Raw genomic sequence first — 144179 nt, forward strand, 5'->3', positions numbered from 1 at the left:
CCTAGCACACCAGACTATTTTATACTTAAAAGGTAGCATTTTAATTCTGGAAAAACAATTACTCATGCAATAAGTGGCCTGGGTATAGCTAGAGGAAAATGATAGTGGAGCCTTAGGACTGAAGAGTTAATGTAGGGAAACTAAGGTATATCATACCAGAAGAAAATATGTGACTTTTCAAATCTTGAGAAAAGAAAAATAAATTGGGTAAAACTATGAAGGAAGATTGGTAGATAAAACTTTAAAAAAAGTTTAAAAATATGGTTTTAAACACCATAAAGTAAGAAAGCAAGTGACAAACTGGGGAAAATATTTGCAATATATATGATAGGCAAAAATGAAGATTAATAACTGTACAAATAAAAGTTAATATCTCCATTGAAAAATGACCAATGGATATGTACAAGCAATTTACACAAGAAGAAATATAATATGAATCAAAGAAACCCAACCAAAAATGAGATTTTTTTCTTCTTCAATTTGCAAATATTAAAAAGAATTTTTGAGAAGAGCATGGGGAAATGAATTAGTCTGGTGATGGGAGCACAAATTTGTATGACCTTTTTGAAGGAGAAGTTTAGTGATGTGTATGAAAAGCCTTAAGTGTGTATTCTCTTTTACCTAATCGTTCTGCTTTACATATTCTTAGAGGGTCACATAGGCCATCCACGTCATGTGGAAGACGTTTATTCTTTTCAGATGCCCAAAATTTGAACCTCCTTTCTTTATTGTAGTATCGCCCATCAAATGAGTCTTGTAGGGGTATTTGTTGTAGTTGTCTGACTACCTCCTACCTACTTCCCTAGAATGTAAATTCTATAAAGATATAAGTTTTGTTCCCTGTTGTATCCCCAGTATCTAGAATTGGGTAGAGCTTAGAGGAGGTGACCTATAAAAAGAGGCTGAGTGCCGCGTACTCATTTTTCCAGCCTCTTTTGCAGCTAGGTTGTGGGCAAGTGGCTTGGACTTGGTTAGATGAATCTGTGCTAAATTTGGACTCGGAGTAAAGATGTAAAAACAAGGAGCTGCAGAGGATTCTTACCCAGCAATAGAATCTATAGGAAGATCGAGGTCCCTGACATAAAAGGCAGAGCTACAAACCGGCAGCGTGTTCCTCCCCAGTGACAGCAGCGGTTACCTCGCTGGTCCTGTTCTCTGCCATGATTTCAGACCTTGCTCTTCCTCGAGGAGATCAGAGGCTGGTTCTCCAGCTTCCCTTGCCGCTTTTGTGAGTGACTTCGTATTCACTTCTGAAAATTTTATTTTCTTAATTTTAAAATTTGAAACGTATGTACAAAAAGAATAGGTAAAATAAGTATCATTTAAGTTAAACATGTTTAACTTCCAGATTAAGAAATCGACTAGATTTCGTTTTGGTTTCCCAGTGCATATAAAAGTTACATTATACTGTAGTCTCTTAAATGTGCAATGGCATGATGTCTAAAAAATGATGTCTAAAAAATGTACATACCCTAATTTAAAAATACTTTATTGCTAAAAAAGGCTAACCATCATCTGAGCTTTCAGCAGGTCATAATCTTTTTGCTGGTGGAGGGTCAGTTGGTTGGCTCAGTTGGTTAAGCGACTGCCTTCGGCTCAGGTCATGATCCTGGGGTCCCGGGATCGAGTCCCACATCAGGCTCCCTGCTCAGCAGGGAGTCTGCTTCTCCCTCTGACCCTTTTCCCTCTCGTGCTCTCTGTCTCTCATTCTCTCTCTCTCTCAAATAAATAAATAAAATCTTTAAAAAAAAAAAAAAGAAATCGACTAGAACCAGTACCTTAGAAGTTTTCTGTTTGTCTTTCATGGATTAGAATGCTCCTCCCATCCCATAGGCTACCAGTATCTTGATTTCTAGTTAATCACTCTTTTCTTTATAGTTTTGCCACACACGTGTCTATCTCTAAACAGTATATTATTTGGTTTTGGAATCCTAGCATACATTTTCTTTTGTGACTTAGTTCTTTTAGTAAATGTATGTGTTTTAGATTCACACATTGCTTGTATTCGGCTAATGTGCCCTTGCATGGCTGTACCTGTTTTGACTTGATGTCCATTCTGATTAGTCAGTTTCTGTGCTGCCTGGTTATTAAATATTTTGAAAATCACCCCTGGATTCACTCATCTGATGTGTGTCCTGTGTAATATTCTGTTGTGTGAATTTACTGCAATTTATTCCACTATTGTTGAATATTTCTTTTTTTTTTTTGGTATTGTTAAGGAGTGCTACACTGAGCATTCTTATAACATGTCTCCTATTATATGTGCACAAGCATGCGCACTCTCTAGGGCACATACCAACGAATGGACTGCTGGGTCTCTTGGTATCCCACATCTCCAAATTCACTTGGAGATGTCACTGTTCCCAAAATATGTGTATCAGTTTACCCTCCCCTTGGCCTCCTCCTTACTCCACATCCTTGACAGCATTTGGTACCATCTGGCCTGAAATATTTTGCCAGTCCAGTGAGTGTGACATATTTCATTGCGGTTTTGTTTGCTTTTCTATGATTACTAATAAAGTTAAGTGTCTTGTCCTATGAACTATTATAAACTATTTGTATTTCCTCTTCTGTAAAAATGCTGGTTCATATCTTTTGCTCATTTGTCTATTGGGTTATTTGGTTTTTTTTTTCTAACTGATTTATAGGAATTCTTTAAGTATATAGTTGTACAAATTGAATATGTCTTCTCAGTTTGTAGCTTGTCTTTGTGCTTTCTTGATGATTGTCTTTTGTTCAACACAAGTTCATTTTAATGTAACTTCAGTTTTTTCCTTTATTCTTTGTGCTTTGTGCATCTTTAATCTGTCACAATATGAAGATCATAAAATTTTCTATATTCTAAACAATTTTCAATTTTGCTGTCCCTCTTTCAACCTTTTTTAAATCTGAATTTTTTGTTTGCTTAATTGGTTTAAGATAGGGATCCAGTTTCATTACTTTTTCTACATGGATAACCAGTTGTCCTTGTGTCATATATTAAATAGTCCCCCCTTTCCCTGCTAACATGTAAACTCAGTCTATCACACATCAAGTTTTCATGCATGTGTGTTCTCTTTCTAGGTTCTTTATTATGTTCAATTGGTCTCTCTTTTCTTTTGACAGAACCACATTATGTAAATTATAATAGCTTTATTAGAAGTTTAAATGTTAAATTATAAGTTTAGTATATGTGTTGCCGAAGCGAGCACAAATTATAAGTTTAAATACCCATTCTAGCTTGTTTTTCAGGAATATTTTGGTTTTTTAGAGCCTTTTGTGCTTTTGTAATTTTCTTTACTATTTTGTAGTAAAATATGTAAAACTTGTAATTTGCCATTTTAGCCATAGCTTAGTGTACAATTCGGTTGTATTAATTACATTCCACAGTGTTGTACAGTGTTACCACTGTCTAGTTCCAAAACTCTTCATTTCTCCAAACAAACTCTATATCCATTATGCAATAACTCATACTCCTTTCCTCAGTCCCTCGTAACTTCTAATCTTTTTGTCTTTATGAATTTGCCTTTTTCTAGATATTCCAAATAATTGGAATAATACAATATTTATCTTTCTGAGTCTGGTTTATTACCACAATGTTTTCAAGGTTCATCTGTGTTATAGTATATATCAGAACCTCATTCCTTTTTAGGGCTGAATAAGATACATTGTATGTCTATACCGCATTTTGCTTATCCATTCATCTGTTGATGGGATACTTGGGTTGTTGCCATTTTTTGTGTACTGTGAATAATGCTGCTATGAAATTGGCATAGAAATATCTGAGCCCCTATTTTCAATTCTTTTGAGTACCTAGGAGTTGAAAGGCTCGGTCATATAGTTATTCAATATTTAACTCTTAGAGGAACTGTGTAATTGTTTTCACAGTGCTTCCTCATTTGTATAAACTTTAGAGGGAGATTGTCAAAAAAGTACCCTAATGAGATTTTGTTACTGTATGCAATCATTAGATCATATGAGGGTGACAGACATGTTATGAAATTGAGTCTTCTCCAATTATATAGTATATCTCTCCAGGATTTTTTAATTTTTTTTATAAAGCTTTATGGTGTTTTCATAGGGATCTTGTACACCTTCTATTGTATTTCTTTGTATTTTTTATTTCTATTGTTAATTTTTTGGGGGGGTTTTAGTGTTTTATTTTATTTATTTTTTTTATTTTATTTATTTTTAAGTATTTATTTATTTGAGAGAGAGAGAGAATGAGAGAGAGAACACGAGATGGGGGAGGGTCAGAGGGAGAAGCAGACTCCCCACTGAGCAGGGAGCCCGATGTGGGGCTCGATCCTGGGACTCCAGGATCATGACCTGAGCCGAAGGCAGTTGCCCAACCAAATGAGCCACCCAGGCCCCCTTGTTAATTTTTTTTAAACTAAATTTTCTGATTGTTGCTGGTGTTTTGAAATACAGTTGACTTTGAATACTTTTGATTCTGGCAAGCTTTCTTAATTTACATTAATTCTCATAATGCATCTGTTAATTTTCTTTTTATTTTCTATGTAGATAGTCATATAATCTACAAGTGATGACAGTTTTGTTTCTTCCATTCAAATTTTATTCCTTTAATTTTCTTTACATTACTGGTGGACCCAAAGTACAATGTTAAATAGAAGCTGTTTTTTTTCTTGTTTGTAATCTCAGAAGGATAGTTTTCAACTATTAACCATTAAGTTTGATGTTTGTGTTAGTGTTTTGTTTATTTGTTTGTAGGTAACCTTTTTCAAATTGAGGAAGTTTTCTTCCATCTGATTTCTGATGAATGACTTTTGAATTTTGGAGAGTGATTTTTCGCATCATACTGAGATAATCATATTTTTTCTCCTTTAGTCTCTTAACTTACAGTAATTTATAGTAATAGTATTATAATGCTATTATAATGCTATAAATGCTATAAAACTGATACTGCACTTTCTAGATTAAATGTAAGTTAGTATAATTTTTTTTTATACATTACTGGATCCTGTTTGCTAATTATTGAGGGAGGATTTTTACATCTGTTTGTAAGTGGATTAGGTATTGTTCCTTCTTTTATTTTCTGGGATGGTTTTTGTAAGATTGAATTAATTATTCTTTGAATGTTTGGAAGACCTCATCTGTAAAGCCATCTGGTACTTACTTTGTAGAGGAGGTTTTAAATCTCTGATTCAATCTATTTAAGTCTATGGATTGTTCAGATTTTTCATTTTTTTCTTGACTCAAATTTGGTAAGGTTCCCTCACCCTCACCACCAGCTTCAGGAGTCTGTCCATTTCATTTAGGTTTTAAAATTTCTTGGCATAAATCTAAGTTGTTCATAAAACCCTCTGTAGTAGCCATAGCCCTTCTTCCATTCCTAAAATCATTTAATGGCAACTTCCTTTCTTTCCTTTTTTGAATAATTTTGCCAGAGCTTTATCAGCCTTCTGAAACATCAACTTTTGGTTTACTTGATCTTCTCTGTTGTGTTTTTTTTTAATTTCATTAATGTCTGCTTTTTATGTCCTACTTTCTATGGGTTTATTATGTTGTTATTTCTTGAACTTCTGAAGTTGGATGCTTAACTCATTCTTTTTGAGACTTTTAAATTCTTTAAGTGTGTAAGGCTATACATTTTCTTCCGAATACCTTTTAACTGTCTTCCTCATTTTGATAAGCAGTATTTTGCTATTTTACAATCCCAATATTTTATACGTTCCACTATTATTTCTTATTTGACCCATATGTTGTTTGGGAAAATATTTTAAATTTCTATGTTATTTTTATAGTTAGGTGTCTGTTATTAATTTCTAACTTAATTGTGTTATATTCAGAATGTGGTTTATGTCTATCTGTTGCCAATCCTTTGGAATATGTTGAGGCTTGCTTTCAGGACTAGCCTGTAATCAGTTTTCATAAATATACCTTAGTTCTTTTTTTAAAAAAAAGAGTTTATTTATTTAATATTAGAGCACGCGTGCAAGGATGGGGGAAGGGTGGGCAAAGATATGAGACTCCATCCCAGGATCCTGGGATTATGACCTGAGCAGAAGGCAGATGCTTAAGTGACTAAGCCACCCAGGTGCCCCTATACCTTAGTTCTTATAAAGAATATATATTCTAATGATCAGGTGAAGTGTTTTATATATGTCTATTTTATCAATCTTGCTGATTGTGTTGTTCAAATCTCCTATATCCTTTTTGATTATTTTATTTCCTGTTCTATCAATTATTGCAACAGGGATTAAAAACTCCTACTCTGACTGTAGATTTGTTAGTTTCTCCCTGTGGTCTTGTCTGTTTTTACTTTAATGTATTTTAGGCTACCTTTTGATGTGTATATGATTTTAGAATTATTCTACCTGAGTAATTGAATATTTTATTATTTTGTAATGATCCTCTCTATGTGTAGTAATATTGCCTTAAAATCTGTTTTCTCAATACATCTACACCGGTGTTCTTTTGGTTAATATTTGCATGGTATACCTTTTTCTATCTTCTGATGGAAACTCTGTATATATTTTAGATGTGTGTGTTATAACCTGAAAATAGCTGGATCTTGTTTCTGTCTAGTCTGACACTCTGTAGATTTTATCTGAAGAGTTTATTTAGCCTATTTGTACTTAATGTGATTCTGATATACTATTTTCACCAGATGTAGTTTTGTTTTGTTTTGAGAGAGAGAGAGAGGGAGAGCAGGGGTGGGGGGGGCAGAGGGCGAGAGAGAATCTTAAGTAGGCTCCATGCCCAGTGTGGAGCCTGATGTGAGGCTCCATTTTCACCACCCTGAGATACTGACCTGAGCTGAAATCAAGAGTCAGTGGCTTAACTGACTGAGCCATCCAGGCATCCCCAAATCTGTTTTATATTTGCCTCTCTCTGTTTCTCTTCCTCCTGCTTCTTAACTTTCTCATTTCAAGGATTGTTTAAGAAGTTTTCTGTTCTCTTTCCATTTTTTTTGTCTTTGTGTAGAACTTATGATTTATTTCTAACCATGTAGTAGCTACTCTATTTCAACATGGATACTTCACAAAGTTCAAAGTTAATAGTTTTCCTTCTTTCCAGAGAGTTCAAGTACTTTAGAAAGTTTAAAGTCCAGTCACCCCTTTCCCTAGGTAGTCCTATCCTGCTTCCCTCCCCTTAAATTAAGCATCAAAAAAAAAAAAAGTTTGGCCCTTTTTATGTGTTTGAATTTACCCACACATTTACTAATTTCTTGTCATATTGTTTCTTATCACATTTCAGATCTTTGATTGTAGATCATTTTTCTTTTGTCTGAAATAGCACAACTATTACAATTTCTATAAGTGAGGGTTGATGATTGGCCAACTGTCTCAACTTTTGTTTGTCTGAAAAGTTCTTTATTTTACCTTGGTTCTTAAAATATGTATGTATATATATTTTAAGATTTTATTTATTTATTTGACAGAGGTAGAGAGCACAAGCAGGGGGAGCAGCAGAGGGAGAGGGAGAAGCAGACTCTCCGCTGAGCAGGGAGCCCAATACGGGACCCTGGGACCATGACCTGAGCCGATGGCAGATGCTTAACTGACTGAGCCATCCAGGCGCCCCTCAAATATGTATTTTTACTGGGTAATAGAATTATAGGGTGACAGTTTCATTCAACACATTGGCTAGTACTTAGTCTTTATTGTTGCTAATGAGAATTCAGTCATGAGTTGCCATTTGTTCAAAGGTGATTTGATTTTAATCTGGTAGTTTTTAAGAATATATATTTTTCTTTGATGTTCTGTTGTTTTACTGTGATGTGTCGTGGTATGGTTTTCTATTTATTTATGCTTGAAACTTGTTAGGACTTCCTAGATCTCAAGGATTGATGATGTTCAACAGTTTTGCAAAATTCTCACCCTTTGTCTCTTCAAAATATTGCCTCTTCCTCATTCTCTCTATTACATGCTGATGAAATCCTGATTAGACTAAGTTCTTCTCTTTTCCCGTGTCTCTTAACTTCTTTTTTTTATATGTTCCATCTCTCTGGGCCATATTTCCATATAAATCAGTTAACTAATTTTCTTTTTTAGGGTCCTCTTGACAGAACAGTTTTAGTGGAATGATGGGCTCAGAAGCCAGGTTAATCTGGATTGATGAGAAAATGACAGGTGAGGCAGTGGAGACATTGACTCTAGTTAGTGTGGAAGTTTTGTTGTGAAGGGAGCCAAGAAATAGGAGGAGTTAAGGGAGGGTTTGTTTGTTTTAAAGGTGAGTGACATTAAGGCACATTTGGATATCTATAGGAATGATCTATTAGAGAAGGAAAACATGATGTAGAAAGGAGGGGATAATTTAAGAATGAAATTTCTCAGAAAACAAGAAGGAACAAGTCCACATTTTTCAATTCTTTGATTCATTTGTGGTTTTGTACCACTGCATTTAAAGATTAGTGAGATTTTTTTTTTTAAATCAGGCTGAGATGAGTCTCTTGTGAGTTTAACAAGTATTATTCACGTATCCGTTCACTCAATCAATCAACAAACAGTACATTTGCCTTTTTTGTGCGGGTACTGTGCTGGGCTCTGGGAACAGAATTATAACAAGATAAACATGACGCATGTACTCACGAAGCTTATGGGTTGGTGGTAGTGGGTGGATGTGATACAGACAAAGACTTGGGAGGGAAAGTACAGTACAGTAGGAGAGCGTTTAAAAGGGACCTTAAATCCCTTACCCTTTTTCTGGGAGATTAGAGAAGCAACATTTAAACTGATTTCCAAAGAATGAGTAGTTAGCCAGGCAAATTCTGGGAGAGTATGCCAAGAAGAGAGAAGAGCACAGGTAAAGGCCCTGTTGCCAACAAGGAACTGGCAGAAATTTAGGAACTAGAAGAAGACTAGAGCACAGTGAATGAAAGGCAAGATGAGCTTTGGAAGGATAGCAGGTGCTATATAGTACAGAATCATAAGAATTTTAGACTATACTGGGAGCAGTTGGGAAGTATTGAAGGGACTTAAGGAGAAGAGTGACAATCTATTTTCATAATATTTCTCTTATAAAAGTGTGTTCATGAGGCTACTGGAGCCTGATGCCATTAAACCTTAGAATCATACAGATGATTAACATAACATAATAAAATAAAATTTTAAAAAACCTTAGAATCATACAGTTACCACACTCCTTCTTAAAATTATTTGTTTACTTATCCATCTAATATGGCTTCCACAACCAGACATGAGTGGAAGTTTCCTTGGAATTAACAGAATGATTTTCTGCTTTGTGTGTGTGTGTGTGTGTGTGTGTGTGTGAGGGTGTGTGTGTGAGTGTGTCTGTTAGAGAGAGGAAGAGAGAGAGATGGTGGTAGGGGTCAGATACTTGGTATTCAAGATATATTTTTTAAAATTTAACAAACCAATGAGAAAATTAACCAACTCTATTTAACATGTAAATAATGTATGCATCACATAGTCTAAGAAATTCTTAAACTGCTATCTTTTAAAACTAGCTATTTTTTAATTATTTTATAGACTCTAATAAATTATGATGGATTTATGTAAGGATTTGTTTTAATCCCTAAGTTTTTAGGCTTAATATAAATAAGATTGTTTTTCTATTCTTATTTCTCTTTTCATCATAAATGTCAGAATGTACTATTCTGTTTATGTTATCAGCTTCTTTAGAGATTATTCAGATTCTGAGTTGTCATTTTGACTAGCTAAATTTGTCTTGATCCTTAGAGTCTATATTTAAGGAACACCTGACACTATGCCTTGCACATAGTAGGCACTCAAAAAATATGCTCAGTAGATCAAGATATCCGATACAGTGCTCTTAATTTACCTTATAAAAATTTCCTTCCTTTATTCCTTCATTTCACCCAAAACATATTGCCTTTTTTTGATATTCCTTTTCTTCCTGACTTTGTAGTCTTCAGTATTCTGCTCAGAATGTTATTTTGCTATATTCCCTAACTCAGAATCCCTTTTTTAAGGTTTGATTGCCCTGAGTCTTTTTCTTGAGACTCATGTACTTGTTATTTTGTATTCTAAACCTTTCTTGTTTGCCCACTTTCTCTTAGAAGACGTCTTTTTTCCTTTCTTTTTTGATCTATCTTAATTTAAATTGAAAAACCCATCTTGGAGCCTGTTCATGATTTTATATTTTGCAGCATCTTAATCGCAGTTTTTCCCATCCTGAGGAACTATTTAATTGTTACTGTGTAATTGATAAACATAATTTTATGTATTCTGTTTTTAGTCTATTGAAGACAATGAAGTATATTTGCCTAATGATGAAATTTGGACCTATGATATTGATAGTGGGTTGTGGTAAGTAATTTTAAATTGCAAAATGTCCAGTCTTAATATCTGTTTTAAATATTTTCATAGACTACAGGGAATTTAAGACCAAACTTAGAACATACTGTAACATTTATTGTCTCCCTTTCCTTTTCTTTGAATGCTTTATTCTCGCTGGCTGTTTCTTTTCCCTGCTCCCGTCCTCTCTTTGCTCTTTGTCGTTTGCCATTCCTTTCAAGGCTAAGCCTGTCCCAGAAGACTTTGCTTTGTTCTACCAATTAATTCCCAATTCTAGTGCTACGTCAAGATTCTGCAATTTTTTTTCCAATAGGTTGAAAAATCTTTACCATGGATCTTAGAGTTTTTACAGTATTGCCTACCATGGCATTTCAATTGTAATTGTCACTGACAATCTTCACTGAAAGAGTACTCGTGGAGTTCAAAGGGAATTTTAATTTGCCTTTCTGGAAAGTCATGGAATTCCATGTTATTCTTGCTGCAGGACCATGCACCTCATGGAAGGAGAACTCCCTACCTCCATGTCAGGAAGTTGTGGTGCTTGCATTAATGGAAAGCTGTACGTTTTTGGAGGATATGATGACAAAGGATACAGCAATCGAGTAATACTTTCTTTCAATTCAGGAATGCAGCAAAATGTAATATTTATTGTATCACTTAATCTTACAAGTTTACAAATATTTAAAAAAGAAGATAAAAATAGAAAATCTTGAGCTTACAAGTTTTTAAAAATAGATTGAAAATGCAGCCATTGTGTTCTTCTCTTCTTCCACGTCTTTCTGCTTCAGAGTTAGCTCCATGCTTAGTTGGTGTCTATAGGGCAGAGCATGATGGGACAGGATCCATTTCAGGATGTCTCATATGTCATTTTTGCTTCTAAAACACAGTCTCATTTTTATTAACTTTACAATGAAAAATTTTACCTTTTAAAGAGGAAAGAGTAGTATTATTAATTCTTGGATCACATATTCCCTCAGACACAGACTTAAGTTTTAAATGCCCTGTCTGCTAATGGTGTTCTCCTCTTTTAAAAGCTTTATTTTGTTAATTTGCGAACAAGAGATGGAAACTACGTTTGGGAAAAAATCACCAGTTTTGAAGGACAACCACCCACACCACGTGATAAACTCTCTTGCTGGGTATATAAAGACAGGTAATGCAGCGAAATCCTCTCATTAACTACACTTAAGTAAGGGTGATAGCTTGTGGCCAAAATAGAGAAAGCTTGAAAGTCTGGATATTTTTTTCAAGATATAATTACAAACTTGTTTTGACTCTGTGGATAATGACAGTTCTTCATCCTGGATAAGAGCCATGTCATAAAAATAAGTATTGTGGAAGCAACTGTTTGGTTTTTTTTAAATAAACTTACTATTTAATTAAACTTTCTGCATAGTTAACACATTCACATGGTTCAAAAATCAAAACCATATTAAAAAGCTGATGGTGAAATGTCTGGCTCCCACTCCGACCCCCATCCACTCTGTTCCTTCCCACCATGCACAAATAGCTACTCTACTAATATCTTTTGTATTCTTAGAGTAGTGGTTCCCAAACTTGTCTGCCATGGGAATCACCTGGGGATTTTTTAAAAATTCCAAAGCCCAGGTGATACCTTATACCAATTAAATGGTCATCTCTGGGGTTATGATGTTTTGAAACTCCTCAGGTGTGTCCAAGATGCAGACAAATTTGGAAACCACTGCCATCAGTGTTAATTTATGCAAATAGAATCAAATACATAGGAGTGTATGCACATATTCCTTTTTTCTCTCTCTTCCTTACACAAATAGCAGTGTACTCTGTACATTCTTCTGCACCCTGCTGCTTCTGTTAGTTAACGGTATACCATGGAGATCTTTCATCTTTCTGTATCCTGAGTGAGAAAGCTGATTTCCTTCCTTCCTCCCCTTTCTTTTCCTTTCTTTTCTTTTTTTTTTTCTTCCTTTCTTTCTTTTAATAGCTGCATAGTATTCCCCTTTGAGGATATACCATAGTTTATTTAACCTTTCCCCTGTAAATGAAATAATACTTATTTCAATTCCTTTGATATTACAAACTATGCTTTAATATCTGTGTGTGTGTGTGTGTGTGTGTGTGTGTGTGTGTATGATTGCAGATCTATCCATCGGATAAAGTGAGATTGCATTTATAATTTTGACAAATACTTAGTTTGCTAAGGCTATTGTAACAAAGTACCATAAACTAAGCGGCTTAAACAACAAAAATGTGCTTCCTTGTGTTTCTAGAAACTGGAGGTCTGAGATCAAAATGTCAGCATGATTGGCTCCTTCTCTAGGTTTTGAGGAAGAATCTATTCCATGCCTCTCCCCTAACTTCTGCGGATTTGCTGGCAGTCTTTGCTGTTCTTGAGCATGTAGAGACATCACTCTGATCTCCACCTTCATGTTCACATAGCGTTCTCTCTGTGTGTGCGTGGCTGTCTCTGACTTTGTCCCTTATATAAGGACACCAGTCATACTGGATTAGAGCCTCCCCTAAGGACCTCATTTTAAATTGATTGCTTCTGTAAAGAACCTGTCTCCAAATAAGGTCACATTCTGAGATACTGGAGATTAGGACTTCAACATATGAAAGGAGAACACAATTAAACCTATAGCAATAGATTCTGTCAATTTTTCCTCCATAGAAGTGGGGCCATTTTGCATTCCAACAATGGAATGCTTGTTTCTCTATAGTCTTGCCAAGAGTTTGCTGGCAAACTCAGATTGTTTGTTTGTTTGTTTGCTTGCCAGACTGATAAATGAGAAATATCTGTCTTATTTTCATCTTCACTGAAAAAAATTTTTTGTGGGGTGTGAATGTATTTTCATATGTTTAAGGGCAATTTTTCTTTCTTTTTGTCTGTACTGTTTGTTTGTGTCCTTTGCTAATTATTTTCTATTTGAGTTTTGCTTTTGTAAACTTGATTTCTAGGAGTTATTTATATATTAAGGAAATTAGTGTTTGACTATGATACGATATGAAAATATTTTTCCAGTTTGTCACTTGTCTTTTGAGTTTGCTTCGTATGTGTTCTGTGTGTTTTGTGGCTTCCTGATCTTGAATCTTGATTAAAAGGTTATATATTAATTTACCTATATATTTTCCTCTAGTACCTTGTCATTTTATTTTTTACATTTATTTTTTTAATTTGAATTCAATTAACATACAAAATAATATTTGTTTCACGGGTACAGTTCTGTGATTCATCAGTCTTATATGACACTCATTACATTATAGAATGCTCATTACAACACATAAGCTCCTGATGTCGACCATCATCCAGTTAATCCCATCCCTCTACCCCCTCCCCTTATTTTTTACATTTAAATTGTAGATTCATTTGGAACTTATTCTGTGAATGGTTATGAGATATGGATCCAAGTTTATCTTTTTTTGAATGGCTGCCTGTCTGTAACTCAGTTATTTCCTTACCTTTATCATGTATTCACCTAATTTTCATTGGTATTTGGGTCTGAGTTTTCTATCCTATTACACTGATCTGTTAATGAACAAGTACTTCACTAGTATAGATATTGAAGCTTTACAGAACATTCTTATAGGACTACTCTAAATCATTAAGTGTATACCTTAAATAAATAATTATCACAAAATGAACACACGTAACTACCACCCAAGTAAAGAAACAGAACCTCATCAACTCTCTAAAATCCTTCATTATGTTCACTTCATAATCACTGTGCTCAGCCTCCTTGCTAAAGGAAACCATTATGCAGACTTTTAGTATCCTAAATTAGTTATTGTTTTAGTTTTTATACTAGCTATGGCATCCTTATAGAACTTATCCTTTTACTGAAATTACATTTTTGGGAGTCATTCATGATGTGTGTACCTTTGGTTTTATTTCCTTTATATAACTCTATTAAATGAAATACTACAAAATATTTATTCATTCTACTGTTGATAGACATTTGGGGCATTTCCACGTTTTTACTCTTTGGAATAATATAGCTATGAACATTCTTTTATGTACTTTGATACATAAGGGTAAACATTTCGATTGGGTATGTATCTCTTCATTCTCTCAGCAGTGTAATCTGATTTCAATATAGTCTAATTCACCAATCTTTTCCTTATGATTAGTGCTTTTGTGTCCTAGACTTAATTGATCCCAACTCTACAAGGTATTTTTGATCCTTTGAAGTTTTTCTTGTTTGTGTATATAAGAAACAGGAAACAGTGGTTGCCCTAGATAGGGAAATTGAATGATTGAGAGTAGGAGAGAGAATTATTTTTACTACACCTTTTCCTTAAAGTCATGATAAAATACATATAACATAAAATTTGCCATTTTAACCATATATGAATGTCTAATGAAGTGCCATTCATTACATTCACAACTTTGTGCAACCATCACCATTATTTAGTTCCCAAGTTTATCATCACTCCAAACAGAGACTCTATACCCATTAAGCAACACTTCCCCATTCCCCTTTCTCCCCAGCCTCTGGTAACTTCTAATCTACTTTCTATCTCCATGAATTTGCCTATTATAGATATTTATAAAAGTGGAATCATTCAATATTTATTCTTTGGTGTCTGGCTTATTTCACTTAACAAAATATTTTCAGAGTTCACTATGTGTAGTATGTATCAGAACTTCTTTCTTTTTACAGCTGAATAACATTTCATTATATGCATTGTGTGCATTTGTTTATCTGTCATCTGTTGATAAACACTTGCTTTTTTCCACCTTTTGGCTGTGGTGAATAATGCTGCTATGAACATTGGCTTACAAGTATTGTTTGAGTCCTTGTTTCCAGTTCTTTTGGCTATATGCCTAAGAGTAGAATTTCTGGGTCATATGGTAATTCTATGTTTAGTTTTTTGAGGAAACACCAAACTCTTTTCCACAATGACTGTGCCATTTCATATTTCCACTGGCAGTGTACTTGGGTTCTTTTTTTTTTTTAAAGATTTTTTTTAAAGATTTTATTTATTTGACAGAAAGAGAGACAGCGAGAGAGGGAACACAAGCAGGGGGAGTGGGAGAGGGAGAAGCAGGCTTCCTGCTGAGCAGGGAGCCCAATGTGGGGCTCGATCCCAGGACCCTGAGATCATGACCTGAGCCGAAGGCAGACGCTTAACGACTGAGCCACCCAGGCGCCCATATTCCTCCTTCTTCTTCTTGTTCTTCTTCTTCAAAAATAACAGCTACCCTAGTGGGTATGCAGTGGTGTTCATTGTGGTTTTGATTTGTATTTCCCCAGGGACTAGTGATGTTGACCATTTTTTCATATACTTGGCTATTTGTATATCTTCTTTGGAGAACTGTCTATGCAAGTCCTTTGCCCATTTTTAAAAATTGGGTTGTCTTTTTTTGTTGAGTTATAGGAGTTCTTTACTTATTCTGGATATTAATCTCTTATCAGACATATGTAGAGTTTTTTTGTTCTAATGTTTTGGGTTGGCTGGCCTCATAGAATGAGTTAAGAAGTGTTCTTTTCATTTTTGGGGGGGGAAGACTTGAGAAGGTTGGTATTAATATTCTGTAAATGTTTGGTATAATTTGCCATTGAAGCCATCGGTCCTGGGCTTGTCTTTGTTGGGAGGTTTTTTGATTACTGACTCAGTTATATAGGTTTATTCAGTTTTTCTATTTCTTCATAAACCATTTTTGATAGTGTCTTTTCAGAAATTATTCTATTATATCTAACTTACCCAGTCTGTTGTAGTATTCTCTTATAGTCCTTTTAATTTTTGTAATGTTGCTAGTAATGTCCCCTCTGTCATTTCCAGTGTTAGTGCTTGGAGTTTTCTCTTCTTTTTTGCCAACCTAGCCAAAGATTTGTCAATTTCATTGATCTTTTCAAAGAACCAACTTTTGGTATATTGTTTTTCTCTATTTTCCTAATCACTGTTTTGTTTATTTCCCCTTTATTTTTCATTATTTCCTTCCTCCTGTTATCTTTGGGTTTAGTTTGCTCTTCTTTCTAGTTCCTTAACGTGTACAGTTATGTTATTCATTTGAGATGTTTTAAAAAAATATTTAGGCATTTACAGCTATAAAATTCCCCCTGAGCACCACCTTCACTGCATACCATAAGTTTTGTTTTACTGCATTTTCTTTTTTATTTTATTGTATTTTCATTTTTATTCATTTCTAGGTAATTTTTAATTTCCCTTGTGTATTTTTTCTCCACCCATGGGCTGACCGTTGCTTTTTCTTTTCTTTCAGCACTTTAAAGATTTTATTACATTGGTTTTGGCCTCCATTTTTCTGGTGAGAAAGTCACTCTCATTTGTGGTTTTGTTCCCCTGTATATGTCTTTTTTCCTCTGGCTTTTCTTTATTTTTTTTAATTTTTGTTCCTCATTGATTTGATTAAAATGTTCCTATTTGTAGTTTCCTTTGTATTTATCCTGCTTGGAGTGTGCTGAGCTTTTTGGGTTGGTGGGTTTACATCTTTCATCAGTTTTAGGAAGCTCTTAGTAATTATCAGATATTTCTTCTACACGTTTATTTGTCTCTTCTCCTTCTGGGGTACCTGTTATATGACATTAGACCATTTCATATCGCTCCACAGAGCTTGGGCTCCCTGGGTTTCCCCCTCCCCCCAACTCTTTTCTTCTCTTTAGTTTAATTTGGATACTTTTTATTAATCTCTTGACCTGTCTCAAGTTCACTGGTCTTTTCCATTGCTATGTCCAGTCTCCTGTGAAACCTATTTAATCAATTCTTTATTTCTGGCATCTTTTTTTTTTCATTTTTAGCATTTCCATTTAGTAGTTCTTTTCCGTGGTTCTGTATCTCTGCTGAAATTGCTGTTCTTCCTGCATGTTTGTCCATATTTTACAAACTAGGTCTGTTAGCATCTTTATCATAGTTACTGTAGATACCATGTCTGATAATTCCACTGTCTGGGCCACCTTGGTGTCAGCTTATACTGACCCCCTCTTGATCATAGGTCGCTTTTTTTTTTTTTTGCCTTTTCATGTATCTTGTAATTTTTTCACCACATTCCAGATGTTCTGTGTGAAAGAATAGTAAGTATTAGAAAAAAGGATATTTATCTCCAGAAAAGGACATGCCCTTTTCTGTTTTTCTCAGGCTGTTAGAGTGGTAGTTCAGTCAGTCTCATTTGTAGTTGAGTTGTGTTTGGGATTATTGTAACTGTTGCAACTGTTGTACAACTGGCTTCAAATGTTTTGAGGCAAGATCATGACTGTCCTTTGCTAGGACCCCATGTCTGAGCACTGCATGCAGATTATCTAAAGATGTTCAGCTGTACTTCACAGTGTTTTCACCCTCAGAACTGTGGAAGATCTCTCCCTGTTTTATAGCCTCACTGGGAGGTCTTTGGGTCACCAGGGAGTTCTCTTTGCTCTCCAGTGCCACGTTTTGCTTTCTGTACTTTGGGAGATCTTTTTCAGCCTTGTACCTCCTCCCTTGGACTTTTGAGGGCAGCCATCCTGTGTGCTATAATGACTTGATATGCCTCTGAGGTATTTGCTTCAGATCTCCTGTCCTGGTCTCAAAGTTTAGTAGTTTAAAGCTCATATTGCCTCAAAGATGTTTGCTTAGTTCTCTTCTGCTTCCAACCTGTTGATGACTGGTGTGAGCCTTCTGAAGACTATGTGAAGGACTTGTTGAGTGGATTCAAATTCCCACTGTGGCTGATTTTCTTAAGATTCTAATTTGCCATGCCAGTCTATAAGTGGCTGTTAAAATTTTGGGTGATTTCTTTTACAAACCCTCTCTGTCCTGGATTCTTCCTCCTCTTGCTGTCATACCAGGAATGAAAGCAGCCATGCATGGGTCTCTTTCCTCCTATTGAGAGTCCATCACTTTCTGGAATTAGTTCATTTAGATTTCTTTGTTCCCTTCTCTCTTTGATTTTTTTTAAACTATGTTTTTTTAGGTTATTTGGCTAGTTTAGGTTATTAGGATGAGAGAGATGATCTCTTTCAACTTTCATTGAACAGACTGGAAATAGAAATTCTAAAGTGTGTTCTTTTGTATTTGTTTTTCAGATTAATATATTTTGGTGGCTATGGGTGTAGGAGACACAATGAACTCCAAGACTGTTTTGATGTTCATGATGCATCTTGGGTAATCACTGTTTACATTTTCCTCTAATTTAGTATCACTTTAAAGTGTTTAGAAATGATGACTCCTCTAATTTAGTATCACTTTAAAGTCTTGAGAAATGATGACTTCACAATTATATTTGTTGGAGTCAACATGACATTCTTCCCACAACATTTTCTAGGCTTATCTGGAATGCCACAGTCTTTCTCAGTTTAACTTGCCATAATTGACACTATGAAAAAAAAACATGTTTTCTCTTTTTTGGATTCAGATTCAGTTGGAGGAGGTTCTCTCACCTTCTCTCACCTAGTGGTATTAGCCTTCATGGCTACTGGCAGAATAATGTCTTACTTTATTAATCACTTACACCTGTTTCTGTTAGACAAGTAGAGATTTTAGCACAACTTGGAAAAACTCTGTTCATAGACAACCAGAATGGCTGTTGCTGACATACACCTCCTTCTAGGTATGTCTACCAGAACTATTCATAGCTCAGGCTGACCTCTGTATGACAGTGAGTAAGTTGGTCGTGATATTACCTTTCCTACTTATTCTTACTGGTTAGAGAATAAACTAATGAAATAAGACATGACATAAAAATGATACCTTTTAAAAGATAACTTTAAAAACCATTGATCCGAGCACCAAGATACATAGTAGCTCTTCCATTTTACCATTCACAAGCATATATTGTTATTGTATATTGTAATGTACAATATATATGTACATTTCATGTATATCTTTTTGTGTATAGGTATTTAAAAAGATCTCTATGTATTTACATGGTTTTTGAGTTTTTAAAATAAAATAAAATAAAAGTTTTGTTACTTATAGTATTACTGATAATTTTCAGAAATATAAATTCCCATTACTTATATCTACATATTTTTACTCATTTTTTTTCTCTCCTAGTACAGTTAGGCTAAGAATCATGTCCTGATGTTTCTGGTGTACAAGTAGATTTCTTTTCATCTATATTTTAAATTAAGGGAATTGTTTAGTGTGTTTAACTTGTTTGACAAGTTCTGACAAAAATGAATAATGTAGTTCTGGCATAGAACCTAAAATTGACACAGAGGTAAGCTAAAGCAGTAATAGAGGATTTCAACAATCCAGAGATGCTAAATATAGTATAATTGCTAAATGGCTGCCCTGCTGATAATTTTGTCTCTTAGAAGGCAGGTAAGAGAGCAAGCCCAAGTTTGACCTGTAAGAACAAATTGCTTGGTTAAGTAGAAGTGATTGGAGCTTTTTGGAAAAAGGAACCATGGTCCCCTAAGGTTCCTAATTGCAAAGATTAGGAATTCTGAGCATGCACTGTAGGAACACAGATTACAAGATATAAATGTCATTTTGTCCTCTGCAATTTCCAAAGAGACAATTCTTTGAGGGAATTGGAAGATTATCAACAAGTAAATTTATGACTCACTGCAGGTAGTGCTAAGAGAAGACAAGTTGCTACTGGTTTGGAGGCCACACTTTGTGGGCCACTGGCGTGTGCATTAGCTTTATGACTACGGTAACACTTACCTCTGTTTTTATAATGGTGTCTATTATTTCACCAGTAAATATGCAATGACATTTATTACAATAACCTAAAGATTATAAAAGCTTTGAAATATTTTTAAAATTCCTGTTTTAGGAAGAACAGATCTTCTGGGGATGGCATAATGATGTTCATGTATTTGATACAAAGACACAGAATTGGTTTCAACCAGAAATTAAAGTAAGTATTGTAAAAAGTTACCTTTGTATTTATATACTCTTTGATACTTTATTTTTTTTCTAAAGATTTTATTTATTTATTTGACATGGAGAGAGGGATAGTGAGAGAGACAGCACAAGGGGTAGGGGTTAGCGGCAGGCAGGCAGAGGGAGAGGGAGAAGCAGGCTCTCTGCCGAGCAAGGAGCCCGATGCGGGGCTTGATCCCAGGACCCTGGGATCATGACCTGAGCCGAAGGCAGCCGCTTAACCAACTGAGCCACCCAGGCGCTCCTTACTCATTGATACTTTAAAAGAATATTTTTTTGCTAAATTATTTGGATTTTAGCAATTGAGTTTATAATCATATAATCCCTTGAGTACCATCACTAATAATTTTTTTTAATCACCTGTTTTTCTCCAGGCTAGCTAAGTTTTTCTAGAAAAATCTTCTAAAGTGGGTACCATCATCATTCTGTACCCACAAGTGTGATGTCCTGATTTAATGGTGGCACTTTTAAAATGTCCCTTTAGGGCACCTGGGTGGCTCAGTCCATTAAGCATCTGCCTTTGGCTCAGGTCAGGATCTTGGGGTCTTGGGATAGAGTCCCTGCTCAGTGGGGAGTCTGCTTCTCCCTCTGCCCCCCCACCCTGCTCATGCTTGCTCGCTCTTTCTCTCTCTTGCAAAAATAAATAAAATCTTTTTTTTAAATGTCCTTTTATAATCAAGTCCACAATTTTGAAAAGCCCATATTTCATAAACTCTTGAAATCTACATGCAATTAAAGCATGATAAAAATACATTATTATACTCTCTCATGTGCTGGTGAGCAAACCCAAATTCAAATTAGCTTAAGCCATAATGAATTTTTACATAGAGGGAAGTTTTATTTTGGAGTGTCTCACACAGTGGAAGAGCAGCAGGGATTAGGGCCTCAGGAGCTAGAGCAAGTTACTCAACACCATCACAACATTTTACATCGCTTTGTTAGCTTCTCTCTGATTCTCTTTGTCTGCTAGCTTCATTCTGTCTGCTGCAGACCAGCCACCTCACTTAGGAGGGAATATGGTCCTGGCTATCCAAGCAGTCCTTTCCATTGGTGCTGTGTTCTTTCAAGGTCTACAGATTAGTCCTAGAAAAGGACTCTGGCCGTATTTGGGCAGGTTCCCCCTCCTAACATTAGTCCCTGTTGCCAAGGGGGTGATAGGCTAGGCTCACATCTTAGGCCTACCCTAGGAGGCCGGGGGTTGTGGGTGATAGGTCACCAGAACTGTGCAGAATGGAGTGCTAAACAGGCAAAACCAAAACTGTCCACTAGTATGCACAAATGACATACATCCATTTGAATTTTAAGATTTATGTCTTTGTTAATGAAATAAAAGCATTTTATCTCTGTTCAGATAATTTTATGTCAGCCAGCAGGTGCCAAGAAATAGTGTTGAGACTGGATCTATTAAAACTTTCGGGCAGCATCTGTAGCCTCTCCTTCTTTAGAGAAAAAGCAGGCGTCTGCAGATCTCAAAGGCATATTTGTGGCATGTGCTTTGTCGGGGCAGCGGGCTGGCCCGGTCAGTGGAGCATTCGACTCTTGTTCTAAGGGGCTTGAGAACCAAACCCCAAATTGGGGTGGAAAAAAATTTAAAAAAAAAAAAAAAAAAAGGTGGAATGTGATCCTGAGGATAAGGGAGCTGAGGTAACTTATAATTAGTTCTTGGGCTCCTTCTTTCTCTTCTTACCTCAGTCTGTAACCCCCCTCCAACATTCTTATATTACTTTGACCCTATTTTAGTTCATATTTACCAAGATTTTCACTGTAATTTCTCTGATGATTTCTTCAAATAAGTTCTTATATTGTTTATATTTTATCTGAAAGTTCTTCTGACATGGCTGTAGCTGGATGTCTCTTCATTTTTTTAGACACCTTCTTAAAGTACTACATTATTCCCAAATATCAGCACCAAAAGACAAGGCAACATGGTAGAGTGTACCAATTATATTGGTGTCAAAGTTAAAAGAAATTGGATTTGCATTCTAATTCTGTCCTAAAAGAGCTCTGTACTTTAGATAAGCCATTTAGTGTGTCATCTATAAAATGGGAAGGTTGAAAGTGTTTTTCCTACATGGGATTTTTACCCCTTAAGAGCAATATATTAGTAGTAGGGATCTTTGAGTTATTTTCAGTATTTCAAGCAACTTAAGAAGCATTGTACATTATTTAGGCAGTTAGACACACAGATTAATGCAAGTGCCCTTTCTTTGTTTTTGTTTGGAATTACATGAATTCAGTTTATTCAGAAGCTTTAGGTGGCTAATAAATGCATTTGATAGAAGTTTGGTATTTATTTCATAATAAATGTGTATATAGTAGAATAATTTTTCCAAAATTTCAGATCAGGAATGGGGTAATAATAAAGATTTTGTCTTGCTGGAATAGCTGGGAACCACATTTCAAAAGATTCTCTCTCACTTATTTAAGTGTTAAATTGGTAATATCTGAATTATTTCTTACTGTGTTTGCTTCAGGACAGTCATTCAAGTAAGCCTGAAAAGTCTAGAGAGTTATGATATTGGTAGTAGAGCTTAAATGTCCTGTGCCCACATTCAGGAGCCAATGCGCTGAAAATGTTGAAAAAGTTCTTTCCGAACTTGGACTGAAATGCATACACAAAGGCATCCACCATGAACACATGGAAATTATTGCAGAAAATTTTTCTTTCAAATCTCATTCATTCATCTGCCCATTATATTCTCTCTTTTCCCACCAATCCAAAACTTCTCTGGAGAAAAGATCTGCTATATTTATTCAAAGTAAAGTATAGAAAAGTGTTATCAGTTAATGGGAAGAGTTTTAGTAAGCAATAAAGCACTGTTTGGCTTAAGGCAAGAGTGAAGTTCTTATTGTGGAATTTGAGACACCAAGAGTTTGAGGGGGCAGATGTGATTTTTTAGAGTCTCTGAGATCATCACACTGTGTACTGCTCACTCATAATATGAACTCTGTGGGGGAAGGGGGTGGGGAGAGAGAGTGGGAAGGAGGGAGAGAGAGAATCTTTTAAATTTGATTTTTAAATCTTTGTGTTTCAAGCTGAAATTTACATGAAATTTTATTTTGCTAAATAGTGTCAGGCATTTAAGAAAAGCACTTTAAAAAGTAAAGATCAGGGTGAGTAAATTTCATTCTTTTTTTTTTTTAAGATTTATTTATTGAGAGAAAGCGTGCACAGGAGCAGGGGGAGGGACAGAAGGAGGGGGAGATAGATACTCTCAAGCAGCCTCCCAGCTGAGCGCCCATGGAAGGCAGGGCTCCATCTCACAACCCTGAGATCATGACCTGAGCCGAAACCAAGAGTCAGACGCCGACTGACTGGGCCACCTAGGCGCCCCTAAATTTCATTCTTGAAGAGCAGTGTTTGTCTATAATCATTACTGTTTAGAATGAACTTTTGCATTAGATTTTTTTTTAAAGATTTTATTTATTTATTTGACAGATAGAGACACAGCGAGAGCGGGAACACAAGCAGAGGGAGTGGGAGAGGGGGAAGCAGGCTCCCCGCCGAGCAGGGAGCCTGATGCGGGGCTCGATCCTCGATCCCTGGACCCTGGGATCATGACCTGAGCCGAAGGCAGACGCTTAACGACTGAGTCACCCAGGTGCCCCTGCAGTAGGATTTTTATTGAATTACAGGGGTAATGGTGATTTGGTGTCAGGTATTTCTCATACTGAGTGTAGGAGTGGGACACCCTTAGAGATGTTTCAAGGCTTTGCATTGTGTTTTCTCATCTCTGCTTGCAGGATGGAGTTCCTCCACAGCCGCGAGCCGCGCACACATGTGCAGTTCTTGGAAATAAGGGCTATATTTTTGGCGGACGTGTTTTGGTTAGTGTTTTTAATGGAAATGGTATTTTTATGTGTGATTCTTCTTACAAAAAATATTTTCTGATTTTGGGGAACAAATGGCTATTCAAATTGTATAGATACTAAAATGCTGTTCAGTAATAACATTTATTTATTTTCCATCCCCTAAATATACTATACAGAGAAAGAGAATGAGATAGAGCACATGAGAGGGGGGAGGATCAGAGGGAGAAGCAGACTCCCCGCTGAGCAGGGAGCCCGATGCGGGACTCGATCCCGGGACTCCAGGATCATGACCTGAGCCGAAGGCAGTCGCCTAACCAACTGAGCCACCCAGGCGCCCCAGTAATAACATTTATTTATTTTCCATCCCCTAAACAGACTATACATGAGTCATCACAGATGATTTATAAATCATATTTTAATGAGGAGACTCCTTCACTTCAGTGCATAACCAGAAAAGTTTAATTTCTGAACATCTAAATCCTGTTAGTTTAAACCCATTTCTTCCTTTCCCCCTTGACAAATTAATTAGGTAGCTCTATATCAATTTGATTGACACTTAGCATTGTTTCCCAATATATAAACTTCTGATGTTGAGTAAAATGCAGATGGTCTATTTTTAATCTGAAATAACTTTAAAACCAAAATTTTAGCCCATGAAAAATGTAAAACACAGACTAACTTAACACACTTTTATTTTAGCAAACTAGGATGAATGATTTGCACTATCTGAACTTAGATACCTGGACTTGGTCTGGAAGGTAAGTTTGAGACTTAAGTATATTTTAATCAAAAGACGTGTGTGTGTGTGTGTGTGTTTGTGTGTGTGTGTGTCTCTTTGGGACCAAAACCCAAATTTGAGTCTCTAGAAGTGAATTAGTGTCTTTTTCCTTCAGATTATATGTCTAAGCAAAGAATATACAGATTTAAATGCAGAGTTTGTTCTTTAACTAAACTAAATAATACATGAGAATACCAGCAGTTTAAAACTGATTATGTAAAAGTGCTGGTTTTGTACTAAGTATTCTTGAGAACTGGTCAGTAGAAGAAATGAAGGAAGAGTTTATTGGGGTCATCACAAGTAAACAGATAATGAAGTAGGTAAATGTCAGATTTTAATTGTAGTTCAAAATATATATTTAACAATAGAATAAATCTATTTAGCTATCACTTCAGCTGTTCGTGTAATGAGATGGAATCAGAGCTATATATTATTCCAAAATAGAAATGCTATTAAAAATGAAACTGTGAAACTGCCAGAAAAAAAAATTATAGCAGATTGTCTTTAAAATCTTGGCATGGAAAGTTTTTCTAAAGATGGTATAAACCCCAGGGCACCTGGGTGGCTCAGTCGGTTGAGTGTCTGCTTTCTAGTCATGATCTTGGGGTCCTGGTATCAAGCCCGCAGTGGGCTCCCTGCTCAGCAGGGAGCCTGCTTCTCCCTATCTTACTGCTTGTGCTCTCTCTCTCAATAAATAAATAAAATCTTTATTTTGTTTTGTTTTTGAGATTTTATTTACTTGAGGGTGAGAGAGCAAGAGAGAGCACGAACAGTGGAGAGGGAGAGGGAGAAGCAGACTCCCCACTGAGCAGGGAGCCCGACATGGGGCTCAATCCCAGGACCCTGAGATCATGACCTGAGCCAAAGGCAAATGCTTAACTGACTGAGGCACCCCTCAAGTAAATAAATAAATAAATAAAATCTTAAAAAACTATACCAAAGTTAAAAGGCAAATTGGAAAATGCAAACAAAAAATAAATTAGAAGTCATATTTGCAGTATTTTTTTTAAAGATTTTATTTATTTATTTGAGAGAGAGAGAAAGCACCAGTGGGGAGAGGGGCAGAGCGAGAAGGAGAAGCAGGCTCCCCGCTGAGCAGAGAGCCCAATGCATAGCTGGATCCGAGGACCCTGAGATCATGACCCGAGCTGAAGGCAGACACGTAACAGACTGAGCCACCTGGGTGCACTTGCAGTATTTTTTACAGGGCTTAAATCCACAGGAACTTAGAAAATCCGTAAGGAAAAGACAAATAATCCAACAGAAGAGTGGACAAAGAAAGAACATAAATGAGCAACTCAGAGGAGAAATACAAATGGGCAAAAATTATTTTCTTTTTTAAAAGCTTTTATTTATTTGAGAGAGAGACACACACACAGAGAGAAAGAGAGAGAGAGCATGAGTAGGGGGAGGGGCAAAGGGAGATGGAGAAGCAGACTCCCTACTGAGCAGGGAGCCTGACGTTGGACTGGATCCCAGGGCTCTGAGACCATGACCCCAGCTAAACGCAGACACTTAACCAACTGAGCCACCCAGGTGCCCCCCAAAATTATTTTAAAAAGATGTTCAGGGGCGCCTGGGTGGCTCAGTCGTTCAGCGTCTGTCGTGGGCTCAGGTCATGATCCCAGGTTCCTGGGATCCAGCCCCACATCAGGCTCTCTGCTTAGTCGGGAAGCCTGCTTCTCCCTCTCCTACTCCCCCTGCTTGTGTTCCCTCTCTTACTGTGTCTCTCTCTGTCAAATAAATAAAATCTTAAAAAAAAAAGATGTTCAACCTTATAGACAATCAAAGAAATGGAACTAAAAATAATAGTTTTCATTTATCAGATAAAAATAATCACAAATAACCAGTGTGTGCTAGGTTATAACAACACAATTAGCGGGAGTATAAATTGGTACAGTTTTTCTGGAAGGTAGTTTGGCAATATGTTTAAAATGTAAAATGGGGGGGTAATATGTTTAAAATGTAAAATAAAATAAAAGTATGCAAGCCAGAGGCACCTGGTTGGGTAAGCATCTGCCTTTGGCTCAGGTCATGATCCCGGGGTCCTGGGATCGAGCCCTGCAGTGTTGGGCCCGCTGCTCAGCGGGGAGCCTGCTTCTCCCTCTCCCTGCTGCTCCCCCTGCTTGTGTTTGCTCTCTCTCTCTCTTTCTGTGTCAAATAAATAAAATCTTAAAAAAATAAATAAAACGTAAAATGGAATTTCTACTTTGACCCAGAATTTCTCCAAAGACAGTAACTGGACATGTGTGCGCGTGTGCGTTTGTTTTACAACATTATTAGAAAACCAAGAACTGGCAGTCAGTCCTCATGTTCACAAGTGGGGATTGTTTAAATCATGGTACATTTGCCCAGTGGGCTACTATGCTTCCATTACCAAAGGAAGTTATAGAAATATTCTACAACATATTAATTGAATGAAAAAAAGTTGCATCCCATTTATATTTTTTAATAAATATGTTTATATGTACATTAAAACCTAGAAAGGTAGATACCAAATTATTATAATTTCTTATTGCTGGAGGACAGGATTATAAGAGAACTCTCCTTTTTAAAAATACTTTTGTGGAAAAAAATTTTTGTGGTTGTTAAACATTTTGTAATCAATATGATTCTTAGAGTCAGCACAAACCATAAAAATATTTCCATTTTGGAAAAAATAATTATATCTTCTACAAACGGCCCACATTATTCTGGAACATTCCAGAATGCTGGAAAATGGTATCTTCTCACCTCCTAAATTAAACTTTTGTACTTAGGTTTTTATTTTTTTAAGAATAGGACAGTATTTGTTTTGGAATCCTTAGAGGTTTATCCTGGAACTGGAATGGCTTACATACATTTTTTTTTAAGATTTTATTTATTTATTTGAGAGAACGAGCAGTGGGGAGGGACAAAGAGAGAGAGAGAGAGAGGAGCAGACTCCCTGCTAAGCAGGAAACCCAATGCTTCTATTTTTCTGCTTCTATTGATATGATCATGTGATTTTTCTTTAGCTTATTGATATGATGGATTCCATTAGCTGCTTTTTGAATGTTGAACAGACTTGCATACTGGGAATAAGTCTTATTTGGTCATGGTGTATAATTCTTTTAATTTTTTGGATTTGATTTACTAATATTTTGGTGAGGATTTTTGCATCTATGTTCATGAGCAATATTGGCCTGTCGTTTTCTTTTCTTGGGATGTCTTTGTTTTTTTGTTTTGTTTTGTTTTTTAGATTTTATTTATTTGAGAGAGAGAGAGTGAGGAGAGAGGGAGAGCACAGGGCAGGGTTGGTGGGAGCGGCAGAGGGAGAAGCAGGCCTCCCGCTGAGCAGCGAGCCCGATGCGGGACTCCATCCCAGGACCCTGGGATCACGACCTGAGCCGAACGCAGACACTTATCTGACTGTGCCACCCAGGCCTACTTTTATTTTATTTTTATTTTTTTAATTAATTAATTTATTTATTTATTTAAAAGATTTTATTCATTTATTTGAGAGAGAGACAGAGAGACCGGGAGCATGAGAGGGGGGCGGAGCAGAGGGAGGAGAGGCAGACCCCCCATTGAGCAGGGAGCCCGACAGTCAGGGGCTCAATCCCAGGACCCTGGATCATGACCCTAGCTGAAGGCAGCTCCTTACCTGACTTAGCCAACCAGGCGCCCCTGCATACTTTTATTTTGAAGCTAGAGTAGCTAGCATTTTCAGCTAAGGAAGCTTGGGAAGTTGTACAGCAAGTAAACCAAAGTAAAAGCAACAACACCCAAACCCCATAATATCCTTGAAGAAATCAGCTGAAAATATAAAATTAAACATGGGCCAACAATAAAAAGTTACAGACATGAAAATAATTATGTTGAAAAACTGAAGAAGTTATATGGATTAAACAAGAATGATATGAAGTATGTGCTGGAATTAACTGGGAATTGACTTCATAATTTTCAGTCTGTGTTCTGTGACCAGGTGGAATAGAACTAAATGGAAAGATTGTTTATTTATTTTTTAAGATTTTTAATTTACTTATTTGACAGAGAGAGACACAGCGAGAGAGGGAACACAAGCAGGGGGAGTGGGAGAGGGAGAAGCAGGCTTCCCGCTGAGCGGGGAGCCCGATGCGGGGCTTGGTCCCAGGACCCTGGGATCATGACCTGAGCCGAAGGCAGACGCTTAACGACTGAGCCACCCAGGCGCCCCAGAAAGATTGTTTCAATTCATCTAAGCATTTCAGAATGTTTTTAAAATCTTAATCTTAATGCAGGTAGAGATAGTAAAATCAGCTTTTTGTAAAAGTAGTGAAGGCAGGTTTTTTTTTTTGTAAACTTTTTTTTTTTTAAAGATTTTATTTATCTGACAGAGAGAGACACAGTGAGAGGGGGAACACAAGCAGGGGGAGTGGGAGAGGGAGAAGCAGGCTTCCCGTGGAGCAGGGAGCCCGACGGGGGCTCGATCCCAGGACCCTGAGATCATGACCTGAGCTGAAGGCAGATGCTTAACTACTGAGCCACCTAGGTGCCCCATGAAGGCAGTTTTTTACTTTAATCTGAGATGATCGGAAACCTTTTATTTTGACTAACATAGTAACTAGATTTTTATATTTTTTTCCCCTTGCCACAGGATTCCTGTTAATGGAGAAAACCCCAAACATCGGTCATGGCATACTTTAACACCAATAGCTGATGATAAACTTTTTCTATTTGGTGGACTAAGTGCAGACAATATTCCATTAAGTAAGTCAATTAAAGTTTAGCCTACAATTATTCTCTCATTCTTTTTTCTTAATTGTATTTGATATGTAAGGTGTCTTTCTTTCTTTTTTAATTGTCTGGCTTACCTTTATCCCCAGCTGTATGCTTATATAAAGAATTAGAAGACCCCTTTGCTTTAGTACCTTTGGCTCTCCATGTTCTCCTGTTTCCTAGGTATATAGAAAAGAAAGGGTGATGGTTGAACCTAGATGAATTAAAGCCCCTTTCAACTATAATATTCTGTGATTCTGTGCCTTCCTGATTTTTGATCCAGATACTTACACTGTAGGCTGGAATGGGGATTAGAAGAACAGTCTTCCCCAGAAGGCTCTGGAAATATAAGGTGGGAAGGCCAGTTGCTTCTCTTTTTGTTCCAGAACTCTAAAGGAAAGTGCTTAGCCAGAATCTTTAAACTCCTGTTACTGCTGATTCCAATGGCTATGGTTTTGTAATAGGGTTTTTTTTTTCCCCAGCAGTAAAATTGTGGCATCAGGATAGACAAATGACTAAGAGTATCCACTTCTTAGTTTGATAGGTTAGATGTCTTGTGTTTTCTTAACTCAGAAGTTTTCCATGACTAGAGGGGTTTTCATAAGAAACCTCATTTATGCAATTCCATATAGGATCTGGAAACAACTTTTTATTTTCAACAACAATTTATTGAGCATCAATCAGGCAGCAAACAAACTCCAAAAGCTGGTTAGAGAAACAGGAGTTTCTAGTAGGGGATTTTAGTTATTGCAGATGATTATGCTTCTCCAATTTGAAGGTTTTTAATTAAAAGAGATTTGGAGTCTAATAAAAAACTAACATCTATTTGTTTCAGTAGGTGTTGTTTAATATCATGTCTTTTTGAGCTGTAACATTTTGAAATCCTATTTGGTGTTTTTGGTCATTGACATGTGGGGAATTCCATGTCCTAACTCTTAGTTCAGTCAGTGTCCTCCTGGGCTTAACTTCTGGGTATTATATGATACCAAGGATTATTTTGGGGCTCCTGGGTGGCTCAACTGGTTAAGCGTCTGCCTTCGGGCTTGGGTCATGATCCCAGGGGCCTGGAGTCAAGCCCCACACTGAGCTCCCTGCTCAGTGGAGAACCTGCTTCTCTCTCTGCCCCTCACCCCACTCATTCTCTCTCCCAAATAAATAAATAAAATCTTTTAAAAAAAGAATTATTTTAATTTTGTTGACTCTGGTAATGGCATTGTGGCAATGAGATGATGGCACTGTGGTTCTGTAAACATTGTATTTTTTAAAGCAATGTTTACTGAAGTATATGTGGGGAAAATGACAGGAGATCGAGGATTTGCTTCAGAGCAACTGAGCCACAAGAATAACAAAAAAGAGCTAAATGGAGCACCTGTGACAAAATCTTGATAGTTGTTGAATCTGGGGTATGTGAAGGTTCATTGTCATGGTCACTCTACTTTTGTATATCTCTGAAAATTTTTGTGAGAAAATATGCATACACACAAAAGATAGTTGCATAAATGTAGCGGATAAATTTGGGAAAAAATTTAAATTTTATCCCAAAGACCTAATCTTAATTTCTGAACTGTCATAATTACAGGTGATGGTTGGATTTATAATGTCATAACAAATGGTTGGAAACAACTTACACACTTACCTAAAACAAGACCCAGGTAAGTCTTGAAGTTAATGAATAGTAAAATAGTTAAGAATTTCTGGAGTATTAAAATATAGCACTGATTTTGTAGTGTTTGCCATTAAAATTGTAAATCATCAAGAAAGATATCTTTCAAAGAAGCTTGATGTTACCTAAGTAATTTAATTATCATTTTAATTATGTCTGATTGTTAGAAATGGCCTATTCTGTTTTCATCCATATTTGCATATTTGAAAATGTTACTCTTTTAGGTAAACTATAGGTAAATTAGGTAAATGTATAATCTTCCCTGATAATATGAAAAGGCTAAGAAATTGGAAGTATCATATAATGTTAATATTTTTGATAAGTAGACAGGAATGGGGATGGCTTTAGTAGTTACTTGTTTTTGGAAGAGGTTTTTTGCAATTTAGTGAGAAAATTACTTTCATGTTGATCAAATAGATGGCAGATTGTTATTTTAATTAACTGATGTATTCATTAATATGCATTTTTGGAAAAGAAATATGTTAATTATTTGTCATATATTATAGAGTAAAAGTTGTAGAAAAAATACATTATTAGACTACAATTGATCCTTGAACAACACGAGTTTGAATTGCATGGATCCACTTACTACATGGATTTTGTTTTGTTTTTTTAAAGATTGTATTTATTTGACAGAGAGAGACACAGTGAGAGAGGGAACACAAGCAGGGGGAGTGGGAGAGGGAGAAGCCGGCCTCCTGCGGAGCAGGGAGCCCGATGCGGGGCTCGATCCCAGGACCCTGGGACCACAACCCGAGCCGAAGGCAGTCGCCCAACGACTGAGCCACCCAGTCGCCCCTACATGGATTTTTTTTAATAAACACAGTACTGTAAATGTATTTTCCATATGAGTTTCTTAATAACATTTTCTTTTTTAAAATGTGAATGTAGTTGACGCACAGTGTTACATTAGTTTCAGGTGTACAACACGGTGATTTAACAACTCTATACATTAACCTATGCTCGCCATAATCGTAGGCACCATCTGTCACCATATGATGCTACTACAGTGTCATTGACTGTATTCCGTAGGCTGTACCTTTTATTCCCATGACTTACTCATCCATAACTGGAAGCCTGTATCTCCCAGTCCCCTCCCCCTGTTTTGCCCATCCTCCCCACTCCGTTTTCCTCTGTCAATCATCAGTTTATTCTCTGTATTCGTAGGTCTGAGTTTGCTTTTTATTTATTTATTTGTTTTGTTTTGTTTATAATGTTTTCTCTAGCTTACTTTATTGTAAGAATACAGTACCTAATACATATAACATACAAAATATGTATTAATTGACTTTATGCTATTGATAAGGCCTCTGGTCAACAGTAGGCTATTAGTACTTAAGTTTTGAGGAGCCAAAAATTATATGTCGATTTTCGACGCTGGGGGGTATCAGCACCCCAACCCCTGCGTTGTTCAAGGGTCAACTGTACAAACAAAACCACATTAGTATTGTAATTCTTTTTTTTCTAATTTGAGACAGTAGTGTAATAAAAATATATTCATAGGAAATTCAGAGTCAACACATTATAATCATTACAGTTAGTAATAGAGTTTACTCTTTTGCATGCCATGTATTTCAGAATTTTTTTTTGCTATAGATTATGTATACAAGTGTGAAGTCAACTTACTGGTATGCATTTCAGAAGTTTAATTTAAAGTGGCAATTAAGTAACTTACCTGAGAAAAAGGCCTGAAAAAATGTGTATATATTTCAGTGTCTGTAGCTATATTAATATGTATAAAACATTTAGAGTTTATCATAATTACATATGTGATTCTTATAGTTTCATGTGTAAAAATTCATTGGAATGTATTATTTTAGCAATTTGGATCTTTTGAAATGCATTTTTTAATATAAAGAGTTTTATATTAAGATATGGGAGCCCAGCGTTCTAGTCCTTGCTCAGCTACTACTTAGCTTTTTGGCTTTGGGAAAGTCACTTAAAGAAACTGAGCATTAATTTCTTCATCCCATGAAATGAGGGACTTGGATTGGAGAAGCTCTTAGTTCTCTTCCAGTCATTTAATTGTACGAATGCATTAATTTTGGACCAAAATCGTAGTAAGAATATGTTTAATTTTTAAATTGCTCCTATTTTATAATTCAATCCTTAATAAGTAATTAGAGCAACACAACTATTATTAATAATAATATCAGTTAGAACTGAGCTATGTAAAGAGATTTCTTTGAATTCAGCTGATGTGTCATGTAAACAATATGCTTTATTAGAATGTTTAGGTGATAAGTTTAGAGCAGCTGTGAGAGGACATAAATTCTCAGTCTATAGACAAAACATCAGGTTGCAAGCTAGATGTCAACAAAATCAAGGCAGGAAAGGCTTTCCAGTGTTCTTCGATGATGAAGTCCAGGCCAGAGTTTCCCTAAGGCAGATAAGACAGAGGCAGATCTATCTTCAGGTATGAGGTGAGGAGGAGCACAGGTGGGATACAGTTTAGTGTAAGGAGAACATATATGTGTGTGTGTGTGTGTGTGTGTGTACTAATTTTTTATGAGTGAGAATTTAACATCTAAATACATTTTGTGCAAACTGTTTCAAGTTATAATTTGAAATGTAAATGGCCCAATTCTCCTCTTGTAATCCTACAGCAGGGTTTCTTGACCTCAGCACTATTGACATTTTGGACCAAATTATTCTTTGTCATTAGGGGTGTCCTGTGCACTGGAGGATGTTTAGCAGCATCTTTGGCCTTCACCCACTAGAGGCCGGTAGTACTGCCCCTCCCCCACACACACACCTGGAGTTGTGACAATCAAAAATATTTCAGATATTGTCAAACGTCTTTTGGGGGCAAAAATCAGCCCTGGTTGAAAACCACTATTCTGTAGGGTGGTGCTCTCTCTTCCAGGTCTCACCTTAGTTAGAGCAAGGCTTGGTTGAAAGGCCATCTATCTAGCCATATCTAACTGCCTGTACAAGTGGCTGTCAGCAAGGACCCTTTTTTTAACGGGTCTATAAAAGAAGTCCAACAAAGTGTTGACTTACAGAGCCTCAGGTACTTCCTGACAGATCTCATGACTGTTGCCGAGGTTACACATGGCCCTCTCTCCCGGAAATTAAACGTTCCTTGTATTCCATTTCCTTTATCCAGTTCCCCATCCCCAAGCCCACACCATAATCTGGGTGTCGATGAAGACTTATATCAATTTATGTTCTAACATATAAGTTGGAGAATTGGGCAGAGTAGTTCCTAAACAAAATCTCTTATGACTCAGTTCTATCCTGGGTCCCGAGTGCAACTGTCATTGAATGTGTGAGTGATCGTTTGAGGAAAGTACTTGATGTAACCAGTTGTGCATAATCCTACTGTTTGCAGTTGTGGGAGTTAAGTGAAAAGGATAAATGTACTAAAAACAAGTTATGTGGTAATAAAATAATTGATAATGTGTAATTGGGGTATCTATTGCTTCAGCAATTTGGTCTATTAAGGAAGTCATCAAAATTCTCTCAGAGTCAAAGCAATGACTTTGTAAAATTCTTGATTTACCTTCTAAAATTGAGAACTTTACATGTATGTTTTTGTCCTGAGAGTTAGAGCTCCCAGAAATATTGAATTTTACCAAACATAAGATTATGCTTTGTAAGTAAGGTGAAATTGGAGATGACTGTGAGCTATCAGACCATTTCCAAAAGAACATTAGATGCTCTACTCTTATGAAACAATTTATTTAATAATTGAGTAAATTATGGTGGTTTTTTGTATTTGCTTTTGTTAATTAGAGTTTTTGAGCACCCACTGGATGCAGAACACCATATTTAGGCCTTTTTAAGGAGAAGCATAAAATCAGATTTCCCACGTTGCAGTGGTGTGCTGGGAAAGGGTTAACAACTGCTTTCCAGGAAAAACAAAATGAAAAGCCCAAATTTGTAGCATTTGCTGGTTTTCACCATGGCCAATTTCAAGCTCCCTCCATGATGGCACTGAACATGGATTTGGATAGAGACAGGCAGAACTGGTTTCACTGAGCCGGTAAGCCACTTCCAGCACACCACTGGCAAGTTTTATCTAAGGACCTCACGTTTGGACCTTTAGAAGATCCACACAGCAAATAATTAAAGTAGTATATAGAGTAGTTTATCTTCAAATGTAAGTCAGAAGATTATAAAATGAGCACATAAATGTTCAAAAGTGCTAACCAGGGAGGGCAACAGAGCCAGTTTGTTTGGGTATTTGGATACTTCCTGGGGATTTTGAACCTGTCTTTAAAGCCCTGAAAGAATGATTTATCATCTTAAGCATAAGAAACAGGGTGAACAAAAGCCTACAGATAGATTCTCTTAGGGGACACAAATAAATGAACTTGGCCAGAGTAGAGGGTTCATTGCGGGGCGGGGGGGGGGGCAAGAATTAAGAATTATGGGGAAAAAAATAATTGTTGATCGTGCATATAAGCTAAGAAAGATGGCACAGTTGCTTCCTGACCAGGACATATCCATGGTTAAAAACATTTGAAAAATGTTATCAGCTTAAATGTAGTCGAGAGAGACTAGAGACAAAAAAATGAGGAACAAGTCTGATATTCTGTGCCCAGAGTGATAAGTAGTGTGACAGTGTAAATGTGAAGGGATGGCCAAGTTGGGTTTGTCAGATGATGGGAAACAGAGAACAGGAAAGAAAAGTTGAAAATGTTCAAAACAGTAACGTGGCAGATAGTAATAAGAAAATTGGGGAAAAGGTCCAGTTCAGCAATAGGATGATTAGTTCCTTTTTAATTAATTTTATTTCAGTGATAATGTCTATGAGATAAAAAGGCAGAAAAAGGTTGGGGGGGTATAGTAGAAAAGAGTTATTAGGGGTCATCTCCTTCATTGACGTGATTTAATGAGAAGTTAATGTTTTAGTGATTCTAGAGGAATCTTCAAAATCTTTTTTAGGATATGCCAAAGGTTCAAGTTCAATCATGCCCATTTTGAAATAGATTAAATGTGAAGTGTGCAGTTTAAAATTGACTTATATGTCACATACAGTTTCTTTTTTCATAGTATTTTACTCTGCTTATAATTTTCAATTATAGGTTATGGCATACAGCCTGTTTGGGGAAAGAAAATGAAATAATGGTATTTGGTGGGAGCAAAGATGATTTACTTTCCTTGGATACAGTAAGAAAATTTCATATCTAAATATTTCCTCTGAGTAGTTTTATTATTCAAACTAAAATTGTTGATAGTCCCACATTGCAAAATATGGAAGAATATAAAATGTTACTCTGTAGTGTGATTAATCTTCAGAATGAGTGGCTTTTGTGAAGTATTTCAGGGTATTTTGAGTTTACAAATCAAACTAGGTCTATTAACCTCATTAGTCAAATTATTAAGAAAAGCTTTTAAAGGATGACTCTTCCTTTTCTCTTTGAGTCTCACCATAGTATGGGTGTTCATAATTGTATTAAATTAAAATATTAGCAAGTTATAATTGATATTTTATAAGAATATATATAATGCATATGTAAACTACTAAATATAGTAATAAATACTCATGAAATTTGCTACCTCACTTAATAACTAGAACACCAATGCTAGCTTCTCCCATCAAGAGGAAAGTAGCTTGAAATTTTAAAGTGTATTTTCTTTTTACTTTATGTGTCTTTTGCCACTGCTTTACCCATTTTATATTTAAGATTAAAGCATTCCAGTTTTAAAATTTGATAAAACTAAGGTCAAAGAAATAAATGAGTAGCATTTGGAGAGTATTGTTCTTTCACTCCTTGCACCTTGGGAAATTCAGAGCAAGGTGGCCACGCTCCTACTGTGTTGTGATGGGACAGGAGCTCAGGATTGGTTGCTCTGGTTTGTGGAGGACGTTTGGGAACAGCAGAACTCTGAGCTGGCAGGGACAGGAGGCATCAGCCAGAATCCAGCCACATTGGGGCCAGTTCTCTCCCTGACGTCTTTTCAGACATAGTTATCTCCGGAGTTGTGCTTGCCAAGTGGCGAAACCTGAAATGAGCTGGCTTCTCTCCAGGGGATTTGGTTTACTTTATAGTTTGGAAGCCTCCAATTTAAACGTTACGTACATTGAAAGTTTTAGAACTTTCTTTGGCTGACAATTCAGTGCTTCAACAAAAGATGAAAACCATGATTTTGCATTTAATTAAAAAGCAAATTTTGTGGTTTCTCTTCTTTTTCTTGGCGCTAGAAATTGGTAGGATAGAGTTTATCATTAAAATAGGAATCCTGATTAAAATCATGATCATAAGTTATGAAATTTTAAAGACTTATTTGAAAGGATTAGGGACATTTTTCTGCTGATTCTTCCACATTAACTTTTAGATGAGAGAATCATTATTCAAAAAATCTTCTGGATCTGAGATTTCCAAATGAAGAATTCCCAGGGCATCCTGGGACCATTTGGAAAAGAGACAAGATAAGGAGATTCTAAAGTAAGAATCATTTGGAAGAGGAAAGTTCTGCTTAAAAACAAAAAAGCTTGAAAATCACTACTTTTCTGATTTTGAACTCACTGTTCTAAGAGAAAAATATGTATCTGAGTTTTAAATTTGCAATTGTGTAGGTTGTTGTTAGGTAAAAACTTGGTCACTGAGAAATTGTAGCGATGTACCCACAGTTTGTGTGGCTAGCAGGTGTGTGTCTGTATATGTATGGTGTGTGTGTGTTTGTGAATAACTAGAGGGAGAGAGATTTATTTGCTGCTGTACATAACCTCTTTTACATTTACAAAATAAAAATATTAAATTATTAATGCATTTTTATTCTTTTAAACACCTTGATAATTCTTTTTTTATGTTGATTAGGGCCACTGTAATGATTTATTGATCTTTCAAACACAGCCTTATTCACTACTCAGGTAAGTAAATTCATTTTATGTATATATATGTTATATACATATATACATATATACAAAGGAAGATGAAAGAAATTAACATATCTTAATAGCAAATACATATATTGCATATATATACTATTTATTATATATATATAGCTATATACATATATATGCTATTAAGCTATGGTATGTATATGCTATTAAGATATAATTTCTTTCATCTTCCTTTTTGGGAAGTGTGATAATTTTTCAAGGAATTTATGACTTGAATTTAAGAAAATGTTTACATCTTCCTAAAAGTATAATCATATTTGTAATAGTGAACCATACACAAATGTGATTTTTAAAAATTAAAATATACAGTACAATCATATTTTTATTTTGTGCATAAAACTGCATTTAGTTCATATGGGAATATTAAACATACTGTATTTCCTTGATTCTAAGCCTGAAATATTTCATATTTTAACTTTTCTGAAATCAGTGTGTGTCCAATAATAGACACACATATATATGCATTTAATTTAGTAGAATTTCTTTTTTTTTTTTTAACACCAAAGCTGTTATTAAAGTGGTGGCATGCCTTATAGTGTCTTAGCTCATACACTCTTGCTTTAAAAGGAGTATATACAAGGTTTAGTTGGAAGATTGTGGAAAAAAAATCCGTTTCTGCCTGTGAGGGTCAGGAGGAAGGATCTGAGTGAAGTAGAAGTTGCCCAATGACCAAGTGTGTGTTTTTTTTTTAAGATTTTATTTATTAATTTGAGAGAGAGAGTGAGTGAGAGAGAAAGAGAGAGAGAGAGCGCGCACGAGTAGGAGGAGGGAGAGGGAGAAGCAGACTCCCCGCTGAGCAGGGAACCCGGTGCGGGGACTCGATCCCAGGACCCCGAGATCATGACCTGAGCAGAAGGCAGACACTTAACTGAGTCACCCAGGTGCCCCCCAAGTGTGGTTTTTTTTATCCAGGGGAAATAACGGGTGAAGGCATGTGAGAGAGAAGCTGACATGCTAGATGTCAAGGAGTGGTCTGTAACATCCAGACATTCTACAACTTGAACCATTCAAAAACCACTGGACCAGCTCACACTGGACCATCCTAATGTCTTAACTGTGCCTTCTGTTACTACAATGGTTCCTTCTGTTACTTCATGTTAGAATCTCATAGGGAACCTCAAAAAGTATTGATGCCTGCGTTCCACTCCCACATGTTATGATTTAATTGGTCTGGCGTGTGGCCTGAACTTAGGAATTTTTGGAAGACCCCAACATAATTCTAATGTGCAGGCAGAGTTTGGAAATTGCTGATGTCATGATTAAACTGTCTTGTATTGTTACTTAACTTTTGCTGTGAACATAACTCCTTTCCCTAAGTAGATTGCAAGTTCCTTATATGCAGGGATCAAAAAATATAGTATTTGAGTGCCTACCATGAGAAGGCACTATGCTATGAAGTGAAAAGTCATGCTCTTTCCCTTAAATTGCTAGTAATATAGAAGGCAGGCTTTCAACAACTATAAAAGAAAAATAAAATCGCTTTAGGAGAAGCATATACAAAGTTAATGAGACTATTGGCAAAGAAGACCCTCTACCCTTGTGGTTAAGATGGTGAGGGTAGAGGAGTATTTGCAGAAGAAGAAGAATTTGAGACAATTTGCTACGAACAAGCAGTGCATGGGTGTTAGTACAAGATATACAAGTATGGTATGTTTTGGAAACTGAATTCTTGAGTGTTCCTAGACGCAAGCATGAGGTGGGGAGTTGGACAAGAAATCAGAAACCATATATCATCTAGAGCCTTTGTGTTTCATGCAGATGAGTTTACATTATCTTGTGGGAGATCAAGAAGCATTGAAAAATTTGGAGCAGAAGAATGAGATGATCATATTACAAGTTAGAAAGCTCCTTTGAGAACAATGTGGATAAGAGATTGGAGGGATATGTGACTGTGTAAGGAAAGTAATAGAGTAATAGAGTCTTGCAGTGATCAAGCACAAAGTGGGGCTGACCTTGAAAGTGGCCATGGAGCTGGAGAAGGGATGGAGGTAGAATGGGCTTGGTAGGAAAAGAAGAGGGAAGAATTAATAATAGACAGTCCGTGAAGAAGGAAGTGAGTTTGAAGGTGGGATAGCGTAGAAAGATGAATTTGGTTTGGAGCCTTTTGAGCTTGAAGTACTCATGGTATCTTTAATGGAGCTATTTATTAACTAGTTAAATATATGGAGAGGTGTCTGGGCTAGACATAAAGAATCATTGGAGGATAGGGGCTCCTGGGTGGCTCAGTTGATTAAGCATCCAACTCTTGATGTCAGCTCAGGTCTTGATGTCAGGGTCATAGTTCAAGCCCCATGTTGGGGCATGGAGCCTACTTTTAAAAAAAATCATGGGTGCCTGGGTGGCTTGGTCAGTTAAGCGTCTGCCTTCAGCTCAGGTCACAATCCCAGAGTCCTGGGATTGAGTCCCACATCAGGCTCCCTGCTCAGTGGGGAGCCTGCTTCTCCCTCTGCCTGCTGCTCTGCCTACTTGTGCGCGTGCTCTCTCTCTCTCTCTGTCAAATAAGTAAATAAAATCTTTTAAAAAAAAAGAATCATTGGAGTCTAAATGGGCATGTGTTAGCTCTGCCAAGAAGAGTTTTGAGAGTAAGGATGAAGCCAACAACTGAGCACTAAGAACTCATAACATCTGAGGAGTTAGAGGAAAAGCGGCACAGGAGAATGAACAGGGAAGTGAAAGGTGAACCAGGAGGTAATGGGAGTGCGAAATGGAGGGAGGAAAGAACCGAAGACGGAGAGACTACGTATTGTAAAGAGGTCACAGAACATCTGGATTGAAATGTGCCATGGTGTTTGGCAGTAATCACAAGGATCATTTCTGCAAGGCCCACAGGAAGGGTTGAGCAGCACGGGTCTGAACCACACAGGTTCACTTATATACAGGTTTTTTTCCAATAAATCTGCACAGCACTCTAAGTGTATTTTCTCTTCCCTAGGATTTTCTTTCTTTCTTTTAATATTTTATTTATTTATTTGAGAGAGAGAATGAGTGGTGGGAAAGGCCAGAGGGAGACAGGGAGAAGCAGGCTCCCCGCCGGGCAGGGAGCAGATGCGGGACTCCATCCCAGGACCCTGGGATCATGACCTGAGCCGAAGGCAGACGCTTAACCGACTGAGCCACCCAGGCGCCCCTCCCCTAGGATTTTCTTAATAACGTTTCTTTTTTCCAGTTTACTTTATTGTAAGAATACAGTATATAATATATAACATATAAAATGTGTATTAACTGTGTTATCCATAAGATTTCCAGTCAACAGTAGGCTATTAGCGATTAAGTTCGGGGGGAGTCAGAAGTTATGTGTGGATTTTCTACTGCGTGGGGCCTGGGTGCCCCTAACCCTCTCGCTGTTGAAAGGTGACTGTATTTGTTTATATGCTGACAGGCGGACGCAAGATAATGAAGGAAAAATTGTCAGAGCAGGGTCTGGAGAAGGTGGATTTTAGTCAACAGGTAATTGAATTAGTTGTTGAGGAGAAAGAAGAATACTGTAAAATAATGAGGGAAGTAGGCCTATGAAGGCAGAGGACTCTGTTGGCTGGACGGTGGGGGACAGGGCGCTGGCAAGGTTTTCCTTGTGAGTGAGGTCGTCGGGGAAAAGGAGAAGAGGTGAGGATCCGAACTTACGGGTGGGAGGGGGAGACTGGGAACCGCGGCCGCAGCGGCTTCGAGAAGGCCCGGACGGGGGCCCCGGGAACACGGCCGAGCCCTCGGGGGCCCGGCTGAGGCGGAGGTGGGAAGAGAACCGGCAGGGACGGTCCGGCCGCCGAAGCGCGCTCTGCTCCAGCGGCACGAAGCTGCCAGGTGGCCCGCGCTGGACGGACACGGTGCCGAGGGTCTGTGTCCCCCCCCCACCCCCCACCCCGGACTTTAGCCCGGACGGCTCGCCGAGGCACGGCGGGGAAGGGGAGTAAAGTTGCTGGCAAGAGAGTGAAGTGCGGACGGACCGGGCAGGGTAGGAAAGGAAGCTAAGCCGGAGGGACCGTGGTGTGCGGAGAAGCGGGCCGAGCGCGGGGAGCAAGGGAGGGCGCGGATGAACCGCACCCAGGGCTGTGCGGCAGGGGCAGAGCTGGAAGGGGAAGGTTTCCGAGGCGGTCCTGAGTGAGGCTGTAAAGCCTACAACAGGTTTTCCACACGGAGTCGGCAAGGACCGGGGGAGAAGGAGCCGTTAACAGCGGCGACCCCCGAGGCGAAGTGACGCCGCCCGGGGGCCGCGGGAGGAGCGAGAGCCGCGGCGCGGGGTCGGGGCTCGCGGAGACGCGGGCGGGCTGCTGGCCTCTCTAGAAGGCTGCACAGAGCGGCGTGCAAGAGAGCAGTTGGAGCGGGGGCCGGGAGCCCGCGGGGCGGAGTGTTTGCGGACACGACTGGGGTTCCAGAAAGCACGGGGTTTGGATGGGCGCCTGAACAGCGATGGGGAAGATGCCCCAGCAGAGAAATGAGGGAAACCGATAGGACCGAGTGGATGGGCTTGTGTTTGAGGTTGGGACGGAGGCGGGCCCTCCGTCAGGATCCTTGGTGGCACCCTTAGCCCCTAGTACTGTGCTGCCCCGAGTGCCTATACGCCGTTCCCATGCTGAGCCTATTCCGATGCATCGAAACTTGAATATAAAAGGGGCGCCTGGCTGGCTCAGTCGGTGGAGCATGCGACTCCTCAGGTCAGGGTTGTGAGTTTGAGCCCCACCGTGGGTGTAGAGATCACTTTAAAAAAATCTCTTTTTAAAAAAACCTTGGATATAAAACTAAACCTTGAATTTGGCAGGAATTTAGTGGTATTACTGGGTGAGGCATATCGGCCACACCCCGCAGTCCACAGTGTAGCCAGAGCCATCTTTTTATTTTAAATTTTCAGTCAGAAGACATTAGCACTTCCGGTGTTGAGACACTGGGAAAAAACAAAAGATGAATAGGATGTGGGTCCTCATCTCAAAGAACTTACATGGTCTGATGTATTTGTGGGCTTATGCTCGTCATACATTGGGTTGCATACATAGTTTTAAAAAGAAATACCTCAATTATTTATTCTGATAAAAATAAGATGTATTTAACAAGAAAATTCATACAACATGAAAAATATATGGTAAAAAAAATGAGCCGTCATCTATAATGATCATTGTTAAGAGTTTGATGTCTATCCTCCCACACTTTAAAATGAAAAATGTGGTGGATTTAACCATGCCAAGAGGTCATTGGACCCTTAGCGAGAGCAGTAGACATAGAGGTGTGTGTGTGTGTGTGTGTGTGTGTGTGTGTGTGGAAAGGGTCAGATTATGCATCCTGTTTATAATCTGCTTTTGGAACTCATATTGTGGATATATTTCATATAGATATATAATCATTCAGTGACATAGATCTATATTTATGTTTGTAATGACTGTACAGTATTCTATTTCATGGAAGTATAATTTACTTACTAGTCTATTAATATATATTTAGGATATCTACAATTTGGACCATTATAAAAAATTACATGTATAATATTCTTGTATATGCTTTTGGAAAGCTTGCATATCTTCTCAGGAGGAAATTCCTAGAAGGGATGTTGGTGGATCAGGGCATATGCACATTTCATACTGTGATGAGTCAGTGGCTCCCACTGCCCTTGGACAAACTGCCAGAACTATATTTGAACCTCTCAATTGCAGTTTCTGTAATAAATTTTAATTTCTCATTTCTAGGGCTTTGCAGTGGTGGTTCCTCTCTCATAGACTACTTTTATTTAGTTTGTTGAATCCTCAAGGTCTCAGCTCGGACATCCCATCTGGAAGTTTCCCTTGCTGCAGTTGTCTTGGCTCTTCTTCCCTAGAACCCTGTACCTGTCATGGAAATTTTCTGCTTTCTCAGTCACAGCATTATTTATCTTCACTAAATTGTAACCTCCTTGAAAGTTGAAATAGTGGGGGGGGCGCCTGGGTGGCTCAGCTGGTTGAGCGTCTGCCTTCCACTCAGGTCATGATCCCAGGGTCCCGGGATCAAGCCTGCTCCCCCCCAGGGCTCCCTGCTCAGCAGGGAACCTGCTTCTCCCTCCCTCTCTCTCTGCTCTTTGCCCCACCATCCCCCTCATTCTCTCTCTCTCTCAAATCTATTTTTTAAAAGTTGAAATGGGGATTTTCTCAAAATTGGGTTTCCTCCTCCTAAGTAGTGTACGCAAATAAATATTTGTTGAATCAGTGAATGAATAATAATGACGGAGTGCATCTCCTCATCTGACTCATGGCTGCCTTGCCTCATGGACGAGGACTGGGTTCAGGAGCCCTTGTGTTATCAGAGCAGCAGAGTTAAGTTTACCTCAGGCATAAGATTCATGTTGTTTGCTTGTGCTTCTCCTGTATCTGTGTAGAACATTTTCACTCTCCTTACTTAGAGTTTTCACAGAGTAGAGAGAAAAGGCTTCGTGAAAGCATAGAAGGAGATATAAATATCTAGAGTGTAAGTCCTTATAAAGGCTCGTGCCAGCCGAGGTTAACTACAGCAGAATCAAATGAATCTATCTTTAAAACTTTTAAAAAAGATTTACTTACCTTTTTGATTTAAAGTTTATCTGTTGAAATAGATGCTTCCTTGATAGTTCTCAATCAAGTTTCTTTGGTTTTAAAATACAAAAGCCTCTTCAACGTAGCTTCAGATAAGGAGGGAACTATATTTAGACGGACACACTCTCTAGGAGAACCAAAGGGGACAGAGTGAACATGAGGGCCCCGGAAGGGGAAGACCTCAGGTGGTCTCTCGTGGGCTCTTTCTATATTGCTGTTCCACTCATTCGTCTCCCCAGACCTGCTCTCTGGGTTGGTGTAAGTCAGGCGTGCCAGTGCAGGGAGTTACGGCGCCCGCGTGGGGAGGATGGGTCCTGTGGCATAAAAACGGATGTTAGATCCTTCCTCTTGGGGTGATGGAAGAAAAAGATAGTTCTCAGAGAAGATTAAGTGGTTAGTGGACTGGAAGGGTAAACGAAAAACGATCTGCTATAGACTAACCTGCTTTGAAATTAAGTCTGAATCTTTTCTGCTTAAATAACATTATGCGTGGTGCATGGTAAGTTGTGATTGCTGTTTCCATTGGATTTTGGCCAGATATGGCCTCTATGCTATAAAGATATGTAATTACTGTGGTGCCCTGGGAAGGACATATATCCTATCATGTTCCAAACACTACAGAGGAAATACATTATCATGTAAAAATTTTAAAATACTTACATGTATAAATATTTTATAACTTAAGGTTCAAAAACTGATAATTCTGTTATGTTTTATTTACAGGTCATGCCTTGACTGTATTGGCAAAAATGCCATAATTTTAGAAAGTCAGATATCTTTATTACCTCCTAAACTTCTGCAACAAGTACTCAAAAAAATAACATTTTGGACTGCAGCTAATCACCGAGAAGAACAAAGAGCCCAAAAAGAAGAAACAGAAAATAAGTATCAGTGGATCACTAGCAATTAAATTGTTATATACTCTGTATATTTAATATGTGTAAACATTTTAATCAGACTGTGTATTCCCCCTCCCCAAATTGGAGGCTTTATTTAGAAGATAAAATTGGAAACAAAAATGCTATGTTAAAGTGATTGTATGTCATGGAATATATGGGAATAAGATGTTAACAGAAGATTAATTTATATTTGTAAACTAATTTCCTAGTAAGCTGCAGAAAGAAATATACTTTCTGAAAGTAAGTACAATTGTAAGATATTTTTAACTCACTGTACACTCTTTACTGGGAAGTTGATATGAATTTCAGGAGAATGAGAGATTGACCCAAGGACTGTAGAAATCCCCCAACATCATAATAGATAGATAAAAACACTATACATCAACTTTCGGAAAGAATGGATTTTCTCAGGCCACTTTGAAATTATCTACAGCTTCTCATTATATAACCCAGTTATTTAAAAACTTCTCCTTGAATAATTGATCCAGCTGGGCAAAATGATAAAATGGGCAAACACTGGTATGTGTTTAGTACTGGCCTCCTGCCCTTCAGTGCTTACCTAGCAAAGTCTCTCATTAAGCCTCATCATAACTTTCCTCACCTTTATTTGAGTAGCGGAATAAATGTCTTCAATTGTCTTTCCATTACCCCTAAGTTGTTAGTTTGTCCAAATTTATAAAGACCATGTTTTAAAGTGTCTAAAGTGGAGGTTTACCTAACCATACAGACTTTGAAATATTGAGAAGCAGTAGATGTATTAACTTTTCAGACACGTTAAAATATATTTTTGCCTTGGAAGAATGCTCCTAAAGTAGTTTTTGTAAGTAATGAAATGGGATGGTAACCTAGTAATTTACCTGTATAGAAACCCTGTTCTTCGGCCCACACCACTCTACAGAGCTGGTCCTCAAGACCCACGATATTGGAAGTATGTTCTCTTCCCACTGATTGTCAGTATTAACTGCCCTACAGAAACGGCACACTGTATTTATCTTTATATTCCTTAAACTGGTACTTTTGCCATAATTAAAAAATTACTCATATTATCAGTTATACCCTTCCTTTGAATTACTAATAACAATGATTTATTAAAAAGCTCAGTATATGAAATTATTCTCCATAATATCACCATTCAAGCTATCTCTAAAATTTAAAATGTTAGAGAGAATATATTTCTATATTGAAATAGACATGTAATTTATAATAATTATAGTAGCTCATTGAATTTTACAGATATATTTTATATATATACATATACTGTATTTTAGATGTGTAAAGCTTCTATTTATGTATTGAAATACTTTGTGCTTACATTTTATTATACGAACTATATAGATTTACTATTTTCTTAGTTTTGTTAGTGTGAACCAGTCATTAGAGTTGATTGTGCAAACAATATTTCAGTGTAAGTTTTCTTTTCTTTCTTTCTTTCTTTCTTTCTTTTTTTTTTTTTTACTATTTTTAGGCTGAATAACAGATTTAGAAAATGAATCTCACAGGTAATGTACATCGTAGAAGTAATTATTACATGAACTTCTGTTATCAGCATTTTTAAGGGGAAAAATATCAAAACCTTTTGGACAGTGATAGATGACAGTGAATGGAATGAACATCTTTTAAAATGTGGATCCTGTGAATTTAAATTCTAGAGTATGCAGATGCCTTCTGTAGCCTCTTAGAAAAGCACTTCTGGTTTGAAATGGTTTACTTAGAATGTTAAAAGTTGGATTAGCCCCCTCAAAATACATTATCATTTAGGCTTCAACAGAAATCTATTATCTGTGGCACACAAAACTTTTGACTTAATATACTGTGCTGCTTCAAGAACTTGTAGGTCCTGACGTAGGAGCCCCATTGTAGGAGGGGCAGGAAATTCTGATCTTTACCTTCAAGCTCCAAAAGTTGGCTTAAACCAGACTTGGCTTCTCTGCTGGTAGTAGAGATTGTGGGAGCCTGCAAAGTCCGTTTTAGCAGTAATAATTCCTCACTTCTCACCAGCTAGCTGATGGTTTACTATCCACTTTTGTGCTGCTGAGCTCAGCGTGGAGGAGCCCAAGACAGCCACACCTTGTAACTTCTGCTCTGAGCTCCCCTCACAGGCTCCCTGTTTGAAAAACGACTCTACAGGGGTTGATAGTCTTTTTTCCAGATGGTTCACAGAATAGGTTTCCAATCTGGTTCTCAAGGAAGATTTCCGGCCATATATATTATGGATATTCTCAGGATATTCTTCCCATTGTCAGGAAGAATTCTTTTGTGTATTATCATCTTTAGTATGATATACTCAATAACACATACATTTTTTTCCAAATAGTATCTTTGCACACACACCTTTAAAATGATTAGCCTTTGAATAGAAGCGTAAAAGTATTCTTTAGAACTTCGTGCCTTCTGTCTAGGCACAAGGTAATGCTTTATTTATATTGTATGTGTGTGTGAGAGAGAAATAATACAAACCTAAGAAGAGTAATTTTCAGGATAGTATATACTATCTGACAAGTTAAAATTTGTTGACATCAGAGCATTTCAAAAGAAAAGAAGCAATTTTAAAAAACATATAATGCTCCCTGCCCACCTTGTGTGTGTGTGTGTGTGTGTGTGTGTGTGTGTGCGCGCGCGCGCACCCAGATTAATGTGATTATATTGGAATTTCCAGTTTGATGAGGTTATCACACAGTCCAGCACGTGGAACAGCAAGAACATTTTCTATCACCCTGTTACAGACTGAATGTTTGTGTTCCCCCCAAATTCATATATTGAAACTCTGATCCTCAATCAAAGTAGTAGTATTTGGAGGTGGGGTTTTTGGGAGGTGATTAGGTTTGTGAGGTCATGAGGTGATGAGCCCATGATGGGATTATTGTCCTAAGAAGAGGCAGAGACCAGAGCTCACTCGCTGGCTCCTGCCAGGTGAGGATGCAATGGGAAGGCAGCCATCGGAAAGCCAGCCCCCACCCAGAATCAAATCTGCTAGCACCTTGATCTTGGACTTCAGAGTCTCTAGAACTGGGAGAAATAAATGTCTGTTGTTCAAACCATCCAGTCTGTGGTATTTTGTTATAGCAGCCAAGCTAAGACACACCCGAAGTCCAAAGTATACATTAGGGTTCACTCTTGGTGGTATATATTCAATGGGTTTAAACAGATGTGTAACAACATGTATCTACCATAATAGTAGCATATAAAATCATTTCACTTTCCTAAAAGTCCTCTATGCTCTGTTCATTCATTTCTCCCTCCCTACTAACCCCTGGCCGCTACTGATCTTTTTACTCCACAGTTTTGCCTTTTCCATATGTCATATAGTTAGAATCATATAGTATGTAGCCTTTCCAAGTTGGTATATTTCAGTAGCGATAAGCATTTATGTTTGTATGTTTTCAGGGCTTGAAAACAGCACTGAATAATATTCCATTGTTTGTATGTACCAGGATAATTTTTTAGGATTGTGTACATAGATAATTACTAGTGAGGACAATCCAGTATGATGTTGGAAAGTAGTTGTGAGAGAAGACGTCCTTTCCTTGTTCCTGATCTTAGTAGGAACGCTTTGAGTTTCTCACCAAGTGTGATGTGAACTCTAGGTTTTTGTAGATGTTCTTTATCAAGTTGAGGAAGTTCCTCTCTATTCCTAGTTTGCTGAGATTTTTCTTTAAAGATTTTGTTTATTTATTTGAGAGAGAGAGGAGAGCATGAGTGGGGGTGGAGTAGAGGGAGAGGGACAAGCAGACCCCCCCCACAGCACGGAACCTATGACCCACGCGGAAACCGAGAGTCAGACGCCCAACCCACTGAGCCACTCAGCCGCCCCTTGCTAAGAGTTTGTATCCTGAATAGGCGTTAAGTATTTTTTCTGCTTCTATTGATATCATTTGATTTTTCTTTAGCTTATTGAATTTTGCACAGCCTTACATACTGGGGTAAGTCTTACTTGATCATGGTGTATAGTTCTTTTTCAATGTTTTGAATTTGATTTACCAATATTTTGGTGAGGATTTTTGCATCTGTGTTCAATATTGGCCAATATTGGCCTGTCATTTTCTTTTCTTGTGATGTCTTTGTTGTTTTTTTTTGGGGGGGGGAAGCAGTTTTATTGATGACTTTTTTTTTAGTGAATGGTATTGGATGTCTTCCTCCCCCCTCAGTTTTTTGAAATTCCTCCACAAAGTCTCAAGACAATCTTGAGGAGAGAGCAGTTAGTTATTTCTGATCTGTTTCTTTATCCAAATGAGTGCAAAGCCTACACATTGACCGAAGAACACAAAGCAAAACAAAGCCAAAAAAAAAAAGAGAGAAAGGAGGAAAGCAAGCAAGCACAGCACAACAACCCCATGACCGGAGACAGTGTCAGGTAAAAACCATAGAAAAATATGAATTAATTCCATAAGGTTAACCATTAGCATTAGCTACAGTAATACTGTGTACAGCCCCTTAAAATGCCGAATCTCCTCATTACAGAAAGGAGCAAGCCAATCTATGGACAAGTATTGTTACAATACTTGTGCTATAGTTGTCTCCATGGCGCGGTTATGTCGGACAGGATGGATGCTGCTGATGCGGGCGCGCGGCTCGCGAGCGAGGGGGGCCCTTAACGCTACTGCGGGGTAGCTGGGGTACGAGGGCCAGTCTCTTCGCTGCATCCTCTGCTCTGTTCCTTGGGGAGGGGCCGTGGGCTGCACCAGTCACTCTGGGGCCGGGAGGAGGCGAGGCCGCCGCGGCTCCAGGTGCCTGGGAGCCCTGGTGAGCGATGACGCGCCTCGGCCTGGGAAGGAGCGGGTTTCCGAAGCAAAACCGCCTTCGGGACGCAGGACACACATGCTATGGGAAGTCACGCTTCTTACCCCCGCCCCCACCTCTGCGGGGGAGGGAGGCGGGTCCCGGCTGCACACTGTTCTTGGAGGAGTCCCCCATGGCACTCAGGCGGGTAATGCTGGTCTCAGAATGAGTTAGGAATGTATTCTGCTTCTATCTTTTTTTTTTTTTTAAGATTTTATTTATTTATTTGACAGAGAGAGACACAGCGAGAGAGGGAACCCAAGCAGGGGGAGTGGGAGAGGGAGAAGCAGGCTTCCCGCCGAGCAGGGAGCCGGGCAGGGGACTCGATCCCAGGATCCCGGAATCATGACCTGAGCCGAAGGCAGACGCCCAACGACTGAGCCACCCAGGCGCTCCTATTCTGCTTCTATCTTATAAAAGAGATTGTAGAAAAATGATATCTGTCCCTTAAAAGTGTGTTAGAATTTACCAGTGCACCCATGTGGGCCTATTGTTTTCTGTTTTGGTGGGTTAGTATTGATTCAATCTCTTTAATAGACCTAGGCTTATTCAGATTGTCTACTTTTTATGTGAGTTTTGGCAGATTGTGTCTTTCAAGGAATTGGCCCATTTCATCTAGGTTATCAAATATAGGGGCAGAGTTGTTCATAATATCTCTTTATTATCCTTTTAATGTTCATGGGAACTGTAGTGCTGTCCCCTATTTCATATCTGACAGTAATTTGTGCCTTTTCTCTTTTTTCCTTACTTAGCCTGGCTTAGCTGCTTATTGATTTTATTGATCTTTTCAAGGAACCAGCTTTTAGTTTTCTCTGCTTATTTCTTATTTTCAATTTCATTGATACAGCTCTAAATTTTTATTTTCTTCCACTTGGATTTAATTTGCTCTTCTTTGGTTTCCTATGATGGAAACTTAGATGATTGATTTTAGATCTTTCTTTCTAATACATGTAATCACTGCTATAAATTTCCCTCTAAGCACTGCTTTCACCCATCCTACAAATTTTGATAAATTGTAAACATACGGGCAGTGACTAGGAAAGGTAGTTTCAGGCTATGAAAGTTTGAGTCAGGAAAGCCCTTGTTATTGTTCCAAGTATTCCTTCCAAGTAGTGGCCGCAGCGTGAAGATGGGAGAAAAAACGGGATAATAAAACAGACTCCTCTCACCAAACGAATCCAAGAGGCACCATTACACTGGGGATTTAAGATGTATTCTGGTCCAACCCTATTTTACAGGTGAGGAATCAAGCTTAGATTACAGTAATTGTGAATTTTCTTGACCTAACTGAAATGTATCATATAAAATGTAAGACAAAACAGTAACCATGTGTGTCAACAGGATTTGCCATCCTCTCTTCAGGGCTGGGCGGTGATGGTTTCTGATGTACTTTTTGAGTACAATTTTCCAAACTGGGTGAAGGATGCCTCACTAAGATCTCTGCTGAACCAGAAGAGCTCAGCGAACGGAGGTGCCAGGAACCGCTCTGCGGGCATCGGGGTGGCGCGAAGTCGGGAGCCCGCAGCGCACCGGCGCGCGAGCAGGCAGGCCGCCAGCAGGCGGGAGGGCCAGGCGCCACGCCTCGTGGCCACAGGAAAACAGGGCATGGACTCCTCTCTTGGAGAGACTGAGACCAGAAACTTATTGAGCAATGTCACTACCCCTTTTCGGACCGTGAACCCTTTGAGAACATTCCTCAATCGCACGAGGAGAAGTTCTCCGTTTAAAAAAATTTTTTTTTTCTTTTTTGCAAAAATGTGGCTACCATTCTTCGGATCCTTGCAGCGCCCGCGGTGAAAGGAGGCTCGGAGCGTGTTTGGGGCCCGGGCCGCCTGCGGGGCAGCGAGCGGCGGCGGCGGCGGCGGCGGCGGGAGGACCCGGCGCTGGGGGCGCTGAGCGCAGGCCGCGCTTCCGGAGCCCGGCGGGCGGCGTCAGCGGAACGGGCGGTTCCGGCCGCGGCGTAAACAAGGGCCGGCGGCGGCGGGCGGCGAGAGGTGAGCCGGAGGCGGGGCGGGCAGGCTGGAAGCTAGTCCTGGCCCCAAGTGGACCCCCCCCTTCGGCCGTGCTGCCGGCGGGGGCCAGCCGCCGCCGCCCCCAGCCCGCGACCCCGCGGCGCAGCCCAGGCGGCGGAGAGGCTGTCCTCGCTGAGGAGGGCTGGGAGGGCGCGGGCGGCGAGCGGGCGGCCCGCGAGCGGCCTTCACGCCGTCCCCTTCGCCGCCGCCTTCTGCTCGCCTCTCGCCGCCGTGCATTTCTTCCTTTTCCTTTGTCTCTTCCCCCCTGGCGGGTGTGAGGATTGTTGGTGAACAAAAGTGCAGCCTCAAGATGGCTGATGGCAACGAGGATCTGCGGGCGGACGACTTGCCGGGGCCAGCCTACGAGGGCTATGAGTCCATGGAGCTCGCCTGCCCGGCCGAGCGCAGCGGCCACGTAGCGGTGGGCGACGGGCGCCACATGTTCGTCTGGGGCGGCTACAAGGTCAGTGGGCGGCCGGCCGCGGCGGGCGTCGCTCGGCCGGTCCCCGAGTGCGGGTCGGCGGGCAGGCCAGAGCGGCCGCCCAGGGCGCCCCCGCGACGCGACTCTGCCCGTCGGTGCATTTTCTCGCGAGCGGGGGGCTCCTCGCCAGTCCCCCAACCCGCCCCGACGCGCCTGGGTTGTTGTCACGCCAGCCCGCCGCTTGCAAAGCCCGCGCGCCCCCCCGCGTGCGGCGCCCCCGGCGGCCCTGGGCGCTGGTGGAAGTTGGAGCGTTATTCGGGGGAGGGCGCGTTGGGCGGCGCACGACTCCGAGACGTGTTTTATTTTTAAAAAGGTTGGGGGGTGGTGTAAGAGAGGTGACGTGTGATGTCACTCTTAACCGTTTATCGGGCCCGCTGGGGAGCACTTTACCCACCGGAGCCGGGGTCATTTGGCCCACGGATACCGTTGCCCGCTTATGGGGTAACCGAGGTGTAGGAAAACTCCCTGGAATTCCCGAAGGCCGCAGGAATCGCCTTGTTCAATCTTCCCGCCGGTTCAGGAGTCCTAGCTACACCTGTGCAGGTGGCCGTTACCGTGTTGTTTGAACACTGCAGGGCTGATTTCCTTTTGGTTTCAGCTGAGAAAGGGTTGACATTTTTCAGAAGAAACCCCTATTAAGAAAATTAACGGAAAAGGCTCTACCAGTAATGAGAAAAATCAACAGCAACAATTGTAACCACCAAGTCAGCTCTTTAACCCCTAATCATAAGCAATGTGATTCGTTACCAGTTTAGAGTCATTTGCGTTTCTTGCTACCTTTGGCTGGGGAATCCTCCCCAGTCTCCTATTGAAGCCTTGTTCACCAGTTCTCGTGCCCTTTTGCTATTAGAGCTTCCCAGTAACACTCCACGTTCTAGAATTACCTCATTGCATTTGCAGGGGTGGCTCTGATCCATTCCTACCAAAAATACTCTTTTTAGTCTCTAAATTGATGTCCCCACCCCCATTTGCTTGAATCTGGTCCACTACACCCGTGTCTTGGGATGACTTATTTTGACTCTGGTAATAGGTTTTGGCCTCTGGCACAGTTGACTTGATCATAGCTGATGACTGTCCAAAAAGCAGATGGAATAAACTGCTGTGGCTGTCCTGATGAATTCATTTAGTTTAACCACAAGAGCATTTTTTTTTTTTTTTGGTGCCAGTCCTAATTAATCTGCAATGTTTTCCTCAGGGTCCAATGAATAGGTGTTTAGAGGAGGGTACTGGGTAGGAGAAAGGGGCAGGTATGTAGAGACACTTATTAAATGTAAATGATTCCATTGGAGAAGTTAACCTGTTAGTCACACTTTGGTCTAAACTACTAATTCATAATTCTGTTTGTGAAAGTCAGCAGCGTTGAGAGAATGGGACTTTACTCTGGGGAGTGGGGATGGGGGGAGGGTTGTCACGATTTTTGATGGTGAGTTTTTGAGGGCCTGGATGCCTAGGACTTCGGCAGGAGGCAGGCATGATCAGTGAAGTAAGTGGGTGGTTCCAAAACAGGCTGTCCTCAGTATTTTGGCTAGAACCCTGAGAAGCCTTTGGAGATTGTTTTGAAGGCAATAAACCTTAGCTTCCTACACAATAGTCCGTTCTTTTCGGGCGAGGCTGCTCACTCCGGGTCAGCCTGCTGTCTTGTTTCCAGCCTTCTCTTCATAAGTGGTGGAATAGAAAATATTTACATGGCCACCTCCTCTATCTCTGTATAATACTTAATATACAAGCTTATTCGACTCTGACACCCATTCTCCGTGAACTGCTATTGTTCACCGTTTGTTGACATTGTTCAAAAAGTGGCCAGGGGGGTTCAAAGGTTGGGGAGGTTGAGCCTCGATTGCAGTTGCAAATTCCCTTGAATCCTGGTTCCACTGTTACTTGCAAGTAACCTTGGGCAAATAACTTACCTCTCTCAAAAACCTGTTTTCTTGTAATAGCAACTGCTTTTTAGGGTTGTTGGGAGGATTAAATAAAGTAATCCATTGAAAGCGCTCAGCTAGTTCTGGCATATGGTAAGCTCATTCTGTTAAGAATCATTACCTGAAGGGAAATGGAGCAGAACAAGGAACTTAAAATTTTGCATATGGACTTAATTGCACATGCGCAGTTCTGCCCCCGCTACTTCTTGGTAGAGAATGGATGGAGGAAAGGAGACGGCTAGAAAAGGACATGGTGTGTGAGTGGGTCCGGCGCTTACGCACTAGGTCTGTAGTGTGGGAGCCATGGCACAGGTAACCGCTCCCGAAGTCATGCAGCTGAAAGTTGGAGCATGGTCTCTTCAGCATAAAGTGGCCTTGGAGATTCCCTGGAGATCTCTTAACTGCCTGCAGCATTGCAACTGCTGTGTCAAAAGCTTGAATTAAGGGTCGGTTGTCTAATAAGCATTATCTTGAGTATGTGGAACGGGGCAGGTAGGATTGTCCATCTGCTAGAACTGAATTGTAAGACCTCTTTAACTTCTTCATTAATTCTCGTTAGTATCTCAAGGTAGATATGAAAAAATACACAATAGTGCCTCTTTAGAATACCAATTGTTTTTTATATTTGCTATTTTTTTATTCTTAGAGTAATCAAGTCAGAGGATTATATGACTTTTATCTGCCTAGAGAAGAACTGTGGATCTACAACATGGAGACTGGAAGATGGTAACTGTGGATATTATGAAGGAGACTAAAAAGTTCAAATAAGATTGCAAATAAAAAGAAACCCTGGGGGTGTCTGGGTGGCTCAGTCAGTTAAGCGTCCAACTCTTGGTTTCGGCTCAGGTTATGATCTCAGGGTCGTGAGATCAGGCCCTAAGTTGGGCTCCATGTTCAGCAGGGAATCTGCTTGAAGATTCTCTCCCTCTCCCTGCCCCCCCACCCCGCGCTCTCTCTAAAATAAAATAAATCTTAAAAAACCTCTGTAAAGCTCATTCTATTAGAATAAAAATATTTTAAATGAAGATGCAAAGGTATGCTCTAAAGACAATGTTCTGCTAGTTCAGCTTAGATGCTAAGCTTAGATATTTTAGCAACTCTTCAGTAGTTCAGTAATTTGGTACTTTGATGACCTTTGAAGACACTTCTATTCAAGGCTCTATAAAGTATCTTTGTAATATTAAAGAAGTAGAGGCTTCAGATCCTGGAATGGGAATATAGTAAAAGTTCTACATATATTTTTTCAAGATGTTATATCTCGTTATATGGTAAATGAGAAGAGGATTTCTAGATTGTATCTGCTAGAAATAAAGATGGTATTCTGAGCTCTAACATTAAAATTTCAGTGCAGATCCCTTTAAAATAGTGTTAACACCTAAATTTGCCTTCCGTACAACTGGGGATATTCTGAAAAGATCTTTTGCCAGTCTCATAACAGTGGTACTCAAGAGTATGTTCTTGGCAGAATTAATATGGTTCTCAAAATGTTGGGTTAGCCATGTTTGGGGATTTATCAAGTAGTCTCCATGGTTTGCTTTGTAAGAAGTCTGTGCCCTTTACATATTTTGCACATTCTAGATCACAGAACTAGAAGAGTAGTGGTCCCGCCTGATTTAAGGTTTCAATTAAAAAGTCAACATTATTTCTGTACATAGCAAATCAGTGTTGATCTGAGCTGTTTGCTTTTTTCTTTTTTTTAGGGAATTAGAAATTTATAACAGTATTCCTTTAATAGGGGAATTCTACAAATTTTTTAAAACATTCAGCCCCATACAGGATTTGTAAAAATAAGCCTACCAAAACTTAAAGCTTAGCATAAAGTGATAAAGTGAGCAGAAGACCTTAACCTATTAATATTCTGAATCTTGGATTTCTTAGACTTTTTGATTCAGATCAGAATGTTTTAAGGCATGCAAAGCACTCACAGGAGTGCTTGGCCTACAGTAAGTACTAACTGCCTATAATTTTACATGGGGTCTGAATCATCAGATTCATTTGAATGGCTAAAAGGTGACTGAATAAAACACACTTGTTGAATTAATCTGTCAGGAGTGGGATGAAGTTTTCCTCTGGGGTTCCTGGCTCACTTGAAACCAAAAACAAAATAGCCACTGGTTATGTCAATAAAGAGCAGTTTAGTTTGAGCCACACAAAATGGGGTGCTCTTAGGCTTACCCAACACGGAGGCTTCCGAATTCTCACTGCCCATTCGGCAGCAGCTGGTACTGCCTGGAGAGCGGCTGAGGAGGAAAGAACTCCTTCTCTGGATTAGTTTTAGAGCTAGAAGAGACCCCAGGCGTTATCTAGCTGGCCAGCCTATTTTATTTTTTCCCTTTATTATGGGGATAGGAGAAAAGTGAATAACTTTTGCATTTCTTCCCATTTCTGAAACATTTACATTGTTTTTTCTGCCCTCAGGAAAAAAATTAACACGGAAGGAGATGTTCCTCCTTCCATGTCAGGAAGCTGTGCTGTGTGTGTAGACAGGGTGCTCTACTTGTTTGGAGGACACCATTCAAGAGGCAATACAAATAAGGTTAGTGTTTCTCAGGATTATGGTTCAAGGCAATTTTACTCTTTTTCAGACTTCAGATTTCTAAGGTTAGCCCATACTTTTGTCCCAGTTTAAAAAATATGCATACGTGATAATGGTATGAATGTGCATTTTATTTTAGTATTTTTGTCTACCAGTCTACATTTATATAGGCCTTTGGTTGATAACTTATGTGCAGTAATTTCCTAAGTGGTTTTGCTTTGGGCTCTCTGCAGCTGCTTAGTCTCTTAGAACCCTGGGGTGTTAGATAAGTATTAGTAAACCAAATGAAAACAAGATGCAATCATGAGGGGCAGGGTAAAAATTAGCAGACCACCACTCAGCTATAAGGATAAATTAATACTGACAACGTTTTATATACTAACATTCCTATAATATGGCACTATAAGATACTGTTGTTTAGACTTTGTCGGTTTTTTTCCAAATAGGAAAAAGAGAACAGTTGTTGTCTCAAGCCAGTAAGACACAAATGTCAGAAAGGTGCGTATGATTTAGGGAGACTCATACATTTATTTAGCAACTTAGCACCTTGTGAGCACTTGGCTAGACTCCGGAGACACAGAGATGAAAGAGACAGTCCCCACCTCTAGGCACTCACATTCTAAAACAGACACACATAAGAAGTAGATGATTTCGGTAGCATATAAGGAGATACATAGAGCCTGGCTCATAGTATAATAGCTTAGTAAATATTGTTAAATCTGAAAAAGAATCCTTGACATTGTGTTTGGCAGGATGGAGGAACAGAATAAGGAAAGTCTTCACCCAAGAGGGTTGAATTGAATCATAATTGGAAGGGGTAGCCAAGATACAAATATCAAGAAGCAGAGGTATAAACAAATATGTCTCATTTATGGAAACGCCAAGTGGTTCGGTGTGGATGGAGCATATGGATGACAGAGTTTCAAACTGTACTCTTAGGCGCTCTAGGGATTTCTTTCACAGGCCTTGGGACACCTGGGGGATGAGCATACTGGTTTTGGTTAGGCTCCAGACCACCCCTCCCGACTCCCGTCTTAACAAGCGTAGCTCCTCTTAAGTTAGGCTTTGCTGAAGATTTTGTTTGAAGAAAGTGTTCTGTGCCTAGAAGATTTTGCAAGGCACTGCTGTGGGCTGTAGTGGAGCCATGTGTTTTTCGGGGCCAAGGCGGAGAAAGAGAACTTGGACATAACATGAAGCAGCTTGGGAAAGAAGCTGTGGCTTTAGGGCTGGACAGAAAAATGGGAGTAGTTAGTGTATCAAAGGGCTGGGGGTTGAGTATTTTAAGTTTGATCAGAAGGAAGCTTAGGAGTCTTGAGAAGAAGAGGTATATCTATATATATATGGTCAGATTCATTCAAGTACCTGGATGGAAACCCTTTGAAAGAAAGACCAATACTTAACTGTAGCGGCTAAGGATAAATCTTAAACGACTAAGTAGGCCTGCAGACGTGTTTGTTAAATTCAATTTGAAGGTGAAATTGCTGAGTTGAATTTTTTTGGTAATACCATCTTCCTACCCATCAATTGGGTTAGTAGGATCTAAGTGCCTATGTAATAAGGCACAGAATAAAAATCCACACACTTCTATTCCTTCATCAAAAAAATGAGGCAATTGGGGAAAAAATGAGCTGAACAGGGTGCCTAGTGACTTAGGCAGTTTACATTCTGGGGTAAGTTCCTTATGTAGATTCAGACCAGTAACAGTCTGTAATCACACTTTTAGGAGAACTGAATTAAAGGACATTCCTATTGTTAAGTCACAATAAAATTAAATGCCAAGGTGGAATTTCTTGCACATAACCAAATCTAATTGAAATCATTGCTTCTGACAGTTCTACATGCTGGATTCAAGGTCTACTGACAGAGTATTACAGTGGGAAAGGATTGATTGCCAAGGAATTCCTCCATCATCAAAGGACAAACTTGGTGTCTGGGTATATAAAAACAAGTGAGTTAGCAGCCCCGTAGGTTTGAGTTTTTATGTGCAAAGTGGTTTGCCATTGAAGTATCTTTAGACAATAACCATTCTAACCTTAGAACGTACCTTCTAGGGCCCACATGAGGGTTAAGTGAATCCATACATTAAAGTGCTTAACATAGCACCGAAGGCATAATTAGCCATAGTAGCCATTATTATGTGAATAAGTATTTTATATATTTAAGTGTGCCTTCTCAATTCATAGCATGACAAAAGAAAAACTTCTAGTATCTTCCTAACCTGTGGATGTTTAAATTTTTAGTGTTTTGGTTTTTTATCAAACAGGTTGATATTTTTTGGAGGTTATGGATATTTACCTGAAGATAAAGTATTGGGAACTTTTGAATTTGATGAAACATCTTTTTGGGTAAGTTAGGTTTTCATATTTGTATGTGGCCTTCTTGGTATATTGAAATAGTACATATTTGCTAGTCATATTATTTGGCCTTATTCATAAACCAGACAAAGCTATATAATTTTACAAACATTTGTAAAATAACTCAGATTCTTATTCATTTTCTGTAGAATTCAAGCCACCCAAGAGGATGGAATGATCATGTACATATTTTAGACACTGAAACATTTATCTGGAGTCAGCCTATCACTACTGTGAGTTACTGAAGAATAATGAATTATTAAAGCAAGGCTCCTTGGAGGAGAAAGGGAGTTGGGAGGTCATAAAAATGGACAGTTCATTCCTCTTTTTCTGGAGAGAGAAGTTCCATTGCTTTCATTATTCTCTAAGGAGTCTATACCTCAGAATAGTTTAGTGAATACATAGACTAACCCAGCATCCATTACTAATAGAGGTTAAGTGGTATTGTCTAACTAAATGACCTAGCACTAGACTGTAGTTTAAGTTACTCAAATACTAGATTTTTTCCTCTGACACAGGTGTCATAAAATGTGCTACCTTTTATTTTGCAAAAGATAAAAATAAGACAAGTGCGTTCGGTAACACATCTCAAATATAAAATTACAGTTCGCAGTTTTAGTGTTGCTGTTGAATAGACATCTGCACATTTGCTTAAAAGCTCAGGTGTCTTGCACATCCTCATCACATATCTGGAGAAGACTCTGGTATTTATTTTTAAAAATTGCTTTTATGACTTTTATAGGGTAAAGCACCTTCACCTCGTGCTGCCCACGCCTGTGCAACTGTTGGAAACAAAGGCTTTGTGTTTGGAGGCAGATATCGAGTAAGTGTAGGAAGAGTTTCAATGACTTGCTTTTGAGTCATTCAAAATGGTAATTACTTAATTGTCCTTTTTCAGGATGCTAGAATGAATGATCTTCACTATCTTAATCTGGACACATGGGAGTGGAATGAATTGTATGTATCACTTTAGATAATTATTTTTAAAACATTTTATTTTTTTATTGTTATCAGTATATAATGTACTTGCTTCAGTTTTCTATAACTGAGTATTTAAATAAACATGACTAGATCCTTAAAGGATTTTTTTTTAATTTCCTGTTCCTGTAACTGTACCTGGCACAGCAGTGTATGCTCAGTGTTTGCTGAAAAGCAAAGGCCTGAAGTTGGCTCTACCTTCTAAGAACATGGTTAAATTCTAAAGCATGTAGCTATTAATACCAAGAAGTTTTTTAAATTTAAAGTCTCTTTTTTTCATAATTCTATATAAACTTTAAAACTTCTTCAGTATTTCTGTGTATTAAATAGTAGCTGCTTTTCAACACAGATATTGTAACTTAGCTGCTGTTTTCAGAATTCCACAAGGCATATGCCCAGTTGGCCGATCTTGGCACTCACTAACACCAGTTTCTTCAGACCATCTCTTTCTCTTCGGAGGATTTACCACTGATAAACAGCCGCTAAGTAAGTCTTTTAAAAATATAAGAAATCATATCATTGATATGTGATCTATAAATAGCTGGAAAAAAAATCAGTCTATTTTAGATATATCAGAGGGCTCTAGGGTTGGTTGGAAGATATGCTATTAATTTTGATTCCATAACAAACCTGTAATTGTTTTTATACTAGGACTTCCATCGATTCTGTCTAGTGAAACACTTGAAAGCCCCACTGAAGGGTTGTAACAGACGAAGGGCTAAAAAAAGGATATATACTTCCTGTTTGTACTCACAATCTGATTTATTATCTTTCTTGTTAAAGCTCTGCCCTTTATCAGTGTCCTATTGACAAAATAATATACTTCATGGCTGTTTTTTCTTTGCTTCAACCAGGTGATGCCTGGACTTACTGCATCAGTAAAAATGAATGGATACAGTTTAATCATCCCTATACTGAAAAACCAAGGTATTTAGTTAATAGTATACTATTTAAAAAATAATTCTTGTACTGAATAATTGAGGTCCATAAAGATGTACAAGATTGTTAATGAGAGAGGAAATTGTGGCTGCATTAAATCCCTTTCTTACTATAAAAACCCTAGCACTCAATAAGGTTTCACATTGTACCTCCTGAAAGAAAACCAATGTTATCCTAGTATCGAATGCTTTCTTTTCTGTCACTGTGGCATAAAAAAACAGCTGGACTTTGAATTTCAAAACCTAGAAGAATGTATATAGGGAAAACAATCAAGAACTTTCTATCAGATTTGCAGTAGCCCTATAGAACAAATGCTAAATCAAATCCCCCAAAAAGAACTGTCATGATATAGTCACAACTGGTATTCAATCACATTTAAGTAGGTCAGCCTGCATTTTTCCCCGAAGCCTCTAACTTAAGTACACTTATGCACAAAGGCTTCATTTGGCACAAATATTCTTTCCATAGAATTACCAGGCCTGATACTCTGCGTATCTCAGGCAGATCCAACATCCAGGTCGACTGGCCCTGCCATGAAAAGAAGAAGATCAAGAGGGCATATACCACATCTCCCATAAGGTTTTTATTGCTAACAAAGACCTAGAGAACAGATCATTCAGTTCAAACCCTTCATTGCATAAATTAGGACTGGACCAGAGAGAGAAATGATAACCAGATAAAACAGACACTGATTTTTTTCTAGTGTTTGCTACTTAAGATAATTCCTTCTCAACATGTTTCTGGTCTGTACTAAAGATCTCTAGTCTTTATTTCATCATTCTGTTCTGTAGTATAAATTGTCACTTTGGTGTTTGGGTAGCTTCAAACTCAGGCTTTTGTCTTAAATATAGATTATGGCATACAGCTTGTGCCAGTGACGAAGGAGAAGTAATTGTGTTTGGTGGGTGCGCCAATAACCTCCTTGTCCATCACAGAGCTGTAAGTATACTACCCTAGTTAAAGGACACTTCATAATATTTCTGAAACTTACTTGTGGAATACTTACTTTTGAATGTGTTTTTGTTTCTATTTTTCAGGCACACAGTAATGAAATACTTATATTTTCAGTTCAACCAAAATCTCTTGTAAGGTAACTTTTTACTAAGTACTTCATTTTAAATTAATGCTCTTGAAAAACCAGGTTTATAGATAACTTAAGGGCAATAACAAGCCTTCAATGATAGAACTAACCAGTTCGTATGAAAATCTTTAAAGTCTTTTCTTGCGGGGGGGGGTTATAAGTCTTCAAATTAATGTACTTCCAAATAGTAAAGCAAAACTATTTTTCTCTTATCCATTTTCAGGCTAAGCTTAGAAGCAGTCATTTGCTTTAAAGAAATGTTAGCCAACTCGTGGAACTGCCTTCCAAAACACTTACTTCACAGTGTTAATCAGAGGTTTGGTAGTAACAACACTTCTGGATCTTAAGGCTTCATAGATAATGCCTCTGATCACCTTGCATGGACAGCAATTCTGTAAACATCAGAGAGTGGCGTCGTTTGTACAATTATATGCATTGTTGTAGTTTGCAGCTTTTTGGTTTTAATGTGCATGTGAATGGCCTAGAGAACCTATTTTTGTGTCTAAAGTTTACAATAAATGTATTTAACACCAGTAACTGTCTTCATTAATACTTGGGCTTTTTACCCCAAGGAATGGTTATTACATTTCCTTTTTATTAACTTTAGGATATATAGCTGTAGAAACATTATGCTAATTATTATCACTATCAAAATGGTGATGTTATTTTTTTAAATTAATATTTTAGGGTTTTTTTTTAATGGCAAGAGTAGTGTTTTATTTACAACACTAGGCCATATAATTACAAAAGTTTTTTTTTTTACATTAATTTCACATGGAAAAATATTCTCAATAGGACTAAGCTGGTTAAACAAATTTTGGAAGGACCAACAGCTATTCAGTACTTTGACCTTATTAATGCTCTGGTATGGGGCGGGGCAAGTGATCTCATTGACTGTAGGTAGCTATCGTCTAATCATTTAATAAGTAACAGTGTTTTAGCTCATAAAAAAATTCCTCGTTCTGTTAGGAGATAGAAGAGGATGAACTGGGTCAGGAGTCTTTAGTGATAAGCCTAAAAGTGCACTTATGATATCAGAGGTTAAGATACTCTGTAACATGCTGATGATAATTACTAGAGGTAGAAAATAAAATGGTAGAAACAAGAAATCAGGAAGAAAAGTGAAGTTGTGTAAATGCATGGAAATGATCAATACCAATTTTTTCTAGGTGTTATTTCTTAGGCTGAATGATGTGTATTTTAAATCTGGTCTAATAGATTTTTTGACAAGTAAAGGCAGAAGGTTTTCAAGACTTAATCCTAAATGTTGAACACCCCCGACCCCCACCATGCCACCAGAAAAAAACAAAAAAAAAACCCCTTGTGATTGACCTGTAATAGATATATTAGATGTTATATACAGTAGACTACCAAGTCAATAGTCTAAGCAACTGAGCCACTTCACTGTTCAACTTCTTTACAACATGAAATGAAAACTTAGTATTAACCTCCCAAATTTCAAGAAAACATAGAATAACTACAGATGTATACAATTATTAGCATTTAACTGTCCACAAATATTTTAGGAAGTCCTATCATAGTGTTTCCTCTCTAAAAAACTGGAAAAAAAAACAAGTCCTTTTGGCGAATATAGCAAGGCAATGTTCAGTTCATTTTTAAATGCGGAAGTCTGGTTACATGGTGTTTTCATCTATGAACTTCCAAAAGGCTATAAAATTGGCTCTTCTCAAATATTTTAGGATTTCATTTCAGCTATTTCCTTTTTACATTCAGAAGATTGGGTGCAGACACTTTGACTTTGCCAGGAATGTTTCTTGATAAATCCGTGTCCTAAAAAAAGAGAATTGCTGAATATCTTCACATTCTATATGGTGGTCATGTTTCTTTTATGACAATTATGTGTCCTCTGCTGTCAAAGGCATTTCCAAAATTTTCAACTGGAATGATTTTACTTATTTTACACTGCTTCTAGTAAGACATTTTCTACCAAAACAATAGCTGCAGCTTGCATCTACTGAATAAAGAACTGAAAGTAAAAAATTGTAACTGCTAACATTTTTAACTACACCACTATCTCCAGACTTCAGGAGGAATACTTTACCTTTACACTGCGAAACAAGTCTTTTTCTCTTGCTGTTGCTTCTTTGGAATGCATGAAACTATTCAAGGCTGTTTTTGCCGCTGTAAATAGAAAATAGAAGAATCTACTTCTGTTCAATGAAGAAATGTTCAAAATCATAATTCAAGAAAATTTTTTAAATACCTTTTCCCTTTTTCTGAACTCCAGGAGTAAGTTTCACTTTGTATCTTTAAAAAGGAATTGCGTGTGTTACTGAACAGAGATTACAAAACCATTCATAAGTCACTATTGTGTCAGCCGTTTTAACTATAGATGACTTACTTATAGTTTGTCATGGTGGTGTAAGGGGCACATATTGGAATGGCAAACAGTAATACATCTTCAGGATGTGGCTGCCCAGTCAAAGAGTCAAAGAGATTTTCCTAAAAAGGGAAAACAAAAACAATTATAAAATTCTTACCAGTCCTAAAAAAAGTCTAATATCTCAATATATTTTTATTTTTTTCCGACAGACCTATAGTCCTAAGCTCTGCTTTCTATTTCTAGTTCCAAAGAGTTTAAGACCAATGGTGTTTATATTCTTTACTACTAAAATTTTTGTATAGCATAATGAGAAATGAGAACAATGATTTTCAAAAATAATACTTGTAAATACATTTAAGGGAGAAAAAACTTGTTGGATGTTATTGGCAGAAAACTACTATGGATTAAAATGATGCATAATAATGACCACAGATTTAAATCCATTGCCTGGAAACAGGACTGATACTTTGGCTGGACCAGCAGTTTTTGACTAGGGGGTTTTCTAGTGGCCCCACCGTGGCCCACCCCAGACATTTTGCCTGTTCTTAAGGAAAATCTGACGGGCTTCTCAGAGTTGCCCTTTGGTGGGCTGCCTACAATATAAGCCATATATTTATTTAGCAACATGAATAAAACTTGGACAAGATGCTTGGTGCTGAAGTGTTTATTTACTATGTGCCATCGGACTTTTCTAAAATGCTTTATGTATATTCTCCAAACAACACTCTCCTGGTAGGGACCAATCATCCCCACTCTCCAGATGAGGAAACAGAAGCACAAAAGATAATGCTTCGAAGTTGCAGTTACACGTAGCAAAGTTGGGATTCAAACCAGAATGTTGGACTCTAGAGCCTATAATCTTGTCTTAGCCTTAGGAAGTTTTAATTATTAGAAACTGTATATCAAATATTCTGGGAACCAGACTGTAGTCAGAGTGTTACACTAGGGACCCCAACACAAAATCATACCTCATTACCCTGTTGTTGATCCAGATCTTGCTCTTCCTGCTCCAAACAAAATTTTAAAAGTCAGCTATAACTTAAATTGAAATTTCCCATGATTAAAAACTATGAGGAGAAAAAAAACAATAATATAACAAGATTGTCACATCTAAACAACAGATTATGGACCCCAAGACTGTGTTCTTCAGTGTCCCAAAACTCAATTAATTTTGCATCTCCCATTTTAGAGAGCAATGCCATTGAAAGAGAAAAAGCACTGTTTTCCAAAGTTAAAAAAAAAAAACTCACATGGAGTGCATGCTAAAACAGTGAAATTAAATGTAAAATGACAATCTTCAATGTAAAATGGTAATTTAAAATGACAACTAAATTTGGTATGTTTGCCAAAGGAAAATGGAGAATCCTGGTGAACAGAACTTTTATTATTTAGTCTCCGTTCAATAGTTCTAGGATAAATTTTTCACATATTAAGGTAAACTTACTTTTGTTTGCTCTTCTTAGATTATTTCCAAATAGATTTTTTATGTATAATTCATAACACCTCAATATTTATGAGTCTCTGGTTTATAGAATTACAGATATGAGAACAGTATAAAAATTTGAGGATCAAAATGGGTTGTCATATTATAAAACAGTAACAATGTTCAGGGAAAGAAGAAAACAGTAACACATTGAGAATCCCTGTAAGCATTACCTACACTGAACAGAGCTCACGATTCTAACCAAAGCTTTAACAGCTATAAATACAAATACCAGTGAAGCCAAATTTTTTCCAGTTTTATAAAGTAATAAATTCTTTGCTCAGGATTTCAAGAAGATATACTTAAAGCTGGGCTTGTATTCAGCTGATAGAATAATTAGGCAACCGTCTTAACTGGATAAATGTTCACTTCTTGCTGGTTTTTCAACCAGGGCACTTGGCACTTGAGCTGCACAGGCACTGTAAACATGTAAGATAATACAGCATATATTCCTATAGAAAATTCTAGAGAAGTGCAAATTTACTTTCTACTCATCTTCAAGACAATCCGAATTATTTGTCTTATTGTAACTAAGTTCCCACATTAGAATCAGATAAAGCCTCTCCATAAAATTATTTTCTAAAGGCTTGTAAAAAAACTTTTTATCACGGACACGACCATTTTTACACTTATATCCTGGAAATTTAGTCTTTTAGGTTGTATTTCTAAGATGACCTTCCATTAAGAATAAGATTACCACTTGTCCTGGTTTTAGCACTTATGTAAGCCTTGGGTCCTGGGAACCCTGAGGAGGTTAGTGACCTTAAATGAAGCGAAAGCCCACATACATATGTGTGGTAGCCCTACCTTGTCATCATGTGGATCATCTACAGCCAAGTCTTGTAACTCATGAGTTACAACCTCAAGGGAGGGAGTTTCTTTCTTTATGCTATCTGAAGCCCTTGGTCCACCTCTAGGTTTCTGGGGCTGTTTCTTCACAGGTTCATCCTTTGTTTTTCCTTTCTTCCCCTTCTTCCCTTTTTCTTCTTTGTTTGAACCTGCAGACTTTAATTCATAGAGGTAAAATAATGTCAGCTCTCTCTGACAAAAAAATCTTAAAAAGGGGCTGCACCTGGGTGGCTCAGTTGGTTAAGCGTTCGGCTCAGGTCATGATCCCAGGGTCCTGGGATAAAGCCCCGCATCGGGCTCCCTACTCAGCGGGAAGCTTGCCTCTCCCTCTGCCTGCCATTCCCCCTGCTTGCATGTGTGCACTAACAAATAAAAAATCTTAAAAAAAAAGTGTCGGTATGTTCAATATTGTCAATATTTTAACAAAATGTATTGAATCCTAGCATAGGATAGGTAGTGGTCTGGATGCCCCTTAAAAAGCAAAAGAAGAGGGCGCCTGGGTGGCTCAGTTGGTTAAGCATCTGCCTTCGGCTCAGGTCATGACCCCAGGGTCCTGGGATCAAGCCCCACATCGGGCTCCCTGCTCAGCGGGAAGTCTGCTTGTGCCTCTCCCTCTCCCTCTGCTTGCCGCTCCCCTGGCTTGCACACACACGCTCACATGCTCTCTCTCTCACTGTCAAATAAATAAAATCTAAAAACAAAAAAAAAGAAAATGGTTTTGGATGTTACTTACCCCCAGCAATTTCATGATGAGTTCACGTTCTTCTTCATCTTGGTCTTTGTACTTTTCCTTCATTTTTTTCATTTTACTCTACAAAATCAAAAGACTTTAGTTGGAAAAATTCAGCAGTTAAAAAATGTCAACAAATGTTTGTAAAGAAAAGGTGCTTTTATTCTGTCAAAAATTCTCAGAAGGTACCATTATAATAAACAATATGGAGGCTAAAATGATGGATAAACCATAGTCTTTAGCCTTAAAGAATTTACCACCTAGTAGGAAAAGAAGACACATGTAAAAGTAAAGAGAAATTAATGCAACATATTCTAAATGCAAACTTTATTTCTAAGGTAATTCAGAGATAGATTTCTTTCAGCTTAAGCAAGAACTGTGGGGAAGAAATAAAGTACAACTTGAAGGTCTTAAAAGAAGGGAATTTTATAGGAAAAGCAGGAGTATAAGAAAAAGACAGGACAGTATAGTATAGTAATAGCAAGTCCTTACATTTGGTTGGAGGCAGGATCTACATATAGAGAAAGAACGGGAAACAAGGCAGCAGAAGCTAAGCTGGATAAAAGCTTTCTTAACACTGAATTTTTTTTTTTTTTTAAGATTTTATTTATTTGGGGGCGCCTGGGTGGCTCAGTTGGTTAAGCGACTGCCTTCAGCTCAGGTCATGATCCTGGAGTCCCGGGATCAAGTCCCGCATCGGGCTCCCTGCTCAGCAAGGGGTCTGCTTCTCCCTCTGACCTTCCTCTCTCTCATGCTCTCTACCATTCTCTCTCTCTCTCTCTCAATAAATAAATAAAATCTTTAAAAAAAAAAAAGATTTTATTTATTTGACAGACACAGTGACAGAGGGAACACAAGCAGGGGGAGTGGGAGACGGAGAAGCAGGCTTCCTGCTGAGCAGGGAGCCCAATGTGGGGCTCGATCGCAGGACCCTGGGATCATGACCTGAGCCGAAGGCAGACGCTTAACGACTGAGCCACCCAGGCGCCCCAAGACTGAATTTTCTTAACTGGTGATTGTTTTATGTGGGCTACATATCCAAATTACCTAGTAATTTTTTAAAACTATAGACCTCTAGGCCTCACCTAGATTTTTGTCCTTATCTTAGCTGGGGCCCAAATAAATTTATAAATTTTTGAAGATTTCTTTAAACGGCACAAAGAACTACCTATAAAAGGTTGATAATTCACACTTCTAAAAGTCTGTACTTCTAATTCCTCTTCTACATAAGATAAGAGCTTCTATCTAGATGATGTTAAAGGGACACAGAACAGTGATCTCTATGTCCCCTAAATCTTATCTCTTTTAACTATTTTCATTAAAAGGAAGTCACATAGGATTATTTTTTTGCCTACATCTTTTGTTTCACTTAAACTTTAAAAAGGTAAGCAGCAGCTCACAACTCCTTTATGGCCCACAGAGGACGCACTCTAGCAGCTCGGCCCGAGGCTGTATTACCTTCTGGCCTCGTTTCATTGGCTGCACGGCCGGGGCACGTTTGCTTGCGTCCGCATGAGTTTCAATGTGTAGAGTATTTTCTTTTTCTTTGTCCTTTACCTCGATCACTTCTAAATCCCCTGAGTCACTTGGAAGCTTTTTCTTCTTCATTTCCCTAAATAGAAATGAAATGGGAACATCTAATTCTTAGTGCCCTAAAATACTACAGGGGACAGGGAACATGTACAATATATAAACGATCAAGGCTCTGCTTAACTTCAAAACCACCAGGCTACAGTATAAAAGCAGCGCCCATCAGCATATAGGAAAAAACTGAAAACTTTTCTCTCATGGATTTATCATTCTTTCTGTCATCCAGGCTTCACATACTGTCACCCTTGACTTAATCCTTACTCAGTAGCCTCAACATCTTGATGGCTAGGCACTGGGATTTGTAGTCTGTGTATCAGCATGGCCTTGGCAGATCCTCAGGTATTCAATAAAATATGGTGATAGGTTAGCTAAATAAATAAATGGATAAAGATATACAGAGAAGGGGAAAGGGGAAATCTTATTACTGTGGTATTTTTGATGTGCAATCTCTTCTATTCCCACTGCAGGTCCTCGTCACTTCCTACCCAGACCTTTCTCCAGCATTTCCCCCATAAACTGTTCTACATGAACTTCTAGATTAATCTTCCTTGTTTACCTATCTCACATTCCCATTTAAAATCTTCCAAAAGTGCTCCTCACATCACTTTCAGGATTAAGTCTGAAAATACTTAGCTTATTATTCTAATCAGTTCTCCACTTTTGATCCAAGTTCACTTTGCCAATCTTACCATCTACCAGTTCACAAATGTGAACTTTTGCCCCTTTCACCTCAGTCTACTTATCATTTCCCCAAAGCACTATGCATATTACTTCCAAATCCCTGCCCTGCTTTGTTCATGCTAATTCTCCTTGGAATCTTTGACCTTCTTATCTTCATTTACCTAGTCCTGATAGATTTTCAAGGTATACTTCTAATGGCATTCTCAACACACCTGGCCTCACAGCAATTTCTTACTCCTGGACTACTATATCCCTCCGTATGGCTCTTTCCTGAATCCAGGACTCAAAAACTCCTTAAAGACACAAACTTTCTTATTTTTTACCTCTTTGTATACTCAGTATCTAGCAAAATGCTGTGTCCTCAGAGAGTATGCTGAAACTGTTTAATGACCATCTTTCTCAAACAAAAGGGTTTGTTATCCATTCCACTCTAGAGTCTCTTCCTGGACTGCTTTACTAGCTTTATAAAGCCTTTTTTTACCCTATAGTGATTAACTCAATTGTCCCTTTCCTTCTGCCTTTCTGTTTGCCTCCTGAGACCTTCTATGTTAAAGAAAAAAATCTTCTCTATTAAATGAAACTTTCCTAATCATTTTCAAGTATTCCTGTTTATTCCTGCCAATATTATCCTAGAACCAGCCTATTTAATGCACAGATTTATGTAACAAAGGTCTGTCTCATGTTACTTGATCTATCTCACTGACTGTGGTGACAGATTAGGGGCCTAAAACAAAAAAAACCTGTATAGAGCTCAATATTAAGAACTAAACAAGGCTTATGCCAAATCTTGTTAATTTTAATAAGGGAGGTCTTTAGAACCTCCAAGTCATCTGTTGTAACTGAATCATCGGTAACCAAAAAAAATTTACATGCTTTCCAGTTAGATAACACAAATATGTTTACCTTCTTTCCTTGGCTGACAAATGTCTCCGGCTCTGTAATTTACTGTCACTCTATTAAAATTAAAACAAAAAAAAAACACAAGCAAATACAAACAATAACATCACTACTATTAATTTTCCAGAAAGTAAAATTAAAAGTAGAAAATGATTCAATGAGAAAGACATGGTGTTCTTCACAAAACTTTGAAAATAGCTTACCATATTAGAAGATTCCTCTTTTGAAGCCAATTTCTGGAGGGACCTATGAAAATAAACAGAAAGAGGCATCCACTAGCCTGTAAGAGGCATTCATTTACAAAGTCCGCAAACATTCCCATATCATAGCCTTAATTACTGGCAATCTACAAATTTTCACGTTGATAAAATTTTTAAAAATCATATTGCTCATCTCACACTTTTAAATATATTCTTAAATAGCAGACATGTATTGAACACTTACTATGTGCCAGGCACTGCCAGATGCTTTACATACATACAATCTTCACCAAAACCCTATGGGGGTTGGTAATACTCCATTTTCACAGAGAAATAAACTGAAGCTCAGACATAGAGTAACTTGCCCAGGGACATACCCTAAGACTCAATTCTGGCTTGACTCCTAAGCTGTTCTTAACTATTCTAGTGATAAAGCTTTTAAAACCATGATATCGTTTACTTGGTGATCTACCGGTAAGGCTTTAAATAAAGATTAAAATGCTTAAATTTTTTTAATGGAATTGCCTCTCTTACATTATTAGCATTTATACTCATACACTTGTTTCTATTCTGACCTACTTTGGCCACTTTTATGTTTACTATATTCTTCTACCCTTGATCCTGGAAATTTCTTTAGAGAAATCTACCCCACCCCCCAAATGGTGAACAGGTAATAAGACTGTAGACAATGGAGGGTAAACATACTACAGTCAACCTTGGTATTATTTTAGAAGGATTAACTCTTCCATCATTGCCAGCTATAAAACAATCGTTTTTAATTACCTCTGGGATTGAAGGTGGGACAAGTCAATGGTAGTATCAGGATAATTTAATGTCTCTTCCCCTTCATCCTTCATTTCACCAACAGGTTCCTGATCTTTTACTACATCTTCAGATTCTCCTTCATCTTCAGAGCTTTCTTCCTGAAGTAGTTCATCAGTTAGCTCATCCCCACCACTCTGAATAGTGACATCCTCTTGGTCAACCTGAGTCATGAGTTCCATTTCCACAGGAGTTTCGTGTGATTCCTCTTTATCTTCTTCACTGCTACTCTCACCTCCATCTGTAGATATCATAAGCTAAGTCAGAGTGATACCACCATAACAAAGCCAGATGATTACCTCGAAAACTTCAAAAAAGCATTCTGTTGATTCCATTTCTCCAAAAGATCACCAAAAAAAAAAAAAAAGCCCGAACATCCCCAAAGGGTACTCAGACAAAAGGATACTCTTGTATCATGAACTGGCTGGAATAAATGCTCTCCAAGATACTATATAAATTTCTTGGAATTGCAACCATTTCTACAATGAAAACTCTAACTTGTCTTGGTTAGCTATTTCCAGAAAGGAGGACAAGAGAAGTAATTCCATAAATTCTGCAGCTGTTATTGTAACTTGCACATGAGAAGTGAAATGAGACAATATAACTGGCACACAGAAGGTATTCACACTTTCTCAAAAGAAACACTGTTTAGTAGTAATAATATTAGTTGCCTCACCTATAATAGGAGATGCCATCACCACCTGACAAAGATGGTTGTGAGAATTCCATTAAAAATAATGTAAATACAGAATTTTGTATAGTATCAGGAACATCGTGAAAATTTAAAAAAATCTTGTAATGCCAACAGTAGTCATAAATGAAACAATGCAGTATTAGTCCTAAAAAGGAATGACCCTAGGAGAATAACTGTAAAAATAATATAGAGGGCATACTTTTAGTTCTTTTAGGTAGGTGGGTAAATTTATTTCAGCAACCACAGTTGCTTTCCACTTGAAGCAAGTGTATTATTAAATCAAGCCAAATTCTCATGTGAGAAATTACACTTGTTATGCACTCATCTTTGTATCACTTCTAATTCTTAAATCCAAAAGTAAATGCTCATTTGTAAATACCTGAGTCTATCTCTGCTAAACACATTTGTGTCTGACCCATTAAATATTAAAGTTTCACTATATATGTTTATATAGTATATTAGTTACAGATCCAATTAAACACTTTATAATTCACTAAAACAAGTATATTTAATACTGCCAAAAACAAAATTCAGTAAAACTGAATAACAAGTGTTTTGAAATTTCAATTATCCTAAAGTAGATATGATCTTCTAAGAATCTAGAAGATAAACTAGACAATAGGGAACACTATAAGCTATTTTATTAAAATCTGTAAACTACCTAGTTGATCCATTTCTTCCGATATGAGTTCACTTGCGCAACTCGCCAGTGTTTCCATGTCTTCATCCTGCACTCTGACTTTTCGTTCACCCCGATGTCTCCAAACACAAGACTCATCTACCTATGGAAACAGTTCTTTTTCACTGACAGAACTTTAGTTAAGATTCATGAAACTCAGAAAAAAAATAACAAAGAAGCTGAAGAATACCTTAAAGAGGAAACTAAACCCCATCATTAGATATGAGGGAGGAAGGAAATTCTTTTTTCCTATAAAAGACAATAAGCATAAATGTTAAAAAAATCCCTTTTTTCCATTTCATGCTTGCAAATTATCTGACACTGGTGGTGACACTTATTTTGTCTTTTTTCTGTCATGAAGGAACATTTCCCATTCACAGCATGTGGCATTATGTATAGGAACAGGAATTAAGAAAGAAAAAATACAAATACTTGCTCTCATCTTTGACTTAGTCAAGCCCTGAATAATCTATTTTTAGAAAAAAGGTCATGCTATACATTCTTACCCTTATAACTTTATGTGAAAGCACATTCTCATCAAGAAAAATACATATGGAGATGACAGGACAAATGCTAAATTTGCCACAGCAGCACAAAATATCCCTTATTTCATAACAGATTTCATACATGAAATCAGAATAGTTTCTGTTCTGAAAATATTATTAACAATGGTCCTCAAACCTATCTCCATAACCTACCGACAAGTCATTACCTCTTATCATGAAGCTTCCTGTTGTCAAATATTCTCCAGTTGGTGCTGTTTTAGACACCTGAGGAGTACAACACCACATTATACTGTTGTCTTAAGAAATACGTTTTTAAAATTTTCACTGAATAAAGTCAAGTCATATTCAAGTAAATAGCACTGTCTCCTAAAAAGTTTATAATTTAGTAAAAATTCTCAACGCCAAAATATCTCTTCAAAGACAGATATACCTTTGGCAGTAAAAAAGAAAAGACTTAAGGATACACTACACCAATAACTTTCAAATGCCATGGATTAGAGCCAGAACTTGTCCACATGTTTCCTCTGGTTTGAGATATAATGAGAAAAATAAGGACAGTTTAATATGCTTGTAGCATAAAGCTATATTTACTAATACTATATTTATTAAATAAAATCCTTTCCTGAAGTACTGTTTTTGGGGTAGTAAAATAACCTTTCATTTTAGGAAAAAGATGATAGATTTTTAAAAATGTATTCTAATTTGGCAAAGTAAGAAGATAATTGCATAATATTTTAAAATTTTATATTATCGGGGCACCTGGATGGATCAGATGGTTAAGCATCTGCCTTCAGCTCAGATCATGATCCCAGGGTCCTGGGATCGAGCCCTGCATCGGACTCCTTGCTCAGTGGGGAGCCGCCTTCTCCCTCTCCCTCTGCCTGCTGCTCCCCCTGCTTGTGCTCTCTCTCTTTCCTTCTGTCAAATAAATAAATAAAATCTTTAAAAATAAATAAAATTTTATATTATCTGTGAAACCCCCAAATCTGAGAGTATCTTTGTCATAGATACTGGAGGGACTAAAGCACACTAATTTCACCCTTAAAAACCAATTCAATAAAAGAATTAAAACTACTTTTATAACAGTACTGAGACAGAAAATATAATCTGAGTGATGTTAATTTCCTGAAAACACAGTATCACAGCACAGCAGAAAATAATGAATATAAATAGATGTAAAAATAAACTAAGGGAGGATAATAGTATTGAATTCTTTTTTTTAAGATTTTATTTATTTATTTGAGAGAGAGAATGAGAGAGAGAATATGAGACGGGGGAGGGTCAGAGGGAGAAGCAGACTCCCTGTTGAGCAGGGAGCCCGATGTGGGACTTGATCCTGGGACTCCAGGATCATGACCTGAGCCGAAGGCAGTCGCTTAACCAACTGAGCCACCCAGGCGCCCCAACAGTACTGAATTCTTTACCTTGCTGCATAGCTTTAGGACCTTGTAAAAGTACATCGTTATCAATTGTAATTACTGAAAATATGAAATAGCAATGGGAAGTCAAATATAGAGTGAAGTAGCATCAAGTAAAATAGCATTTAAGAAGGACAATTACTAAAACCAAGTGAATAAAAAACCACCAGATACAGCTATTTTTCAGGAAGGGCCAAAGAGAGATCAGAAAATTCCAACAAAGATGAAGAGGAGAAAGATTTTTTAGGCCAGTATGCCAGTCATAACTGGAACATCTGTCATCTTGTATAACTGCATGAATCATTTGCTCTCTTCATTTAGGGTATGCTCACATCTTACTTTCCTAGAAAGGCCTTCTCTGACACTTCATTCAAAATGGCAGCCCTTATCACTCTCTACTGCCTACTCCACTTACAAGAAAAATTTTTTACAGCACTTGTTACCAGACGTTATGTATGTATTTTTCTCCACCACCAAAACGTCATCTCAAAGTAGGCACTTTGCCTTGTTCACGTCCATACCCTCAAAATTTGGTACACAATAGCTCTTTTATTTCTTATTTTTTGGGAGCCCAACATGGGGCCTGAACCCATGACCCTGGGATCAAGACCTGAGCTGAGATCAAGAGTCGGACACTTAACCTACTAAGCCACCCAGGTGTCCCGGTACACAATAGCTCTTAATAAATTAAGAAAAAGGACCACAGCCCTTATTACCTGATGATGGTACACCCACCAAGCACTAGTGATAACTCGTGCATCCCAAGCAGCACTGTAGCAAAGTGCCATTGTGCCTGCTTCAGTCAAGGTCCGAGGGGGAATGGGTTCTCCTGTAATAACAACACTGCAATGCTTCAGTACCCAAGTACAGACTTTCTACACAGCAATATAAGAAAATTACATGCAGCATGACAGATCTGATCTCCTTACATCTTAAATAATGATACCACATTTTTCTTTCAATATTACATAAAGTTACTATTTTTTTTATTAACAATGTATTTTACAACATCACTCACCATCAGGGAAATACAAATCAAAACCATAATGAATTATCACCTCACACCTGTCAGAATGGCTAAAATAAAAAACACAAGAAACAACAAGTGCTGGCAAGGATGTGGAGAAAAAGGAACCCTTGTGCATTGTTGGTGGGAAAGCAAACTGGTGCAGCCACTGTGGAAAACAGTATGGAGGTCCCTCAAAAAACTAAAAATAGGACTACCCTATGATCCAGTAATCACACCACTGGGTATTTACCCAAAGGATATGAAAACACTAATTCAGAAGGATACATGCACCCCATGTTTCTTGCAGCATTATTTACAATAGTCAAATTATAGAAGCAGCCCAAGTGTCCATCAATAGATGAATGGATAAAGAAGATGTCATGTATATATACACAACGGAATATTATTCAGCCATAAAAAAGAATGAAATCTTGCCATTTGCAACAACATGGATGGATCTAGAAAGTATAATGCTAAGCAAAATAAACCAGTCAAGAGAAAGACAAATACCATATGATTTCACTCATATGTGGAATTTAAAAAAAAAACAAAGGGGAAAAAAAACCCAGACAAACCAAAAAACAGACTCTTAACTATAGAGAACACACATGATTACCAGAGGGGAGCTGGGTAAGGGGATGGGTGAAACAGGTGAAGAGGATTAAGAATACACTTATCTTGGAGTGGTGGGGGATGGGAGGGATGGGGTGGCTGGGTGATAGACACTGGGGAGGGTATGTGCTATGGTGAGCGCTGTGAATTGTGCAAGACTGTTGAATCACAGATCTGTACCTCTGAAACAAATAATGCAACATATGTTAAAAAAAAAAAGAGTAGGAAGGGCAAAATGAAGGGGGGCGGAAATCGGAGGGGGAGATGAACCATGAGAGACGATGGACTCTGAAAAACAAACTGAGGGTTCTAGAGAGGAGGAGCGTGGGGGGATGGGTTAGCCTGGTGATGGGTATTAAAGAGGGCACCTATTGAATGGAGCACTGGGTGTTATATGCAAACAATGAACCATGGAACACTACATCAAAAACTAATGATGTAATGTATGGTGATTAACATAATAAAATTTAAAAAAAAGAATACACTTATCTTAATGAGCACTGAGTAATACACAGAACTGTTGAATCACTAACTGTACACCTGAAACTTACATAACACTGTATGTTAACTATACTGGCATTAAAATAAGATAAAAAATAAATAATAAAAATATATTTACAAAGCAGGCTTTTAATGGCCTAAGTAAATCAGAGAAGAAATGCCCCGTCACTTATATTAATAACTCTAACTTCATTCCAGATAGAATAATTTAGAAAAGCCTATTCAAAGTCTGAAGACTCCCAGAATTACTACAGATCACCAAAATCATCAAAGCAAAAAGCATATTAGTAATATAACCCTACAGTTAGATTTCAAATATCTTTTAATTGTGATGTAATTTATATACTATAAAATTCACCCTTTTAAAGTACATAATCCAGTGGTTTTTAGTATACTCATAAACCTATTAACCATTACCACTAATTCCAGAACATTTTCATCATCCCCCAAGGAAATCTTATATCCATTAATAGTCATTCTCCACTTTCCCAGCCCATGACAATAACAAATATACTCTGTCTCTATGGATTTGCCTATTTTGGAATTTCATATCAATGGAATCATATGTGTCTGGCTTCTTTCACTTAGCATCACATGTTAAAGGTTCATCCCTGTTAGAGCAATTACCAATACCTCATCTCTTTAAGAATGAATACTATTCCATTATATCAACATACCACATTTTGTTTATTCCTCAACTAATGAACATGTAGGTTGTTTCCATTTCTTGGCTGTTATAAATAATGCTGTTAAGTATATGTGCAAATATATTTAGTGTGGTCATATCTATAGAACTAGGAGTGTTATTGCTAGGTCACATGGTAAATTCTATGTTCAACTTTTTGAGGAACCGCCAAACTCTATTCTATAGCAGCTGAATCATTTTCAATTCCCATCAGCAGCATATAAAGGTTCCAATATCGATATCCCCACCAACACTTGTTTTGTCTATTTTTTAACTATTGTACTGGGTGTGAAGTGGTATCTCCTTGTGGTTATTTGCATTTTCCTAATGATGAATGATGCTGAGGACCTTATGTGCTTGTTAGCCACTCTTAAATCTTTGGAGATATATTTGGACCCTTTGTCATTTTAAAATTGTTTTTGTTTTTTTCCTTTTTATTGTTGAGACTTAAGAGTTCTTTGGATACTGGTTCTTTATTAGATAAATGATTTGCCAATATTTTCTCTCATTCTGTGAGTTGTCTTTTCACTTTTTTGAGAACGTCCTTGAATTAAGGCTTTTAAGTCCAATTTACCTGTTTTTCTTTGTTGCTTATGCTTTTGATGTCTGAGAAATGACTTCCTGATTCATTATGCCTTATTTTCTTCTAACGGTTTTATAGTTTTAGCTTTTAAGTTTAGGTTTGTGATGCACTTAATTTTTATAAATGGTGTGAAGCAGGGGTCTTACTTTTATTCTTCTGTACATGGATATTAGTATTCCAAACACCACTTGTTGACAACATTATTCTATCCCCATTGAATGGCTTTCATATACTTGTTCAAAGTCAATGGACTGGAAATGAGGAATCTCAATTCTCTTCAGTAATCTATTTGTCCATCCTCATACCAACACCTGTCTTTATTACTGTTACTTTGTAGGAGGTTTTGAAATCAGGAAGTGTGAGTCCTCCTATTTTGTCCTTCATTTTTAGAAATGATTTGGCTGACCTAGGTCCTTTGCATTTCTGTGTGAGTTTTAGGATCAACTTACCCATCTCTGCAAAAAAAAAAAAAAGGCAGCTTGAATTCTGAGAGGGATCACATCAATCTATAGAGTTACTGCCATCAGAACAACATCAAGACTTCCAATCCTTACACTACAAGTCTTTCCATTTATTTAAGTCTTCTTTAATTTCTTTCAATGATGTTTTATAGTTTGGGGTGTATGTCTTGCATTTCTTTTTGGTAAATTTATTAAGTATTTTATTCTTTTTAATGCTATTATAAATGAATGTTTTATTGATTTACTTTAGTACTGTTCACTGCGAGTATATAGAAATACAACTGACTTGGGAGAGCCTGTGTGGCTCAGTCAGTTAAACATCTGATTCTTGGTTCCAGCTCTGGTCACGATCTCATAGGTTGTGAGATCAAGACCTGAGTTGGGCTCCATGCTCAGTGGGGAGTTGGCCTGAAGATTTTCTCACGATGTCCCTCCCCCATTCATGTGTGCACACTCTCTCTCAAATAAATAAATTAAAAAAAAAAAAGAACTACAACTGATTTACATATAATGACCTTGTATCCCAAACATTCTAAACATGTTTACTAACTAATAATTTTTGGTGGATTCCTTGAGGTTTTAAATATATAAGATCATGCCATCTGCAAACGGAAATAGCTTTACTTATTCTTTACTAATGTGGGTATTTTTTATTTCTTTTTATTACCTAATGGCCTACTTAGAAGAACCTCCATACAAGGTTGAATAGAAATGACAAGAACAGACATTTTTATCTTGTTCCTGATCTTAAGCAAAGAGTTTTCAGTCTTTCATCATTAAGTCTGATGTTAGCTGTGGGTTTTTCATAAATGTTCTTTACTAAGTTGAGGAAGCTCCCTTCTGTTCTTAGTTTGTTGAGTATTTTTATCATAAATGGGTGTTGGATTACTGCCAAAGGCTTTTTCTGCATCGATTGAGATGATCATGTGGTTTTTGTCCTTTATTAATACACTTTACTATAGTGATTAATTTTCATATATTAAACCAACCTTGCATTCCTGGGAAAAAATCCCACTTTGTCATAGTGTATAATCCTTTTAATATGCTGCTGGATTCGGCTTTCTAATATTTTGTTGAGGGTTTTTGTGTCTATTCATAAGCAATATTGGTCTGTAGTTTTCAATTCTTGTGATGTCTTTGTCTGGTTTTGTTATTAGGGTAATACTGGCCTTACAGAATGAGTGAGGAAGTTTTCCCATATCTTCTATTTTTTGGATGAGTTTGTGAAGGATTTGTGTTCAATTTTCTTTAAAAGTTTGGTAGAATTCACCAGTGAAGCTACCTGGGCCCATAATTTTCTTTGTGAGCATGTTTTTTGTTTTGGGTATTTTTTTTTTTTAAGATTTTATTCATTTATTTGACAGAGCACAAGCAGGCAGAACGGCAGGCAGAGGGAGAGGGAGAAGCAGGCTCCCTGGCTCCCTGCTGAGCGGGGAGCCTAACATGGGGCTTGATCACAGGACTCCAGGATCATGACCTGAGCTCAATGCAGACACTTAACCGGCTGAGCCACCCAGGTGCCCCTAAGTATTTTTTTTTTAATTACTATTTCAATCTCTTTATTTGTTATACGTTTGTTTTGATTTTCTATTCCTCCTTGAGTCAGTTTTGGTAGTCTGTGTCTTTCTAGGAATGAGCCTGTCTCATCTAGGTCATTTAATTTGTTGCTATTCAATTGTATGTAACATGCCTTCACAATCCTTTTTCCCTTCAACAAATGTAGATCCCAAAGGTATTTAATAAATGCTCCAGATATAGACTATAGATCTAATTTTTATCCCGGTGAAAAGTTCCTTCTTCGGTTAAAGAAGCCACTTTGGAGAGAAAACAGAGTTCTGCTGTCTTACTGCACCTTCACCACAAGGAACACCACATGAGTATTTCTTAAAACGGTGTTTTCCAAGAGGAAGCTAGTGAACTTCTAAAAATCCTTTTGATTTCTGTAAAGTTGGTAGTAATGTCCCCCCTTGTGTTCCTAATGTTAGGAATTTGAATATTCTCTTATTTTTTTGGTCAGTCAAGCTAAAGTTTTACTAATTTTGTTGATATTTTTCAAAGAACCAACTTTGGTTTCACTGATTTTCTCTACTGTTCTTCTATTCTGTTTCATTTATTTCCACTCTAAATTTTATTAGTTCCTTTCCTTACTATGGGTTATTTGCTATTCTTCTAGATCTTATGTATACACTTTCATTTTTGAGAGCTTTCCTCCTTTTTAAATTATAAACATTACAGCTATAAACTTCTCACTAAGCACTGCTTTAGTTGCAACTCATATCATTTTGATATATTGTGTTTCATTTCATTCATCTCAAAGTATTTTCTAACACTCCCTGTCATTTTCTCTTTGACACTGGTTACTTATGATTGTGTTGTTTAATTTCCACACATTTGTGAATTTTTTTTTTAAAGATTTTATTTATTTATTAGAGAGAGAGAGAGAATGAGAAGTAGAGAGCAGGAGAGGGAAGAGGGTCAGAGGGAGAAGCAGACTTCCCGCTGAGCAGGGAGCCCGATGTGGGACTCGATCCCGGGACTCCAGGATCATGATCTGAGCCGAAGGCAGTCGCTTAACCGACTGAGCCACCCAGGTGCCCCCATTTGTGAATTTTTGAAATTTTCATCTATTACTGGTTTCTAACTTCACTCCATTATGGTCAGAAAGCTTACTTTGTATGATTTCAGTAGCTTTAAATCTACTAAGACTTGTCTTAGAGACTATTACATGGTCTAGCCTAAAGAATATACCAGACGCACTTGAGTAGTCTATTGTTGTTAGGTGAGAATACCAGAGATGTGTGTTAGGTTGAGTTAACTTACAGAATCTTCTATTCTGTATTCTATATTAACTTATAGAATCTTCTATTTCCTTGTTGATCTTATACCTAGTTATTCTGTCCACGACTGAGAGTAGGTATTAAAGTCTCGAACTATTACTGTTGATCTGCCTATTTCTCCTTTCAATTCTGTCAGATTTTGCTTCATGGCTAATTCTAGGGCTCTGTTGTTGGGTGCATATATGTTTACAATAGTTATATCTTAGTGATGGGAACACCTGAGTGGCTCAGTTGGTTGGGTGTCTGCCTTTGGCTCAGGTAATGACCCCAGGTCCTGGGATCGAGTCCCACATTGGCCTCCTTGCTCAGTGGGGAGCCTGCTTCTCCCTCTGCCTGCCACTCTCCCTGCTTGTGTTCTGTCTCTCTCTCTCTGACAAATAAATAAATTAAAAAAATCTTAAAATACATATATATAAAATAGTTATATCTTATTGATGAATTGACCCTTTTATCATTATAAAGTGTCCTTTATCTCTATTAACTATTTTTGTCTAACAGTTATACTAAAAATACTTTAAAGAAAGGAATTAAAGTTCTGAAAAATAAAGAAAAATATATTACCTGTTGGATTCTTAATTACACAGCTAGTAGCTCCATGAAGATCAGCATGTACATAAATGTCCCCTTAAAAACAGATGAGAAATAATACTTTAAGTCCTGTTTCTTTCTTTTTAAAGAAAAAAACGGGTTTAACGGGTTCAAAATCCAAAGGGTATTAAGAAGGCATATAAGGAAAAGTCCATTTCCCACCCCTGGGGAGGCTCTCACAAGCTTCCTTATAGGAAAGCAATGCTAATATGGTAGATTACAAAAATGGTCAGATCGTCTCTCCCCTGCAATCCACACCTCTTTGCTCAAGAGGTGGAGTCACATCCCTCGTATCTGGGCCTGCCCCATGACCTGCCCTGGCAGAATGTGGCAGCTGTGACCAAGTGCCAATTCTCAGCCTAGACCTTAATAGTCCTTGTGTGCTTCCTCTTTTTCTCTCAAACTTGCTGAGTTACCATGTAAGCCAATCTAGGCTAACCTGCTGGAAAGTGAGAGACACATGGAGCAAATGAGTCATCCTAGCAAATGTAAAGGTCCTGAGGACCATGGATGTTTGACATGTATGAAGAGCAGTCAGAAGGCCAGACTAAGGGAAGAGTGGTAAGAAATGAGGCTGGAGAAGAAGCCAGGAAGCTTGCAAGTCAACAATGAGGGCCTCGATTGTATTCTAAGTATGTGATACCAATGAATAACCAAATGAACAAACAAATGTGGAAGTGAGATCTTTCCTCTTTTTTTTAAGGGAAAAGGGAAGTGCATGGTTCCTAAAAGGTAAACTGAGTAGCCACTGCATGCCATGACAGTTTGTCTGGGATTTGAAACTCAAAGAAGAGAAAAACCCATACTGCTCCAAGAAAGGCTCAGCTCACAATGAACAGAGCTACAGAAGACAAGAGACCAAACCCTGAGCACCATTATAAAAACCTGTTCCCTGTTGCTTTCTTTCCTGTTTTGGGATCTTCAGTGGACAACAGATTAGCTTTAATTATTGATTTCAGATACCCACACTGAAGGTTCAACCACAGTGAGGTGGTGGTTATCAGCAAACAAAAATAAATGAGAAGCCTTACACCACAGGGCTTAAGTCCTGTTCCTAAATGTGAAAAAAAGTCACAACCTTCAGCACTAAATTAAAAATTAAAATTTTGACATACAATGACTTTGGAGGACTGAAAGCTGTTTTGTCAATGTAGCAGAGAATCAAAATTCCAATACTACAGAGTAGCTCAGCACTACTACTTTAGGACTATTCACTTAAAATGAGAATTAAGTGTCAAAGCACATATTCAACAAACCATAAGCCACCAAGATGAAACTCTTCCTACCAACTAAACCTGTCAAGCAAAGGAGTGTAAGATGAAAATCTGTATCTCATACTGAGATAACTGATCCAATTACTTAGGAGAAAATTCTTTAAAATTTTAATCTTACTTACCTGTTGTCAAGTATCTTTTCACAATTATTTCATTCTGTTGCTGATCTCGTCCACCTATAATTAGATAGTTCTCTGAGCTAATGAACCACAGAAATTTCTCAAACCTATCAAATTGAAAGAAAAAAGTTAACATTCTTTTCCTTTATAGTCACCTGAATTCACATCCTTTTCGCAAACAAAAACCAAAAAACCCAATGAAGCTATCCTTCATCAAACTGAATTTTATTGAAATCTTGTAATACAAATTGCCTTAGGATAGTCTTTAGAAGAAAGTAATTAAATTCTATGTTTAAAAAAAGTATGTTCTCTCCTTATCTCACTCTCATACAGAGTCTTCTTAAACTCAAGGTAAACACAACAATGAATTACACAAAGCAAAAGCATAAAATGTCACATAGTCCCTTTGTGGGGCACTGGCTAGGTTTTGGGGCTACTGGTAAGAAAGAAAAGTTTTCCCATTCTGTCTTCAACTGAATGTTTACATATATGATATTCTTTATACTTTTTTTATAGAGCAAAAATTACCTTTAGAAGTATAAAATTATAACTTTTCTCAAGAGGCAAAATAATTTGGGTTTTTATGATTAATACATACCATCATGATAAAAAGTAAAGAGTGTATTTATATGACATTTAGAAATGACACAGAGATGAATAGAAATATTTCCTATATTACACCTGACTACCAAGATGATAATCTTTATGACTTAATCCACAATTTAAAACCTGCTGGTTACAAATGATAGATTAAGCACAGGCATTAAACTAAACTCCTTTATATCTCCCCAAATTATCCCTGTTTTCTAATCTGATTTTTTATTAATACATATACACATTTCAGAAATTTTAAAAACTATACAAAAGTATGGTTGAGAGATCCTGCATCCTCTTTCAGTCCTATTACCACTACCAAACAGGAATCCATTGTTATTAGCTTTCTGTTTCCCTCTCTGGAATTTCTTTATACATACAAAAGCTAGAATAAAATGCCTATTCTAAACCTTTTCTTTTAGACACAATACAAACTATTCTGAAAATGCTTTCTTTTTTCACTTAAAAATGTCTTCTTGGGGCACCTGGCTGGTTGGTGGAGCATGTGACTCTTGATCTTGGCGCTGTGGGTTCGAGTCCCATGGTGGGTATAGAGATTACTTAAAAATACTATCTTTAAAAAAAAAAAAGTCTTCACTGCTGAGTGGATGTACTATACTTATTTAACAACTGCCCTATTGATGGTAAAGAGGTTTCTAAAATGACATAAACCTATAAAGACAGAAAATGGGAAATATAAGGATGTATTCTGTAATTATCTTAGTAAAGGAGCATATAACTAAAAGAAAAAAAATGAAAGGAGGCAGAAAGACAAGAATAAAGAACAAATGGGACAAATAGAAAGCAAACAGTAAAATGGTTAGATTTAAACCCGTATGTATCAGAAATTGCATTAAATGTAAATGTAGTCAATTCTTCACATAAAATGCAGACTGTCAGACTGGAAAATAATATATATATTCCTTTAAAATAAAAGAATATAAAAAGATTGAAAAAACATGATGGAATAAGATATATCATGCAAACACTAACCAAAATAAAGCTAATTTAGTTTTAATATCTCACACAGAAGGGAAAAAGAAGTTACAAGTTAAAAGAACATTTGATTAGAGTTAATAAAAGGCTCAATTCACTGCAAAGATAACAGCTCTATATTTTTATCACCTCATATATATAAAGCAAAAACTAGCAGAAGTAAAAGGAGAAACAAACAAATGCACAATTATGTGATTCTTAACACAACTCTCAGTGACTGAAAAAATCATTAAAAAAAGAATTAGCAAAGATGCCAACGATTTGAACGTAATTAATGGATGCGACCTAATTGATATTTAGAGAAATGCACTCAACAACTATAAAACGCTCATTTCAACTACATATGAAACATCTGTAAATAAAGTGGACCACAAATATGCTGTACCATAAAGCAAGTTTCAGTAACAAATGTCAAAAGGTTGAGATAATTCAGAATACCATCTCTGAACATTATGCAAATTAAGTTAGAAATCAATGGCAAAAAGAGAACTAAAAAAGCTCCACAGGCTGTGAATTGTGTAAGACTGATGAATCAAAGACCTGTACTTCTGAAACAAATAATACATTATATGTTTAAAAAAAAAAAAAAAAAAAAGATAGTAGGAAGGGAAAAATGAAGGGGGGGAAATCGGAGGGGGAGACAAACCATGAGAAACTATGGAATCTGAGAAACAAACTGAGGGTTTTAGAGGGGAGGGGGTGGGGGGATGGGTTAGCCTGATGATGGGTATTAAAGAGGGCATGTACTGAATGGAGCACTGGGTGTTATACGCAAACAATGAATCATGGAACACTACATCAAAAACTAATGATGGAACGTATGGGGACTAACGTAACATAATTTAAAAAAAAAAGCTCCATAGGCTTGGCAATTAATAACATAATTCTAAATAATGCATGGGTGAAGAAATCACAAGAACATATTTTCACATGAAATATCATGAAAATACAATATAACAAAACTTTTTAGATAAAGTTAAAGCCAGGCTTAGAAGGAAATTTACTGCCTGAAATACATGTTACAAAAGAAAAGAGGCTGGGAGGAAAAAAAAAAAAAATCAATGAACTAAGTTTCCATATCAAGAAATCAGAAAGGGAAATGCAAATGAATCTTCAAGAAAAGTCGAAAGAGGAAAATAATAAAACAGACACCACATAGGTAATAGAGGAGATCAACAGTCAAAACTGGTTCCTGAAAGATTAATACAACTGAAAATCCTCTGGTCAGACTAATCAAGAAAAAGAGAAGGCACAATAACAACTATCATAAATAAAAAGGGAAGGATATTAAAGAATATAGGGATGTTAAAAAGTTAAGTGGAATATTATAATTTTATGGCAGTACATTCCAAACTTAGAAATAGACAAAGTCTTAGGAAGATACTACTAACCAGAATTAGACAATCTGAGTAGTACTAAAGAATCTGAATCTATAGTGAAAAAGTTTCCCATAAAGAAAACTTCAAGACTACTCAGCTTCACAGGTGGAATTTTGTCAAACATCCAAGGACAACTGATAAAGGAACGCTTCCCAGGGGCGCCTGGGTGGCTCAGTTAGTTAAGCGTCTGCCTTTGGCTCAGGTCATGATCTCTAGATCCTGGGATGGAGCCCCACATCGGGCTCTCTGCTCAGCAGGAACTCTGCTTCTCTTTCCCTCTCCCTCTGCCACTCCCCCCTGTTCGTTCTCTCCCTCTCTCTCTCTCTCAAATAAATACAATCTTTAAAAAAATAATAAAGGAATACTTCCCAATCTGTTTTATGAGGTAATGTTACCTTGAGACCAATCCTAAGAAGAACATTATGAAGAAATGAAAATTACAGGTCTATCCCACTCATCAACAGAGATGTGAGGAAAAGAAAGAAAGAGAGAAGAAAAATGCAACAGCATTTTGAGAAGTGGAAAAATCAATCAACAAGTGATTGGACTCAAGAAACTGAAATCTAACAGAGCTTCCAGGACTGGCAGAAACTGAAAGAATATGTGACAACTAAGCCGGCCCTGCAACAAATATTAACGGAGGGAGGTTATATAAAAGGAGAAAGACCCCAAGAGTGATACAGAACAGAAATTTACAGAGACAATCTATAGAAACAAGGACTTCACAGGTAACATGATGACAATAAAATCATATCTTTCAATAATCACTCTCAACGTGAATGGCCTAAATGCTCCCATAAAATGGAACAGAGTTGCAGATGGATAAAAAGACAGGACCCATCGATTTGCTGTCTATAAGAGACTCATTTTGAACCTAAAGATGCATCCAGACTGAGCGAAGGGATGGAGAACCATCATTCATGCCAACAGACCTCAAAAGAAAGCTGGGGTAGCAGTTCTCATATCAGACAAATTAGATTTTAAGCTAAAGACTGTAGTTAGAGACACAGAAGGACACTATGTCATTCTTAAAGGGTCTATCCAACAGGAAGATCTAACAATTGTAATATCTATGCCCCCAACATGGGAGCAGCCAACTACATAAGCCAACTGTTAACCAAAATAAAGAGACATATTGATAATAATAAGTTAATTGTAGGAGACCTCAACACTCCACTCTCAGCAATAGACAGATCATCTAAGCAGAAAATCAACAAAGAAACAAGAGCTTTGAATGATACACTGGACCAGATGGACCTCATAGATATATAAAGAACATTCCACCCTAAAACAAGAGAACATTCATTCTTCTTAAATGTACATGGAACTTTCTCCAGAATAGACCACATACTGGGTCACAAATCAGGTCTCAACCAATACCAAAAGACTGAGATTATTCCCTGCATATTTTCAGACCATAATGCTTTAAAACTAGAACTCAATCACAAGAAAACATTTGGCAGAAATTCAAACACCTGGAAGCTAAAGACCACTCTGCTTAAGAATGTTTGGTTCAACCAGGAAATCAAAGAAGAACTTAAACAATTCATGGAAATCAATGAGAATGAAAACACATCAGTCCAAAACCTATGGGATACTGCAAAGGTGGTCCTAAGGGGAAAATACATAGCCATCCAACCCTCACTCAAAAAAACTGAAAAATCCCGAATTCACCAACTAACTGTACACCTTAAAGAACTGGAGAAAAAACAACAAATGATGCCTAAGCCATGCATTAGAAAAGAAATAATTAAGATTAGCACAGAGATCAATGAATTAGAAACCAGAAATACAGTAGAGCAGATCAATGAAACCTGAAACTGGTTCTTTGAAAGAATTAATAAGATCGATAAACCACTGGCCAGACTTATCCAAAAGAAAAGAGAAAGGACCCAAATTAATAAAATTATGAATGAAAACAACTAACACCAAGGAAATAGAAACAATTATTAGAAATTATTATCAACAACTATATGCCAATAAATTAAGCAACCTGGAAGAAATGGATGCCTTCCTGGAATCCTATAAACTACCAAGACAGAAACAGAAACAAGACAACCTGAATAGACCAATAACCAGTAACAAGATTGAAGGAGTGATCAAAAACCTCCCAAAAAACAAGAGTCCAGGGCCTGATGGATTCCCTGGGGAATTCTACCAAACACTCAAAGAAGAAATAATACCTATTCTTCTGAAGCTGTTTCAAAAAATAGAAAAAAAAGGAAAGCTTCCAGACTCATTCTATTAGGCCAGCATTACCTTGATACCCAAACCAGGCAAAGACCCCATCAAAAAGGAGAATTTCAGACTGATATCCCTGATGAATATGGATGCCAAAATTCTCAACAAGATCCTAGCTAATAGAATCCAACAGTACATTAAAAGGATCATCCACCATGACCAAGTGGGACTTATTCCTGGGATGCAAGGGTGGTTCAACATTCACAAATCAATGTGATAGAACACATTAACAAGAGGAGAGAGACGAACCATATGGTCCTCCCAACTGATGCCAAAAAAGCACTTGAAAAATACAGCATCCTTTCCTGATTAAAACTCTCCAGAGTATAGGGATAGAGGGAACATTCCTCAAGTTCATAAAATCCATCTATGAAAAACCCACAGCGAATATGATTCTCAGTGGGGAAAAGCTGAGAGCCTTTCCCTTAAGATCAGGAACATGACAATGATGCCCACTCTCACCACTACTGTTCAAAATATTACTACAAGTCCTAGCAACAGCAATCAGACAACAAAAAGAAATAAAAGGTATTCAAATTGGCAAAGAAGAAGTCAAACTCTCTCTCTTCGCAGATGACATGATACTTTATGTGGAAAACCCAAAAGACTCCACCCCCAAATTACTAGAACTCATATAGCAATTCAGCAATGTGGCAGGATACAAAATCAATGCACAGAAATCAGCTGCTTTCTTATACACTAACAATGTAACTGTAGTAAGAGAAATTAGAGAATCGATTCCATTTACAATAGCACCAAAAACCATAAGATACCTTGGAATAAACCTAACCAAAGAGGTAAAGGATCTATACTCTACGTACTACAGAACATTCATGAAAGAAACTGAAGAAGACACAAAAAAATGGAAAAACATTCCATGCTCATGGATCTGAATAAACATTGTTAAACTGTCTATGCTGCCCAGAGCAATCTATACTTTCAACACCCATCCTGATCAAAATACCAATGGCATTTTTCAAAGTATTGGAACAAACAATCCTAAAATCTGTATGGAGTCGGAAAAGACCCCAAATCACCAAGAAAATGTTGAAAAAGAAAAACAAAGCTGGGGGCATCATGTTGCCTGATTTCAAGCTATATTACAAAGCTGTGATCACCAAGACAGCACGGTACTGGCACAAAAACAGACACATAGACCAATGGAACAGAATAGAGAGCCCAGATATGGACCCTCAACTCTATGGTCAAATAATCTTCAACAAAGTAGGAAAAACTATGCAATGGAAAAAAGACAGTCTCTTCAATAAAGGGTGCTGGGAAAATTGGACAGCTATGTACAGAAGAATGAAACTCGACCATTCTCTAACACCATACACAAAGATAAACTCTAAATGGATGAAAGACCTCAATGTGAGACAGGAATCCATTAAAATTCTAGAGGAGAACAGAGGCAGTAACCTCTTCGACATCAGCCACAGCAAATTCTTTTAAGACACATCTCCGAAGGCAAGGGAAACAAAATCGAAAATGAACTTTTGGGACTTCATCAAGATAAAAAGCTTCTCCACAGGAAAGGAAAGAGTCAACAAAACAAAGAGGCAACCCATGGAATGGGAGAAGATATCTGCAAATGACACTACAAACAAAGGGCTGATATCCAAGATCTATAAAGAATTTCTCAAACTCAACACCATAATCAAGTCAAAAAATGGGCACAGACACTTCTAAAAAGACATACAAATGGCTAACAGACACTTGAAAAAATGTTCATCATCATTAGCCATCAGAGAAATTCAATCAAAACCACACTGAGATACCACCTTACACCAGTTAGAATGGCAAAAATTAACAAGACAGGAAACAACAAGTGTTGGCGAGGATGTGGAGAAAGGGGAACCCTCTTGAACTGTTGGTGGGAAGGCAAGTTGGTACAGCCGCTTTGGAAAACAGTGTGGAGGTGCCTCAAAAAATTAAAAATAGAGCTACCCTATGACCCAGCAATTGCACTACTGGGTATTTACCCCAAAGACACAGGTGTGGTGAAAAGAAGGGCCTTATGTACCCCAATGTTCGTAGCAGCAATGTCCACAATAGCCGAACTGTGGAAAGAACCGAGATGCCCTTAAACAGACAAGTGGATAAAGAAGATGTGGTCCATATATACAATGGAATATTACTCAGCCATCAGAAAGGGTGAACACCGAACATTTGCATCAACATGGATGGGACTGGAGGAGATTATGCTAAGTGAAATAAGTCAACAGAGAAAGTCAATTATCATATGGTTTCACTTATTTGTGGAACATAAGGAACAGCATGGAGGACATTAAGAGAAGGAAGGGAAAAATGAAGGGGGGGAAATCGGAGTGGGAGACGAACCATGAGAGACTATGGACTCCGAGAAACAAACTGAGGGTTTTAGAGGGGAGGGGGATGGGGGGATGGGTTAGCCTGGTGATGGGTATTAAGGAGGGCACCTATTACATGGAGCACTGGATGTTTATGTAAACAATGAATCATGGAACACTATATCAAAAACTAATGATGTAATGTATGGTGACTAACATAAAAAAAAAAGAAGCTGAAATCAAGGCTGACAATGGAAAAAGCCAAGAAACAAATCCATATACTCTGTGTAACCCATAAAAAGCTTAAAATAGCAGTACAAAGTACTGCTAGAAATAGGGTTTAAGATGGGGTTAAAAACGGGAGAACTGGCCAAAAATCTGCTCAAGAAGCAGTTACTTCCCTAGATCTTCTTTCCAGCTCTGAACATGGTAGTAAGCTTCCCCTTCCACATCCTAACAGAAGGCCAGACGTTAATTCTCTAGGAAGTTTACAAAGAGTATCTCTGAATCAGGGGAAAAGTGGCACAGTTCTAACTAGAGGTAACATATGTAAGATAGAGCAATTAAGTAAATGTATGAATTACTGGATACTAAGTCTCCCCAATCTATTCCCACTGGGCTTCCAAAATTATGACAGCCAGGTTTTCACTTTCCAAGCAGGGGGAAACAAATCTTTCCTGAAAAATGAGACCAGCTTAAGAGTCAAAAAGCTAAAGACATTTAGAGTTCCACACAACATGGCCCACATACATCATCTCATAAGCCCAACAACCCAGAGAGAACTTCCAATCAGCATTTTAATACTCTACTATAAAGTGTGAACAGACAATAATGTGAACAGACAATTTGGGATTACCAGACATTAATAAGTCTTTAACAAAAGCTGAAGACAAACCCAACAAATAATAAAAAAAAAAAAAACCAAAACCAAAAATCTTAGAGAAGACCTGCAATAAAAGAGTACTTTTAAATAAAATTAATACATCAAAATTATTCTCAGTATAAAGAAAGTGAAGCAGGAAGTTTTTAAAAAGTAACAAAAAGGGCGCCTGGGTGGCTCAGTTGGTTAAGCGACTACCTTCGGCTCAGGTCATGATCCTGGAGTCCCAGGATCGAGTCCCACATCGGGCTCCCTGCTCAGCAGGGAGTCTGCTTCTCCCTCTGACCCTCTTCCCTCTCGTGCTCTCTATCTCTCATTCTCTAATAAATAAAATCTTTAAAAATAAATAAATAAAATAAAATAAAAACAAAAAAATAGATTAAAATAAAAACATGATAGGAAGGAATAAAACATTTAAAAATTCAGGGGGAATTGAAAGATAAAGAAATCTCTCAGAATATAGAACAAAAAGATAGAGTTGAAAAACAGAAAATGCAAGAAAATTGGAGGACCATCCAAGGAGTCCCATATTTAATAAATAAGACTTCCAGAAGGAAAGAAAAAAAAGAAAACAAACCAAAAAACGCAATCCACAGAGTGCTAAGAAATATTTCAAGAAAATTTCTCAGAACTGAAAGTTTCTAAATTAAAATGACTCACAGAGTATCCAGCATAATAGATTAAAACATCTTCACCAACCTACATCATTGTGAAATTTTGGAAAACTGAGAGAAAAAAGATCTACAAGTTTACAGAAAGGCAAAAACAAATTTTCAATAAAATATAACTATCAAAATGACATCAGACTTTTGAAGATCAAATCTGAAAGTTAACACAATGAACAATGACTTTAAAAGTCTGAAGAAAACATTTTCAAACTAGAATCTATAGCCAGTCACACAATTAGGTATAAGGGTAAAAATAATTTTTTAATATTTTGAAGACCTCAAAAACTTTACATCTTATACATCCCTTCTCCTGCAGCCTCTAGGGCACATATTCCATCAACCAAGAAAAAGGAAGTACGAGATCCAGGACCGAGAATCCAACAGAGAGGGGAAAAGAGAATTTTCAGGATAAGAATAAAAGAAGATCTTAAGATGTTAAGAGTAACTGATCTAAAACAAAGTAGGTCAAATCAAAAAGCTCAGGAGAGACTTCTGCAAGATGATACTGATAGAATTCCAATGTGTCTGAACACACTTGAAAGAGGAAGGTGTGAATGAAATGACAATTATTACCTTCAGGGAAGACAAAAAGCTGAGCAGGGAAGAAAAAGAAACGTAATGTTATATGACTCAGCTGTGACTACAATTAAAATATTAATGTAATATTAATGCTGAATATCAACCGTGGCAAATTATGCTATACCTTTACTGGGAGGCTGAGTGTATACGTGTGTAATGGAGCACAGGAGGAAAGAATAAATTCTTCATCTTAGACAGTGGGAAGTCATTAATAGAGTATAAAACAGAAAAATTAAGAAGCAGCAATATAAGGATATTACTAAGAGAAAAAGAGAAAAAGTAATCAGCTAAAAGAGCTAAAAATAGTTTCTATGGAGAGGAGGTAACAGAGTAGGGATAAAATATTCCAGGGGTACTGGTTTTTGCAGTTTTGTAGAACTGCTTGATTTTCTAAACAATGTGCATGTATAATTTTAACAAAAACAAAAAACTATTTTTAAAAGGTAGAACACTTACCAATATACTTTTCTTGCTTTCTGAATAGAGGTAACTGTTTGGACTTCTTTTAAGGTTTGCTTTGTTTTCTTTTCTGCTGATTTAAATGCCTATTTATAAGAAGAGACTTTTTAAATAATTTGTTAAGAACATATTTTAGTAACACCAAGTAAGGGGTGCCTGGGTGGCTCAGCTGGTTAAGCATCCAACTCTTGATTTCAGCTCAGGTCATGTTCTCAAGGTCATGAGATCAAGCCCTGCATTGGGCTCGGTACTGAGCATGGAGCCTGCTTGATTCTCTCACCCTCTCTCTCCGCCCCTCTTCCCCCCATCCCCCACATGCACGGGAGCACACGCGTTTTCTTTCTCTCAAAAAAAAAAAAATAATAAAATATAAAGTAACACTAAGTAAATGATAGGGCAAGAAATTATTTTAAATGTCACAAGATGGCACTATTTACACACACCCCCCATACCCACACGAAAGAAATGAAGAAAAGATTTTTGCCTTGAATATTAAAATGATTTAAGTCAAGGATTTACCGCGTACAAGTATTTGCTTAAGACCCACAAATAACAAAAAGTATCATTTGTTTACCAGATACTGAGTACATACCATATAATAGGTTCTGCACTAGATGCTGAGACACACAAGTGAACAAGACAAAGTTCTCACCTCAACCCCACCAGGGGGTCTAGAAGAAGATACGAATATAAAACACATAATTATTCAAATAAATGTATGTTAAGTGCTTCTAGGGATGCTATGAGAGTATAACAAGGGAACCCAATTTATAACTGCTTATGGTCAAAGAAGGTATTTCTGAGGAAATGGCATTTGGGCTGAAGCCTGAAGGGTTAATAGAGTTATCAAGGCAAAAATACAAAGAAGATCACAGTAAGCAAAAAGAAAAGGCCAGCTTGACCACAAAGCAGTGATCACAAGATAAAATGTCAAGAAATGAGGCTGAAGAGGCAGATAGAGGGCCAAGTCATGAAGGCCACTCATTTAACAGATATTAATGTTACTATGTTCTAGGCAATATTCTAGGGACTGGGACAAAGTAATGAACAAAGATCCTACTTTCATACAATCTACTTTCTAGCGGGAAGACAGATAAACATATGTTGGGAAGGGTGTTTTTTAAGAAAAAAATAAAGCAAAGAGGGAGTGATTGAGGGCAGTACTATTTTTAGTAAGAGTGGTCAAGAAAGGACTCTCTGATAGAGCCTCATTTTAGTAGATATGCCAATGAATGGAGGGATCAAACCATGGAAATTTTGAGGGAAGAACATTCTCATCAGAAAGAGCAGCAAGCACAAATGCCCTGAGAAGGCAGCATCAGTCACTGTTGCGGGAACAGCTAGGATCCCAGTGTAGCTGGAAAGAATGTTAAGAAGAGGAGTGCAGGTGATTAGATGGTAGGGGAGCAATCATGTAGGGCCTTACAGGGCAAGAGAAGGGCTTTGAACTGTCTTGGTTTTGTGTGGTTTTTTTGTTGTTTTTAAAGATTTTATTTATTTATTTGACAGAGAGAGACACAGCGAGAGAGGGAACACAAGCAGGGGGAGTGGGAGAGGAAGAAGCAGGCCTCCTGCCGAGCAGGGAGCCTGATGCAGGACTCGATCCCAGGACCCTGGGATCATGACCTGAGCCGAAGGCAGACGCTTAACGACTGAGCCACCCAGGCGGCCCTTGGTTTTGTTTTAATTTATTTGAGAGAGAAAGAGTGGGCAAGGGGCAGGGGGAGATGCGGTGGGGAGCAGAAGGAGAGGGAGAAAGAAACCCAAGCAGACTCCAGGCTGAGCATGGAGCCCAACAGAGGGTTCGATTTCACGACCCTGAGAGCATGACCTGAACCAAAAACAAGAGTCCAACGTTTAATGGACTGCACCACCCAGGCGCCCCTAAACTGTCTTAAGATGGGAAGCAACTGGATTTTGAACAGAGAGAAATAACTTCATTTTTTGTTTTAAAAGATCACTATGGATGCTACATGAAGAACAGACTGAAGGGGGTAAAGGGTAGAAGAAGACAGACCCAGGAAGAGGCTGTTACAGTCCATGTGAACAGAGATGATGAGGGCCTGGACTAATGAGTAGTGGCCAGATTCTGGTTACACCCTATAGGAAAAGCTACAAGGATATGCTGATGAGAGAATGGATACGGTTTATGAGCAAAGGGTCTAGGATGAGTCCAACGTCTTTAACCTAACTAAAAGGAAAAAAGAAGGCACTATTTACCAAGACAGGGAAGACTGGGAAGGAAGTTCGGGGAAGAAAATAAATACCGGAAATACACACATCTAAAGCAAAATTAAACCTGAAAGATATTTCTGAATTAGAAAACCACATTTAAACAGAAGAAATAATTAAGGCCATTAAGTTAAAGCAGAGAAAAACAATTAATGTTCACTCTAAGAGATATTAAGTACCTTTTCAGCAGCTTCAACAGTCTTTTGTGTTTTCTTAGCAGCATACCTCTTGTGATCATAGTATCTAGAAAAATATATTTCTCTTAATTTTAAGTCAAATCTTTATTCTTCAGCTTTCTATTTGTTTTATCTTAGATTCTCAAATCATACAGAACAAGTTTTGTGCATTATGCAACTTTGTTTTATATGTTTTCTATGAAAACAAAGTTGTAGGGCGTCTGGGTGGCTCAGATGGTTAAGCGTCTGCCTTCGGCTCAGGTCATGATCCCAGAGTCCTGGGATCGAGTCCCACATCGGGCTCCCTGCTCCTTGGGAGCCTGCTTCTCCCTCTGCCTCTTTCTCGCTCTCTCTCTCTCTGTGTCTCTCATGAATAAATAAATAAAATCTTAAAAAAAAAAAAAAAAGAAAACAAAGTTGTATAATGCACAAAATGAGATTTAAAAGTGTTTTCACCCAAAAGCACATACATACATAATATACATATACATATATTATCCTTAATACCCTGATTTATTGCAGATATTTTACCTACAATTCATACTTAAATTTAACACTTACTTTTTGGCATTGGCATATGCTGACAAGCTGAGATCAACATCAACAAGTAATGGCCTATTTTTCTGAGGCTTCTGCAGCTGTTTATTCTTTTGCTTTTTCTTTTTTCCTTTTGGTGGTTCGGTTTCATTTTTTTCAACACTGATGTCACCATCAATATCGTCATCTTCCTCCTCTGATAACAAGTATGGATTTCTATTAAAAATATTCAATAGTATTTCACTAATGTCAATGACATCACTTTTTTTTTTTCAATTTTTTTCCTCAACGACATAGACTGTTTACAATATTTAAATAGCTGCATTTTTGGGGGGCACCTGAGTGGCACAGTTGGTTAAGTGTCTAACTCTTGATTTTGCCTCAGGCGTGATCTCAGGGTCATGAGATTGAGCCCCATGATGGGCTCCCAGCTCAGCGCGGAGGCTGCTTCAGTCTCTCTCCTCCTCCCCTCCACCCCAAGGGCACTCATGCACACGCTTGCACTCTCTCGCTCTCTAAATAAAATCTTTTAAAAAATTAAATAGCTGCGTTATCTTAATGTAAATTGTTTTTTCCTGTATCTTTGAGGATAAATTTCCAAATAAAAGACAAAAAATTTTAAATGAATACAGTGAACAAACAGCAAAATAAAAACAATTATGAACTGCTTAACTAAGAATCAAACTTACCTTAGTAGCATTGTAACATGATTTGTTTGTAGTTTTAATTCTTTAATTGCATTTGCAACAGGGTCTCCTTGAGCTTGGGCTTCTTTCACAATTAACCCGATTTCCGTCCAATCTATCTGGTTGGCTAAAGCACTTCGAACAACCTGAATGGCTCTGTCAACTATTTGTAGGTTCATTTCTATGAGCTCTCCTTTAAGTTTGTCTATTTCCTTAAGAAATAAACAAAAATGTTTACTATAATGCCAGTTAAAGTTACCATTTTTTCAGTTTTTATTTTAATTCCACTTAGTTAACACACAGTGTTACATTTAAAGTTACCATTTTTGAAATCTGAAAAAGCTAAACATAATACCTGAGCCTGTTGAAGAGCTTCTAATCGGTTTTCATGATCCTTTCGGACGTTATCTAATTTTTTCAATGCTTGTTTTTCCTTTTGTAGACAAAACAGATTTTTAAAAACTTAAATTTCTCATGCCTCTTACATCTTTTCTCTCTTACGTCCTGAAACTCACTATCCCACCTCCACTTCAGCCCCCTCAATGTTGTCACCTTGCTAGCTAAGGTTCCCATACTCCACCTCCCAGGTCTATCCTACCCCAAAGTGTTTCATGCTCTCAAACTACCTCTCCCAACTACCTACCTCCCATTCCCTATATAGGAAGGTATTTTGATTATAAGTTATATTGTATGTAATATGTGCCCCTAATGCCCTTGCATTATTCAAGAAGGCATAATTCAAGACATTGTCTTCTTATCACATAAAAGTAATGTTTTGGGGAAATGCATTCTTAACGAACATAAATGACCAAAACAGCTTTTTTTTTTTTTTTTAAAGATTTTATTATTTATTTGGCAGAGAGATACAGAGAGAGAACAAGTAGGCAGAGAGGCAGGCAGAGGGAGAGGGAGAAGCAGGGTCCCCGCCGAGCAGGGAGCCCCATGCAGGGCTCGATACCAGGACCCCGGGATGATGACCTGAGCCAAAGGCAGCCGCTTAACCAACTGAGCCACCCAGGCGCCCCCCAAAACAACTTCTTTTTATTTCATTGCTGCTTTTAATTTTCTCATCATCATTTCTACAAAGTACTCTTTTTTCTAAATTAATGCCACAAAGGCTCATGGTAGTTAATTTACCTTCTATAAAGCATTTTATCATATATCATTTACCTTTCAAGGTTACTGATCTGGAGCAAATTTTCTAACACTAGTAATAGTATCACTAATTAATGAATGTTTGAATGCTGGATGTAATGTTTAAAAAAATGTGAATTTTAAGAATGGTGGCTATAAAGAAATAAAGTCTTAAGAAAAAAAATTTTTAGTAAAAGGGGACACCTGGGTGGCTCAGTTGGTTAAGTATCTGCCTTCAGCTCAGGTCATGATCTCAGGGTCCTGGGATCGAGTTCCACATTGGGCCCCTTCTCAGCAGGGAGTTTGCTTCTCCCTCTCCCTTTGCCCCTCCCCCTGCTTATGCTCTCATGCTCTCTCTCTGATAAATAAAATCTTAAAATTAAAAAAAAAGAACAGTGACTATTAAAAGAACACAGTGATCACTAAAATAATTCATGGATATTCTGATGCTCATAAAAACATGCCATTCAATGAGCCCACGAAATATGTTTACTAGTTCAGGTGCTGCCACCATGTGGCAGTCACACTAATTCATTCAACCCACCTGCTTTGAAATTGTGCTAATTTTTTTTTTTTTTAAGATTTTATTTATTTGACAGAGACACAGTGAGAGAGGGAACACAAGCAGGGGGAGTGGGAAAGGGAGAAGCAGGCTTCCCACTGGAGCAGGGAGCCTGACGTGGGGCTGGATCCAAGGACCCCAGGATCATGACCTGAGCCGAAGGCAGATGCTTAACGACTGAGCCACCCAGGTGCCCCTGTGCTGTTAATTTTTTATAACAGGGGGACGGTACAGGGATTCATATAATTCCAAATTTTTGCACACATATTTCAAGACTTTACTTATCAATATTTTTGAAAAATCAAATCAATTTCAAATCAAGAGCGTGGCTAATTTCTAAAGCTGTTCTGCAGCAATCCTCCAAAAACATGGTCAAATGTGCTGGGGAAACAGAGCATATTAAACTCTCCTGTGGAGTTGGAAAGCCCACTTAGAAAAAAACAGTTTAATGATAAACAAATACGATTATTTGTAGAGAAAGGACATTTCCCTCTCTTTTGGCCTGTTTAAAAATTTCCTCGGAAGAGTATTTCCTTAATAGCAAAGTTTGAGAAGCTTTGGGCTGCTGTAGTAACACAAATTATACTAGGGAATAAATAACAAGCCTCACCTTCCCACTGTATTTTCCGTTTTGGAGAATATCTGACATACTGATGGAACAAATGAGGGAATGCCTTCCAACAATGAGACCTCCCCTGTACCTTTATCAATAAACTAAGGAATCAGGGCATTCCCATACTACTTCTGAAAGGCTGCCCATTCCTATTATGAAAGCATCATCCACACAAAAAACACACTAAGGCTAGCTGGTTTAATATAAATGTTTTCAGCAATACCATACCTGTTGTAAAGCTTTTAAATCTATTTTCTGACCTTCTATCTTGGAAAAAAATTCATCCACAGCCTTAGTAAAAAAAAAAAAAAAAGATAGTAACTAGTTTAAAAAAAAAAACATGGTCTCTACTTCAACTTACAAACAGAATTTTAGAGTCCATTTTGTTTTACAACACTACTCAAAGAACTTGAACAGATTCCTAGTAAATGTATCATATAGCTAAACAGACAGAATCAAATTAAGTTAAAATCTTTGGTCCTTCATCTTGAAATAAAATGGCAACAAAAATTTCCAATAGTTTTTATTTGTGACTGCATTGATCTTTAATGCCCAGATTCAGTGATTGTAAACCAAAAATACTTTCAATTTATCAATCAAAGCAAGTTGGTATTAATTTAATAACTCATATCGTGCTAACTGGTCAAAAAAACAGAATTGGAAAACCCACCTTGTCAAATGATTCAAATTCTATATATGGACATTGTGAATGTTGAGAAAACAAGAAAGGATGAAATTCCTCATACCTGCAAAACATATTTATTATATCATTCAAGAACATTAATAAACATCGAAAGCAAAGTGACTCATGCCTACATGCTTACGTGAATATGTCTTCAGTTGGTTTATCGACTTCCAAACTTGGTTTTATTTCTCTTTTCTGAATGATGTACCCCTACAAAAATCCAGTATTAAAACTCTTTCTCTTCATAGTTAACAAAGATTTACTTTCCATTTCTGATATAAATTTTATTAACTTATAAAATTATTCCAGTTTTAAATAATCTGCATTTGTCTATTGATTGTACCAATTCTCAAATGATGTTTCTAGGCTAAGTATTATTAAATAATACTGTTTTTTTTCATATGGACAAGAAAAAAATAAGGAAGAAAATGAAAACTAGTGAATTAATAAAGTGGTGGGATTATACATGTGCATTATGCTTTTTTCTTTCCATTTTTAGATGTTCTGCAACTTAAAACAACCAAAAGTACTTTACTTCCAGAAGAAAAAAATCTTAGATTCACTTTGTTGGTAGGAAATTTTAATTCATTTAAAAAACTGGGCAGGTATATTTGCACTGAATTTAGGTATAATTACTCAGAACTTTTTCTGAACCTGTTATAAAGTTATACTTCCAATAGGGAAGAAAAAGAAGGTATGAGATAATTCAGAGGATGTTTACCTATTAGAGTGATATAACAGAATGGGTAGAAATCAGAGAGGGAGACAAACTAGGAGAGAAGCTTAACTATGGGAAAGAAACTGAGGGTTGCTGGAGGGAAGGTGGGTGGGGGAATGAGGTAACCAGGTCATGGGCTTTAAGAAAGGCACGTGGTGTGATGAGCACTGGGTGTTATATACAACTGATGAATTACTGAACTCTACATCTGAAACTAATGATGTTCTGTATGTTGGTTAATTGAATTTAAATTTTAAAAAAATTTTTTAATATAAAAAATTGAGTGATGTAAATCACCAATTTTTTAAAAAGTGCTGGTAAATTAAAACATGCTTCTCTATCTAAAAATCAGTGCAAGAGGATATACTTTCAAATCCCTCAACTTTCCTGGTATAACAATAATGACCTCACCTAATACTTTCTATAAAAGAAACAGAAGAAAAATTATAAACCCAACAGCAATTTAAAAAAACAAAAAACCCTAGAATAAGCATATTATAGATGTTGAATTTCCAAATTACAACAAAAACTTAAATGTAGTGATCCTTAATGAACTTTAAATTCTGAAAATCTAAATAAATAAAACCACAACAATATACAGTAAGTATATGTGGTGCTACCTTTCCACTGAAGTTGGATGTTGTTTTCATATAGTCTTCTGCTTGCTGCAGACAAACAAGTACTTTTTCAATATCTAACAGAATAAAAATGGAAAAAATCAAGTGTCAATAACTATTAAACAACCATGTAGAAAACAGAAAAGTGCTGATGCAATAGTAAAAAATGTTCAAGAAAAGTAGATACAGTTATTTCATGTTTGTAATCAGTAGATGTAATTAAGAATATGTTTTGGCCAGTTTGTGATCCCAACAGCTTTTTACTGAATCATTTTTCCCCTCATGATGGTAAAGGAATTTTGTTCACATACTAAATTTCCATATATATTTGGGCCTGTTTCTGAATTCTTTATTTTGTATTTCTTCAAAAACTTCCTGTTAGGTTCTTAATATATCTATGAAAGGGTTATTCTCCATCATTACTATTATTTTCCAGTTTTCCTGAACATTTTCACATGCTTTTACTCCATAAGAGTATCAGATTTGAAACAAAACACTAGAGTTGCAAAAACAATACCACCTGTTGCCATTTTGATCAGGATTGCACTGAATTAGTATTTTAAATACGAAATCATTCATTAAAACATTTAACTTGTATTTTTAAACATAAAAACATTTACAGCATAAAAATTACTATCCCTAAAGCTTAAATTATATATAACCCCAAAATACAAACATGAAGAATGACTTTTTAAAAATTTTACATGAGAATCTGCAGATAAATTTGTCCAAAACCAAGTCTTCCATTTCCCTTATATTTCCTCTAATTTTTATTATCCTAATCTGGCAATTTTAGTTAGGTTCCTTTAAGTAATTACAAAAGCCTAATTCATTTTATAGCTACATTACAGTTCTTACAGAATTAAAATGCACGAATAATGCTATTTCTAAAAGCACTCCAACTTCCTAGTCAGAAGGTGAGTAATTCAACTCCTTCAAGCCTGTAACAGAGACTATCAAGTTTGGTAACCACTTCAAATATTTAGGGAGAGGAAGAGAGAATATTCTAAAGTTGAAAGGTAATAAGGTAGAGACTGAACTGTGAGTTACTAGGGATAAAGTGCCACATTAGAGGGGTGCCTGGGTGGCTCAATTAAGCATCCACCTTCAGCTCAGGTAATGATCCCGGGGTCCTGGGATCAAGCCTCTCGTCAGGCTCCCTGCTCAGCGGGGAGTCTGCTTCTTCCTCTCCCTCTGCAACCCCTGCCTCCAGCTTGTGCTCTCTCTCTCCTTCTGTCCCAAATAAATAAAATCTTTAAAAAGGAGAAAAGCGGGGAGCCTGGGTGGCTCAGTCAGTTAAGCATCTGCCCTAGGCTCAGGTCATGATCCCTGGGATTGAGCCCCGCATTGGGCTCCCTGCTCAGCGGGGAGCCTACTTCTCCCTCTGCTTCTCTTCCTATTCGTGCTTTCTCTCCCTCTCTCTCTCAAATAAATAAATAAAATCTTAAAAAGGAAAAAAAAAAAAGGTAAAAGTGCCACATCAGAGTAGGAAGCCAGGAATACCAAATGGATAGAACATTCAAAGGTTAAATGTTTTTAAGTTTACAGCTACCTCCTCATTTTTATTATTTTCCCAGAATTAATTTTCATAGTTTTTAAAAAAGGAAATGAAAATGGACAAATCTTGTAGCATGCAGGCATACCTTTGCTTTCAAATTTTTCATCCACTTTGACATTTCCAGAGAATCCATTTTCTATAAGACAGTGTTCAATGAGAGCTGGTCCATAGGCTATAAAAGCAGAGGGTATCATTTTTAATATTTTCCCATAAAATTTAACATTCAAAATATAATCCAAAATTTATATCCCAATATAAATATCTAAATAACAGTAGCCAGTGAAAATAACAATTTACTTATTTTGCTTAGATTTTATTATTTTAGTTTACTTATTTTTGAAATGTTATTAGAAATAACAATTCAAGTACTTATAAATATTTGAGACTATAAAACAATTGAAGTCAGTGCATAAGTTATAGAAATTTAATGGAATTGAGCCACATACAAAGGACATAAATCAGGAATGAAAGATTGTTTTAACATCCAAAAACCAGTTAATGCAATACACCATGTTAACAGAGTAAATTTATAAAAAATCCAAACTTAAAAGTTTTATGTGTGCTATACACTTTCCAACTGGAAAGTTGCAGAGATAACTTTTTAATGCCTTCTAATTTCATAAGAGAATCCTGAAAACTACATTTTCTTACAAACATTTCACTGCCCTATTTAGGAGTACTCACGAAGTAATGGGTTAAGAACTCTCTTCAATAATTCACCCTTAGGTGCACTGGCTATTATTTCAGTCAATCTGTGAAAACAAAATTGACACACCTCTTAATATCTTATATTTACAGCAATATTCATATTCACAATACTTTCATACACATCAAATTGCCTGATTTATCATGGTACTCTAAAGTACAAGAGGAATTAGTTCACTTTGTAGGTAAGAAAATGGGTTGTAAAAATAATTTATCCAAGGGTAGTAGGTTCCTGAGCAGCAGACTGGGACCCAAAACCAAATTTCCTAAGAAAAATCAATACTTTCTCAACTAAGTCATATTGCTTATTGTCAATGTGCTCATACATGACAGGAAAGTGATGTTTTTATATAACAGGTAAATGTTTGTAGAACCTGGTGATATATCTTAATACCCGGAATGGCTTTAATAAGAACTCTTAACGATGCTGTGGGCCACTCTGGTCCCCAGATCAGCAGCATCAACATAACCTGAGAACTTGTTAGAAATGTAAATTCCTGGGGCGCCTGGGTGGCTCAGTTAAGCATCTGCCTTCGGCTCAGGTCATGATCTCAGTGTCCTGGGATCGATTAAGGGTCTTGGGATCGAGCCCCGCATCAGGCTCCCTGCTCAGCGGGAAGCCTGCTTCTCCCTCTCCCACTCCCCCTGCTTGTGTTCCTTCTCTCACTGTGTCTCTCTCTCTCAAATAAATAAATAAAATCTTAAAAAAAAAAAAATGTAAATTCCTGGGCCGATCCCAGATCCACTGAATCAGACACTAGAAGCAGGGGCAGCAATCTATGTTTTATTAAGTCCTCCAGGTGAATGTGATGCATGTTACACTTTCAGAACCTCTGCTATAGCTATTAGACAGCAAAACCTTTCAGCCAGAAGAGCACTACATTTTCTTGCAAACATTTCATCATTATAATTTTATAATTACAATCAGCACCTTATCCCACAGTACTCCCTTTTCTTGGCCAAACCATTTCCATTTGCACTCTGCCTAAGATAGACATCTGCCTTCTCACAGAATAGCTAGTAAGTCCCCTCACTTTACCAAGAAATCATAAACATCTAAAGTAACACCAAATTTAGATTAAAAAGACATACATTTGCTACTTGCAAATGAAGCTTAATTGCTTATATGCACATTTATGTAGTTCGAGCAGTCCAAATTTAGTTATTGCATGCAAGTAAACAAAGTATTTTCTTATGTGACAGTTCATTCATATTCTGACCTTTGACCTATTTTACCTCCTAATACATTATGAAATGAGCTTATAAACAAAACATGTTACCTTTCCAAGGTAAGCAAAGGCTCAGCAGCTCTAGCATGATCGACTGGATAGCGTTCACGAACAGCAAATTTAACATCATCTGACTCATCAGTTCGAAATCTCAGGATATTCAAAATTAGGTACTCATAATCTGTAAGAACAATGTTCCCCTGTAATAGAATAAAATATAATTTACTGCTTTTCCCAAATCATTCTTGAAACTTCTTAAAAAGTGAGGAAAAAATTGCAGTCTCTTGAAAACTTAATCAAGCTGCAGAAATGAAGTTACAAACAAAAAACATTTAAATCACATCTAAGCACTACTCTTTGCACTTGGACAGCACAGAATGTGAAATAAGATGAGCAAATAAAGGACCCCAAGTTTGAAACATAATGAAGGAATGTACAGCAACTTTAAACTCATTGTCTGATGGTTCTACAGAAATCACTAATGGAAGCACAATACAGTTATCCCCCAGTTTTCAAAACTGCTTTCTTATAAAAGACCTACATTAGTACCTGTTTTCACTAACTGAAAGAAATCTTCAAAGGATTTTCACTTTTATGAAAAAAAGGCAAAAAACAAAAAAAGCACTCAGTGTGTTTTGCAGTGATCTGTTAGAGTCAGCACATACCTCAAGCAGTGAAAGGTGGCACTGCCAATTCCCTGGAACTACACTCAGCATCTCAGCAGCAAGCCATCATAGCTTTGAACTGTGAAAATCTGTACTTTATCTCTACTTATTTTGTGTGCCCATTAGTAAGATATGACCTAAAGTATCAGAAAAGCCTAAGAGAAGTTATTTTTTGCGTCTGGGAGTGCTCAAAAATTTTTCCATATAAATTGATGGCAACTGCTTCTTTGCTTTACACCATTTCAGCTTATAAAAGGTTTCATAAGAACGGCTCTACTTTTGGATAGCAGGGGAAACCTGTAGTCAATTAACACCCTGATGACCACCAGCTGAACTAACTGCTGCCCTTGCATGAGGCAGGTCTACAAATACTGTGGCTTATTAAGAACAATTCAGAACAGACATTTTAGAGCTAAGTGAAGAGCTATTTGTCTTTTGATAGCAACAGTTATGTGGAAAATGAATAAAGACAGTTATACTCTCTATCCGAGTAATTCCACACTTGTAATATAGCCTACTGTAATAACTCAATAAAACCAAAAGCTACATGCTTAAAGATATTCACTTAAGTTTATTTACAATAGAAAAAAAATGGCAACAACCTAAATGTAAAAATTAGGGAAATTGCTGATTTATGATATATCAACATAAACTATTGAAAAGCTGTTAACTTATTAAGACTATGTCTTGAAAAAGTAGAATGTTGATAATCTTAAGTAAAAAATAGCAAGACAAAAAAATTCTGTATTCTAGGAAGTAGAAAGCAAATATATGGGAAAATGAAAATATTAAAAAGACTTTTAAAAATATTGTTACATAATCTTTTCAATAAAAAAGAGGAGGGAAACTTTTTTTTTTTTAAGACTTTATTTGAGGGAGAGACTGCACGGGAGTGTGAGAGAGAGAGGTAGAGAGAATCTGAAGCAGACTCTGCACTGAGCACAGCTGGACACAGGGCTCAATCCCACAACCTCGAGATCCTGACCTGAGCCAAAACTAAGAGTCGAGCGATTAACTGACTCAGTCACTCAAGCGAAGAAGGGGGAAAATTTAATGAAAATAAAACTGCCTAAAAAATACAGCCTTCCAAATTTATTATAGACAGTGAAGACAGGGGTTGTTACAGAATTAAAATAGATAATCACAAATGCCTTAGCAACTACTTATAAGTTGGTCACAGAAGATTGGAAAAGTAGCCCCAAACTCAGGTTGGGGAAGTGGCTTTAGTAGATGGGGCCACCATTCACCTTGATTAACAAGAAGTTACTAGGTGTTCAAAGAGTAATACCTACTCCTGAAAGTTCTGACTTCAAAGCATTCATGCATTTAACATAAAAGTTAACTGGGGAAGGAAAGCTGGGAGCTTGGAAAAATGTCCATATAGTGTCTGGTTCAGGAATATGTGACTTGAAAAACACCTGGCCATAGAGCCTGGCACACAGAAGTACTTAATAAATGTTTGTTGAATCAAAATGTGCAATTATCGAGAACATCTGGCAGATTCCAGTAAGGCAGTTACTTCCCTGGAAGTGTTTTTTCCTTAAATCAAGGTTTCCCAAACTCTTCCTTAATATGGTCCCCCCTCCATAAAAAAAGAACTCTGTGATCAAGTAAGTTGAAAATTCTAAGTAACAAATCCTTCTCTAGGGGATATACACATCACATTATATGGATAAAATACACAGAGCCTGTCTGTTAAGAAATAAAAAATGCAAGCAAGACAGTAAACATTTACAGGACTGAAACCTAGGAGAAGAAAACTCAGAAAGATAAGTCCCACGCTTGGGGCTAATTTTCCCCTTGGATCATTTGTCTAACAGTTAAGAAGCAGCTGATGACAGGCTGAGAAGCTGAGCATAAATTCTGATAGACTTACAGGACAACTAAGAGGAATAAAACCAGAGTTCAGAGTCCAAGTGAAAGATGAGTTGGGGAGAGAGGGATATCCTGTAAGTCCAGCTCTGAATAGGGGGTCATAAAGGCTGCATCTCAGGGGATGAGATGAATTACAAATATACCAGCTTTTCCAGGCCCAGCTTCTATCAATTCAATCCTTGACTGGAGCGAGGTAATCTGGGATTATCTATGCCTTTAGCCACTTGTCAAAAGCAATTATTTCTCTAGAGGAAGACAACATCATTCCAGATCTCACAATATAACTACTGTTTTTCCTACTCAATGTCGGCCACACAATATAATAACCAGGAATGTGAGGAGACAAGACAATGTAATTAAAGTCAAAAGAAACAACAGACAATAAAAACAGACACTCAAGGGGTGCCTGGATGGCTCAGTCGTTAAGCATCTGCCTTCAGCTCAGGTCATGATCCCAGGGTCCTGGGATCAAGGCCCGAATCAGGCTCCCTGCTCCACAGGAAGCCTAGTTCTCCCTTTCCCACTCCCCCTGCTTGTGTTCCCTCTCTTGCTGTCTCTCTCTCTGTCAAATAAATAAAATCTTAAAAACAAAACAAAACAAAAAAACAGACGCTCAAAGCAATTCCAAATGACTCCAAATGATTCTTGTCTGATAGCAATAAAATTAGTGACCTGGAAGACAGGTCAAAGAAAATATGGCTGAGTTTCCCAAAACTGATGAAAAACATCAACTCAGTTCTAGAAGTGCTATGAACCCCCAAAAGATAATTACAAATAAAAACTCAACTAGGCACACCCCAGCAAAACTGAAAACTGAACACGAAAAAATTTTAAAGCATCCAGATTAGAAGGCCAGATTACCTTCAAAAGAGCCGACACTGATTTCACTAGAAACAATGGTTGACACAAGACAATATACTATTTTGGTAACTGTAAAAAATTTAATTAATAAGAGAACCAACTAGATTGTAAAACTGGTTGTAAGAGAAATGAAATAAGTGAAATATTTAGAGTGACTGAGAGAATGACTATATAAGATTGCCAATTCAAGGCAGTAAGATAAGACCAACCTTTGGGGATATCTTTTCTCTGGACAGATATAATTTGAATCTCTACTAGATGCAATTATTTTCATTGCTATGAGGCAAGAATTATTTGTATTTCTATCAGTTTCCTACAAGTTAAAATCTACCTTTATAGAGTTGTTTAAAAACCTAATCAATAGTAAATAGCAAATCAAAGATATACATCCTTCAAGCAAAATATAATCCCCAGGAGTGCCTGCTAGACAGAACTCAGCAGGATACTAAATGACATTGTGTCCTTTTTGTCTCTTTTCAAATTTTGGATACTTTTTTTCGGTCCCCTCTCATAACATCTAAAATTATTGATGACAAATACACATAAGCTACTCTCACTGCATCTTGGCCTGATTTATTTATATAAGTACAGCAAGAAATGTTAATTAACATATACAATCTCCTTATAGTCAGCAAATCTAGAGCCACAAGGTATGAAGCAATTACTAAAGCCATAATAATTACTGCTGCCTGGAGAATTCATAAGAAATCTGGGATTTTATTTCAAAAAGTTTGTTATCCCAGAGATTTAACAATTAGTATTTGCTTCTAATTCAAAGCTATGAAACCAAACCAAACAAAAAAACCACTACTCATTGTGTCTGTGGTATACCTATAAATGTATGTAAATTCCTCTTTAAAGTTACTCAAACCTACCCTTCCTTACTACCAATAGGCTAAGATCCTACACGCCACAGAATAGGTACAAAACCAGTTTCTCAGGAGGGCTTTGTGGACACTGCTTCTGCATATACAATATAACCTTTGTTCCTTAATGATGAGCTTGTTATCCTACTTAAATGAGACTTATTCTCAACTATGACACCCCAGGTTTGACCTTAGTTGCACAATTTGCCTAATTATATCTTGGTAAAAGGAAGGACAAATTCTTATCAAACCTATGTAAATATACACATTGCCATCAGCAGTAAAAAAAAATGTCCATAAAAGACATTTGTTCCTAAATTCTAAGGGATCAATGAGAGCAAATTACCATTTAAAGAATATATCACTTCAATTTGCAGAAGTATAAACTACTACAGATCAAGAGAAAGGTAAAGGGCTTTATCACACACTACCATAAAACACACATCATAAAAATAATACCAACAATATTCTGAAAAAAATTAACCACAGTTAGATTCTCTCCAGTTTATTTAGTCCTGTCTGATTAATTCTAATCATCCTAGATCACAGGTTGGCACTCTATTTTCATAAAAGCACCTGCTTCTAGATTAAAGGAAGTCTCATAAATTCTAATTTGGTCCCCTGATACATTTTGGCATTTGTCTAAGCAATACTGGCTCAGATGATGTGAGTCTATTATATAAGAGCAGGGGTCAGCAAACTTTTTTACAAAGCTAACTCTGTAAAAGGCAAGACAGTAAACACTTTAGCATTTGTGACCACATATGGTCTCAGTTGCATTTTTTTTTTTTAAGAGCCCTTTTAAAACATAAAAAACATTCTTAAGTTCACAAGCTTTATAACAAGGGGCCACCGGCTGTAGTTTATCTACTCCTGTTTAAGAGTATCTGATACACCCTTTCCAGCAAGGTTCTGAAACTGACTTCTTTATTGAAGACCCAACATAATGACAAAATTATAGAAACAGAATAATTGGTAGTTGTCAGGAGGTTGGGATGGTGGGAGGAAGAGAGGTGGGTGGGTATTACCATAAAGAGGTATCACCAAGAAGATCTCTGTGGTAATGGAAAATTCTGTATCTTGACTGCAGTAGTGGTTATATATCTACAAAGGTGGTAAAATGCACAGAACTAGATGCATACATTGTACCAATATCGATTTCCTGATTCTGATACTGTCCTATATTATGTAAAATGTAACAACTGAGGGACACTGACCTCTCTTATCTTTGCAACTTCCTGTGAATCTATAATCATTTCAAAACAAAAGTTTAAAAAAATTTTTTTAAAGTAGGTATCACGCAAATTTTAACTGACCACTACCTGAGACCACATACAAAAATCAATTTCAGATGGGCTGCAGTGCAGTTGACTGCAGGGGAAGGGGCAGAACGTTCCCTGCCCATGTTTCACAGTACAATAGTATTACACAAATAATTAACAATATAATGATCAATTATCCTTTATCTCATTCCCCAAATTTAACTTACCCTATCATAGAGCTCAATGATTAGGTGATAAGCAGCTTCATCACTTCCAAATTGAAAATCTACAATTCTATCCACACCAAGCTGTTTTGCACTGACCAATCGCCGACTCTTCAAATGTTTTCGGCACTAGTGAAAAACAGAAGAAAATGTCATTTATGTAGAAGTCAATTCCTAATTGTTTGATACTGGTTTGTAAATAAGTTCCCTCTTTTCATTATCATCAAGAATAACATTTAAAAAGTAGTAAACAAAAGCTTGCAGATAACCAAAGGAAAAACACTTCAGATGACTCTCACTGCTAACTCTGAAACAGTATTTTATATTTTTTAAGAAGAAAATGACAGATCTATAGAGAAATTTATTTTGTTGTTTATACCACTGCTAAATCCCTTTTTCTTACCCTGATAACCTCATTCAAAACCATAACCTTTTTTTTAAGCCTCTTTCTAGTCCCATCTTTTAAGTATCCCCAATTTCCTTTGTGTTCAAAATTAATTAGTGGTTTTCACTAATCTTCCACTTCAAATACAAATTCTGAACCATGAGCTTATTGGTATTCTATTGGTATAATCCTCTACATACATCCAATTACCTTCTAATCCCACAAATTTATTAATATAACCCAGAAAGAATTTTTCTGGTACTGTCTCCAAAGGTTTTGATAAACCTAGCTCAAATCCAAATGTATTAACTCTCATTCCTTATCAGATCCCATTCTTCCTATCCCTAAGTCATGATGTTCTTTTCTTATTAGCAATTAAAATTAACATTCTTAAACCCAAATACAAATTACTTTGTAAATACCTATTGCTTTAGATTATATATACCATCCTTTAGTACAGATATTTAAGCATAACACAGATCAGAAACAAGATTAATCTGTAGTGCCTAAAAAATCTTCCAACTGTTTCTAATACTTGAATTTGAATGACCCCTTAGTCAAGACCAGTAAAATAGAATGCTTTCAAGACTTAAATTCAAGATTTTAAAGAGAGATTCAAATTTTACCGAGAAGTTAATATAAAGTCACCTTAAAAAGAGAGAAAGAAATATACAATCATTCCTAGAATGCCAACTCTTTGATAACCAAGACTTCTTCCCCAGACCTGATAGGTTCACATTGACTAAAATTCTTATTTTATGTACTTGTATATTCAGACAGATGTAATAAGACTTTTCAAACTTTTTTTCCCCTCTTATATTCAATAGTGCTGATTTATGAGTGGTCTATGATGATTTTGATTTAAACAGTGACCTACATATAGGGCTATTTTTAAATCCCCAGGGGAAAATCACAATCCTTCCAGAGTCCCCCAGTAGCATTTTTATTCAAGAAAAATAAAGTTAAAATGGAGATAAAAGGCATCCTTGAAGGGAACAGAAATCCACACCGTGGAATGGAGAAAAGGGAAGATTATTTATCATGAGTATAGATGGGCATACGGTACATATGTAGTGCTTATTTTGTTTATTTCCCTATTAGCAGCTTGGTGAAAACAACTGTCAGTGCCACAAAGCATTAACTGGCATTCCCAAATGTGAGAATGAGGAACAATCACTGTGATTTACCACAAACTGAGCATGACTATGACATACAACAGTAGCAGCTCTTTATTTTAAATTATTTATAACGTGCTTAACATTGTCTGCTCCAATGGAGAGTATCTCTCTATACGTTTAGATTAACATGTACACCTAACTCATAAAATTCTCTTTTTAGAGTGTTTGGCTTCCTATTAGTATAGCCTGATTTGGGGATTTTTACACAATCCCAGTATCATATATCTTATCATCTGTTACATCATCTGTAAAACTAAAATAACTGTTCTTCATATCCACTGTTATATTAAACTTAAAATATATATTATTCATTTATTTTGAAAAGTGCTATACAAATACCAAGTGTCACCATTATTAAGGACAATTCCCAAAAGAACCATGTAGGCTTACTATTAAGTATATTAAACTTTTAAGAGTTTGATAATTTTGTGACAGGCCTTGTGATTTGGGAAACACTTACCTAACTTGTAATCCAAAACAGATTCTAAGTTGCTGGGGATAAGATTCTTCTCTGTAAAGCCTCTAATGAAATAACACAATGCCAAAACAAATAAATTTCTGAAGGAAAGTGAGGAGGAGAGGAAGAAGGAAATTAATACATATGGAGCCCTAATATGTGTCAGGCATTGTGTTAGGTGCTTTACATGTTACTTCAATTAATCCTCACCAATAACCCCATGAGGGAGGTATTATCCACATTTTACATTTAAAGAAACTAAGTTTCAAGAGGTTAAGTAACTTTTCTGGGTTATAAAATTATTCAGCGGCAAAATCATTAATTCAAAGTTAGGTATATTTGATTCTAATGTCTTTCCTCTGTACCACATAATCTTTCAGTATATGTTATGTCAACAAATGGATAGGTAACACGTCCACAAATGCAGAATCTCAGCTTTAATAGAAAAAACAAAAGCAAAGAGAGACGTGAAAAGTAAAAAGATATGATTGATAACAAATGTCATTGAGTATTCCAACAAAATACAGATTGGTAGCTCAAAAGTGAACTGCAGAAAACTAGGAAAGGGGGGTAGGGCATATCACAGAAAGCCAAGAATAATAGGATATGGGTTCAGAAATTAGGGAATCATAAAAAGGTGAAAAACTGATGAAAATGAGGCTTTAGAAAAATTAACACTGGTCTAACACAATTTTGATAGCAAGAAGTAGACTGTAATTAAGGGACTTTAAGGAAATGTTATGAAAGTTCAAACTAGAATAGTGACTGTGGGAACAGAAAGATTTGGAGCACAATGGGGTGTGAAGAGTAACAGGGAGAAGTCAATAAACAGCTACTTTATTCATCCCAGTATCTATCAACTACTCTATTTTATCTCTACTTTATTCATAACAGTAAAGGAAAACCAAATGTTTTAAAACTTAAATCGTTAGTGACCAATCTCAGGGCCTTAAAATTTAGCTTCAAGTATAATTTAAAGTTTACCTTCATGGCAAAACTAGATGGCATCATATTCTTAGGCCACTCAAATTCTGTTGTGTGAATTCGTATGCCAGATTCAAGTAAAAGTGTAGCTTTAAAGTCTGGTCTGTAGAAGAAAAAAGTTAAATTTTTCTTTAGGGCACTTGTCAACGCTAACTCAGTAAAACAGACTAAAAGTGCAAGTAAAAAAAATTAATTATCTCATATTTAATTACCAAAGATAAAACAAGCCTGTAAATGTTCTTACTTTTGAAGACGAATAAGATAGGTCTTATTATCCACATCATAAACATTGTTTACTCTCATTCCTGTTAAGCTGCAAAGAGAAAGGAAACATGTAACAACATTTGAAATATAAATCTTCACAAAAATTAAAGCGGCAGGCGGAAGCAGAGCCTTCGAAAGAGGGGATCTCCAACTCTAAGGATATGGAGTCAACCAGGGAGCACAGTCTGAAGGCCACCAGGCATTCAGCCCAAAACGTAATTGTAACTTTTTATGAACAAAAGTGGTAATGCCAGCCCTAAGAAAACCATGCAATGCCCTGCGTCCTTGAAACGACCCAATATTTTTAAGGAAATATAGTACAATCTAATCCACTTTATTACAAAAGGGAAAAAAGATAAACGAAACCCTGGAAAAATGACAAAACTCACACAGCTGAATAGAAACCAGACTAGAATCTGTTACCTGCAGCTAAAACGCCGATATTCCCTCTCAGGAGTAAGGAGGAGTGTCAAAGAAATCAGGCCTCCAGTCTGGAAACCTCTGAGGCAAAAGATACTGGGGCATCCTGGCTTCCACCTGGTGTCTCGTGTTTTACTAAACGCTTGCTGCCAGACCCAGGCAACTCAGGCCAACAAGGCGAGAGCTCGGCGAGGACCCCGCCAAAGCCTGACATAAGACCTGGTGAGTCAGGCAACCCGCGAGAGCAGGGTGTGGGGCACGCGGACGCTGGGGTCCCCCCAGGTGTCCTGAGGGCCACGGGAAAGATGTCACGCGCTCGCCCACCCAGGCCTAGCCAGGTCCGCAGAAGAAAAGCATTGGGGACTAAGGGGAAATATCAGGCTGGTCTTTCTTCCACTTTGGGGCACTGGCCTCTGCCTTCTGCATTCCCCGCACGAGCCTGGTCACCTATCGCTCAGTACCTGGCATTCAGCTCCGCGAGTACCGCGCGGAGATCAATGGTGCTAAAGCGAGTCTTCATGGCGAGGTCTGAGTGTCGCTGCCGCAGTTTCCTCCACTGACTGCCTGACTCAACGCCGCTACTCTTATGCGCAGGCGCACTTGGCTGAAATCTACGGCCGCGCAGAAGACCCAATATTCCTTGAAGCGAAGGTGTTTGCGTCACTTTTCTGAAATTTGGACTATCAAGTCGCCGTCAGCTGGCTTTTCGTATGCCAAAAGAATTCGAAATAAACCCCAATTATTCTCTGAAAGTGCATTTCTTCCTGGAAAGCTGACGGACTAGTCCGGTTACCTTTCCCCCTTGTGTTTCGGGACTCAAGCGAGCGTCCCTAGTGACCCCTGCTGGTGGTAAAAATTTATGAGGCGCGTACTGGGAGGATTTCCCCTAGAAGGGCGGTAGGGCTCGGTATGCCAGAGCAACAACCTCTTTCCATTCGGTTACTTGGACCAGTAGAATTTTGAAATGCAACGAAGCGGAACTGTTTCATTCGCCTTACAATTACCCTCAATGATAAAGATGAAGCAACGTTCAGAAAGGAGTTCCTATTTTGATGGGCCCTGCTCTCAGAAGAATATTTTGAGATGTATTGTGGGATTCTCATTTAACCCATGTCTTGGCATCCCCTTGCCTCAGCGTAGTACCTGGTATACAATAGGAACTCCATAAACGCTAGGCAACCTGAATATTCAGGTGTTTCGCTAGATAATCAAAAGTAAGACAGAATAAGAGAAGATTGCCTCACCATGGGGAAATGCACAGGGTAGTAGGAAAACTGTCGGGCAAGAATGTAAGTAGGCCACTTTTCGTTGTGTTCGATAGATACATTAGAAGAAAGGATACTTTAAGGTGAGAACTCAAAAGAGACGGGGTCTCGCTATGTTGCCCAGGCTGGAGTGCAGTGGCTATTCACAGGCGCGATCCCACTACTGATCAGCACGGGAGTTTTGACCTGCTCCGTTTCCGACCTGGGCCGGTTCACCCCTCCTTAGGCAACCTGGTGGTCCCCCGCTCCCGGGAGGTCACCATATTGATGCCGAACTTAGTGCGGACACCCGATCGGCATAGCGCACTACAGCCCAGAACTCCTGGGCTCAAGCGATCCTCCTGCCTCAGCCTCCCGAGTAGCTGGGACTACAGGCGCGCGCCACCGCGCCCGGCGAGGATCCTGAGCTTGGGAGGATTCTCCAGTCTGCCGGCAGCCAGTCGTCACAATTCCCACCAGCAGAAGGCGACTCTAAGTTGAAAGGATGCGCTTGCCACTTCAGAAGAAAGCGGGAACTGTAGATGCTAAGGAGGACTGCTATAGGACATAGGGCACACAACATTCATTACTGCATCTTAGGACACAGTAAACCATGCAGAATAGCTCAAAATGTAAAATAAACCATTTGGAGAGTCAGGAAAGAGTGGGAGCCAAGTAGTCTGATGGTCCAAACTGCAAAAATGAGAGGTCCCGGGGTACATAAACAATACTAAGGTTACTATGTTCGCTCTGAAGGCATTCCCAAAAGATTGCCTAAATATCTGGCATCAAAGCAGCCGAGTAAAACTCCACATTGAAAGGGACAACACGCAGGTGTTTCTTTAAAAACAAAAACTGAAGTACTCATAACAAAACTCCCACCTTAGGGCACTGGACCAATAAGATAGGAGCAGGAACACTGATTTAAGTTATACAGGGTCCGTCTGCCTATCAACTAACTCATATGTTGCTTCTGCTTTGTCAAAGAAAGTGGGGATCAGAAAGAAAATGAAAGAAAATCCCTAAGGGAAGAGGTAGATCAAGATAAGTGTAAAAATTACCAGAGAACTGCATCATTTACTACAGATTTCTATCATTTCTAGTTTTTGAAGTAATTTCTCTGCTTTGAGAAAATTCTGAGACAGGGTTACTTGAGGACTTGTGGAAAAAATAAGAAGCAACAGGGTGAGCAAATCATCTTCTGATTTTCAAAAAGAAGATAAAAGTGACTATTTGAAACCACAGACAGTTGCTATTAACATGTGGTGCAACGAAAAATTTAGAGAAAATTATTAATGGATGACTTATGGGCATCTAGAATTATGATTCTCAAACTTTAGTGTACATTCAGCAATTACTGCCAACATAATTAAAGCAAATTCCTGGGCACCACACCCAGAGTTATTTGGCTCAACATATCTGGATTTTTAACTACCAAGATGAAAGGGGCTTCTGGCCCATACTTGAAAGTTGACTGATCTCTAGAAGATGAAGTGGTGATCACTAGGAACTAATGTAGTTTCACATAAAATAGGATATAATTAATCTTAGTTTCTACTCAACTCATGGACATATTTTATATACAGTCTTCAAGATTTTTAAAAAATTGAGGTAAATTCACATAACATAAAATTCACCATCTTAACCATTTTAAAATATACACTTCAGTAACTCTTAAAATATTTACAATGTTGTGAAACCATCTCCACTGTCTAGTTCCATAAGATTGGGATGCATTTTTTGACAGAGAGAGACACAGCGAGAGAGGGAACACAAGCAGGGGGAGTGGCAGAGGGAGAAGCAGGCTTCCCGCTGAGTAGGGAGCCTGATGCGGGATCTGATCCCAGGACCCTGGGATCATGGCCTCAGCTGAAGGCAGAGGCTTAACGACTGAGCCACCCAGGTGCTCAGGATGCATTTGTCATTTAAGACCTACTCACCCACCTTGGAAGTTTGCAGTGGACACACCTTTCACTGCAACAGTGAGAAATAAATTTGTGAGGGAAGCCTCAGCATCCTTGAAGTGTTCTACAGTCACATTTCTCTGTAGGCCAGAACTTACAGTCAGAACTGCTGCCACTGAATTGAGAAACCTAAATGCAATGAAAATAATTGGATGGTGAAGTGGCAGGGTCCAAATGGCAGCACTCCATCGCCAAAGGCAAATTGGGTATCATTACCATAGTGGGCAGCAGAGTCAAAACAGCAATCAAATAGTCTGACTCCTGGAGACCTGTGATGTTGGCTTTTGATCATGGTGTTCTTAGAAGAAAAATATATGGGAAGCCTACTAAATTCTCACTTGATCTGTATGAGTAGAAGAGTTCTAGCTCAAGTGAACAAAAAGCAAACTTAAATCATAAAAACAGAGTCATATTCAATCAATTTCCAGATTTGAGCCAGTTTACAGACCCAGAGCCCCTTGAATGAAAGGGAGACCAGGTCCCCCCCTTGAGGAAGAAACCTAGTATACTTCCCAAAATTTATACTGTTCATCTTTCTCTCAGTCTTCCCCATAGGGACTGATGGCCTTTTACCAAGGCAACTGTGCTTTGGGAAAAAAGGAAATGGTCAGTAAATCATAAAATTTTTTATTTTTATTTTTTTTAAAGATTTTATTTATTTATTTGAGAAAGAGAGAATGAGAGACAGAGAGCACGAGAGGGAAGAGGGTCAGAGGGAGAAGCAGACTCCCCGCCAAGCAGAGACCCCAACATGGGACTCGATCCCTGGACTCCAGGATCATGACCTGAGCCACCCAGGTGCCCAATCATAAATTTTTTTTAAAAAAATCCCTTTTGGGGATTGCTGGACACCAACTTCACTGACAGTAATTCTAAGAAACTCAAAATGTCACTTTGGTCCACCATCAAAGTAGGGGCTTGGGAGGTCAGGTGATAAATGAAGTTTTAGCTCAGATCTGCCTCACAGTGTTCCCAGGGGATCTCTAAACCCATCTTTTTACTTTTTCCTTTTTTTAAAAGATTTTATTTATTTATTTTAGAGAGTGAGAGAGAGAGGAGGAGGAGGAGTAGAGGGGGAAGGAGAGGGACAAGCAGACTCTGTGCCGAGTGCGGAGCCCTACGACTGGAGAGACCATGACCCAAGCTGAAACCAAGAGTTGGAAGCTTAACTGACTGAACCACCCAGCCGCCCCTCCAAATGCATCTTGTGGTTATTTCCCCAATACTGGAATGTATGATTGGAATAGACATACTCAGCAGTTTCAGAATCCCCACACAGATTCTCTGGCCTGTGGAGTGAGGCTATCATGGTGGGAAATGTCAAGCCACTAAAACTGTTTCTACCTAAAATGAAACATAATACCACATTTCTGGAAGGGTTGCAAAGATTAGTGTCACCATGGGGCACCTGGGTGGCTCAGTCGGTTGGGCAACCAACTCTTGGTTTCCACTCAGGTCATGGTCTCAGGGGTCGTGAGATCAAGCCCTGCATTGGGTTTTGCACTGAGGGCGGGGCCTGCTTGAACATTCTCTTCCTCTGTCCCTCCATCTGCCCTGCTCTCTCTCTAAAATAAATAAATAAATCTTTAAAAAAATTTAGCGCCACCATCAAGGACTCGAAAGATGCAGTGGTAGTAATTCCCACCATGTTCCATTGAACTTGCCTATTTGGTCTCTGCAGAAGACAGATGGACCTTGGAGAATGACAGTGGATTACTGTAAACTCAACCAAATGGTGACTTCAGTTGGAGCTGCTATACCAGACGTAGGTTTATTGCTTGAACAAATCAACACACCCCCTTGTACCTGATATGCAGCTATTGATCTAGCAATGTCTTTTTCTCCATCTTTGTTAATAAAGAACCCCAGAGCAGTTTGCATTCAGCTGGAAAGTGCAGCAATACACTTTCACTGTCCTATTTCAGGGATATCAACTCTCTAGCCCTGTATCACAATTTAGTTCACAGGGATTTTGATCGCCTTTCCCTTCCACAAGATATCATAGGTTCATTACACTGATGACATTATGCTGACTGAGCCTAGTAAACTAGAAGTAGAAACAACTGTAGATTCATTGGTAAGACATTTGTGTCAGAGAGAGGAAGTAAATCTGACAAAAATTCAGAGACCTACTTCAGTGAAATTTCCAGGGGAACCAGTGATGTGGGATATGCCAGATATCCCTTTTAATGTGAAAGATAAGTTGTTGCATATGTCCCCCTTACAACAAAGAAAAGCCCACAACGCCTAGTGGACTCCTTGTGGATTTTGGAGACAGCATATCCCTCATTTGTGTATGGTACTCAGGTTCATTTACCAAGGGACTCAAAAAGCTGCTAGTTTTGAGATACAATAATGGTTCCATTGAACTGGAAGTTTAGACAGCTGCTGAGTCACTTTGGGTTCGTCGTAGCTCTGAATCAATGGGCCAGAAGGGAGTTATTGTGCTTACAGGGGTGATTGGTCCTGACTACCAAGGAGAAATTTGCTACTCCACAATGGAGGTAAGGAAGAGTATGTCTAGAATATAGTAGATCCCTTAGGGAATCTCTTAGCATTACCATGCTCTGAGATTAAAGTCAATAGAGAACTACAACAACTTGATCCAGACAAGACTACTGATGGCTTAGACCCCTCAGGAAAGAAGGTTTGTGTAACTCCACCAGTTAAAGGACCGTGACCACCAGCTGAGGTGAAGGAAGAGTTATAAATACCAGCTATGACCACATGCCCAGTTACAGAAACAAGAACTGTAATTGTCATGAATTCTTCTTCCGTATTTTGTGTGTGTATTTGTGTGTGTATTTTGATATGTATATATGAAGGAAATATCTTTGTTTTCTTCCCTTTCTTATCCCTTTATCATGTAACATAAGATGTAATGACTTTATATCATAGTATTTGAGTGTTGTTAATTTTACATTATAGTATTCAATTATGTGATATCAAGCAGAAGAACAAACATCACCCAATGACTCAGCATTCTCTTTTAGGGAAAGACTTAGTGCATTTTTGGTTGCACACAGGATAGTTATTGCCTTTATTTAGAAGTTAAGTATAGTTTAAGAATATATATATGAGTATCTAGTTGACCATGGGTGGACTTGTGATGGTTAATTTTATGTGTCAACCTAGCTGGGCCACTGTGCCTAGATATTTGGTCAAACATTTGTATTTTGTAGTCGTTGTTTGTTTGTATAGTGAACTAAACACTCCAGTTTTTTTCTGAACTAATTTTTTTCCACTTTTTGATTGTTGTAAAATATGCTCTATAGAAAGTCTACCATCTTAATTTTTTTTTTAAGATTTTATTTATTTATTTGACACAGAGAGACACAGCAAGAGAGGGAACATAAGCAGGGGGAGTGGGAGAGGGAGAAGCAGGCTTCCCGCTGTGCAGGGAGCCCGACGCGGGGCTTGATCCCAGGACCCTGGGACCATGACCTGAGCCGAAGGCAGACACTTAACTGACTGAGCCATCCAGGCACCCCATCTTGATTATTTTTAAGAGTACTGTTCAGTGGTATTAAAATATATTTTGTATTAAGTACATAATGTTGTAAACCATCACCACCATTCAACGCTATAGCTCTTTTTGTCTTGTAAATCTGAAACTCTATACCCATTAAACAATAACTCACAATTTCCACTGTCCCCAGCCCCTAGAAACCTGCAATCTACCATCTCTTCAATTTTGACTAATTTAAGTACCTTATATAACTGAAATCATACAGTAATTGTCTTTTTTGTGATGGGTTTATTTCACTTAGCATAGTGTTCTCAAGTTTATTCTGTGCTGTAGCATGTTAGAATTTCCTTCCTTTTTAAGGCTGGATAATATTCCTCTGTATATATAGACCACATTTTGCTTATCCATTCATCCATCAATGGACACTTGAGTTGCTACAACATTTTAGCTGCTGTGAATAATATTGCTACAAACATGGGTGTACAAATATCTCTCCAAGACCCAGAAGTAGAGTTGCTGGATCATATGGTAGTTCTATTTTTAATTTTTTGAAGAACCACCATACTGTTTTCAACAATGGTGATACCATCTTACATTCCCACCAACAGTGCACGAGTAGTCCAACTTCTCTACATTCTCACTAAAGCTTCTTATTTCCTGGATTTTTTTCCAATATATATTTGCCCATTCCAATGGGTGTGAAGTGATATCTTATTGTAGTATTAGTTTCCATCTCCCTAATGATCAATGATGTTGAGCAGATTATATGTGCTTAGTGGCCATTCGAATACATTCTTTTTTTTTAAAAGATTTTATTTATTTATTTGAGACAGAGAGAATGAGAGAGAGTGCACATGAGAGGGGGGAGAGTCAGAGGAAGAAGCAGACTCCCTGCTGAGCAGGGAGCCCGATGTGGGACTCGATCCAGGGACTCCAGGATCATGACCTGAGCTGAAGGCAATCGCCCAACCAACTGAGCCACCCAGGCGCCCCAATGCCTTCTTTGGATAAATGTCTATTCAAGTCCTTTGAAGCAGAAACTTCTAATTTTCCCCATATATGCAGTTGCTTTTGAATGTCCTAGTCTTTGATATCTGGCTCCCAAAAGGGGAGAAAGGGAAAAAAAAGAGAGAGAGAGACTGACAGGAAAAAAAGGGTGCTGGCCCTTTTAATCCTCTGGAAGTTAGCAGTGGCCTCCAACAATGATGGGAGGGGCAACAACAATGTTCACCTGCCTCTCTGTCTGCACCTCTATGACCAGAAGCTGCAATCATCAATCAGAGCATAGACGCTCAATATTGGAAAACAGCATCCTTCTGCCTGTCCTGGCTGCCAAAAGCTAGGTACAAGCTGCTCCAGGAGCATGTACACAGCTGTTTGCTGTGGGGTTCGGAGCGGAAATTGATAAAAGCTAACCGTAATTTACCATGCAAGACTTTTTCTGGAAGCTGCAGACATTCAGTAGACTCAGAGTTCCCAAACAGGTACCCCAGACAGGTTCTGCCAGTTGTTGTCTGCAATTCTGCAATTACTGTCCAGGTGGAGAGACAGATTCCTGGTGCTTCCTACTCTACCATCTTTCCAGAATTCTCTTTCTGAACTAATTTTGTAAAGTCTTTATTCTTTGTTTGTGTCCCCTGAAGTCCCTATTCCATTAGAATAATGTGTCATTAATGGGTTGACAGATTTCCTTAAATGCTTGAACCTACCGACCGACCAACCAACCAAACAACCAAACAAAGAATTCTCTCTGATTTTGCAGAGTGTGCTATGTTGGGGCACTTCAACATTTAGCATGGCAGTTTATGACTCTGCCTTAGCCTTCATTTCCTTCTTGTTCTGAGCCTGAAGGTCAAAGAGAGGTGAGAGAGGTCTCTTCTGAGCATGCATTCTTGCTCTAGGCATGTGTGTGACCTTCTAGATTTCCTATAATATACCAGAACTTTCACAGTCTATATTCCTCCAAGTATCTCCTTCCTCAGCTTCTTTCTTCCAAGTCTTTTTAATCTATTTCTTGCCCTATTATCTCTTGCCCCAGCTGCAGGAGCTAATACATTTGCCTTTAAATGCTTTGAACAAATATGGTCCATGAAGGCTTCCCAGCCCTGGAAAAGCCCCTATGTAGTCAAAACAAAGGCAAACTCTTAAACTGATCCCTTAGGGAGCTGCCAGACAGGTCAAAACACACAACTACAATTTTTTGAGAATTATGTCTGTGCTGCTTCTGCTGCTGCCAAGCACCTTGCACCAGGAATGTGAATAACAACAACAACAACAAAGTAGAGTTAAGAATAAAAAAAAACATTGTTTTGGAGGGACAGTGTTATTTTATTTTCATTTTTTTAAAAGATTTTTAAAAACTTATTTATTTGAGAAAGAGAGAGAAAGAGAGCATGAGAAGGAGGGAGGGGCAGAGAGAGGGAGAAGTAGACTCCCCACTGAGCAGTGAGCCAGATGATGTGGGGCTCAAATCCAGGACCCTGGGATCATGACCTGAGCCAAGGCAGACACTTAACTGACTGAGCCACCCAGGAGCCCCAACACTGTCATTTTAAAATCAGTCACATGTGTACATATGACTTTTTTTAATTATAACATTAATATGACTGTGTACATGCTCTTGAGATGGGTGAGACCCTTCAAAGTAAACACTAAAAGCAGAAACCATAAAGGAGGAAGCCTAGGTGGCTCAGTCAGTTGAGTGTCTGTCTTTGGCTCAGGTCAAGATCTTGGGGTCCTGGGATCAGGCCCTGAATTGAGCTCCCTGCTTACCGGGGAGTCTGTTCCTCCCTCCCCCTCTCCCCCTCCCCCGCTTGTGTGTTCTCTTGCGCTCTCTCAAATAAATAAATGAATAAATAAATAATCTTAAAAAAAAAAGAAACCATAAAGGATAAGACTAACAGTTTTGAATACATAAAATTTTAAAGTCATTGTATGTCAAGAATATTACATTCACAAAAAGTCTTTAAAAAAGTATGGTCAAGTTCATGATATACTGAACTTTTTTCATGGATATTGTAGGAAATTGTAAAGTATAACCAAGTATCAGGTGGGTGGTTGAAATAGAAGTTCTCTAATGGTGTTGAGTAAATGCCAAAGTGCATTTGTAACTGAGAACCATGTCTTAACCCAGCAGAGAGTTTTTGGTATTGGAGATTTCAGGCATACAGGCAGGCTAATGAATTGAATATGGTTGGAAGAGCATCATGAGAACAGTAAAACACAACTTACATGGCTCATTTTTAAAAGATGGTTTCTTCCTCACCCTCAACTAGATAAGAAGCTCTACAAAGGCAACAACTAGTCTATATTGTTTCTGCTTATCTACTATATAATTCCTTTCTGACCTCAAGAGCTTTTTTCAGGTACAGACTAACCTTGTTTTCTATTGCTACTGTAACAAAGTACCACAAATTCAGTGGCTTAAGCAATACACATTTATTATCATACAATTCTGAAGGTCAGAAGTCCCACATGGGTCAGCAGGGGCTGCATTCCTTCTGGAGGCTCTAGGGGAGAATTGGTTTCCTTGCTTTTTCCAGCTTCCAGAGGCTGCCCACATTTCTTGCTTGGTGGCTTTGCATGACTCCAATCTCTGCTTTCAGGCTACATATCCTTCCCTGACTCTGACCCTCCTGCCTCCCTCCCTGTTATAGGGATCCTTGTAATTACATTGGAACCACTGGGATATTCTCCCCATCTGAAGATCCTTAATTTACTCATATCTGTAAAATTCCTTTACCATGTAAAGTACAAATCATAGGTTCCACATATTAGGTTGTGCACATCTTTGGGGAGGGGCCATTATTCTGCTTACCCCATCCTAGTTCCAGAAAACTAAGTTCTTCTAGAAGTGATAGAAAAGACTGAAGGGTAAAAGAAATTGTAAAGCCCAAAGCTAGCAGAGGTCGCATCTGAAATGCAGTCCTTATAGTCACAGCTAAGTCATTCTGGGCCAAATTCAGGGGTCCAGGTAGTGGGGGAAAAAAAAAAAAGAGAGAGACATGCCTGAAGTATTTTTCTGTTTTCTGGGAGGAGCGGGGTGAAGTTTAAAAAAGTAAAAAAGCATTTCCGTATATTTCCATTTTGTGGAAATGTATTGATTTGGAGGTGACTTATAAATTCTTGAAATGTTGTCCTGAAGCATTGGAATAGGATTTATTCCATGTAGTTGTAGAGGGCAGACCCAGAGCATCAGAGGAAGATATCCGTTCAATTCAAGGAGGGCCTTTGCTGACAGCTATCTTTCTTCAAACAGAATGAATCACCTCAAAGAAATTGAATACAATTAGCTTTATGAAAAGCTTACTACATTGTCCCCTTTCCTGGCCATTTTACAAGTGGTGAAGTCTGTGTTTAGTGCTTAGAGTCTTGAAATTCCCAATTGATGATCAGATTAATATTAAGATTGATGTGAACATCTGATCAACTTCCGCTGCCCCTAAAATGTCTGAATTTAAAAGGGAATCCTCTAAGATAGTTCTTTCGTAAAGGTGAAATTACGATCACAGACAACCAAGAACTTCTGACAATTTGAAACATTCTATTCTTTCATACTGTGTTCATTTATTTCCTTTTAAAAATTAGATAGGGACACAAGACTTGCTCGGTGCGGCTCGGTGCAGGGCGCTGAGGTTTTGCTCCTTGCAACACTGGTTTCAAGACTCAGCCGCGCACCGGGTGGTCTAAGTTCCCTGCGCTTCATTCCATCCCTGACGTTGGCTGTTGGCAATCCAAGAATCAAGGGGAAGACCGGCTGATGGCATTCTGCCACGCTGGCCCCTCACATATGCTCTCACAAAGGCGTGCGGGCGCCTCTTAAGTTTTGTGTTTTTTTTCCCCCTTCCAAGGAGGGAGTAGCAGGATACCCCGTGGGAAGCTAAGGCCTACCGGTAAACAGGTAGAGTGTAAGGATTCGGGTGAAAAACTGTTGATTTGCCAGATCTTTCGTCTGCAACATTTGAAGGCAAAAACCTTGAGCTAACAGCGGTGAAAGAAAGTAACATTCCGTGGCTGGAGGTGGGGAGGAAAGGTCCGGGGAAACAGTGGTAACAGCAGCGAGCTGCACCGCCGCCGGGCGAACTTGGGCATGCTGGAGCATTTTTCCTGTTCGTGTCCCACGGCCATCTTTTCCAACAGGCGGTGAGTAAACGAGCAGCCCCTGTTGGCTGCGAGGGTGATAACAGCCCTTCGCAGTGAAGTTTTGGCGACGGTCCGGTAGGGGTCAGCGATGAGTCGGCTCCGAAACATCGAATATCCTGTTACCCCATCAGCTTGGACCCTAAAGGAGACGCAAAATAGGAGACAAACGTAAAATAGTGAGGCGAGGGAGCCAGTAATGGAGACCAGTTATATTTCATTTATTTTTAATGTGCATATCAGTAGACTCCCGAATACATAAAAACAGGGGGCCAACTTTTACCGTTTATTTAGGAGACGGGGGATTCTCTTCTAAATCCGCGAGAGGCAAAAGAGACGGGGTCTCGCTATGTTGCCCAGGCTGGAGTGCAGTGGCTATTCACAGGCGCGATCCCACTACTGATCAGCACGGGAGTTTTGACCTGCTCCGTTTCCGACCTGGGCCGGTTCACCCCTCCTTAGGCAACCTGGTGGTCCCCCGCTCCCGGGAGGTCACCATATTGATGCCGAACTTAGTGCGGACACCCGATCGGCATAGCGCACTACAGCCCAGAACTCCTGGGCTCAAGCGATCCTCCTGCCTCAGCCTCCCGAGTAGCTGGGACTACAGGCGCGCGCCACCGCGCCCGGCGTTCAGAACGTCTGCAAAGCAGATACTAGAGGCTGTGGTGTGATGACGTTACCTGGAGGCGGAGCAAAGGCGGGGCTGTGCTTGTCGCGAGAATGGGAACGCCCCGTGGGAGGTGGTCCGGAGGCTGAGACCGTGTGACGTCATCGGGGATGGGTTGCTGTCCTGCTTTACTGGGCTCTGAGCCGGTGAAGTCGCTTTCACTGTTCGGGCCTCGGCTCTGGGTGTTTTGCCCCGAACACTGTGTTCTTGTACTTAAACCAGGCTTTAGTACATACTGCAACTTTTGGGGGAAGTTACTTACGAGGGAACCATCTGTCCCTAAAAGTCTCATTGTCCACAGCAAGCAGGTGCCTTTGCTGTACAGCTGTACGAAGAAGTGTAACTTGTCGTAGCAAGCGGGTTGGGGGTCTGCAAAAATATCTGAGGCCAACTCAGTTTTCACTATTGAAATGAAGGAAGTTTGAGGGAGTGGTCTGCTTTCGTAGCCCCCGCATGTTCTTTAACGGTTATTGTAGGGGGAAAAAAATCTACTATATGGGTAAATGGGCGCAAGGATTAGGATTTGTCAGCCTGGAGTCGTTTTTGGAAGAAGTTTGGGTTAGGAAGGGGTAGGAGGAAGAAGGAAAAAAGGATTTCCGACCATAGTGGATCTGCAACCACCAGACCTTTCATCTGTCCCGTCACAATCTTTCCCATTCCTCTTTTCTCCTAGAAGATAGTCCCAACTTCCCCTCCACCTCCTCTGTTGCATCACAGAACTTCAATACCTCCCTCATAGATAAACCTAGGCCATCAGAAAAACTCTATCAAGTCCTGGTTACTCCCTCCTCTAAATTTGTGTTTACATTTTGAAGAAAGGGCAACTCTGTTGTGGCTTCCTATCTCAAATCCAGTAGGTAAAAATTTCTCAGTCATTTCCATACCCATCCTATCTCTCTCTTTCACTTGTTTAAAGAGATGCTGAGTTTTCTTTAATCTTAAGAATCCTCCTTTGACTTTGCCTCTTTTTCCAAATGAAATGTGTATTGTTTTCATGGCTGCACTTTTTGAAAGCTTGTTCTACGATAACTACATTCAGTTCCTGACATTCTGTCTTCAGCCCACAGCCCACTGACCCACTGAAACTATTCTACTAAGGCTCCCATGCCTATGCTCCTAAATGACAGATCTAGGAACCCTTTAAGACTTATGTGACATAGTTTATCACACACACACCCCCATCTGTATCATTTGTGACCACTACCTCCTCCCTGAAGTTTTCTTTTCCCTGGTTCTTGTTGATAGCCTCTGACAGGTCCTCCCAAGCTTTGCCAGTCTCTCCTCTGCCAACTCTATACACGATGCTGTTCCTTGTAGTTCCCCTCTAAACCTTTATTTTCTTGCCATACTTTTCATGCATGATTGCATCAATTCTCAAGGCTCTCAAATCTATAGCTCCAATCTGATGCTCTTTCCAGAGCTCCAGATCCATATTTTTAGCAACCTATTGGATATCATCCTGAAATCATTCAGAACTTCAAATTCAACTTGTGCAAGCAAACCTAACCATCTGCTGATTCCTACCTCTAAACTTGCCCACCCAATTTCCTATATTCTCACTCTTTACAAATATAATTATTTAATTGGTCATTTGAGAACTCTCTGTCATCCTTGACCACTGCTTCATTCATTTACCACCAGATATTTTTTTCTTGCTTATCCAATGACAGACTCTGTGCTAGATGATAAAAATGTGGTGGCAATGAAAAGAGACATTTGGGGGAGACAAAAACACAGCAGTATATATATGCTCTGTTAAGTGCCATTGCAGGAAACAAAGTGCTGAGAAAAAAACAATGACAGGAATGGGGAAGGGACATACCTAAGAGAAAGTAGTCAGGTAAACCTCCTTGAGAAGGTGTCATTTGAACTGGGGCCTGAAGAATGAGACATTACTTAGGGTACTTCAATTGCCAGCAATAGGGCTATGTGTAACTGAAGTAAAGGAACTCCTCTTAAGCAAGAACTCATTGGAAGGCATTGGGACAAATGTGGCAGAACGGTACTTGTCCCTGTCTGTTCTCACCTTTTCCTACAGTAATAAATTTTTAGTTGGGCAGATGAAGCCCCACTTAGAGACAGATGTGATTTGATGTGGGGTCCAAGAGCAAATGGTAAGAATTTTTGAAACATTTTCGGTGCAAAAATGGTGGTTTTATTAAAGCACGAGGGACAGGACCCATGGGCAGAAAGGGTTGCCCTGGGATTGTAAGGCGTGATTGGTTATATAATTTTAAGTTGAGGGGGTGGGGTAGAGACAAAAGGAAGTTTCCAAAAGGATTTTCATATGTTAAAGAAGACTTACAGGATCCTGGAGGCCTAACTCTTGTCAAGCTAAGGTTGCTTTTTGCCACTAGCAAAGCATTAACATGAAGATGCTTGGGAGTTCCTGGAGGAATGTCATACTCTGCCTGTCTGAAGTATTTGTCAATGGGCTGTAAGTTGTAAGGAAATTTAATTTTATCTACATTTCCTTTTGCCTTGTTCTCCAAGTCAGAGACCACATTTCCCAGTTTCTCTTACAACCGAGTGTGTCCAAGTTCTCACCAACGGAATATGAGTGAAAGTGATAGGTGCAACCTCTGCATCACTTGCTTAAAAATAAATCCTTTGTCCTCTACTTCTGCTCTTTTGCCCTTCCCCAGAGCTAGATGGCGCCAAGGCAAACCCACAGCAGTGCCCCAGCTCTAACTATGCAAATGAAGAAAATATCCTAGGCTATAGCAGAGCATCAAAAGGAAAGAAACCAGAGTCTGTTATTGACTTAATGGAGCTGAGCCACCCTGCCAGCCTGGGCCACTCCTACCTCTGGACTGTTACAAGAGAAATAAGCTTCTATCTCATTTAAATTACTGTACTTGGCTGGAGGGGGGGAGTCTTTTTTTATTGTAGCATACTCAGTACTCTAATCTACACAGGAAAGCTCACAGAGGAAAACCCTGACTAACCAGATCTCAGAAAGGGCAGGAACCAAACGAGCTACAGGCATCACCCCAATTGGATGAATCAGATTCAACCTCCTGTAAGAAGTCTGATTTTCTAGTTTGAGTCCTGTGTCCTCCTTCAATCTCCATATTCATATCCATTTTTATCATAATTATGTTGTAAATAAAACTTTTATGTTCTGTTTTTCTCATTTGTCACTATACTTTTAGTGGTAGTATAAGCCTCTCAATTTGATGCATAACTTAGGATGATTTAAAGTCAACTACTGTCAATTACATTAACCAGCTCTTCATCATTCTACACATTTTACCTGCATTGTCTTATGAATTAGTGATATGCACAATATCCAGGGCTAAGTCAGTTAACAAGCTTGAATCAGTGTTTGCTTTTTTTTTTTTTTTAGGTTCTGTGACTTTTCCTTCCAGCTTTATTGAGGTATAATTTACAAATAAAATTGTAAGCTATTTAAAGTGTACAGCATGGTGATTTGATATACGTATACATTGTAAAAGGATTCCTTCCATTCATCATCTCACATATTTACTTTTTTCCCTCTTCGGTAGGAACACTGAAGTTCTACTCTTTTAGTAAATTTCAATTGTACAATACAGTGTTTATCAACTATAGCCATCATATTATACATTAGATCCTCAGACATTTTTCATCTTATAACTGAAAGTTTGTACCCTTTTACCAACCTCTCCCTATTTCCTCCATGCCCCCAGCCCCTGCCAACCACTTTTCTACTGTTTTTATGAGTTTGACAATTTTTTTAAAAAGATCCAACATATAAGTGATACCATGAAGTATTTTTTTGTCTAGCTTAATTCACTTAGCATATGCCCTCCAGTTTCATCTATGTCACAAAGATTTCCTTCTTTTTAAAGGCTGAATAATATTCCATCATATTCTACCCATCCATCCATATATATTTTTTTTTCTTTATCTATTCAACTGTTGATAGATACTTAGGTTGTTTCCATACCTTCACTATTGCAAATAATGCTGCAATGAACATGGAAGTACAAGTATCTCTTCCAGATAATGGTCTCGTTTCCTTTGGATATACACCCAGAAGTGGGATTGCTGGATCACATGGTAGTTCTATTTTGAATTTCTTGAGCAACCTCCATACTGTTTTCCATAATGGCTGAGCCAGTTTACATTCTCACCAACAGTGCACCCTTTTCTCCACATTATGGGCACCATTAATTATCTAGGTGTTTTTTTTAACCTGAGTGCATTTTTAAAAAAGTTTATTTTTCTTTATTTAAGTAATCCCTAAACCCAAAATGGGGCTCCAGTTCACCACTCTGAGATCCAGTCTATGATTTTCCAACTGAGCCAGTCAGGCTCCCTTAGATTGTTTAGTTTTTAATAGTTCAATAAACTAGGTCACGTCTGGCTACATGAGGTTTTGCTTCTTCAAAACGTAACCTGAATGGCAGTTAATTTTGAGGCGCTCAAACATTAAAATAGATAATGCACTCATCCTAAATGGTTATGTCTCAAATCTGTCTGAAAAAAATCCATTCCATGGAGCTCAAGACCTTTATACATTAGTCCTGGAACGTTAAACGAAGGAGAGCATGGGGTCAGACGAAGAGGCTTTCTGCCCAGGTCGGAGAGAAAAGTCTTTAGGGCAAACTGGGTTCTAGCTTACGTCCTCAGCAGCCATCAGGCAAGAGCACCGGACAAGCCTGAGGCTGACCGGGGCGCAGAGGCCCCAACTGCTAGCCCCAGAGAGAACACCCGAGGAGGAGGCTCTAGTGCCTGCTGGGGACTGCTGCCTGCCAGGACCGCCAGTCCATTCCGCGGCCGGGGAACGGAAGAGGAACCTGGGCGGGGAGAGGCGGGACCTCGGAGAATGAAGGTGGGCCACCAGGGGAGAGAGAGGCGGGGCCACGCCCGGAAAGGCGGGGCCTCCAGTCGGGAGAGAGGGGCTAGACGGGCAGGGGAGGAAAGGTGCGCCTCAGGGCGAGGCACCTGAGGCGAGGCACCTGAGGACGCCGAAGGGCGGAGAAGGAGGCGAGAGGCGGGGTCACTCTCGGAATGACGGGTCACTCAGGGCCTCTAGAAGACCGAGAGGCAGGGCCCGCAAGGGGAAAGGAGGAGGGCCGCTAGGGGGCGAGGCAGACAAAGTACTCACCATGACCTCGGTCCCGGATTTCGCCGTCCAGTACTGGGCTGCATCCTCCCACGAAGGCCCCCCTGTCCCCGCGCTTTGACACACATACAGCCCGTTCGCCGCCGCTCACCGCAGGGGGATCACTTGTTGCTGCCAGCAGGATTTTCATCACGCTACGTTATTTGCATTTCAGAGACATGCCTCCGTGGGCTGACCCTGATTCTATTACATTTGGTAATCGAACAATTCATTAACGAGAATTAGCACACTGACATAGTAAACGTTTACTTCTTGGCCACACTCTACATGGAGGAAGAGCCTTTAATATGGTTAATACACAATATCTCACCCATCCAGAAACTCATTTCTTGTGGCAGGTTTTACAAAAATATCAGAATTACTTACCCAGTGTCACACAGCTGGGCCTATAAATAGAAATTAAATTTGGGGGGCTATTTTCTTTAATTTGAATACGGTTTGACTTTCATCCGACAGTTCTGCGGGAATATTTTTAACGTTTTAAAATTTAGTAGAACTCCAACAGAGCATGGCTATTTATTACCTTGATTCTGATCTGATGTGGAATAAAACACATCCCCAAACCAAAACTTCATACATCAAAATCCTGATATTTAACACTTTATCGCAAATATTGATTCTGTCTCTTTACACCAGTGTGGCAAAAGCTTTTTGCTGTATTTAACTTATTCCTCTTGAAAGTATTATTAGGAATGTTTCACTTTCTTCAGATAATGTTTAGAAGAGTGCTTCCTTTGGGGACCCTGTAGACTTAAGCTAATGTCACCTCAGACCAGAATAGTTTGCAAATTGATTTACTTTTTTGTAACTTTCTATTCTCAAGGCTAATTATTTGCCCAGGTTAATATATTGAAACAGCCTGGCTTTTGGTAGCAAAACAAATACTTTAAATTGCATACAGCTTTCCCTGACTAAGGTGAGAGAGGATCAAGATAACATTCTTTGCTTAAATCACTCTCTTCCAGCAAATAGTTATTGAGCACCTGCTATGTGCTAGGTGTCCTGAAGTGTTAACCATTAGTTAATATTGTGGATAAAGGTTAGTTTTGAGAATAAAAGTGTAAACAGGGAAACAATGAATCTGCTTGACATGAAACAAATAGTCTAATAGATGTGTTTGTGTTTATTCACCTTGGACCCTGAGGAAAGGGCATAATTTCTGAGAGGAAGGACTGGAAAAGTGTCTAATCTCGCATGACTGCTGGCCCCAAGTATGACTAATATAAAAGTTCTATGGTTTTCCTATGTGGAGGTGGTGAGGAGGGTTATATCTTCCCCTAGACCTTCTCCCCTTATCATGAATGGGTGGAAGAACATTGAGGCCTTCTAAGGTTCAAATGGCAAACTACTTTCACTTTTATTTTGGAGGGGGAGATTTTAAGCTTTTCTCTGTGTGGTTTAGACAACTTTTTAATATGACTTACTGAGATTTTATGATGTAATGGTTGAATATATAGCACCAGGCATGTCTGCTAAGGAATACTTAATAAATACATTGTTATCACAATTCACATCACTGATACTTAAAGATATATTGTGTTACACTCTGGTTTCTGTATATGATGATTTACAATCAAAGTGGTTCATGGTTTCCTCTGGGGCTGCTTTTAGGGCTAATGTAGACTGAAAGTAACTCTGTTTTTACAGAGAATACTGAAGGCACAGGCGGCCTGTGCCTGTTCAAATGAACCCTGTCACTGTACAATGACCGAGCTGTAATTCATTTTATGGCATAGGTCATTTCCCAAAAAGGGCCTGGCCTGGCATGTGGCAAGAAATAAAAAAAAGACAAAACTATTACACATTAGTTGCAATATTCTCTTAATGGAAACAATCTATAGTCACCATGATGTATGGATAAACTATATTGCAGATTACTAAAAGGGTATTTTGTATAATCAAGGGAAATACATACAAACACTGAGGTATGATTTATCATTACCAAAACTAATATTAATGCTCCTATGCATTAACATAATCAAATATATACTAGAAGAGTGATTTACCCTCTTATGATAAATTCTATTAAAATAGTAAGTCCCAGGGACCCCCTGGGTGGCTCAGTTGGTTGTGTCTGCCTTCGGCTCAGGTAATGAACCCAGGGTCCTGGGATCGAGGCCTGCATTGAGCTCCCTGCTCAGTGTGGATTCTACTTCTTCCCCCTCCCCCCACTAGTGCTTGCTCCCCCTCTCTCCTCTCTCTCTCTCAAATAAATAAAATGTTTAATAAAAAAATAAAAATAGGGCTCCCTGCTCAGCGGGGAGTCTGCTTCTCCCTCTCCCTCTGCCCCTCCCCCTGCTTGTGCTCTCTCTCTTGTTCTCTCTCTCTCTCTCAGATAAATAAAATCTTTAATATTTAAAAAATAAAATAAAATAGTAAGTCCCTTTGTGCATTCATTCATTCATGAACTCTACCCAATAATTCTACAGCATTAAGGAAATGAAATCAAAACCACAATGAGATACCAGTTCATACCTACTAGGAATTGCTATAAAAAAAACCCAACCAAACAAAAACAGATAATAAGTGTTGGCAAGAATGTGGGGGAAATTGGAACTGTTGTACCTTGGTGGTGGGAATATAAAATGGTCCGGCTGCTGTAAAAAACAGGTTGGCAATTCCTCAAAAAGTTAAACATACAACTACTATATGGTCCAACAATTCCACTCCTAGGCAAATGCACAAAAGAATAAAAAACTGGGACTCTGTTACTTATATACCAATGTTTGTCACAGCATTATTCACAATAGCCACAAGGTGGAAACAACCCAGGTGTCCATCAACATTAGAATGGGTGGAGAAAATACGTTATGGAATATTATTGAGCCATAAAAAGGAATGAACATCTGATACAGGCTACACCACAAATGAGCCTTAAAAACATTATGCTAGGGGCACCTGGGTGGCTCAGTTGGTTAAGCATCTGCCTTTGGTTCAGGTCATGATCTCTGAGTCCTGGGATCAAGCCCCACATCAGGCTCCCTGCTCAGGGGTGAGTCTTCTTCTCCTTTTCCCTCAGCCCCTCCCCCTGCTTGTGTGCGCACACTCTCTCTCTTAAATAAAACAATAAATAAATAAATAAATAAATAAATAAATAAATAAATAAATAAAATCTTTAAAAAGAACAGAAAAACCCATTTTGCTAAGTGAAATGAACCAGACACAAAAGGACAAATATTGTATGACTCCTCCTATATGAAATATCTAGAAAAAGCAAAAACATAGACAGCGACTTGAGGAAGTTGATTCCTGTTTTTTTAGAGCATTAACCATAAATAGGTGCTGAATTTTGTCAACTCCCTTTCTGCTGGCTAATTTTTCAAATATTAAGATGGCCTTGCATCTCTGAAATAAACTCCACCTGGTCATGGTGTGTGGTGCATGATTGGTGAATGATTAAAATATATATATATAGTTGAATTTTATGTACCATTTTTAAAAAATTTTTGCATCTTTATAAATGAGGACTATTAGTCTGCAGCCTTCTTTGTCTCTATTTGTACTGTATTATTTGGTTTTCATATCAGGGTGATTCTACTTTTATGAAATAAATTGGGAAGTGTTCCTTCCTCTTCTATTTACTAAAATTCTTTAAATGTTTGGTAGCATTCTCTAGTGAAATCAATCTGAGCCACTGGATTTCTTTTGTAGTTTCAAAATTACACATTCAATTTCCTTAATAATTATAAGGCTACTAAAATTATCTATTTCATATTGAATGAGTTGAGGTAGTTTGTGTTTTTAAGAATTGGTCTTTCACTTAAGTTGTCAAATGTATATGTGTAAAGTTGTTTGTAGCATCCCATTATTATCATTTTGTTACCTGCAGGGTCTATAGTAATATCTCATGTTTCAAATTTCTGATATTGGTAATTTGTGTCTTCTTTTTTTGTTACTTTTGCTAGAGGTTGTCACTTTTTTTTTTTTAAGCAGGCTCCACTCTGGGCTTGAACTCATGACCCTGAGACCAAAACCTGAGCTGAGATCAAGAGTCAGATACTTAACCAACTGAGCTACCCAGGTGCCCCAAGGTTGTCACTTTAATTGATCTTTCCAATGAACCAGCTTCCTTGTTTCATTGATCTTCTCTGTTGTTTTTCTGTCCTCAGTTTTATTAATTTCTGCTCTTTAAAATTTCCTCCTTTTGTTGCTTTGGATTATTTTGTTCTTTTTTGAGCTTTTTGAGATGGTAACTTGGATTATTGATTTATGACTTTCCCTCTTATTCTAAGGTGTGCTTTTTAGTGTTATAAATTTCCTCAGCATTGTATTAGCTGGTCCCCCAAATTCTGATACATTGCTTTTTCATTTTCATTCATTTCAATGTATTTTTCTTTCCCTTGAGACTTACTCTTTGACCATAGATTACTTGGTAGTGTGTTATTTAGTTTCCAAGCGTGTAGAGATTTTCCTGTTACCTTTTTGTTATAAATTTCCAGTTTGATTCCATTGTAGTTGGAGAACATACTGAGTATGATTTCCTTCTTTAAAAGCTGCTGAGATTTGGGATGCCTGGCTGGCTGAGTTGGAAGAGCATGTGACTCTTGATCTCAGGGCCATGAGTTCGAGTCCCACATGGGGTGTAGAGATTACTAAAATAAATTTAAAAAAAACTTTAAAACTTTTGCTACATTTGTTTCATGGTCCAGGATATGATCTATTTTAGTGTATGCTCCGTGGGGACTTGGTAAGATATGTGTATTCTGTATTGTTAGGTGAAATATTCTATAAATGTTGGTTGATACCACTGTTGAGTTTTTCTATGTTCTTGCTGATTTTCTGTCTAGTTTGTTCTATAAATTGTTAAAACAGAGGTATTGAAATCTCCAACTATAATTGTAGGTTTAGATATTTCCCCTTTCATTTCTATCAGTTTTTGCTTCACATATTTATGTTCCTTGGTTATTCAGTTTATATTATAATTGTCTTTAATACATTCCTTCTATATACATTTAGAACCACATCAGACAGTATTATAAATTTTTGATTCAATCATCAAATGTAATTTAGAAAACTGAAGAAGGAAAATCTATTGCACTTATTTATATTTTTGCTTAACGATGTTCTTTCTTCTCTCCTGATGTTTCAAGATTCCTTTAAAAAAAAATCCTTTCCTTTCTGTTTAGAGACCTTCCAACTTCTGTTGGACATTTTTTAGGCTAGGTCTGAGGTGAGATTCTCTTAGCTTTCCTTCATCTGAGAATGTCTTGATTTCCCAAGGATATTTTACTGGTTATAGGATTCTGGGTTGACAGTTTTTTTCTTTCAGCACTTAAAAAATGTTATTTTCTCTTGGCCTCTTTGTTTTCTGGTAAGAAATCCACTATTTTTTTTTAAAGATTTTATTTATTTATTTATTTGAGAGACAGAGAGTAGAGAGAGAGAGAGAGAGAGCACAAGTAGGGGTGAGGGACAGTAGGAGAGGGAGAAGTAGACTTCCTGCTAAGCAGGGAGCCTGACACAGGGCTTGATCCCAGGACCCTGAGATCATGACCTGAGCTGAAGGCAGACGCTTAACCGACTGAGCCACCCAGGCACCCCAGAAATCCACTATTGTTTAAATTGTTTTTTCCCTTTGTAGGTAAGGTGCTGTTTTTCTCTGGTTGTTTTCAAGATTTTTTTTTTTGTCTTCAGTTTTTAGAAGTTTGACTATAATGTGTTTCGATGTGAGTCTCCTCAGATGAGATTTATCCTATTTGGAAGTTCATTCAGCTTTTTAAATATGGAGGTTTGTGTTTTTTGCCAAATTTGGGAAGTGGTTAGCCATTACATCTTAGGGGACTTTTTCAGCCCTACCCTCTCTCTCTTCTCCTGGGACTCCAATGATATAAACGTTAGAAGTTTTGTTACAGTCCCACAGGTCTCTGAGGCTCTTCTGTTTTTTTATTGTATCTTCTCTCTGTTGTTCAGATTGGGTAATTTCAATTGCTGTATCTTCCAGTTCACTAACTTTTTCCTCCATCCCGGCATTCTGCTGTTGAGCCCAACCCCTAAGCTTTTTATTATATTTTCAGTTCTAGAATTTCCGTTTTGTTTTTCTTTATATCTTCTCTATATTTGCTGAGACTTCCTATTTCTTTGCTGAGACTATTTTCTCAGTTGCTTCAAGTGTGTTCACAGTTGCTCACTGAAGCAATGTTATGATGGCTGCTATAAAATCTTTGCCAGACAATTCTAACATCTTTGTCATAGTGGTGTTAGCATTTATTAATTGTCTTTTCTCATTCGGTCTGAGATCTCGGTATGATGAGTGAATTTTGGTTGAGACCTGAATATTTTGGTCATTATAGGACTCTGGATCTTATTTAGCTTTCTGTGTTAGGTGGTTTCCTCCAATGCCTCTTCAACAGGAAAAGTGGAGCACCATCTAATTACTACCAGGTAGGAGCAGAAGCCCAAGGTTCCTTACTCAGCCTTTGTTGACACCCTAAGGGGAGGCTCCTTGTTACTGCTGGGTGGGGGCGGGAGTACTGGATCCCTACTAGGCCTCCAGTTGGAAAGGGTAGGAATATTTATTACTGCTCCCCACATGGTTTTCACTAACACCACACCACAAGGGGTGAAGATTGTTAGGGATGAGGGAGGTCATGGTGGAAGAAGGGGTGGGCCTCTACTTACAGTGAAAATATTGACTCTCCACTAGGCCTCTTCTGATAATACCCCAGCAGAGAGGGAAAGGGGTACCTCCTGTCAACGGAGCTGAAAGTCTAGGCTCTCCTGTGGTCTCCACTGACACCAAGTGTTTGGGTACGGCTCATTACCACCTGGTAGGGATGAAAGTCCCTATTTCCTACTCCACCTAGTGAGAGAGAACACCATTAAGAGTCCAGTAAGAGTGAAGGAGCACCCAGGTGGCTCAGTCAGTTAAGCAGCTGGCTCTTGATTTCAGCTCAGGTCATGATCTCAGAGTCCTAGGATCAAGCCCTGCATCAGGCTCCACACTCAGCAGGGAGTTTGCTTAAGGATTCTCTCTCTCTCCCTCTCTGTCTGCCTCTCCCCCCACTTGCGCATGCTTTCTCTCTAAAATAAACAAATAAATCTTAAAAAAAAAAGAGTCCCACAAGTGTGGAAATCTAAGCTACCCATTCAGCCTTTGCCACCATAGGTGAATGTGGGGCCACAACTTTTTTTGTTGTTTGGCTGGAGTACAGTGGTTATTTTCTAAAGGTTTTCTGTCTTGCTAGGTTGTCCTTTTCCTAATCCTTTGGGCTAAAGAGAACATTCTTTTGTTAGAGGATTTGTTTGTTTTGTTGTTGTTGTGTGGGTTTTTTTTTTTGTTCTTTGGGGTTTTTTTTTTTGGCATTTCTGACTTCTTAAGCTTCAAGTCTGGGATATATGAGGCAAAAAGAAAACCCAGGGAACTCACTACCATGTCACTCCTTGGTCTCGTGCAGCCAGTCTGCTTTCTTCTCTCCATCTGTTAAAGTTTTCTTATTTTTGTTTAATACGTAACATCCAGGGTTTTTAGTTGCATTTAGAGAGTGGAATTAGAAAAAGCATGTTATCCAACCTTCCCAGAAACAGAAGTGTATTGTGTTAATTTTTATAATTACTTTCTGTTTAGGGCAAATGATGCTAATTAAAAAACTCCTCCAGTGATTCTGTGATGTTTCTTTCTCCTCCCACATTAAGATAACTATTGCTATAATATAAGGGAATGCATTAAATTATTCTAAGAGCTCTATGAAGCAATTCAGGGATAGGTCAGACCTGTATAGAGCTTTTTATATAATGATTTAGATTTCTCAATAACTCAGTCCTTCCCACTCTAATTTTAATGGTGGTTTTATTTTGTAACAGTGATGGAAGTATATAATTATTACGTATTAGGTATTTGTATATCATATGTAATTCTTCATAAAGCACTAAAGTTTGTGACTTTGATACATTTACTTTATTTGACTGTTAAAATTTTGTTTTGCTTGCACACTACTTTACATTGTCGTATTTTGTAAAGGTAGGTAGCACTTTTATTTGTAAGTAACAGCAGCTCATTGGAGATTGATTTAGCAAAAAGAAAGGCAATTTTATTTTTAAGATTTTATTTATTTATTTGAGAGAGAGAGAATGAGAGAGAGCACATGGGAGGGGGAGGGTCAGAGGAAGAAGCAGACTCCCCAGTGAGCAGGGAGCCTGATGTGGGACTCAATCCTGGGACTCCAGGATCATGACCTGAGCCAAAGGCAGTCACTTAACCAACTGAGCCACCCGGGCACCCCAGAAAGGTAATTTTATATAAAGATACACGATGTCTCATGAAACTCAAAGGCTGGTATGCAGACAGACCCCAAGTAGGGCCTGGAACTGTGCAATGGAGCCTAGGAAATAATCTGTTTGTCTCTGCTCCTTTCTGTACATCTGTTTTTTTCCTTTCTCCCTGAAGACTAACTTCTGTCTGCCACCCAGTACTCAAAGCAGAGTACGGCTGTGACATAGTCACTGGTTAGTAGGATATAGATCCACTGGGAAAAGACAGACTAACACAGTCTTCCTTCAGATCTGATTTTAAATTCTCAGGAATGAGAATCTGATTAGCCAATCAGAATAATGAGTGTACCCATGGTCCAATTGGTATGACCAGAGATGTATATATTGAGGAGTCACATGGATACCAGGAATCTACTCCCATATTCCTATGGATGGGGGGTAGCTCTTTCCAAAGACATCCTAAAAGTGTCAAATACATTGGGTGGCTTGTTCTACTGCTAAGAAAAATTTTTTTAAGATTTTATTTATTTGACACAGAGAGAGAGCACAAGCGGGGGAGTGGCAGGCAGAGGGAGAAGCAGGTTCCCTGCTGAGCAGACAGTCCTAGGCAGGACTCCATCCCAGGACCCTGAGATCATGACTTGAGCCAAAGGCAGGCACTCAACTGACTGAGCCACCGAGGTGCCCTAAAATCTTTGATATACTGTTCAGGATGTGTCCATATCAAAATGTTATAAAGTCCCAGGTTAACCTTCTTATATAACCAAGGTTGCTACTGGGTAAGCACATTGAATTCATGAGTTATAATGTCAAAAAGATATAATAAGAAGCAGAAAGATCCATGTTTGCATTTAAAAACGAAGTCCAACGTCAGAAACTACTTTAAAGACTCTAGAACATTCCTTTTCCAGCAATCATAGTTTGGGAAGTCAGCACACAGGTAGCTGACCTTTCTTCCACAGTGAAGAGAGCACAGGAACTGTTGCCCTAGTTCACCAGAGAGAGTCATAGCACCATAGACTCCAGTTTGTGAAATTGTAATATTATCCCTGAAGCCAGATTTTGGCTCAGCAGGTTTATGTTATCTATTACTGTGGACATATAATCTAGGAGGTGTCTTTCTAAGCCAATTGGAACATATATCTTTCTTACTTGAAATGGAAACAAACCCATAAATTTTGCCCAACTAAGCCATTGTTAAGTTGGTTATAGTGTAACATTTACCTAGGATTTTACAACTATTGCCACACTTATAAGTCTTGGACACTGTGCTCAAAACTGTATGTTGGAGTAGGACCTACTCCAGAGAGTTGTATACTGATAGTCCAAAGGTATTCAACAGCAAAAACTGTTCCCTTGTTTGTTCTTGGTATACATGCTACGTGTGAATAAAGCAAAATAAAAAAAGGTTATGGAGGAGGAAATCCCACATAAATCTACCTGGTTATACTTTTCTAAGGAATCTTTCCTTTCCAACCCCAAGCTAGGTTTTGGATTAGGTTACAAGATTACAGTTTACAAGATTGCCACACTCTATTTTTGAATACAATTATTTCCTTTTCTCCTTCACTCCTTCCTTTTTTCTTCCTTCCCATCTTGCTTCTTCTTTCCCACTTGTTTTTAAATCTATTCATTTATTCTCTGTCTTTGGAGCTGCACTGTGTGGCATTTAAAATCATTTTATTTATTTGGTTTCTAATCCATAAACAGTTTTAAATTTACTGTCTTACCACCTTTTCTTGAGATTTGGAAGATTAATTCTCTTCTCTGGGTTCTGTAACATAGAAAGTTCTCCTACGTTGCTTTTACCACCAACTTGGCCATTAGAAGGATCTCCTTGAGAAGCTGAATCCCCTACCAGCAAGTCAGGAAGTAAGGCAGATCAAATGCAGAATACTATGCTAGAGGCATAATAATAATAATAATAATAATAATAATAATAAATAATGTAATATAAAGAGCTAATACTGCATAATGTTTTAAACGAGTAATCTATTTGTTTAGTACAATTGTGACTCATTCATCAATCAGAGGTCAGTATTTTGCTTACATACCATTTCCTTCATATATCTCTAACCATAGGAGGAAACAAACAAAACAGAAACAAAACAAGATAAAGCAAAACAACAGAACCTGTAAATTAAGAAATTTAAGCTGGTGGGGTGCCTGGGTGGCTCAGTCGTTAAGTGTCTGCCTTCAGCTCGGGTCATGATCCCAGAGTCCTGGGATTGAGCCCCGCATCGGGCTCCCTGCTTGGCAGGAAGCCTGCTTCTCCCTCTCCCACTTCCCTTGCTTGTGTTCCCTCACTTGCTGTGTCTCTCTGTCAAATAAATAAATAAAATCTCTTAAAAAAAAAAAGAAATTTAAGCTGGAACCACAATAAAGACAGAACAAGGTTAATTTTAGACCTCTGCTGTTTGGTATCCCTTTAGTATCTTCCTGAAGAGTAAACTATCGGCACCAACACACAGCTATAGAGTATGTTATTGTATAATAACAACACATCTGAGTAACTGATAGCACAGAGCCCGACGACTCTTACTGTAAACACTACACACAAACGGTTGTTTTATTACTTAATTACAAAGTTTGCAGGATTCAGTTAATTAAGCAGTCTGAATGATTTAGCTTCTCTGTTCTTAAAAAACTAAACTCTTCTTCAGAAAATCAGTATTTTAGTCTGTCAGTTTAGACAGAAGTAATAATCTTATTTTAGTCTAAAAACACTTTTCTGATATTAAAAACCAATTTCTGACATTATATGCTTTTTAACAGCAAATGTTATGGTTATCTCCAAGACATGAAATGTTTCCCACTTCAACAATTGTAGTGATTCAAATGGTTGATATAAAAACGATACATTCATGTACTTCTGTGAGAAGGAACATAATTTTAGCAGGTTGGAAATGATTCTAGAATTCTCTTTGACCCCATTTCTGAATGACCTCCTAATGGGAAAATTACTAACATAATCAGATCTTCAGTTTGCACAATATTGGTTAAAGATTTTATTTTGCATTCTTTAAATTAAAATGTGTACCATTCAGGATCCTTATTTATAATCAAACTGACCATGGTTAACTTGAACTGAAGACAATTTCATTGGAAGTATATTAGAAGACCCACAGAATTGTCAGGAAGGCTGTAGAGATGGGAGAAAAGGTACTGTTGGGCCTATGCCACAGAACAGTTTGCTGGTGCTTTTATTATAACGTTTGTTGCCACCATCCTGTTGGACTCAGTCACTCTGGGCACTTGTCCCAGCAACTCTGATCTTGAATCTACCAAAATTCAAAGCCTGTAGTAGGACATTAATTGATTGGTTGAGCCCAGTTCACTTACCCAAATCCTAGCTACCAGCAATATAAGAAAAGGAATATATCTATTTGCCCACCTTCATCTTTCTTTCTACCTATTTTGGGATTAAGTCAAATAGGAGAGGTATTTGCATACT

The 144179-nt window shown here is 38.1% G+C and overlaps 3 protein-coding genes across 11 annotated transcripts in view; 2 read left to right on the top strand and 1 right to left on the bottom strand.

Moving 5' to 3' along the window:
* KLHDC1 (kelch domain containing 1) overlaps positions 1 to 45526 on the top strand; it is a 49192-nt gene extending 3666 nt beyond the window's left edge. Inside the window, exons 2-13 of one of the 4 annotated variants that reach the window (XM_025870517.2) lie at positions 10165 to 10235; positions 10708 to 10825; positions 11258 to 11376; positions 18221 to 18299; positions 19921 to 20004; positions 23775 to 23858; positions 24543 to 24601; positions 29219 to 29331; positions 30920 to 30992; positions 36037 to 36121; positions 37774 to 37826; positions 45107 to 45526. In XM_025870517.2, coding sequence (XP_025726302.1) covers positions 10165 to 10235; positions 10708 to 10825; positions 11258 to 11376; positions 18221 to 18299; positions 19921 to 20004; positions 23775 to 23858; positions 24543 to 24601; positions 29219 to 29331; positions 30920 to 30992; positions 36037 to 36121; positions 37774 to 37826; positions 45107 to 45293 — 1125 coding nt within the window. In that variant the 3' untranslated portion in view covers positions 45294 to 45526. Of the gene's footprint in view, positions 1 to 10164; positions 10236 to 10707; positions 10826 to 11257; positions 11377 to 18220; positions 18300 to 19920; positions 20005 to 23774; positions 23859 to 24542; positions 24602 to 29218; positions 29332 to 30919; positions 30993 to 31639; positions 31829 to 36036; positions 36122 to 37773; positions 37827 to 45106 lie in introns of those variants that run through there. The other 3 variants (XM_073895170.1, XM_073895169.1, XM_073895168.1) reach the window with 3 other exon arrangements.
* Positions 45527 to 51964: 6438 nt separating this feature from the next.
* KLHDC2 (kelch domain containing 2) lies at positions 51965 to 62891 on the top strand. Of its 4 annotated transcripts, none has more exons than XM_073895175.1 (14): positions 51965 to 52052; positions 55117 to 55196; positions 56889 to 57006; positions 58839 to 58954; positions 59270 to 59351; positions 59510 to 59593; positions 60103 to 60183; positions 60259 to 60317; positions 60715 to 60824; positions 61193 to 61265; positions 61746 to 61856; positions 62129 to 62216; positions 62315 to 62367; positions 62582 to 62891. In XM_073895175.1, exons 2-14 carry the CDS (start codon positions 55180 to 55182, stop codon positions 62703 to 62705), a joined length of 1116 nt encoding a protein of 371 aa, XP_073751276.1. In that variant the 5' UTR covers positions 51965 to 52052; positions 55117 to 55179; the 3' UTR covers positions 62706 to 62891. The 4 variants fall into 4 exon arrangements, with proteins under 4 accessions (XP_073751276.1, XP_073751275.1, XP_025725891.1 ...); XM_073895174.1 differs by lacking the exon at positions 51965 to 52052 and adding an exon at positions 52059 to 52533; XM_073895176.1 differs by lacking the exon at positions 51965 to 52052 and adding an exon at positions 52860 to 53277.
* NEMF (nuclear export mediator factor) lies at positions 62505 to 115511 on the bottom strand. 3 transcript variants are annotated; one of them, XM_025870102.2, is made up of 33 exons: positions 115380 to 115511; positions 114479 to 114547; positions 114235 to 114337; positions 111234 to 111359; positions 105529 to 105677; positions 104228 to 104295; positions 103629 to 103715; positions 101989 to 102062; positions 100790 to 100860; positions 100636 to 100711; positions 100194 to 100256; positions 98012 to 98089; positions 97660 to 97868; positions 96995 to 97186; positions 96437 to 96500; positions 94023 to 94111; positions 83924 to 84027; positions 82501 to 82563; positions 75968 to 76080; positions 74040 to 74097; positions 73518 to 73576; positions 73310 to 73430; positions 71916 to 72195; positions 71136 to 71178; positions 70939 to 70988; positions 69223 to 69376; positions 67768 to 67845; positions 66993 to 67190; positions 65671 to 65706; positions 64721 to 64821; positions 64583 to 64626; positions 64421 to 64500; positions 62505 to 64149 (listed from the first exon to the last, which is right to left on the bottom strand). In XM_025870102.2, the coding sequence occupies exons 1-33, from the start codon at positions 115436 to 115438 to the stop codon at positions 64072 to 64074; spliced, it is 3237 nt and encodes a 1078-aa protein (XP_025725887.1). In that variant the 5' UTR covers positions 115439 to 115511; the 3' UTR covers positions 62505 to 64071. The 3 variants fall into 3 exon arrangements, with proteins under 3 accessions (XP_025725887.1, XP_073751274.1, XP_073751273.1); XM_073895173.1 differs by lacking the exon at positions 100194 to 100256; XM_073895172.1 differs by lacking the exon at positions 65671 to 65706.
* Positions 115512 to 144179: the final 28668 nt, after the last annotated feature.

Source organism: Callorhinus ursinus, unplaced genomic scaffold, assembly GCF_003265705.2.
Source record: "Callorhinus ursinus isolate GAN/ISIS: 27379988/994484 unplaced genomic scaffold, GSC_fseal_2.0 scaffold8, whole genome shotgun sequence".
Taxonomy (NCBI): Eukaryota; Metazoa; Chordata; class Mammalia; order Carnivora; family Otariidae; genus Callorhinus; species Callorhinus ursinus.

What these genes read in the sequence shown, in the direction of transcription:
- KLHDC2 (XM_073895174.1), top strand. Translation starts at nt 52,381, where the DNA reads ATGGCTGATGGCAACGAGGATCTGCGGGCGGACGACTTGCCGGGGCCA. An exon ending in TCCTTGTCCATCACAGAGCT is followed by an intron (nt 62,217 to 62,314) that starts GTAAGTATACTA and finishes TCTATTTTTCAG; the next exon opens with GCACACAGTAATGAAATACT. An exon ending in CAACCAAAATCTCTTGTAAG is followed by an intron (nt 62,368 to 62,581) that starts GTAACTTTTTAC and finishes ATCCATTTTCAG; the next exon opens with GCTAAGCTTAGAAGCAGTCA.
- NEMF (XM_025870102.2), bottom strand. Translation starts at nt 115,438, where the DNA reads ATGAAGACTCGCTTTAGCACCATTGATCTCCGCGCGGTACTCGCGGAG. An exon ending in CATGTTACAATGCTACTAAG is followed by an intron (nt 97,187 to 97,659) that starts GTAAGTTTGATT and finishes TATTTTTAATAG; the next exon opens with AAATCCATACTTGTTATCAG. An exon ending in CTGTTGAAGCTGCTGAAAAG is followed by an intron (nt 94,112 to 96,436) that starts GTACTTAATATC and finishes TCTTATAAATAG; the next exon opens with GCATTTAAATCAGCAGAAAA.